Source organism: Aplidium turbinatum, chromosome 3 (assembly GCF_918807975.1).
Source record: "Aplidium turbinatum chromosome 3, kaAplTurb1.1, whole genome shotgun sequence".
NCBI classification, from domain to species: domain Eukaryota; kingdom Metazoa; phylum Chordata; class Ascidiacea; order Aplousobranchia; family Polyclinidae; genus Aplidium; species Aplidium turbinatum.
In genome coordinates, this window is record NC_137474.1 from 4,019,757 (window position 1) to 4,143,589 (window position 123,833).

Sequence of the window (123,833 nt, forward strand, 5' to 3'; positions counted from 1 at the left end):
GATGTCAATAAATAACACTTCAATCCAAGGACCGTTAGCGAGGATATATATCGAAACTCCATATTGTAGTGGGACTGTGAAAGCGCTATGTTTACAAAACTCTTTAGTTGATCTTATAATCGGAAATGTTATTGAGAGAGATTCTGAAGTTACTTGTTATTCTTGTGGCAAGACTGGTCACTTTGCTCGAGATTGTTCTGCAGATAATCAGCAACGATCTCACGATGACGGATATTACGAGCGCGAAGAACCGAGGAGAAGAGGCAGGCGACGACCATTTGGAGTTTGCTATAGATGCGGTAGACGCGGACACTTCGCCAGGGAGTGCGTTGCTGACGGCCAGTGTTGTACGTTGACGCCGTCAATTTGACGGCGTCATTTGACGGCGTCAACTTTTTGTTGACGCTGAGGCTAGCGCCGTCAATTTATTTTTCAGTTGACGGAAGTGATAGCGCCGTCAACTATTTTGCCGATTTTAAGCGTCAAGCGCTAAGCGTCATTTTTTGTTTTTATGGAAAATCTCGTTTCACAATAAGAGTTTCACAATATATTCTGACCAGCGCGACTCATACGAATTACCGGCTTTTGCGTTGGTTGGAATGGCTCCCTGGAATACACGCGGAAGAAGTTCATCAAATGGTGATCACCCATGTATTGAGAACGAGGGATCAGAGACTGAAAGCGAAAAATCCATGAATGGCATCGCGGACGTTGAATATACTTTATTTCAAGAGCTCTATGCCCCTGAAAAGAGCGATGTTGGTGCAGTGGACCTCGTTAAAAGATTTATACATGCTAAACTATCATAGCACGCTTGGAACAGTGATACCTTTCCGACTAAACGTTTTCAACTTGTTTTTGAAATACAACACACCAATACCAACCAGCGCTGCTGTGGAACGCATGTTTTCACTTGGAAAGGACAATATGCGCAGGGGCGCCGGAAGCTGGAAGGAGGGGAGCGGATGCCCCCTGCTCTCAAATTTCTGTGGATGGGGAGGGAAGAGGGGGCAATGGTGCCCTTTTAAGGTCATGTAAGCTACTGCACACTTTGCAATATAACAATTTATGCTATTCGCTTTTAGCCTAATTATAATGTTCTATTTTTGCCTCAAAATAATATTCACGACACAAAATTTTCCATCACAGTAAGTTATATTACATCATTATAAAATAGCATGATGCCTTTCCGTGCCATTGTTGTTTGTATAGCGGACATTTGTATCATTACTCGATAATGAGCTGATAGATGAGCATTATCGCTAGGGGAAGGTCGGGTTAGTTGACTCATTTTTTACTTAAATGCATCTAACTCCAAACAGTTTCTTTCTACCAAGCTGCAAACTACAGCAAATATAAAGAAAGCTTCACTTTAACTTCAGGACTTGCTTCAGTGCGATAATGAGCTTTCAGGTATAATTTTCAAATGCTTCAAAACTGTTACCGAATTGAGTCAACTAACCCGATGATGTGGGTTAATTGACTCACCCTGTGGGATAGTTGACTCACGCTGAATAGGTATTGTAGTAAGTAGTAACTGGACATTTATGCGAAATGCATGTATTGGCATTAAAGAAATTGTGTGTAGCACCTAGTTAATGGTTGACAAACGAAATCAGCTGTTGCGTTTGTACAATTGAGATAATTCCAGCTGGTGCATCCATACAGTAGACTATTACACTTGATGGGGCTTTTTCCTGCCGGACAGAAGTTGAAACCACCTTTTAGTAGCAAACAAAACACAGTAGGCTAGTAGTTAACGAACGAACACTACAATTGGTTGCAATTCAAAACAAATCTACTAATATGTAGACCTAGTAGGTTAATTGACTCACTGAGTCAACTAGGACGATCGCCAATGAGTCAACTAACCTGTCAGTGCCTTAATCAGAAAAAATGCCTGCCTTTGATTTTCTGCTTTGAGAAGACCAACCAAAGTTATAGACAATTTGCAATCATAATTAAGGTATAACATTCCAAAAAAATCATTTCATACATTCATCGACAATAAGAGATACAACCTTACGTACCACCCTTATCAAATTTTACTTTCTGTAGTAGTCAAAAACATACTTTCTTGCATAACTTTTCAACCCTTGCATTCAGACATGTGAACCTTTCATGGCCGTCATTGAATGATCTGACCAATGAAACCACGGAATAACTTTCGCGCCTTTACGCATGGCTTGTTAGAAACTGGCGGTGAGTCAACTAACCTGCTGAGTCAACTAACCCGACTTTCCCCTATATCTTATCTTAAAACTTAAAAACAAATTGGCCTTTCAGCAACAAAAGTGCCCTTTTTTAATACTCCTGCTCCTCCAGTCAAAAATCGCTCTGGCGCCCCTGAATATGCGTCCCAAACGCAACAGATTGTCAGACAAACGTTTTGAAATGCTTGTTTTTCTGCAAGGAAATAACTAATTGGCTGAGCAGCTATTACAATACAGTCTCAAAACATAATATCTGCTCTTTATTATAGTTATTGTTAGCCTGAACTTGATTGAAATATTTCCGTTTTATGAGACGCTGGCAAAAAATAGCGCTAGAAATTAGCGCTGACGCTGACGCCGTCAATTTCTTTAAGAGCTTACGCAGTCCTTTACGCCGTAAAGTTTTTACGCAATTCGCGCTGACGCTGACGCCGTCAAATTATTTCAATGACGCGTACAACACTGCTGACGGCAGACATTTGGAAAACAGACGTTGCCGTGACAACCACTGCTACCGATGTGGGGAGATTGGACACATAGCCAGGAGCTGCCCTTTTGATGAAAAGGCTTGCTACAACTGTCATAAAGAAGGTCATCTCGCCAAGGACTGTCCGGAGAGGAGGTGTTTCCGATGTAGGAAGATGGGTCATCTCGCTCGCCGATGTACTGAAGTTGTTGAGGACGATGGAAACTTTCATAGTAAACGTGACTATTGTTTTGAGTAAAGCTATCGTTGGTAGATCATGCAACGATTGACTTATGAGAATTGATTTATTGAGTAATTAATTGTTTTGTGGTGTGTTTTGTATTGATTGTGTTGTTATATTGTTTGCAACAATATTCTAAGGGGGGGCGTATGTCACAATCAATCGGGCTGCTTTGCGTCTTGACAGAATGTGCTGTTTTCATTATAAAATTCTTGAGCGGTATGTTATTATCGGTCAATGACCAATAGTAACCTCTAATTGTGAAGTCGTTGTTCTGCAACGTAATTCTAGATCATTCTGTATCTGGAACGTTCTGTTGTTTTCACAATTGCCAATATCGTTTGTCATGATGTCACAAGGTTGTTTACGAATGGACCTCTGATTACGAAATCTGTATTATGTAACAGTCCTCTACTCCTACGTGACATTCTTTAGACTTCTTTAAACTTGCTTGTTTATGCCGCTCAATGCTACGTGACCGACGATGAGTTCGTGTGATGCAACACTACGTAGCCTTCTCGAAGTTACTAGACCGAACAAACCTTTTATAAATAGTGGTGTAATTTGCGTAATGGATTATTATGATGATTATTATTGAGTTGGTTATGAGAGTTGTGTTATGAGTTGTGGATTAGTAGTTGATGCAGAAATTATTGTTGATTGAGAATTGAAGTAATCGAATACAAGTAGATGAGAATTTATGCTGATATAATTTCTGATCAAAATTAGAGTTATTGAGAAGCCGTTCGTTAAAGTCCTTCAAGAAGTTAGATTATCATTCCACTAGTAGAATTATTCGACATTTAATTGACTGCTTTTCGGTTATAACCCATTAAACTACGTCATTGAATCTTTCCAAGTCTTTTTCCTGGTAAGAGATAGAAAGAAATCGTGACATTTGACAAGCTTCGTTTCGCATACGTTTCATTTATGTTTCGTATGTTACTGACGGGGGGGACCACGTGAAGGTGTTTGTCTTCCTCCCCACCAATTCCACCTTCCACCAATTCCAATGAAAGCAGCCGACTCCAACTACAGTAGAATTCGCCTATAACGGCACCTCTATGGGATTTGCAAAAACTTACGTTATAGCCGAATTGACGTTATAGACGAACTACCGCAAACTATTCCACAACTGTCTTTTGATTAAACAAAGAGGTGTAGGCTACGGTATAATCCAATCAGGGTTACTGTGTAGCCTACCGGTACCACCAAACTGACAAAAGGCACGCAGAAAATACAGTAAACAAAGAAATTGTTTAAAAAAATAACCTACAGCGAAAGGTACAGGAAATTTGCGCAATAGGCTACAGCTCGTTGCATACAGTAGTAGAGAAGTTCATTGTTTATTAGCGAAAAAGGCATTGATCTTGAGCTGTTTCGGTTTTGACACGGATTTGACACACCTGTAGACTAGAATGTAGAGCTGCTTTTTACACGTAATAGTTTTTCACGCGGGAAAAAAAAAGTTAATTAGTTTATACAGTACTGCACGTAGGCTACAACTGTTGCTTTGAGTTGTTTAAAGGTCAGCTGTAGAGCTGCTTTTTACACGTGATAGTTTTTCACGCGGGAAAAGGTTAATTCAGTTAAAGTCCCTGCTGAGAACGACGTAGCAAAATAAATGGAAGACATTTTGCAAGCAGCAGCGCTAATTGGATTAAAAGACTGACCGTTCGTGATGAAGGTGATGGCTTAAAGCAGGGGTGGGGAACCTTTTTAGTATTGCGGGCCACATAAAATGAGAAATAACACACGCGGGCCACTAAAAATTTCGAAATTTTGTCCGATCTTTCTGGAACATTCTGCCTTCATCACCAATCTTTCTTTTCTTTCCAGAAGCCATTATACAACGTAAAATTTTGAAATTTGAGCAGAAGGCTACTCTGCAAAACACTTTTCACGAATGGCATAACTGACCGATTAACAATAACTGGTCACATTGTGACATACACATTGTTGTTACAAATGGCCTTCTATGATGGATTAACTAGTCATAGAAGGCCATTCGCAATATACCGAGAATGCAGACTGCAGAGCCTACTCTTTTTTGAGGTTGAGTTGTTGTTTCAATATATTTTGGGTAAAGAAATTTTGACGCGGGCCACATGGAACAGTTACGCGGGCCGCATTCGGCCCGCGGGCCGCAGGTTCCCCACCCCTGGCTTAAAGTGACGTTATAAACGAACAAAATACGTCTGGGGACTAATAAAGGGTGCTGTTACACGCGAATTGACGTTATAGGCGATGCTGTTGTAGCCGAACTACAATGTATGTAAAAGATAGGAATTCTGCCGGGACCGAGCAAAATGTGACGTCATAGGCGAATTGACGTTATAAACGAAGCCGTTATAGGCGAATTCTACTGTATAGAGAATTCTTTTTTATCGGTTGATTATTAAAACAGTGAGAGAAGAACGTCTGTTTTACGTTCAAAAGAACGATGATTCCACACTCATTTTCAGCACAAGATTACGTCTCGACAAGGCATTGATTTTGTTTTCTTTTACAATTTCTGTTGATTTTGTTGTGCTTTTATTTCAGTATTTTTACTTTTTTGAGTGGAAGCATTGCTGGTTGCCAAAACAGCAAAATACGCGCGAAATATCAACTGCGTCAAACGAGTAGCAAACAAGCAGAATACAAAAATTAATTCAAAATGCAAATATATCAACAAGCCACGACGAAGCATATAGCGAGTAAAGTTTAGGCTAAGAGTATGTATGAGACCCAGACAATTTTCTCGTAATTTTATTTCGGCATCTAGCACGTCTCAACATTTGCGACTTGTGGTTTCAGACCTGGCCTACATTGTTTCGCATAATTATGTAGACTACTGTTTTTGCTGTGATGTCAGAAACACAGACAAGTGAACTCCATAAAACCATTACCAAAAATGTTTTCACCTTTATAAATCGCAATCTTTATCAGATAGACTAAAATTATGTCTTAGAAGTTCAATCATTTGAACTTGTGTAATAGTCTGCATTTCTTTGATAACTGGGTCATCATGATAGGCTAAACCAGTGACATACGGTGACCAGTTTTTTGGATGTTCGCTTTTTTGCAAAGGTTCCAAACACCTACTTGATTTGCACAGTGACTCATTACCGGTATATCACATAAGTTTATTTTGATATAATCTGATCAGCCATTGAACAAAGTGCAAACCTAGTGTGTGTTTAAAGCCTGCCGAATAAAAGTAAGCACCCTGGAATAAAATGGTCACTTTATGTCCCTGTGATATACAATAAGTTTTTATATTGAGAAGTTATCTTGAAAATTTTTGTGAGTGCGAAAATATAACAAATTGCCTGGTTTAGCATACCCTAGGTTATCTGTTATATTTTTAGGCCTATGGTAATCAATCTAAAGCCTTTAAATTATGCTGACAGAGAAATATTTTTGATCAAAATCTTAATATAAATGTGAAAACAAATCTAATCATATTATTTTGATTTTTCCTATCTAGCACTACGATGAGCTGTCTTGGCTTGGTCATGACTATTGTTGGCTAGCTTATGGGTTTTGTTTTAGATCATTATTAGGCTCAGCATTGTTTAACGTATAGTGCATGACATTCTAACATGATTTTTAGTACAACTATTTTATATATTTTTGCGTTTTTATGCTTGAGTTGTTTGCTTATATTATTTATGGAATACAAAGCTTATGATCTCAATCATATGTACTCTCATGAAAAGTTGTATCCCAAAATGGTTTTCACAAAAGAAAAAGAGATTGCATTACAATATCAAGCAATGTTGAAACAACAAATGAACAACTTAAAGATTATTAACAATTTAAAAGATTCTAAAACAAATGTAAAAGATTTAAGTTTGATTAGATGGCAACAAAATCTGAATATTTCAATCTTGAACAGAAAATTGGATGAACATTTAAAGGATGCACAGAAAGAGGTAACCTAGGCTAAATATGCATATAGTAGGCTAACCCTATTTTTAATGATTTTAGGTTTTCTATGTAGGTGTGCACTGTGCAGCAATTATTTTACTGACAATATATTCTAATCTAATGTTTTTTTCACAGATTGGTGTTGTGATATGGGGTTCACCAGACAAAGAACCTCTTTGGTTTTATTATTTTGATTCAATGGAATGTGGGGCATGCTATTTCACATTCAACAGAACTAAGGCAAGATGTTGTTGCTATACAGTAGTTTGCAAACTAAAGGTGTAGTTTCAAACTTCAACAATAAAGTATGGAAGTTCTATTGTGTATACAAAATTGTTATTAAATCATAAAAAGTCTGCTAACTGGCATTACCAAGATTTAGAAGATTTCATAGCGGATGTTTTGAATATTCTTCGATCAATCAAAGATTAGTGTGCAGGGGTGTCACTCATCCTCACACCTTGCTTGGTCAATGTTGTCATTGCATGCTTTTTTACGTTTTTGAGAGGGTTTTACTTCCAAATTACACCTCACAATCTTCTTGTTTGTTGCATGGATTTTACATCTGTTTTTTTTTTTGTAAATAAGTTTTAATGTTTTTACAATAAAGCACCAAGCAGGCCCGTAACTAGGGGGGCGCAGGGGGCAAATCCCCCCTGCAAATATGTCACCCCCCCCCTGGGAAGAATGATATTAATTACCTATTTTTGCTGACTTCAGTTTTATACCCGATGGGTTGTTTCATTGTAAACATTGTGTGTTTTATGGTGTGGTCGAATGTGGTGTTTAATAGACAGACTCGAGATTTATTGCTTGTTAGATCCAGAGTAGGCCTATATAGTGCTGTAGATAGAGAAATAGTGCAGTTTCTGGCAGTAAATGAACTGCGTTTTTGAGGTACTTATAAAATTGTGCATGATGAACGAGGCCTGCTCATAAACTTGTTCAATTACACCATGAAAAGGGATTCCAAGTTATCACAGACTGTCAAAGAAATCCCTAAAAACGAGTTCTGCGCTCTGTTGATAAAAAAAATACTCGGAATTTTAAAGCCAGCCGATACCCGCCTCCAGATGCGCGAAACCGACATAAATGAATCGTTAAAGTTGATAGACACTTCAATCAACATGATTCAGTTACTACGTATAGTGATGATGCTCTTCTGCAGGAATGCAACAAATTGCACGATTAGATAACTAAGAAGAACATGATCATGAAACTGGTGAAGCACTGCTACGACGTAAACGCAATTTGTACACGCTTTACTGATTTCTTGATAGAAGAGTTACTAGTTGCTGCAGGAATGGAGGAGGAAACGGATCTGAGAAAGTTACTTATGCACGCTGTGATAGACAAAATAGTTTTGGAGATGAAGCTCAGATTTGCATACAATTCATGGTTTTACACATCTGTTCGTGCCCTTTTTAGAGGAAAATGAAAACTTCTTGGACCGTGAATTGCTCATTCCACTATGATAGACATTCCATCAGAGGAGGAATCGCAAGTCTCAAAACAGTTTGTACATGACCATGTGGAAGTTGCAGAACACCAGGATTCCAGTAGGCCTATACAGTAGTAGGCTACTGAAAGAACTGTTGTAGCCTACAATTAACGAATGGCATTCCCGAATGCATAAGCTTTCCGCTATAGCCTACTGTGGAATCATTCGGGTCCAGTATAGTGCGGTTGTGAGAGTGGCTTCTCGGTCTAGACAAGGAGTGACATCTCGGATAGACAAGTCGTGACATCTCGTGAGAGTGACATCTCGGATAGACAAGTCTACACGCAGGTCTATGTTCCTGATGAGACAGGCGAACTGGGTTCTGTTGGTGTTTGAAAAAAAAATGACCTAGAAAATAGACCTGGACGTTTTTGTTAATAGATTCAGTGAAGTCCATACACGCCTTCCGTTAAGGTAAGACCTAACTTATCTATGGCAAGGATAGCCTACATTTCCCTGATGATGTGACATAGCCTACATTCTCACTATCATCATTAAAGGATTGATCTTGAAAAGATGATTGTCGATTCTGTACTAGAGAAAATGAGGTGCGATGTAGCCTCAGTCTTCGAAATTAGCGTATTTTTACTTCGGCAAAAACATTGCCGAGGTCAAACGGCAAAAGTTGAAATTGCCTCGGCAATTGCTGTGAACGTTTATTACAAAAAAATTGTAGGCTGCCACAACATGTAAAACGAGAAGTGAAAAATATAATAGAGTAGTCTATCAAGACCGCATTGTTTGATTTGTTGTGATGTAATAATACCTAAAGTAACGATAAAGCGAGCAACGCGATACGCACGCTGTTACGATAATTCATGTTAAATAACTCACGGGGGGGTGGGAAGTATGTTAATTTTGGGTTGATTCAACCTTCGAGTCAGCACAAATCGATTTAATTTTCCCGACCTGTTGTTTTGCGTAACAACAATGCCCAATAAGAGATGACGACGACGACGTCTTGAAGCTTAAGCTTGAAGACGCAAAACCTCCGTTCATGAACGCGCGATGTCACATGATCGGAAGCATTACTTTTCTATACTGCCGAAGTACCATTTATCCAGTTTTGTACTACTTTTTTAACTGGGCCCCGTAGCTTTTCTAATTCCGATTTGTTTCCGTCATATAATTGTTTACAAATTTTGCAAAATACTACACTAACTTTTCCTTGTTCTGTCCCCTCTGTTTCATAACCTATAGCAGGTAAGTTCCACTTTTTAACTGTATCTTCCTTTACCATGATTTATATTGGCAATGACACTGGTAAAGAACAAGCATTCGATGAAAGAATAACTTTTGCGTAACAATTAAGCCAGTATTTATAAGATTGCAAACTTTTTTTATAGTTCACATGAGCATTGTCAGTGCATAAAATTACACCTGTTGTTGTTACGCAACCAGACATCTATCACAAACCGCAATTAACAAAGCTCACTCTAAAGGTTAACGCGTTAACCTATTACTTACATGTATTCGACGTCTGTTGATGTTGTGTGGTTCGTTGTGAAACCGTTTCTGATACAGCTGGACGAGATAACGGAAGGCGAAGCGCGATAAGGAGTAAATGCTTACAATAATTTGACGTCTACTGGCGTTGAATCAATGCAAATAGGGTGATATTTCTATAAAAGATTCAATTCTCCTAGCTGGGCACGTGTCTAAGCGGCGGTGAAGTAGAAAGTAACCCAAATAAAAACATCAAGCAATAGTAAGATTGAATCAACCTCCTAGTCTGGTGTGGTCTAAGAAAATTAGGGTTATTTTTGTAATCTTGTGGTCCTTACAAGCGCTCGTGTGGCCTCGGCATTTTTATTGCCGAGGCTAATGTGCCATTCATGCATCTGCCTCGGCTATCACCTCGGCAATTGCTGATTGCCGAGGCTAATTTCGAAGAATGTAGCCTACACATTCTACAATTATTTACAAAACGATAAGTGACACGTGCAGCCGCTACAGCCCTATTTGATCACTAATAAACGCCTATTTTCTATGTATAGTAGCCTATAGGCTATTTTGTGTGATTTATGCAGCGCATTAGAGGAAAATGTAAATAAACTAAAACAAACTCGAAGTCCAGGAAAGGCAATGGATTAACTAACAAAAGAATCTACTACAAAATCATAAATTTCACTACGGTTTCTATGCCAATTTTTTTACCATTTTATCACTAGTTGATGATCGGATGTTTTAAACATGATTTTGCTTCTCAATTTCTATGCTGTCGTCATTTTAACTGTTTAAGCTAAAGCATGTAATTGACTCTATAATGCCAGTTCACGCTGCTGTTTTTATGATAATCTATGCATTTTTAAACGCTATAATATGATTAATGTTTTTGTGCAAGTATACCCACATTGTGTAAAAACGTCGTTTTCGTACATGATACGGAAGATAAAAGTTAGGCCCCCTCTAGAATACTTTTTGCCCCCCCCCCCCCCCCCCCCGGCCCTCCAAGCTAGTTACGGGCCTGGCACCAAGCAGAACTGTGTAGATTTACTTTCGAAAACAGATTTTGTTGTTTGGTTTTCCTTAAATGAATTAACTTTTTGTTTATAAATTCAGATAAATAAGCCTGACGTTAAAGCAGTGGTATTTCATTACCTTGATGTTGTACGTGGAAAGCTCCCTGATATGAGGTATGCAACTATGCATGTGTGATTTGCAATATTGTGCAGTGCAAGCTACACTTCAATTTTATGAACATTGGCAGCTTTCACTACGTTTAATATTTTTAAGTTTTTGTCACTTGATCGAAGAAAGTGATGAGTCACTTATTCCAGTAACACATAGTAGCTATGAAAAGTAGCTTATTAACTACTTTGCCACTACACTCAGTGCTTCAAATGCTTTTTATATCGCACCGGTAAATTATTATTCAGGAGACTCGATCAATATTATGTATTTTGGATCATGGAATCAGCAGCAAATAACAAGCAAACAATGTTTGACCAATATGATGGGACGTTTAACATGACCATGAGTCACAGGTAATATGAGCCTTCTAAAGTCGCTATTTTTTCTCCATTGCAGATCTATTGCTCACAACAAGTGCTTTAGGCTACAACTGATTAGCAAATCCTGAAAAAAAAGTAAAATGCCGTTATTTTCCATTTTAATATGCGGCCATGTGTAATTCGTAGGCTACTGTTTTAATGAACAGTGCAAAAACTATTTGATGCAATGTCAAATAAGTTGGTGTTTAACTGTATACTGTAATTAAAACACAAAAGTGCAAACCAGGGGCGGATTCAGTAAGTAGCCTTAGGCGGAGGACCGATATGAACAAAGCACAATGATATCATCGGCAGCCGTGGCCGAGTGGTTAGCGCGTTGGGCTCGCAGTCGAGAGCCTGCATGTTCGACTCCAGCCACCCGCACTTGCTGTTGTTTCTCTGGGCAAGAAACTTAACGATAATTGCCTCTACCTAGTGATCGATTTCGAGTAATGGGTAGTACCAAATTTAAGTCATAAGTAAAGTAGACAACCGGAAAACAGACATTGCCGTCGGCTGCAGCGTGGGTCAGGTGTATGTCGGAAGGCGTACACCGATGCATGGCGCTCAAGTCCGCTTTCCCGCAATGCAGGATAAAGATAAACAAACAAAAAAAACAAATATGTAGGTTTACATTAATCCTACTTTAAAAATTCACCATAAATAAAGTTACTTTTAGTGTTTTAGGGAGGCGATAGCTTTATTCTCCCCCCCCCCCCTGGATCCGCCACTGGTGCGAACCTAAACTGTTAAAATCTAATTTTGAAAAAATCTGTAGCCCTAAATCTGTAGATAATGCACTGATTATTACGGTGCTTCTGAAATGTCATGAGAAAATGACCAAAAATTTGTGACAGAAATATAAAACCTTTCGAGCTTTCACACGCATGTGCCCGTGATTACATTCTGACCATTTGACCACACATGAAAAAGTATCCATAACAGATGTTGCATGAACGCCATAGTATTGTACATGATGAATTTCAGAGCTACTTTTTTGGGAGAAGTAGCGGTAGCGCCGCTACATTTTTGTTGGAGTAGCAACGCTACTTTTTTCAATGTAGCGGTAGCAGGAAGGCACTACATTTCTTTCAGTCTCACTCTCGCTACTTTCCAATTCAAAGTGAAAAAATGGCTCTTTTTTGGAGATTTTTTATGAAATTAGTTCGTGAAAAAATTAAAACAGAAATCATTCGACTATTGCGAGAAACATCAAGCCACGCTGATACCGACAAAAGTGACACGAACACTTAGGAATCGTGGTTTTTAGCTGACGATTCGAATCTATTCTAGAATAGTTTCTATTTTATAGCCTAATAGCCTACTTTAGAATATTTTGTCAAAGAAAATGATTTACATGCCAAACAGATAAGCTTAGTCAAAGTATTGTTTGGAGCACAAATTATGTTCATTAAAACGTGAAATAAATGCTGTGCTGTGTTCATAACTTTCCGAATCTTTTTTTGTTAAACGTTGTCTCACTTTGATGGTGGTTAACTTTGCAGTGAAAACTAATAGGCTAATGTGGAGACTCACGCAGTGCAGTCGCTATTCCAATACGGAATGGCCCGTTTCGGTGAGTCCGATCCCTTAACGGGGGATTTTTTCAATTTTTTTTTTTAAATTATCGGGTACCGTAGCCTAATTATCATTGCCGTTTTAGAGGTTAGGAACTCACCGAATAGTAGCAGACCCATTCCAATAGGCCACCCGGCGATTAACAGCGTGAGATCCACTGACAACATTTTATTTTGCTCTCATCATTGATATAATACAGTTATTCAAACGAAGTGAAATCAACCAACATACAACGGTTTTCGTATTGATTTACCGTCTGCAAACGTTGAAAAAATATAAAAAAGACGGATTTTGCTATTTAGAGTGTCACGCAAGAAAAGTGCAGATTAATTTTGGTGTTAAAGTGTCAGTGAACCAAATGATTATATGGCATCAATGACTGTTGAATTCATTATTATGTTAGGCTGCTAATGACTGCCGCAGCGGTGTTGACCAGGCAGATCAAATACTATATGTTACATTACACTAATTATTTATTGACTTTAATAAATTAAATTTTGTTGAACCACAACATTAAAATTAATTTTTATATGAAATGATAATGTCCTGTTGAGTAAAGGCGAAGAATGTGAATGTTCATTCTTTGAGGGAACGGTATCTGTCAGCTACTATCAAAATTTTCATCTCAAAAATTATCCAAAAAGTGCAAACTTTCATCAACTAAACGCAATAAAATTACTGCCGAGTGAAGAATTCCTCGGTTAGCCTATATAGCGCCGAAATCCTCGACAAAAACTCGCAACTCCCAAATGAGATTATCACAATTCTCGGGGAAGAGGGTGCTGCCCACCTTTGATGATTTTTTCAAGCCATTACAAAAATGAAACTACAAGACAAATATTTTGTAAAGCCTGGTGACTTTAAACTCACCTAAAGCATCCATGAGCCCTGAAAAAATTCAAAGTTAGCGTAGGCCTACTTGCGTTTAGATGCAAAGATTGGCTGTCTCGCTGGTGGCCAGATTTGTGATGGCTACTGCATTGCCGTAGCCTAAGTACCTACAATTTTTGTTAACGACAAAGCTACGTTTTTAAGATATTTTTATCGACGTGAGAAAATTGTGCATCAAAAATATTGAATTTGTTATTTATATGCGGCGTCGGACAAGAGTTGTTTATAGCAGTGGTTCTCAACCAGGGGTGTGTGAAAGTTTCCGAGTTTGCAGCATGATTGATAAATTACAAAATTGGTTCTGCTTTAATTATGTATTAGCCTACAGTGATTCTCAAACTACGTCGCAACGAACTGGTGTGTCGTTTGAAACTTCAAATGACATCGCACAAAGGTTTGGTTTCAATATCATACAAATGACTTAATCCTTTTAATAAGGCTATGTTCAACTTAATTCTTTCGAGACAGTCAGACAGCAGATTGTTGATCAATGCCTTAGAAATGCAAAAAACGAAAAATATTGATCACAAATGAGAAAAGGCAGAAATTCGTTGTAACGATCACAAAAATTTTATTAACTTGATAAAATTTATAAAAAAAAAATTAAATCAGCGTATAGATTACTACTTTTTGATCCTGTGTACCAACATATAGCTCATAACATAATTTCGTCAATGTCATCAATCGTCATAAGTGCGTCGCTTCGACATTCATAAAATATTTGATTCCATTAGGAAACGCGATATAGGCTACCAAAATTTCAGATAAAAATTTTTTGGGTCCGCGACCGCTTCGAAGACATCAAAATGGGTCCGCCAAGACAAAAAGGTTGAGAACCACTGATTTATAGTGCTTCAGTTTATCGGTGCATTACTAACTACGGTACTTGTCTTTAGTTAATTGGTTCTCTTAATTGCACGGTTTCTTGTTTTGCAGAGAAAAATCGGACATCTTCAGCCCGTACGGGTCTGCAGTTGAAACCATTAAACTTATTCAAAAGAAGCCGGGTAGGGAATCGATAGACCGTCTAATAGAGAAGAAAACTGATCTTGCTGTGTGGGTTGTATCCAACTGCTTTAGAACTAGAGGAGCTCGCCGGCGCATGCGATTGGCGCTAAGTCTGATTGCAGTCGGTTTGCAGCTTGATTTGGGAGGGAGCTGCTTTCCATATGGCATTAGAGCACTTCCACAGGAAAACTTTGCGAAAAAGTACAAGTTTTATCTCTCCTTTGAAAACAGTTACCATTGCCAAGGCTACATCACAGAAAAGTTTTTCAAAAACGCGTTGCAGTTTGGAGCTGTTCCTGTTGTATTCGGTGCTTGTAAGCAGGATTATCTGGCTGTGGCGCCTCCGCACTCATTCATATTTGCAGAGGACTACACTGTTCAAGAACTTGTTGATTATTTGAAATATCTTCATCATAATGACACAGCTTACCGCGAGTATTTAGAATGGAGAGAGATAGACGTCACCGAGCTGCCATATTACAGAAGAGCAAATACTTTTTGCCAGTTGTGTCGGTCGCTGCATGGCATACATTACGACCAAATCTTTAGATCAAACTATAGTGAAGCCACTTCAGAATATCCGTTGTTTGAAAAGAATCCTGGGCTAAGGATCGTCAAGTCTCTCTCACGTTGGTATTTCGGCACAGAAAACGCCGATTGTTTTGACTTGCGAACTTAGCGTACATTTCAACGTCTCCTTGTGTTTTTGTACATAATTGAAAAGCGTTTATGAACGTCCATTCCTTATGATGCCACATTATGACACTTTTCTTCAACCTCGGCTGAATCACGATTTTACCACGCTCCGGGCCGTTAAGATAACTTGGGCCTGGTACCAATGAGATCCATGGGTTTCAAAAGTACCTCCTGACCTCACTTCCCCGAAGGGCCTGATAAACTAGTCCACCCCGATGGCTGTGGTTACGCGCCCAGCTCATAATCAAGCCGCACTGGTTCGACTCTCAGGGTGTGCGCTTGAGCAACGTATTTCAGGACTGCTCTCCATTCAGCGGCACCCAGTGAATGGAACAATTCTCCGGCAACAATCGGAAACTTTAATCTCGGTAACCGGCCCTGTGTCAAGAGCCTCTACAAGTACGCGAAACTACCAGGAATAACCATTCAAGGCTTTGTCAGTCCGAGAATAAAGATTCAAACCAAACTATCCACATTTTTTAGTTTACACAACTTAGCAGTTTTACGGCCCTTTGCTCGTGGGGATACTTGGACCTTTCTACAAGCAACAGGAAGAATGTTTGAGGCGATGTTAACATGATTTAATGTTCAGACACAACAGCATTTGCTTTACAACGATCAACACACCTTGGTATCAATTATTGATAATGTCGATGCAAGATTATTCGAGCTAGTTTACGGGATCACGGAAGGCGACACAATGCCGTTGCAGACAATTTGCTACAAAACACAAAAATGAAGCTAAAATTTCACTCAAACTGCACTCGTAGTAGTTGACACGTTCTTGTCATCTACAATCATGACGTTATTGAACCGATGACGTCATAGCGGATGAGGTCACGTCGATGTGACGACGATCATCAAGTGATGGATATCGGCGACGTTGGAAAGCAGGTCTGGCGCGCGAAATTGAAGGTGTTCGTTGGTGAATTCGCATGGCGGGAACACGTGCAACACCAGCTTTATTCTCTGTTGGGAAACAAATTGTTAATGCGACGCTGTAGAAATAGCTGGAAAGCTGGTGCACAGTGACAACAAACTATATAACTAGCACAGGCTTCTTTCGAGACCGAAAATATGTTTTTACCACCCAACATTGGTCATGTTTTTTTCGGACAATACCAATTAGCTACCATAGAGCAGCCAGTCTTTGGTCTCATCGCCCGAATCATGTTGACCTTCTGCGCTGTGAGGTGGTACAGGCATTGATGACACTCACGGAAAGAGAAAGTAGCATAGAATGGGTAGTTAAAACGATAACAGGTTACGGCCTTAGTCAAATATCAACCTGGGAAAGGTGTCGAAGTCACCATAGCACGGTACATAAGCTCATCACCAGCGCCACATTCTGGATCGTATCATATTTAGACAGCCCTCTGATGTATTGGTAAGCGCAAAGAGAGTTGGGCCAGCGAAAGCAGTTTAAGATACGTTTGCAATCATTAAAAACCAACTCATGATACATTCACAGCCATAGGAGGCTTTGAACTTCACAAGTGCGCAAGATCTAAGGATGCTTGCGCATACCTCAGGGTTTTCAAAGCAAACAGCCTAGGAAATCTTGACATCACACTACCCATTTGCCGCTGGTTTTAACACGTTTGTTCCTACAAACCTGTTGGGTGGATTCCACGACTCCGTCGAGATTCACAATTCCAGCAACTTGTTTCTGTTGCAAGTATTGTATGAAACCGGTGCTTAACGCCGTAGTCTGACGACCCACATCGTCTTTATCACGACCGCACGGTAGCGCTAAAAGCACGCAAAATTCTTCCAGTCTCTGCAAAAACAAAACAATAGGCTGTGCTAGTTACAGTATTAGCATTTGCAACACTCAACTAACGCAATAAACAAATTGTTGACCATTTAACATTAGATTGCCCTACACGGTGGCTGCAATCCAAAATACTATTGAAACTCGAGCTGAACGTATGAAACTACTAAACGAAAATAATACAATGCTAAACCAACATTAGCACATTTGATGCGACCATGACACAAAATTGAGCACCGGAGCAATAAAAATAATGATAATATTGTGGACTTCAACTATTTTTTATGCTGTAGTTTTATATACTTCTCACCGTCATTCTTCGGCAAAGAGGTTCCATTTGTTCCGGATTTATCCTCATCCGTTGGATGATGCGTAGAACGGAGAGACCAGTGAGGTCATTGGGATCACTACTTGGCAACGCTGCTTGCGCCATAGTCAGGTTACCACAAACGTAGTGGATTTGTACGGCTGCAAGGTCGTTTTTCAAGGCTAAATTTCCTTGCCAAATAATCGGATAACGCTGAAACAGAAGAAAATAATTTTTAATATGTTTCAAAATTCAAAGCCGGATGAAGACCTTGCGTTGTAATCTCAGCTTACTTGGAACAAGTCTTGAAGGGGATCTTGCGATGATTCTTGAGGTTTTTGCTTGATGACTACAGTGCTGGGTTCTTTAGGGGGCCCTCCTCTGTGTTGGGGGTAAATATCCATCTGGGGTTGGCCCGGTCCAAGTTGGGGCTCAACCTTGCCTGTTTGGGAATGCGCACTTGGCGGCCAGAATGGGGGTTGCGGTGGAATATGTTGCCCCCTAAGTGGAGTGGGAGCCCGTTGATACATTTCAGACGTGGAGCCAGGATGGGGTGGTCTAGCGCCCTCTTGGGGTGACGGTGAAGCCCCGACCGACATAGATGTGTTCGTATGTGGGGGGCGGTATTGCTGTTGAGGGGAATAACCTGAAAGTAAATGTGGACAAACTATTAGTTGGGTGAGGGTTTGCACAATGACTCTTTTTGAAGACACGTAAACTACGAGTAGACACTACATAAACTGCACGTCATCTAGGATCAAAATTAACTCCGCAGATAAAAGATGCAATCCAAAGTTTAAACAACATTGGCTTGTACCAACGGGGGTCAAGGGCTCTAGAGGGGTAGCACCTCTTAGCAGGTGATGCGCAAGTTCATGGCCTCTCCCTGTTATCTGGTCTCCTCATCCCAGGTTGTCAGTTAGAAAGGAGTGAAAGAAAATTATGTCACATAAAAAAGGCATTGGAAAACAAAAGTTAACCGTGAATAAAACGAAAGCAATGAGAACAAGCATACAATGTACAAACGAGGTGGTATTGGCAGTCCATGTTATGGATCCATGCGCAATATGTGGCAAGATAAGAGTGTAATGAACAATTCTATTTAGTGTATTAAATGCAAGTATTGGGAGCTAAAGAGATGTTCAGGCATCCATGGAACGTTGAGTGGGATGTGTTTTGAGTGTAGAAGGTGTGAGGGTATTGTAGGTGATGAATCGTACGAGAAGCATGTGACATTGGGATGCGATTACATAGAAGTTGTTACGGCGTTCCACTACCTTGGAGATATGTTAGAAATAGATAATTGCACCAGCAGAGCTGTGACGGCAAGGATAGGTGCGGGTTGGAAAAAGTATACAGAGTTGTCAGGCAAACTTTGTGGCAGAATGCTTTCTCGCAGATTGAAAGGAAGGTTGTGCATATGTACAATGCGTGTGAACGAAGTGTGATGTGTTCTGGAAGGGAATGCTGGGCTTTGAAGAGGGCAGATATTAGGAGAACTGAGAATGCAAACGACAGAAATGAGGATGGTTCGTATGATGTGTGGCAAGACACTTCTCGACAAAATTAAAAAGGATGCCTTGAGAGAGTGGACTGATGTTGAGAATATTGAAGGGTACGTGCGTGGCAGGGTTGGAAAAAATCATGATTTTTTTAAAAAAATCGGATTTTTTTGATTTAAATCGGATTTTTTTGATTTAAATCAGATTTTTTGATTTTTTTTATATAAAAGAGCGTCGAGTCTACTTGGGGGGAAGAGATCATTGTAGTAAGATAGCAGAATTATTTTTAACCCCTTGATTGATTGAAAGGCTTTGGTTTGCAAGTGTTTAATCATTTTTATTATCATATTGTAGGCTAGCCTGTCTATTGCACATATTTTTAAGTAGGTGTGATATGTTGCTTTATACTAAATCATAATGTGCATATCGAGATTGAGGTACGTCTCAGACTGTCATCTCACTACACTAAGATCTTTCCTTAGGTTTGAGCACACATCACTTTGCTTTTTTGCTCAACTGATGCATAGCCTAAAACCACTCTTTTTGGCTTTTGCAAAGAATGTTTACCGGTGTAATATAATTATGTTACCGACATTCCATACCAAAACAATAAAAGTTCAGATGACACAAAATTGCAGTTTATTTTGCATTGAGAAGTTTGTACATAAATACAAGCTCACCAGCTTTTGCAGTGCCCAATCGATTTCGAGCTTCTGATTGAACCAGACCAAAAGTGGAAAAAACTCGCTCAAAAACTATGTTTAGTGAACAACACCGTTTGTGAACTGCCAAGTAAACTAAGTTGCCTTTCAAAGCATGCATAGCCTATAGCCTAAAGTATTTAAATATAACTTTTGTATTACAGAGAAGCAGTGAAACGTTTGTTGATGTATTTATTTTTATTTTAGCAAATAAAAAATCATTTGATTTTTTTAATTGATTTTTTTGATTTTTATTGTTTGATTTAAATCATGATTTAAATCAATGATTTAAATCATTTGATTTAAATCAACCAACCCTGGTGCGTGGTCATCGTCTGAGATGGGTTGGACATCTTGAACGAATGAATGAGAACAATTTGACAAAGCGAATCTGGAAAGAGGTATTGATAGGGAAAATGAGAAAAGGGCCAAAGAAAACATGGGATGACACCGTGAAAGATGATATGAACAAAAGAAACTAAAAATTGAAGATGCCAACAATAGGGAGAGATGGAGGAGTCACTTCAGACAAATGGTCGACCCTGACGTTTTGGGATCAAGACCAGGCTTCTTTGAAGCAAAATGGATGATGGTGATGTGATGGCTTGTATTAATGTACCAACGGACAATGTGAGAATGCGAGTGATTCAACAGCTAAGAAATAGATCATACTTGGTCTTGCTGATGCGCCTGGCGAAGTCATGGGCCCGGCTGACATGGGAGATTGAGTGGCAGGAGGACGGACACCTAGCGGAAAGTCAAGTTAAAATTTGGTATAACAAAATAAAAATAACAGCGATTAAATGGAGGTCTAACCACACGTAGCAACAAACCTGATAAAGACTTGAGGAAGTGGTGGGTAACCATATCCATAGACGAGTCCCCAGATGAAGCGTTCATCACCGCTTGTCCCAGTTCTCCTCCCATGCTGGCGGCGGGGTAATTGAAGCGCATTTCTTGCGATCGAACTGGAAATTCGGGAAGGCCGGAAACACCCGGAGGAGGTTTATGGGCCATTTTGGGCGAATGTGGGGTGTTACTACTGAGTGTTGTTTTCCCTTTGATAGAATGTTGTTGGGGTTGTTGCAAAGTTGGGTGGGTGACAATAGCTGAAGGTTTAGCTTGGGTTTGGGTCTGACCAGTGGGATGCTGGGAGCGCAGATCTGCAAATGGGTTGTGAGTGCGAGGTTGGAATAAATGACTTGGACCTGGAGGCTGCCTTGGTTGTTGGGGGCTCATACCGTGGGTTAAAGGCATGGGTAAGCCATACCCTCCATATGGTGAGGATCGCGGGAAGGAGACTCCATGTCTCATGGATGGCATTCCATAAGGAAGCATTGCGATCCCTAGAAAGCAATGGAAATAGTTTGTTTTTTTAAAACGGAAATGGTTGAAAAATATTCTGCCTTGAAAAGTATATCAAACATAAATTCATCATTTGTTGAATTCTTTCCTTATTAAAATTCCACAACGTACAACAATATACTGTATTTTCAACAAAGGAAATTTACTGTTTGCGACAGGAGCTGTTAGGCCAAAAAACGCCCTAACAAAACAATTCCAATTGTGGGCTGGTCCAAAATTTTGTTCAATTAACTATTTGACGGATGTAGAACTAGAAACGATGTAGAACCAGTTGTGGGCTGGTTCGAAATTCTGTTCAGTTATTGGAGAAAAGAGACATCTAAGTTTATCCCAGCAACTCAAAACACGAAGTCATGACGTCGATTACACAAAGTAACTCGTCATTTGCACATGACTCGGACCATCAGGAAGATCGTGAAAAACGGCTAGTCCACAGCGAACCCGCAACATGGGGGCTAAAAAAACATTCAATGAACGCTTGTGAAATAAGTAACGATCATGCTGCTAAAAGCGAAACTCCACCTGGTGGATAGAACACAGGTTGCCGAGAGGAATACTGGGCCATGGTGTGGTCGGGATCCGTGGGTACTTGTGCCGGGAACCGATGGGATATCTTTACATCTTGGGCCAACGGATTCCCAGGTTGTTGGTGCCTGGCCGGAAAGGATTCAGGAATCTGATAAGGAAAGATTTGAAGCTATTTTTTTAATAGCGAGCAAGTAAAGGGGTTTCCATACTCAGTTACTAAGCTTTGGGGAATAAGAAGATATGACTCTCATTACACTAGGCTTTCGGCACTAACGAGAGTAGGGTTGCCAGTTCCTTTTTCGCGGCCGTCTTTCCTTCAGCAACTACTCTCACTCAATTTGTTACACCCTGGGTAGAGGTGAGCGGCGTTTATCAACAACCAGCTTATGCCAGGTGTCGAACCAGGTTTGCATTATTGGAAATCAAACGCCTTATTCTCTGCGTCATCCCACCCTCTAACAGAAAGCAAGTACAGTCCACCAAATGACCGGAAGTATCCTTCGTTGTCTCCCTTATCGTATGCAAATTTATTGTTTATGTTTTCACATACTTTTCACGTTTACATGTGCTTACTGTTCAATGTTCATGCAATGAACACTGGTTGCGGTGGTAGAAAAAAAAACAATCACTTTTCCGTATTTCAACGTCATTTTTTTAGAATGACGTTTACATCAGGGAAAGATGAGATAAAAACTTACTGATGTTGGCAGTGGATGATGGGATACTTGGGGAATGGGAAGACGTGCTTGTAACCCTTCAAACGAAGTTTGCATCTTCTCGGAAAGAATGTTGGTGGCAGGAGCGCTTGTTTGAGAAAGCATCAGAGCCGCTGCAGAAGCTTCGAACAAGACAATGCTACGTTAGGGGTTGCTTGAATATAATAGCAACGTTAGGTCAACATAGAGCAGTTTGAGGCAATCTTATGTAGCGGAAAGTGTTATAAACTTATAACAGAAGTGATATTGTCTCCGAGAGGATTCCCAGTGGTCGGGCTGTTCGAGAAGAGTCACTTGAGCAAGTGACAATTGAGCTGGAAACATGTCAGTAAGTGGCTGAAGGTGACAAATGATGAAACTGAGTAAGCCGAAACTTAGCATGTCACAAATCAGCAAATTCAGTTGAGCAAGCCATGACCAAGCAAGTCCGAACTGAGAAAGTGAATCTCATTTGCTGACTGGGATAGTAACTGAAATGGACTTGCTGAGTTGAAGCACTTGCCGAGTGGTCTGACGACCGTTCGAGAAGAAGATTCTTGTGTTATCGACTCGCTGTGCGTTGTTTCAAAACCACTGGTCAAAATACCAACCATCTTGACAAGTCAAGCAACGCATGTGTTGAATTAGACGCAAATTCTGCAGACGTGGAATCAATGCAAAGAGGGACTGATTTGCTGACTGGGATTGCAGTTACATAGAAATCGTCTTCAAGCAATAACACGACAAAGCTTGCAACTGATGGCCATAAAGAACAACGAGCGCTACAAAACCCCGCAATCCACTTACCGGGGGGCCGATTGGGTGGGGTTGCGGTGGGGACGGTTGTCACGGCAACACTCTGAGGATGCGAAGAGACCTGAATAAACAATTAGTTGAGAGGAGCAAATTGTACCCCAGAAAATAGATTTGAATGTTGCCCCAGCAAAGCTACTACATGCTTGGAAATCATACCCAGACAGCAGCAGCCGTTGTTTTTACATTGATTTAAGGTCTTGAGACATTGAATCAATAGAAAAATGATGGATCTTGCTGTCTGCATACGGCTCATAATCTATAACAGGGGTCACCAACCTTTTTTGCATGCGGGCCACTTTGGCACTAAGAAGAGCTGTGGCGGGCCGCACTAATAAAATATTAGGTAGGTTGACTCTTATGCTAAAAAAGAACGCATTTCGTACCCAGTATCCAGCGTTGCATGTTGTTCATACTTATGTTAGAATACCGCAGCAACGAAATTAATCGAACAACGCTACTGCCAGGCCAAGCTCCTTTTACAACACTTTTGACTTTTTTTTAACAAGGCCTGATAAACCAGGCCATTTGTTTTGCGCACTTATAGCGAGGCGAGCGGTTTCATCAGAATATGCATCGCCAAGCAAGAGTGGTGTTGTCACTTCGCTTCACAAAAGATATCTTGCAATTAACAATTTTAGTAAACAAGGAAATGTTTGACACATCGCAATACAGGCAACAATAGTGACCTACAAACATATCAGTGAAAAAGAGGCTCCAATAACAGGGAAAAAGAAATCAGGCACCATGAAACAAATGCTTGTAGAAATCACCCAAAAATCGTAATTCTATCGTAATTCATGAACAGTCTTCCCTTTAAAAAAGCAATGAGTTGGTTTTTCATCTTTGTTGTGAAAGTCTATAAAACCGTCTTTCTTTTGTTGTATACAACTGACACTTGCGATACTTAGCCTATCAGCGTGGTAAGAATTTGTTGATTAACAACATTTTGCAGAACTTGCTTCGGCAGTAGCCTACATATACTAAAATTGGAACGATACAGAGAAGATTAGCATGGCCCTGCGCAAGGATGACACGCGAAATCGTGAAGCGTTCCATATTTCTTTAAAAAAAGAAGAAAAAAAACATTTTGCAGTACTAAGCTAGATATTTTCATAATACAATCAGAAAAAGTCTTTAAATTTATATATAATATTTTGCCAATTTATTATAAATTGAGTTGGCACACCGAACTATTTTGCCAACAAAAACTTGCATAAAGAGAACACTGGTCGTGAAACATAATAACGGTGAAACCCACACTAGTGTTTACATGACATTTGCAAACTTAAAATAAGCAACCCTATGCTCACAGACATTTTCGAAATTCGAAAACAGACGTTTTAATCAACCACTGTTACAGTGTGGCTGGACATCGCATTGGAATAGCTTTAAGCAACCCTCACCTAGAACTATAATCTGATTGGTCGGTCGGTGGAATCGTATGCAAAGCGAAAATATGCTTCCCGGAAAGTATTTTTTGCCTTCGTGCTCTTTAACTCCTCAAGAAAAGTATTTTTGGTTATACTTGTACACTGATACCTTCCGCGGGCCGCAGCGATACAGCGTGGCGGGCCGCATGCGGCCCGCGGGCCGCCATTTGGTGACCCCTGATCTATAACATTTACATGACACCAGCTTTTATTTACCTGCATTCCTGCGGCCTGCTCAAACCCAAAACCTGCAATGTGACCGCCCGGGCCGCTCGCAGTAACGGGGGATTGGAGAATAGGGGGCCTCGAAATATTCGTTGTCGGAGCCGCCATCTTGGGGGAAGCCAAGGGGGTTCGCGGCTGGGAGGCAGATGGGGAGGCCAAGGAGGGATAAGGTCGGTTGGGTGTAGAGACAGGTAGTCCCGGATGTAACTGGCCTTGCGGATGGGGAGATAATCCTTGGGATAAAAAAAGGTTTTGTTGAAAATATAAATGAGTCTCACTGCACGGTATAGTGATGAGGTTGACATATTGCATACTATAGAACAGAAACATCACGAGAATTTATATAAAATGTATTATAACATAAAAAAGAGTGCTATTGAAAAAAATAAATTAAAAAATGTAGTCAGAAATTTATTTTTATTCAACATTTAAAGTAAATATGTTAAATCCGGTTACGTTAAGGTGCGTCTACACGACGACTGTTTTCTTGCTTAAGCTAGCTAAACTTCTTGTTTGTTTAAGATAATCGCACTTTGTGCCGCTTACTTTTAAGAAACTAAGCGAGTGGCCGAGAAAAAATACGCTCCAGAGCGAAAAACTGAGCGCTTAGCGAGTTCTCTTGCTTAGAAATATTTTCGCAGCAAAACCTCAGGTCTGCACTCAGTAGTCTGGCTGCTAGTCAAGCAACTGGGAAGTTTGTAGTTGTTGTTTTGTATTTGATGCTCCCAGTGTTCTCTGGCCACACCTGTTTCTAACTTTATAACTTCACTAAGGTGTTGGAACACTTCTTTCTGAAGTAAATTGCGCGTTTGCAACCTTATCATTTTGCAGCACTTTTTACACAAGTTGAGCTCAGTTGCTTTTATTTCTGACCATGACCATCACAACAAAAATAACACACGTTAACATTGGAAAGCCAATATTGAATCATTGAATGACTGCAATAACTCAAAGTGCCAGCTCACTCCGACTAGTTATTAAAGAACAGTTGGTTTAGTTCTTGCTTTGGCGCGAACTTTTTGAAACGTGACGTCATGGCGGTTAAAATACTCACGTGACCGCGGTTCAAGCAAGCAAAATCTTTTTTCGAGATTGTGAGTGTAGACGAAACGAGCTTAAAAACTAGCTTAAGCAAGAATTTCTAAGCAAGAACACTTTCTCGTGTAGACGCACCTTTACTCTGCTTCGTATGCTTATGGTGCAACAGACAAACTCTCTAACGAAGATCTAACATTTAAAGCACGCTTTCTGGCTGGTTGATACATTATTATTTTATGCATCACTGTACCTTCAGCTATTTTGACACAAACTGCTTTGTAATAATTACCTTTGCTCGTGTTTGGCAACTGCGCTTGGTTGTTTGAAGTTGGTGTCTGGGGCTGCTGGGGCCTGTCAAGCCTGGGAGAGACATTAGAAACTTGAGGCGATGTAGAGGCGAAAGGGGGCTGCATCAACGTTGTGGGGACAGTTTGAGTAGATGGGAACTTGAAAGTACCTCCAGAAGGTGGGTTAGTTGATGCAAAAGCATGCGACGCATTGTCCGTTGGGTGGGTGGGTGAAAAGTGGGGTATCCAAGAAGGTTGGGAAAAACCATGTTGGTGGGTTGTGGATACGAAAGACCCCACGTTGTGGCCACTAGGTAGATGGGGCGGTTGCTGGGCGGACGTTATCCTGGTATCAATGTTGGGCCCACGGGCTTGAGCGTGCGCACTGGCGACACCTGGTGCTAAGATTCCTTGTTCAGTAGACCGTGACGCTGTGGAAGCCAGGTCCATGCTTGGTCTTCTAGTTGGAGCAGTACTTGGCAAGTCTGGGTGCATTCCGGCTGGGGCGACAGGCTTCATGACGACACCTGCTGGTTTTGGGGGCGACCCTGAAATACAAACCATGTATGTCAATATGACAAACATGACGTTTTCCGTTTTCTCAATAGAGATACGGGAAAAAAAACATCTCAAAAACACTTTCAAAGATAAAATGTAATTGTGCATATATTATTTGAAAAGTTTGAGTAGAAGGCTCTCCATAGCTATGTGCATTGTGCAACCTTCTACTCGCAATTTTGAAGCTTTGTATCAAACTCTTCAAATACATTATTTAATATTACAATGTGCTTTGCAACACTGAAATTTCTATCTTGCAAAGCGCTGAAAGCAACGCATATTTGCGGTAACTACAGCGCCACATCAAATACACAACTTTGTCATCAATATTCATAATAGAAATAGCAAAACATGGTTGAACTAAACACTCACCTGGTGGATATTTATCAACGGGTTTTTCTCTGTGAATTGGAAGTGAAGCAACAAAAGGCCTCGGAGCGATTGAGCTTGGCAGGCTTGTTGGGTTGCTCTGAATTGTTTCTGTAGATTTGCTTGAAGCAGAGGCCAATGGCGGTTTGGCGTCTCCTGTTTTATCCTGCAATTCGAACACTTAAATGCAACAAGACTTCTGAAGCTGCCTTCCTTGCAACAAATCAACTAGCACACTGTATGCTAACGTACAATCCAACCCATCTATCGACAGTGGTGTGCACCGGAAAAAATAAGTCGACAAGGTACGACAAATTATACCACAACTTCGTCAATACACGTTTTTATTGAATCTTTCGTAAATTTTAACTGAAGAGTCAAAAAAGTTTCAGAACTGTTTGTCTAAGTTTGCGATGTGTGCGTTCACTGCTTGCGTCACGCTTCAACGGCTTGAAGATACAATAGTTTCATTCATTGCAACAATAGAAGATCAAATCAACTTACCGACGCTATATCGGTCGTGCTGTCGCACTTGATTGGTGTGATCGTTCGGTCGTCGATGCGTTGATCTCTCTCGGTCGCTACCACTGCGTTGCTGCTGGTCACCTTGAGAGACAAACAAACGTGTTCCCAGTTAGGATGGAGCGCAGTTTTTAACTCGTTAACAAAATTTACATTTTTTACATCATTTAAACGTCTGGCGATCTTGAAACAACGCAAGTTCGACCTGTGAAAAAATCCCAAACAGCCAGTGTTTGTTTTTTAAAAATTAAATAAAAATTAGGCGATGTTAATAAAACGTTGATACAAATCAACACACCTCTTGAGGGGGTTGTTCCAGCTGCTTAGGGGACAGTGGTTTCGTTTCTTTGTAGGTTGTTTCAGAAAAATTTTCTGTTTCAACTTTTGGCTTCGTTACTTTTGTTGGAGAAAAATGTGAGGTAGGATCAGGTTTGTGAGCTTGTTGTGTGATTTGACTTTTCGGCGGCTTTGAAAGGAATGCAGTCACTGGCTGAACAAGCTTGTCAGAAATTGTCGGATTATCTCTGGCTGGTTGTAGGCTGGGCAAGGTTATACTGGGGCTTTGAGATGTTAAATCGGGCTGTGGGGTTGACTTTTTAGTCTCTTTACGGTCCTCAGAAGGCAAATACTCTGAACGATGACTCGGTTTCGATTTGAAGAAGCTGCTATCAGTTTCTTGGAGTAAGGCAGTAGTTGCTTTTTCCGCTTCTTCTCTTCCCTCCGCTATAGTATCCACATCATCGGTTGTGCCTGGTACCTGTTCAGTGCTACTCGATTGCTTGAAATCGAGTTCAAATACGTTCTGCGGTGCAGCTTCTTCTTTGGCCGGGACAGTGAAGTCTCCAAATCCTTCTATAGAGCGCAAGGCTGCAGCTAACTCAACCTCTTCCGCTGTGCTCCGAGGTTCCGGAGTTGCACTCTTTATCTTCTTCGGACTACTTTCCACTTCGGCGACGGAACTAGCCTTCTCCTGCTCATCATGCTTAGTAGTTGAATCAACTGGCTCTTCGGACACAGTTGAAGTTGGCTGATATTCATTTTTCTTCTCTCTTATTACATTCAAAGGTTGATTGACGTTGCTGGTACCAGAGGTTCCAAAATACGGCACATCTGTAGCGGAAGCAGACAAATAGTCTGAGGTATCATCACCTGACATGATCGACCGTACAGCTTCTTCGTCTCTCTGCTGTGATAACTTGTTCAACTGCGTCATGTGTTCACGATATTGTTTTTGCTTCAGCTGATAGCGCTCAAAGGAAGAAAGCCGCTTTGTGCTGTCAGATGGAGAATGATCTCGACTTCTGCTTCTGCCCCTTTCGACTTTTTTGCTCATCTCTTCTATCTCTGCATCAGACTTTGATTGCTTCTCAGTATCCGAGTGACCTCTTGTGTGCCCATGCTCTTTCGATGGAGACCCAAAATCCAAAGAAAAACTTGGTTTTCTTGGCAAGGACTTATCGAATCCACCATGTTCTTTGGAAGTGACTGCGCCCTCGTTCTTGATCAATGTAGATATTCTATCTTCACTGAAAGCGTCATCATCTTCAGTGGGTGAAAATAGAGATTTTTGATGAGTTGGTGATGCTGTTGGAAGTTTAATAGGAGAAGGAAGACGCTTTGAGGGAGATTGGCTTGAGATTCTAAACTTGGATATTTGAACATCTTCATCTTTTAAATGACCTGGAGACTGGGGAATGAAAAGTTTGCTAGAGGAGGAGAAAGTTCCATCTTCTTCATCGCTGGAACTATCACTGCAGAAGAAACGCTTTCCAGGCATGGAATCATCTATTTTCTTTTGTTGTAATATTTTTTTCTCCGGACTTTCATCAATTTGAAGATCGGGAGGTAAAAACTCCTCTTCCTTGCTAATCAAAGATTTTGTATCAAAAGGCTTTTCAGGCTTTGGACTTCTCTTTTTCTCTCGTTTCTCATGAGGAACGGTAAATTTCTGTTTGCTTAATTTTTTCTCCGGAATAATGGAACTTTTCGTCTTGCTATCTTTCTTTTGTTTCATAACGTCCTGCCCGAGTTTCGGAGTCCTCATGGACTTCGCTTCACTGTGGCCTACATCCTTCGAATGTTTTGACTTAAATTGCTCTTTTGATTTAGACTTCCCTGAGGAATGATGGTGTGATTTAGCATGATCAGCAATGTCTTTGTGGTGCTTCTGTTTATCTGCACTCTTTTTAGTGATGTCGTGCAGCAAAGGTTTATGAGACTTTTCAGAGTGACTTGACTTAGCACCATCTGTTTTTTTATCGCTCTGTTTTTTCATCTTATCGCCAGCCGCCTTATCCTTGTGAACAAGCTTACTTGATTTATCTTTGGTATGCTTATCTTCCACCAGTTTGGACTTCTTGGGAAATTTGTGCACATCTTGCGATTTGAAGGTGGGTTTGGATTTTTCCAGTGCTAACTCTGATTTGTCTCTACTTGTTTTGAAAGGAATTTCTTGCTTTAGCTTTTTGTCTTTGATTCCACTGGTTTTCACAGATTGCTTAAGATCATGTGATTTGTGATGCTTTTGTGAAGACTTTGAAATTTCCTTCTTATGTTCAGAAGGTTTTGAAGATGACGATGGCTTAAAACCTTTGAATGCATCACCTTGTGACTTGGAGTGATCCTTCTCATCAACCATTTCTTTAGGTGTTTTCTTGAGTTTGACAGTTTTCGCTTCAGGTTTTTCTGGTCTTGAGTGCTTGGCTTGGAGTTTGCTGGAAGATTTCACATCAAATCCTGTAATCCTTTCGTCATCACTAAACTCACTGGAAGAGTTTGAGCTTTCTGACAACTCTCCTAAGAATTTCAAACTCTCTTCTTTGCTTATTGTTTCGAAGACCTTATTATCAAAATCGCTATCAGAGTCCGAAGAGCTGCTAGAGGTGTAAATCTTATGAGCCAAACTTTCGTGATAGCTTGATTTGGAAATATCCGGAGGTTTGGACTCTGATTTAGTGTCTTGCATGGAAAACTGATCCATGTACTCTGGTGGAATTATCGATTCATCTTTGATGGTTTGGATAGTCAAAAAGGAAGATGTGGGTGAAGGAGGAGGATGAAGTGAATCTTCTTCGGATGAAGATGTAAACTTCCGGACGTTCTCGTGGGAAGAGCTTTTTTCATGGAGCTTCACAGGATGAGCTCCTCCATCAGACGAGGTGGGTTTATGCTTTTTATGTTTTGGCATCACACTATCGGCTGCAGGAAAGGTATCTTTTCCTTTCTTGCTCCTTTGTTGAGATTTCTTCACAGAAGAAACGTGCACAGTTGTCTTTTTCTCCAATGGTGTCTTTTCATCAGAAGAACTATCGGAATCCAATATTTTTGCACTTTTTTCTGGCCGAGATTTTGGTTTTCGATAGGGATCCTCAGAATCAGAACCACAGCTTTCAACCTTTTCTACTTTCTTCAATTTACTTTTGGTTTTTGATTTTTTGTCATGCAAAAGCTTTTTGGACTTTTCTGAACGGTACGATGGAGAACTTTCCTTTATTAGTTTTGATTTTTGTTCTTTAGATTTTGATTGCTGCTGGCTCAATTTCGATGTTTTGCTGGCAGATTTATCCGACCTGTCCGAGTCATAATGCTCTAACGATTTGACTGCTTTATGGATTTGCTTTCTTTCTGTCTTCCTAGGTTCGGGATCTACCTTTTTAACCGTAACTTCCGACTCGCTGCTGTCAGAATCGTCGGTGCTCAAGGCCAGTTGTCGCATTGGACTTGGAGCTTTTCTTTGAGTGGAAGAAGTCATCATTGAACTTCCACCACCCATTTGAGAGATGAAACTATCATAATTATCTTCGGAGTCAGAATCGCTAGAGATAAACGAGCTTTTGCCTTTAGTGGGCTTTGTGATTGGTTGGCTCAGCGATTTTGGTTGCTGTGTAGAGTGGCTCCCAGGACGCGAAACACTATCGGAGGAAACTGTGGATGATGATGTTTTAGATGGTTTTGATCTCTGTTCCTGACTTACAGCTTTCGCTGAGGAATCATCATCAGAATCGAAATTGAGCATGAATGGCTTCGACTGTACTTTTGGAGTCAATTTCTTTCCAAAGAAGTCGCTTGAATCATCTAGTTTTGGTCTTTTTTTGACAGGTTGGTCAGATTCGGTGCTAGGTTTGTTGTGCTTGGGTTTAACTTTCGTCTTTTCTCCTGGCTTAATGGAAGGTACCGAATCTTTTGACTTCAGCTTCGCCTTTAGCTGAGGTTTCACATCAAAAGACTTCTTTGAAGGCAATGAGCTACTCGACTTCACAGATTTAGTCTCAGAGAACACTTTTCCTTTTTGCGCTTCTTCAGATTTTTGCTTTTTATGGATCAATTGAGCTGCTTTTCCATCTTTCGTATCCTTGATAGGTTTTGCGAGCTTTAGATCTCTCTTCTTCTCTGCATCCATGTGAGACGCTTTTGGCTTCTTCTCTGAGTCTAAACTCAACGATTTTGACTTTTTGTCTGAGACTTTATGGTGTTTAGGTATCACGGTGTCATGTTGCTTTGGTTTGTCTGCTTTCTCGTGTGGCTTTGTACTTTTTGATTCAGAAGATTCAACCTTTTCGGCTTTTAGCTTTTGTGAACTCTTTTGCTCCAATTTAGACTTTTCTGGTTTCGTCGGTTGCTCTAGCTTTGTTGAAGATATTTCTGCTTTTGCTTCAGAACTGCTCGTCTTAGAATGAATCGACGGCACATCAATTGGATGCTGTTTGTCCGATTTTCCTGCATGTTTTTCACTTTTCTTCATAAATTTACCCGAATGCTTTTCACTTAGCATTTTGGAATGACTGGTTTTCAGAGAAGATTTTTCCGACTTGCTCTCTGACTTAGAAATAGTGTCTTTAGGAACAGTCTGCTTTCTATGCTCCTTCTTGAGTTTTTCAGGTTTAATTCGTTTCTCTGAACTTGTCTTTTTATCTTTTGAATCAGAAGTTTCCGTTTTTATGGTTTTCAACTCACTCTTATGTGGTTGCATGGAGGAAGAGTGTTTCTTTGCCACTGCAGAATGGGATGAGGACTGATTGTCGGATTTCTTGATCGGTTTGCTCACCTCAGCATGAGATTGTTTTGAGTCATCAGAACGTGAACTTTTGCTCTTGATTTGCTCAATCTGTTTCTGTGGCAACACTGTGACTTTTTTCTCACGATCAATCTTTTTAGAAGTCTCTTCCTCCGCGATGGCGGATGCAGATCCTGTTGACACATTCGCTACATCACTTGATCCTCTCTCCGAGCCACCACTGTCAGCAGTTTTTGATGATGACTTTGTTTCAGTTTTTTCAGAGATTTGCTTGGCAGATACATCAGAAGAATCATTTTTTTGTTCTGTAGTGAAATCTTGGACAGGAGCAGGCAAACCTTGTTCGATGGGGTCTTGCACCTTCAAACCTTTGAGTGATTCTGGAACAACATCGACCTTGCTTTCAACTTTCATGTTTTGTTCGAGACTGTCACCTACTTCTGGCGCGGTGTAAATATCCTCATGGGTTGTCACAATCTCTGTCGAAACAACTTCGGTCGTGTCATAAACCACGCTCTCTTGCATGACGTCATTTGCTACAACGTCACTCGCTACAACGTCATCGCTCACAACATTGTTGCCACCAAGATCAAAGTCGCTGTGGTCGACAACCATCTCCGGTTCCGTTTGGACAACTTCCCTTTGAAAACTCATCTCTTTTGAGTTTTCGGCATCAGGTGTTGCTTCTTCTAACCCTTCAACCTTAGCAACAGAGGGGAGCTCTGTCGTTTTCATCGTCGCATCGTCCTCTGCAACTTTCTCTTTCTCGGTCGATACCTTATCACTTTCGTTTTCTGCGCCCACTACGTCACTCGATTCGATTATGACGTCCAATGCTTCAACTGTGACTTCATTAGCGTCGAATGGAGCGTCGATGACATCATCGCTAGCGACGGTTTCAGTGACGTTACTATCGGCCACCGATTCGGTCATGATGGCACTGGGTGGAAGTGTAGACAAAGTCTGATCACTAACTTCGTTGTCGGGCGTTGGTTGGACGACGATGGAATCCAAAATTTCTTCGACAACTTTCGGTTGGTCTGCAACGAGGCTTTGTATCTTAGTTTCAACTGTAGGATGTGAAGATAAAGTTTCATGTTTTGAGGGTTCGTCAGTGTCCATCCATCCGGCGGTTCTGGTACTGGTCCTCTCAGCAGGTGCCGGTCCTTCTGATTCACTGCTGAGAGAAAAGGCGTTTTTTGAAGCACTTGCGGTTGAAGGAATATTTTGAGCGCTATCAAGCTGGGCCGCTTTTTCGGCCAACGAACAGAAGAGCGGCCGGTCTTCGAGCAGGTCACTCCCGCCAAATAGAGAAAATCGTCCCGATGTCTCTTTAGCAGCTGGATCGGATATGGTCGCCTGTAGGTGGGATAGTCGTTCAGAATCTTGATCGAAGATGCTAGACCTACATCCAAATGGTATAGATAAGAACAGAGTACAAAACAACAAGTAAAATAAAAACTAAACCATATAACAACGGAAGGGACATTTTTAAACTCATTTCTGCAGATACCTAGTGCTCTCCATACAAAAACATGACCAGTGCTTCAAAGACTTTGAGTAAGTTCTAAACCCACATCCAGTAAGCAACTTTCTAAAAGGTACCATTAAAACATCCCCTTTGAACTTTGTTTGGTAATTACAGAAGAAAAAAAAGCAATACCACTGATGGGAATCAAACCCACGTCAATGAAATGACTACCATCGCCCTAATCCTCTGCGCAACGTCAGCCGATGGCGAACCTATGACTTAATTCAGCTAGGATTGCGTTTTTCCTTTGTTGCTCAAAGGGGATTTTTAATGGTACCTTTTGGAAAGCTGCATCCAGTAAGACGTCAAATTTCAATCAACAAGTCGGGTCATTAGATGTGGGTTCGATACCCTGTTTAATCAATCTATAGATCATAAAAAAATGCCACTGAATCATCCTGTTTTGTAAACATCAAAAGAAATGATTTTTGGGTAACAGTGTACTCGGCAGTGCCCACAGGCTGCACCAAGACTGTCTGTCTTATAAAGAGCTTAGTGCATGCCTGTAATAGGTACAGTGTTAATATAAAAACACATTATTTTCAGTAATATTTTTAAAAAAACTATACGCAGTTTGAAAGATATTTTCACGGTACATACGCACTGAGCCGGAAAACGCTGCAAATACGTTTAAAAAAACGAAGAGCGATCTTTTCAAGGCAGCAAAAAAACTTGTATTAGAATATGGTTGTTTATAAGTTGCAAGAATGTGTTTGAAAAAGCACAGCAACAACTGAGTGTACTCAACCAACCTGAAAAACCGTGAATTTCCGATTTCGTTTTTCTTTTGTTTTTCCGCCTGTTCCTTCACTTCCGCTACTTTCCGCGTTCCGGGGGATTCCTCGGATTTAACCTTTTTCTTCACTTTTACGAGCAACTTCATCCGTTCCGTAAGGCTGGAGGAGCCAGAGCTGGCAGGAGAGGCGGGAACAACAGGAGAAGTGATCGCAGATGGCGAGGAAAGGAAAAGAGGAGAGGTAACCGGACGAACATAGGTCTTCCCTTCTGTATCAGGCTGTGGAAAAAACACCATAAATTTCAGTACTGAGATGAATTATGAAGAACCCAACAACATTCTACAACGATGATTATGAAATATCAAGCAGGAGAGGAAAAGTTAGGAAACTAGGATAGCAGGATAGGAAAACTCAACTTAGAAAATAAAACATGTGTGAAAAGTCAGTTAAGAATACAAACAAGAAGTTTTATCAATCGCAAGTCACACCATCTAATATACAACGTTATACAAATGTGAAAATATAATAAAAATACCGTTAAACTAGCTTCTCTTTCAACTGTTGGGCTCTTCAATATGGGGCTGATCGGAGGCAAATTTCCGTCATTGTCGGAAGAAGGCGACAGAAACCCGGGAGACATCTCTCTATTAAGTTGATTCTTCATCGTTTCCAGTTCGGCTCGAAGCGTTTCGAGTTCTTTCTGCCCAAGAGGCTGAAAAGAGATAGAACTGTTAAAAAGCGGAAACCAGTTCCAATTATTATCAGCTTCAGTGAACCAGCCGGGGTCAGTGGTTCAATAACTCCACGGGTCTGGAAGTGCGTGAAACTGCTAATGGCAGATACTTCTAAAAAGATCAGTCAGGAGACAAAGTTTATATCTCAACCGAAAGTATCAAATATAAGAGCATTGTGATCCACCTATGTGGCCCAAGCCCAACTAACCCTTCGTATTTGTTGTCTCAAACCAAATAACCAAATCAAAACATTGGTTTCAACAGCGTTACGCAGGACTGAACCTGTCCGATCGTCTTGAGAGGTTAAATCAACAACAAAACAAAAGTTGACCGTTTCCATTGCAGTATGTACAACGTACAAGCGGGGTTTGCTCTCTTGGCTCCGAAGCATTGACAAAATTGCTGAACAAAATTCGCCCGCAAACTCTTTACCTCAGACGGACTGATACTGGAAGATACAGTCAAGTTGGTGAACGCTCTTGATGAAACCGGGTGCTTCGATTTCAATTGTCGATCAGGATGCTGCTTCTCAACTTGACTCGGGTGTTCTGTTCTTCTGTGCTTCCGTTCCATCTGCTCCTGCGCCCTTCTATCGCCGCTACCATGACGATCTTGCTTGGAGTTCATTCTGTAGTAGAAAGTGATTTGAAACATAAAGACTTCAAAGATACTTTTTTTTTCAAAGAAAAAGAAGGGCTGTACCAGCAAACATTTATTGGATTGGCTAATGATACAAAGAAGGATCTACACAGAATACAAACTGATAAGCATAAATCAACAAATGAATAAAAATATCAGTAATCTCTCAAGTACATGCACTCATGCAGCCAACACAAAGTGAAAATTACGTGACTTTAACTCTTATTTATTTGTTAAAAAAAAGTCTGACAAGACTTATTTTTCCTTGAATGTCCTAAATTATTTCAAGAAATTTGTTTTTACCACCAGCTTGACTTTGACAAGCACTGACCTTCTCAATGAAGTGTGTCCCATTGTGGGTGGAGCCGGCTTTACTTTTGGAGATGATGAAATTGAAGAGCTCTCTGCACCTTGAAACTGTAGTTTGTCAGAGGAAGATGTGCTCTTGGGGGTGTAAGGAGAGGAAGCAGAGGGAGTCTTCATAGTTGGTTGTCTGCTCTTTTCACTCGGTTTACTGTCGTTGGTGGAATTGTTTTTTACTTGTGACAAGGGCGAGACAGAATTTTCATCATTTTTTAAAGACTTTGGTGTCAAATTACTGGGAGTAAGGTTTTCCCTTGACGAAGGAACTGCAAAAGGAACTTTTTCAGCATGTCTGAAATCGCTTTTTAACTCAGCGAAGATTGCTTGGCTAACAGGAAGAATCACATCTTTCGCTGGCTCTGAAACGGCAACGTTTTGTTCAGATGAGACAGGATGAGGTGTCACTGCAACATCATCTCTTCCAACCGATTTACAAACGTTGCTACTTTGTTGATGAGGATCATCCTCCAAAGCATGCACTGTTTCATGAAGAGTTTGTTGGGACAAAGTCAAAGGAGAAAACTCAATTGTTTCTTTTTCCTCAGAAACTTCCTTTTTAACTGAATCTCCTTCCGGCTCTTCTAGTACGGGAGATTCTTTTTGTGATTCATCATCAGTGTCGATTTCTTCTTCCGCGTCATCAATGGAACTGATGATGTTTTGGCTTGGTCCTCGCATTCGTTCGATTCTACGCTTTTGACGTTCCCGCTCTTTCTTTTGCTTACGTAACAATGAGCGAAGTTCTTTATCTTTCGATCTTTTCATCTTCTCACTACGCTTTGCTTCCATTTGTTTACGGTATCCTTGTCGAGAGTCAAGGTCCTCTGAATGTTTATGGAAGAGCAAATCTGACGGCAAATCTTTATAGGATGAAACTTTAACTGCAGAAGAGCACTCGATTTCAGGATCTAAAACAATTTCATTAGATTGAACCTCTTCTACAATAGTTTGCTCTTCAATAATGTCCGGAGCCTGTTCGATCTCAACAATTTCTTCAAATGCTTCTTCTTGAATGGTTTCTTCCTGCACAACATCTTCCAGAGCAGTCTCAACTTTAGCAGCGGTTATCTCTGACTCTTCAACTTTGGGTTCTCTTTCTTTCTTTGTGTGCAACTGTGATTTTAATTTATTTTTAATGTCAGAAATGAAAATGTCTGCAACCTTGGTGGCGTCTTCTCCTTTTAGCTTCTCCTTCGAATCTAGCTTGCTCAGTAGTACCTGCAATTGAGCTTTTTCCTCCTCCAGCCGACTCAACTTCTCTTTCTTCGGTTCCGAAACAGACTGACTGTCGCCGGCATCAGGGAATATTGCGCTTTCTTTGTATTCTTCTTTAGTGACTTTCTGTCCCTCAATGATGGGCTTGCTCGTCAAGGGGTGAAAAGCACGATTAAAAGGTTGAGCGATGGCGACTTTAGGTGGGACTTTAACTGCCTCTGGTTCCCAACGACTTTTCCGCTTTATTTTATCCGCTTCTACAGCAGGGCTTTTGTCTTCATTGTTTTCCTCTGACTCCTCTTCTTCACTTTCAGAAGAAGATTCTTCCTCGATTTCTACCGTTTCTTCATTAACAAAGGAAGCTTCCTGTTGTGATGGAGATGCAACTTCATCATCATCGCTCTCTTCTGGCATCACTTCCACTACTTCCTCCTTCACGACAACTCTTGGCCGAAAATACGATGACGGCTCCTTGGCGTCACTGTCCACACCTGTGATGCAATAGATACGTCATAAAAGAGATTAATGACTAATGCAGTGGTCGGGAACCATTTTGAGTAAAATAGCCATTAAAGCTACATTTTTAGAAATACATTTCCTTGAGAGTCATAAGTTATACTGTAATGCTTTAACACTTAATACAATTAACACGTGGTGGCACTGGTGAAGTTTTGAAAGTGGGAACGCGTCTTCGCAAGAGGAGAAAAACAGCGGGGAGTTTGGGGGTCTCCCCCACCAAAAAAAAAAAGAACAAATACAATTGATTTGGTGCATTCTGAGCGTATTTTCAGCTCTAAATTGTAATGAAAAGTTAAAATAGAACTTTTGACGACAGGCTTGTGGACTTCAAATATACACAAAATAAGTTGACACTATTATCCAAAAATTAAACACAATAAACGTGACGTTCTAATGGTCGATTACTTCCAGTAGCACAAAAAATCTTTAAACGAAAAAGTGTTTCTGCTGTAAAGTTAAAGTATGGTAACAGGATTATAAAACGTAGCTTTTTTGAAAACAGTTATGCAGAAAATACTGCACTGTCTTAAGTTTTACTGGAAAGCCACTTTCAGTGGATGTTCAATCGCCAATGCAAACCCCTACTACCATTATCGCTGCTTTAGTGTAAACATTGCAGCATTATCTTGTGTTACATCGGACTCCACCTTGCCAGGTAACATAAAAATGGCACAACTTTCAACAATTGCATATGGTAGAAAACTTAGAAATCATGCAAGACCTGTACTGGCGTTTTCATCTTCGTTTTCTTCTTGAAAGCTTTGGCTGGCCACTGGCATGGGAGCTTCATGCTTGTAGCTGGCTCGTCGTGAGCGCTTGCCCGGTCTGGCGGGTTCACTGCTGCTCTCTTTGTGACGTCTTGATTTTTGGTCATGCTCCACTGATCCTCGTCCCTCTTTGCCGTAAGCAACTGCAGAATCGTCTGAAATATGTTCATTTTGTTAACAAAGTGACTGAAAGCTTCTATAAATTTAAAACTACCGAAAGCAAGCTTGTAAAAATACTCGCCTCTAATGGGTGAGTATTCCCACCAGTTGCGTACAGTGACCATATTTTGAGTGTTTCACTATTAGCAAGCGTCAAGCACATGTTTGGCTTGTGGTTTTAGCACAACTTTTCAGGTTATTTCAAAAAACACTGTGCCAAAAAAACTACAGTATTGCTTGCTGTAAAGTTGTAAACATGAATCCGCATTTAACAACACTAGTCGGTGGGGATTCTATAAAAAAATTGAGAAATGTAAATAGGGATAACACATTCTTAGAAAATGTCCTTGGTTTTTACTTGTGATGTCACATACCCGAATCTTTTCCGGACTGAGAGTGGCGCCGTTTTTTGTGGAACATTGCATCGCTTTTCTTGCTTTCATGTGGATACCGGCTCTGCTTCTTGCTGGGTACATCATAACCATCTTTGTACGGCTTTCGTTCGTGTGAGAACTTAGTGACGTCTTGCCGGTGCCTGGGCGTCACTGTCGGTGAGAATTCTCGTTTGATGAGCGCAGACACTCCAGTTTTTTCATGACTCTCGGACGATTTCCGGTAGCTTTCACTCTTAGAAGACTTCGTCGTTTGATACTTTGCTTTCTTTTTTGCTTGCTGATGTTGGTCGCTGTCACTGTCATTTTGAGAGGCGACACGTCGAGATTTTGATGGTTTGCTGTCGCTTTTTGACCTTTTCAAATCTTTTTCACGATTCTTCTTTTTATGCTCGTCACTTGGTGGCGATGTAGAGCGCACCCGCTGCAACAGTTGAGCTCGCGATTCTTCTGGTTTGTCCCGTTTCACATTCTCGGCCTCGGAATGAGAACTGGATGTGCGAGACCCGGTACGGGACTTTGGGACCGTTGATTTTTTACTGCTTGACTTCGTATTCTCGCTGTCATCAGCGCTTTTGGGAACTTCTTGCTTTGTGATTTGCTCTGGTAGTGCGGACGGTTGCTTGATAATGATTTCACCTATCGAATCAAGGTTTTCATCCCTTGTTGGCGTTTCGCTTCGGCTACGGTCGTACTCAACGTTCATCCATGTGTCAGTAAATTCGACGTTCTGCTTCGGTGGTTCCGAAACACGTGACCCGGTCCACGGGGCGACACCTTGCGAGTTTGGTGATCCGTGAACGACTTTGCTTCGTGCGATGCCACTTGACGAGCGAGGACTGCTTGGTTGGCTTTTCGAATCACGCAACTCTACTCTTCGCTCATCGTCGCGTCTACTGTACATTGATGCAGGGGAAGAGGGACGCTCTCTATACTTTCGAGAGGACCAAGCGTCCAATCCTGATCCCCGATCTTCTCGTACACTTGGTGATTGGATTGGGCTTCTAGTGTGGGGAGCAGAGTGGTCACGATGATCCATTAAGCGTGCTTCTCCTTTTGCATCAAACTCTCTTCCACGTGCTCTCCCACCAGATCCAGTTGATCTTGGAGATATACTGCGACTCCGACGAGGCAACCCTCTAGCGGGACTCACCCCTGGCCGCGAGTGGTGAAACATGTCCCTCCTATCTCGCTGTTTGACTCCCCGATGGTAGTCTTCGTACCCCCTTGGTAGATAATCGCGGCCGTGATCGCGCCGGTAGTCGGGATGACGATAATCGGGATCATATCGACCACCCGGGACACGGTCATAATAGTCGTCCTCTCTGTGGTAATAATCGGGCCCACGATCGTCGTTATAGCGACGATTTCGAGGGGAGATGCTTTGATAAACCGGCCGCCCACGGTTTCTATCCTCCCATGGTCGCCAGTCTCCTCTGGGTGGCGCTCCAGAGTCGTAGCTCTGAGGCGGGCCGTGATACCGAGATGGGTGAACGTCCTCATAGTAACTATCGCCACCTCCCGAGTAAGGATGTCCGGAAGTAGACCTCGATCGAGATCCTCCCATGGAAGAGTTAGATGGGGGCACCCCTGAGGCGTTAGGGGCAGGCAAAAGCAAATTTCGAATGTTTTCAAAGGTTGTAGCGCTTTGTCCTGAAAAACATACAAAATATGTTAAACAACAGAAAAGCAACGTTGGAATCACTGTTCCCTTGATTAGTCTTGATCATAAACATTACATCACACAGACGTGATTTCCATGATTCCACAAATCTTTTGGAAGTTTTCATACTGTTTTCGTTGCTTTTGACCAGCAAATCAGTCCTTTTTTACATTGATTCAATGTCTGCAGACGTTGAATCAATGTAAAAAGGGACCGATTTGCTGGCTGGGACATTTCCGAAAACAATGATATTGATGAAGACATCAGAACTAAAATAGCATCAAGTCTTTCACAAACCTGAGTTTCTCATTCTGGTCAAGAACAAGTCGACGAACTCATGGCTGGCGTAGTCGAGTTTCAAACGACTCCCGTTCAGCTTTCTCGCTCTCATTCCACTGATCGCCTGCTGGGAATGCTTATACTCTGTATAGAACACCAAAGCCTGGCCGAGACTCCGATCGATCACAACGTGTTTCATCACTCCATACCTGAAGGTGAAGATGAGTCTCATACTTGATCCGAGCATCGGGAAATGAGAAGATAAGGTTCTCATGATATTAACTAAGCCTTCGACACTAACGAGAGTAGGGTGGCCAGTTCCTTTCTCTTGGCCGCCTTTCCTTCAGTAACTACGCCTACCCAATTTATTACAAACTGGGTAGAGGTGAGCGGTGTTTTTAACAACCAGTTAAGCGGGGAGCCAAACTAGGTTTGCATGATTGGAAAACGAGCGCCTTACCCGCTGCCCCATAGCAAATAACGTGATATACCTGATTTGATGTCTGGGTAGAGATTGCGGATGAGGAAATGCGAAACTACTTTCGGCTTATTCACCAAACCAAAAGTTACATTTATTAATGAACATAATATCACTGTTTTACAAGCAGGATAAGTGCAAAGTGGACTAGAAATATCCAGTTCGGAATTGACACTTCTAGTGTGACCGGAAAAGCAGCTTCCGATCTCGTGATCACTTGATCACTTACATTGATTTAACGTCTACAGACGTTGAATCAATGTAAAAAAACGACTGATTTACTGTCTGGGAATTAGTTTGTTGCCGTCGTCTAGAGTAGATTGATTAGTTAAACTTACCAATATTTCACCAAATCTAACAAAAATGTTCTGTATGTCGCTATGCTGCACCGTCTTGTCAAGATATGACAGATATAACTATGACATTGAATTCCCCACAGATGTTGAAGCAGTTGATACTCAAAGTTGGTTTTATACCCGAGCGGTGAGAAAGTTTTGCAAAGACACTCAAAGACTTGCTCGGTGGACAAACAGAGTTGCTTACCCTACTGTCCGGTGCATTCAACTGAAATCTTCACTTAACAAACGTGAACTCGCACAAATATCTACTGAAAGCCAAAGTCGTATTTGAAAGCGGCTCTTGCAATTGCAGTGTATTCGGGGACTTGGTTCCTGATAAAGCTGATCGAGATAGATCAAAGCTACAAGACAAACAAGGAATCATTGAGCAAGATATGGATAGAGTGACCACAACTACTTACTTTGCAAAGCATGACGCAAGATATTTTTCTGTGAAGCTGTCGGTGACACCATCAACCCATACGCAAGATGACATCACTGTTTTGCCGAACCCCAACTAAAATGAAACGTTTATTTAAACAGATAAAAAATGATGGTTTTGAACCATCTTAATGATTCATAAACATCAGTAAGCGAACAGTTCAACGCCTTACTACAATGCAAGAAAATCAACTGGATACATGTCAATATGTTTCACGTTTACTTGGAAGAAACAATGGATGGAATATTAAATAACAAAGAAACATTAGCTATGAGAAGTAAAATCCCACAGTTTACTCCGAACACGAGAACATGATGGCAAGATTACGGAGAGGGAATAAGACCACCGGTCGATTACTTTCAGTGTAAGCCTTTACCCACGAGGAAAGTGATTTACGTAACTCGTTTGTGACGACATAAAGTATCAGACTTACCACTACAAAACATATGATAATAATTTCGCTACTTCATTTGGGACCTTTACCTTCAAACTATTGCGGCCTAACTTTTCTCCATCCATCTTCTGCATAGCTTTGACTACACTGGCGATGTCTGTGTATTGTAGGAAGGCATACTGGGGTATGCTGTTCTGTTTCTTAATTTCCAGAGCCTGCAAAATATTAATCAATAAAATTCTAAAACCTTTAAAATCAATACCCGCCATTGTTAGCAACCAACCTTACACAGGCAGAAGTTGACATTGAAACAAAGCAAAAACTAAACTTTATGCGAGATTTTTTTAGATTATGGTAAGGCATCACAACACACTGAAAACATATTAAACAGCTTTTATCATCATTCATCGGTGAAGCGAAGCGCAGCCAAGTAGCAGTAACTTTGTTAAGATACATCAACCGTGGGACAAGAGCAACCAACCACTAACAAGCAACGAGATAAGATTCTCTAGTCTTGCCGTCTTGTCGCACGCTGCCATAAAACGATGGATGTGAAAATTCATACTATATGTTGCTTTACACATTGAAGGTTTGAACATTGAACTGGTCAAAAACATCGTTTAGAAAATGAAGAGTTGAAGACCCTCAGTTTCAAAAGCTCAAGCGAAGACGACCATCCCAGACAGCAAATCAGTCGTTTTTTACATTGATTTAACGTCTACAGACGTTGAATCAATGTAAAAAAACGACTGATTTACTGTCTGGGAATTAGTTTGTTGCCGTCGTCTAGAGTAGATTGATTAGTTAAACTTACCAATATTTCACCAAATCTAACAAAAATGTTCTGTATGTCGCTATGCTGCACCGTCTTGTCAAGATTTCCCACGAATAGTGTTCTAGATGCTCTCGGATGGAATTCGTCGATGATTCCACCGCATTCCTGGAGCTCCTTTCCGCTCACTGAACATTGGGATGAGTCAAAAATAACCATGGTCCAAATGACAAAGCAAAACGCAATAGAAGTAGTTAAATTAAACACCGCCAAGTGTGCAGCAGTGCAGAAATTGGAAAAAAATTAAGTTTTTCCTGGTGTCAAGTTGGGCTCATAAGCGGCAAACTACGTGACTGGGTGGTGAGAGCGTTTGACAGATGTTCAAAAGAATGATGGTTCGATATTCTCCGCAAGCAAGCGAATACGTTGCTCAGCAAGCTGTGTAACAAGTTAGAATACGAATCAGCTTCATTCCCCTTAGTCAACTAGTAAGCGTAAGACGCGAAAAGCAGTTCTGTAATTGGAACCCACTACACAAACATAAGGGAAAATAGTTACAAATGATGAAAGCTTTCCAAGATACCCATTCCAGTTAATAGTAAATAAAAGAGGATGTTATTGTGATATTGACAGAATAAAGCACATTGCAGTCTTTGTCATGACATTAAGTAAGAGATTTTTTTCGACATTTATTGATGGTACGCGTGAAAACCACATGATTTATTGATATTTTATGTGTATTTCAGCCTTGCTTCAGCAATACAAAAAATATACAATATACAATATACATTACATATATCTGGTGCACTATACCAACATATCACCGAAATCACATCATGAGAAGCAGGACCAACAAAACGCTACTTAATCACATAAAAATAGAAGACCTATTGACTACAACGAAGCTACACCCAATTGCAGCAAACATAAGATCAAAAATTCTAAAACTGTTCGGCCATACTATAAGATCAAAACACGGAGCTAGAAAAATCTACATAGAAGATAAAGTTAACGGAAAGAGAACAAGAGACAGACCACCAAGGCGATGGCTTGACAACATACAGGCATGGACCGAACTCAATTTGACGACACTGGGCAAGCTAGTTAAAAACCGTGATTCATGGAAACAGATAACCCATGTTGATGCGCAATCTGCTTCGAGCTGAGATGGCGATTCAAATATGCCTTTAGAGACTATACCTTCTCCTTCATAGATCGACGCTTCGATAGCTGCTCCAAAGAGAAGCTTTGTCTTTGCATGGTTGATTGCCTTGTTGGCCTCAGCAGCATTGCGGAACAAGACCAGAGCGTGACGACTGACGTTGTCCCCGCGGATGACCAGGGACTTAACCTTTCCACACTTTTTAAACTCGTGGTATATACCATCTCGGAGGTTGTTGCCTGAAATCAAAGTTTGTATCACAAATTAGTATACAAAAATTGTACGCAATAACTTAAGGCAGTAAAGTGGGTCTACTACATTTGGACTGTGGCTAGTAGGGAGTGATAAAGCTGTTTGGATGATACAGCTTATCGTGTGAGAGATTAGCTACATGATGTCGAACATTTGCTGCAACCACATTTCGCTTAACTCAATAGGAAAACCCAAGTAGCTCAAGATATTAAAATGTTGACGGACATCACACATAAAAATCACACATAAAAATCTGCTCCTCAGCACTACAAATGCAATAAAGGAAGGATCGTACCCCAATCGGTGCATGTTAGCGCTAAATCGCCCAACACCACATCGGTTTAACGTTACTCAAGAGTTTCCTTGAAAGCAATGCATACTTGCGACGGATACAGCAGCCCCCCCCGTAGGAACAAAACACTATGAGCCGAACCTTTTTTATGAGACTTCGGCCCTCGCAATACGGGGAACTAAAGACGTTAAATCGTATAGATAAATAAATAGAAAAGAAAAGGACATCCGTGATTCACGACGGATACCCTGGATTGAGGGAGTTGTCGGAGAAGCTAAATCCAAGGTTAAAAGTCGTATGCACGTAAAAGAAACTATCTTTGCGTATTTCTTGCCGCCAATTTTAGATGTGTGGTATGCTGAGTCAACCATTTTGTTTTGCAAATCTCTAGTTTTCCAATGTATTTCCAAACCTACTTCCTATTGCAATTCCTTTTGAGGTTGCGCATTGTTGCGAAATGTCAGTTAAGTATTAAAAAGTTGAAGGATTTATGCTCTTTTTTTTGTTATTCAGTTTGTGAATAAACACTGCAGGCTGTAGCCACTGTTAAAAACACACAAAACTTTTTCACTAATAAAATAATGAGAACTTGTGAAACTTGGCGGTATTCAATAATGATGATCAAATATTTTAATAATTAAGAGGAAATTGAAATTTTTCCCACAAAAAAATATAGAAAAAAAAACTTGCAGAATGTCAGCACATGCGCATAGTGACAACACAATCTGCATTCGAAATGCTCAAATTGTGTTGTCACTGCGCATTCGTGCATGTGTAAAATATATTTAAACCAAACTGAATGGGTAACTGAATGACAAATGGCTGAGATAGTAAAGCAATAAGCCACAAAGTGAGTAATCCCAAGACACGTGGCCAAGAATTCAACAAAACGAGAGACAAAAAAAGGGATTTGGCGACACCCAGATTGCTTTTTTTTCTTTCTTACTACACTCACTACAGTATTTTCTTTCATCACCGCAAGCAGTAACTTTTCTTACAGTTGTCGTTGCAATACGTTAAAACAACATAGTTATAAAGACTTCGGTCAACCAACTACTACTGCTAACTAATTACTATTCTGACTACAACGCTGTGTGCTGACAGCGCGCCTCCTTCAAAATAAACGTGGCATGTATTGCCTGCTTGTACACAAGAATGTAAAATTCATAAACTTTAACCCTTCCTGTTTGTGCAAACCTTTCTCACGATTGATGGGTGACCTTGGTGTCGGCATGTGGCCAAAAAGAAATTTCTCATACATACAAAGCCGAGGAAAAAACTGTATGTCATTTCAAGTGGTTGTTCACTGACTAAACATTATTTCAACGTTGTCTGATGAGATTGATTTAGCCAACTGGAGGTTTCGACCGGTAAGTAAATGTGGAAAGCGTAAGGAGTTCACAATCATGATCAACACAAAAAATCGATGCAATTAAAGACCGCAAGGTCACACACAATACACGTGCATTGAAAAGTAACGTTTGACCCCTGCGAAACACATACATACAGAATATCCCCACTACAGCAATTGTAGGTCTAACCTCAACCGGTGTCGAACCTGTCACAAATACTAAGGCTTAAGAAGTCGGCTAAACATATAGACAGAAATCAAACCAGTGTTGTTCACAACGGAGATTAAAGCAACACAATTGCTTACACCACCTTGCTCATCAATCAGTAAAACTAAAAGATACTTTTAAAAAGCATAAATACTTCAAATGCAAAAAACATTTTTCTAAAAGATCAATTACAGACAATAGTTAAGAACACCAGTTAAGATTTAGGCTTGCAGGTTTTGATTTTAAATATTATGTAACCACCTATTTAAAATATAATTTTATGCGTCTTGATAACATCGGAGTTTGCTTTATTTGTTCATTTTACGTATTTTTCAAATTTTCTTTTTTACATGTGTAGCTGAAGATGCTATTACTATAGCGAAATCGATTCTTAACTTAATAAATTACACTAAGAGGTTAGATTGTTGTGCAAATGCCAGCATTTGATGAATGCAAAATAGCAGTACAGACAATAGTGTTGTGGACATGTGAGCTCAGTCTGTGCTTCACTGATCAGCCAAAGGCGGTAATCAACTACGTTGATATTTTTATTCACTACAACTTGCTTTCTGGATTGGATTAGCCCTCTAGCTATCTTTAGAAATACTTTGACATGTTTCGCTCATCAAACGTTATCGCAAACCAGAACGGATCGTTTTTACGTTGGGTTTATGCAGATGGTGGCAAATGGAACGAAAAGAGAATTGAATCAGAAAAAAATGGATCAATAATTTTTGCCCCAAGCTAATAAAGCTGACCAAGCAAGCTTCACTAGTTGTTCGCATTGCCTGCATTGTCTGTTTAATATTTTATCAAAATCTTTTTAATGCTATCACCATGCACAAAAACTGCTGTATGAGATTTCACCTGCGTTGACACTCATGCCTATGACCAACTACGGGTGTGATCACGATTTTAACCGTTTTGGTAGGACAAAAGTTCGATTGCAAAATGGGTGATGCTGAAGACATCTAATAGTTTCATTTCACTAATATAATATAACTGTGCAGAACCAACTCGAAGAAGTATGGTGTTTCCTCAACAGAGCACTGATCCTTTGTTAAGTGCTACAGCACACACAAACGCAAGAGGCACAGAGCAAGCATCCGTACACCCTCCAAACACTACAACATACAGCATTGTCATAACAGGTAGTTGACATCTGTCATTACCAAATAGATTGTTGAACGATTCCTACAATGCGAATATGCTGCACCTGTCGTTTAAATGGCGAACTGTCAAGCTCCGCGTCATACACAGAACAGAAAAAGAGGATTTCATAGGAATAGTTAGCAAAAATTTGCATTAAATTCAAGATTTGCTGTGATGACGTTACGCAGCAAAACAAATTGCAGTGTCTTTGCTAGCGAAAAGGTCACCTTGCATCATGCATGACCGCGCAAGCGTCGTTTGAAAAACTGTTAAACTAATCGTTTTAAATGAGGTGCGCATACTGGGCAAGGCTTCCCAGACGCGGAATGGCCCGTTTCGGTGAGTCCGATTCGGTGAGTCCGATCCCAATTCGGTGAGTCCGATCCCAATTCGGTGATTTTTTTCATTTTTTTTTTTAATTATTGGGTACCGTAGCCTAATTACCATTGCCGTTTTAGGGTTAGGGGTTAGAGTTAGGGTTTAGAGGTTAGGAACTCACCGAATCGGACTCACCGAATAGTAGCAGACTCTCCCAGACGAGTGGCATGAAAGCGATGGAGAGTTAGGGTGGAAAAAATGCGTTCTCCAAATGAACTTGGACCGCGTCCTATTGATTAGAGTTGGTTGGTCAGACTGAAACTTGGTCTCACAACAGCAGATCGATGGCTGGTAAATTATTGATTGTAAAAGTAAGCTAGACCTTTTTGGCGTACATTAGACGTATTAACAAAAGTACACCGTGCAAAAGCCCCAACTAACAAGGTGTTGTTTTTTTACATTGATTGAACGTCTGCAGACGTTGGACTGATTTGCTAGTTCGAAAGGTACTTACCACTGGGACGTGAAGGGAGTTTCTTAATAATGATGGTGACCATCTTCTGACCCTCCTGCTCGCTTTCCACGCTTGACCGAGAACTACACAAGCCTTTGTTAATCAACAGTCATAAAACATTTGCACAGCAATAGCAACTAATGCAAGGGGCATAAAAAATTGAAAATATAATACAGTTTTTAGGATCCAGAATGATTCAAAGTGGTGAGAAACTTATCTACATTATTGTGTTGAGTTCAAGCGTGTCAGCACAAATAGAAAAAAAATCAACAACTTCTACAAAAAAGTACACCAAACTTTACAGCATGATAAATCACACTCCTCAGCTGTTCCCTGCACAACTCTGATTACAAGGCCAGTTGATCATTTAAAAAAATACATGAGTGAAAGTATCCAAATGGGGTTCCTTGCGTACCACAAATGGAAAAATCATCACACTCAAGTGTAGCGTACGTTTCCTGCACTGATGAGACCTTAAGGTCGAAACAGTGACCTGTCTGCAGTTATATTAAATACACAAACATGTTAAATTCTTACCTCCATCAAAAAGCGCAGTGTTTTAGGTTGCATAGTAACTAGAGTGCTACCAAATTGCGTCGGCTTTTCTTAGCTCACTGCTATTGATGCCACAAGTATAGAAAGCATCATTCACATAAGAAACACCCTCACCTGGAGGAGGAGGAACTATTGGATCGTGAAGATGATAAGGAAGAGGACTCAGATGATTCAGAAGAGCTCGGTTGAGAGCTCCCGCTGGAATAACTTGAAGATGAATCATCTTCATCAGAAGAACTGACCACTTCCTGTCTCTTCTTGATTGAGGATTTTTTCACAGGGGAACGGCCACGTTCCTTTTGCTTTGTGATTTTGCTCGCTAGATCGGGAATGTTACAATGTGCAATTTTTGTGCAATCACTACTTTGGCAATTTTTAAAAATTACCAGCATTTAGATTGTTTTACAAAGTTTATTAAAAATGTACTTTGACAAAAAATAAATTTGCTATATTAAAACCACAACTATGAACACAAAACAATTGATGCAGCACTTGCGGTAGCGAATTAGAAAGTGTTGTGAACAGTAAAGTCACAAAGCAAGAAGAGCCAAAAACTACCATCAGTTTCGTTCCCAGTCACTTTTCCTAACCTTTTTTAACAGGTTTTTCCTCTTCATGCTGCTGACGCTTTGCCTTTACCTTTGTTGTCTTCATGACATCGACCTTTGTGGATTTTCTGAAAATGATACTACATTATTTTTAGCTTACCAAAAATTTACTGACAGAAATTTACACACGAAAAGAAACGATTAAAATGTGAAAAGAAAAAAAAACGTTTTAAGAAAACGAAATCAAAATTAAACTGAAAGAATTAATAAAAATTTACAAGCAATCAAACTTCTCGCACTTTTCGGGTTTGGAAAGAGAATGAGTGTTTGAACTTGATCCAGAATCATAATCCCTTAATTCTCTATACTTCTGCGACCCTCTAGGTTCAGAGTATTCCCCTCGGTACTTTGTCGAATGAGAAGTTCTGTACCGATCAGTGACGTAACCGCGCTCTCCAGAGTGCCTGAATATGAACTTTTAACATCAGTAGGGAATTATATTGCAAAACGGCTCCATTTTGCTGAGCTCAATAAATATAAGAACACTTAGTACATCAGAATTGGGCTTAAACTAAAAAAGTTGTGTATAACTCAAAAAAAACACAATTTATTGCAAGAGTGGCTCGATATTTGAAATAATGCGACAAGATCACACAGCATATGCTCAACTGTCGTTGGTAGGGAATATTGTAGCTAAGATGTTAGTTTAGAAGAATGTCTAAAACTATTTTCCCTCATGAACAAAATGGATGAGTGTACTAATCTGGTAGTTGACCGGAAAATCACTTTTTTTTACATTAATCCAACGACAACAGACATTGAATCAATGTTAAAGAATAATTTGCTTACTGGGGCAGTAGAAAATGGAATTCTGAAGTTGATTTTTAGTGTTAACTCATCCAAGACAGATTTGGTGCATGACCACTGACCAATGACCATAATTCCGGACAGCAAATCAACCGTTTTTTATATTGTATACACGTCTGTAGACGTTGAATCAATGTAAAAAACAACTGATTTGCTGTCTGGAAATGGAGGGCCTGACCCACGAACCAATACACTCAATGACACACGTGTTCACACTAAAGCCATTCCCAGTGATTAAAAACTCAGGTGTGCTTGTGGTGAGAACAGTGAGTGAAACACGACACACGTGCCCTTATCAATCATAAATGTAAACACTTGTAGAGCTGCACTTATTTGTAAAGACTTCTTTTACAAAGCAACAGCAAGTTCTTTTTTTTTTTGCTTTAGCTAACCCACAATACTGTTGGTTGTAGCTATACATTGTCAAGTTTTGAAAAGCAAAATATGAAAAACTATGTCACCGCACCCTTCCACAGACCCAAGATGAGGATGTTAAGCTGGTATGAAAATTGGTTTTCAGTTTGTATTCAGTCAGAGCATCGCGATAAAAATAACAAATAAAATTACTTTTCTTTTTAAATGTTGTTTTTGTGGTTGAGAGAATGAAGTAAGAGTAGGCTACTGCAGTACTGCAGTTACAAGATTTTGTGAAAATCTCGTAAGATGTACTCGGTTACTCATTTTACTCAGAAAAACAAGGCAATGATTTTCAGGAGAACAGATAGGATTTGGTTCAACCATTATAACCAACGAAACACCAGAAGAACGAAGCACCAGAAGAACGCGAGTTACTTTAATAACCAATGACATCATTACCAACGATAGCAAGCACACCATGGGTGACTGTGAATTGGGATTGAAGTGTACAAGTGATTTATTACAGTATTGTGGAAAATCTAGAAAAAACATACATTTTTAAATGATTTTTATATACTGCTTAGTGCTTACTAAGTCACTAAGTGTACAATAGCATTGTTAACTGTGTTTAGGTTGTCTAGTGTCTACTACATAAGTTGAAATTTTGTTCTTCCGTACGTTGTTTTTAGAATATAAAACGTCAACCTCTTTAATGACGAAAAAAATAAGGTATATATAGCATCAAATGTTATCTGTTAGATTACACATTTTTATGGTAAATCTGAATTTTGAAAAATCATCCTCGCACTCACATAAGCAAATTGCAAAAGAAATTTCCTGACTTTTTTTTAGTTTCTAAGTGCAACCAATTAAGAGATGACACTCAGAAGCTGATTACAAAAGTTACGTTGCACAGTGTGATGAGTCAGTTAAGCCATCTTATATAGGCCTTTGTAGAACACTCTAAAAATCCAAAGTTGGAAACAATACAACAAAGACCAGGTCAAACAAAGAATCCGTTCATGAATTCCACTTAAGAGTAAACCCTCTTTTTAGAGGATAATAAGCAGAAGAAAACTTACAATAGAAACTTTTTTCAACCACTTAGAAGATTTGAATTAAACATTGCAATTGTGACAGTTAAGACAGTTCCATTGTAGCTGAGCATGTTTGATCTTTAATACAAAATAAAAGAAATTTCCTCTTACAAACCAAATACAGTGTCCAGTAAAAATTAAGTGAATAAACGTTATGCTGTTATTCAAAACTCAGTATGGGTGCATCATCTTGAAAGTAACACCTTTTCCGAAGTCACCCAACAAAACTTTACCAAACAATATTAGTGAATATATATAACTTACAACACAGTGAATAAGTCAGTGAATATTTCCACAAAAAAATAACTGCAATGCAAACATGGATGTATAGCAAAAAAAAAATCATTTTGGACACCATTAAACAGATATAAATGCATATATACCTACCTTTTTTCTTTCATTGCAAATGTTGCAAAGACTAAATCCACAATGATATAATCCAATGTACCTGAATTATTTTAAATATGCACCACGCACTACAATACTCAAATAACCAAGCTGTATGGTTGCCGCTAAGTTGGAGGCTGTGCATTTCCTGTATCAAAATACATTCTCCTTTCAAAGGGTATAATGCTCTCATTCAGCTTAAGCATGCAACTGAGTAATCCATTTTTTTTTTCATTCAAAAGTAAATCCCGTGATTGTAAAGTTAGGGCAAATAGCATATATCCAAATTGTTAAATCCTTCTGTGATAATCTTTCCAGCGATAGGTTCTAACGAATGAGGAAGATTTTCAAAACTGAAGTGCTTGAGGTAATCCAGTTAATATGTGGAAGCAAATTTGTCCTTGTCGAAGACACTGCTAAGCCTCACCCATTAGTCTTAAATCTTGAAAAGTAGCGTTTGAAAATACCATTCAATTCTGCATGATAAATCCACAAGAACATAAAGTGTCTGTAGAAATTGGCTTACAACAATTACATCCAACCATGAAAGTGCTGCTATTCTGTATCTAGATTATCCTTTCACTGCTAATTCTACTGGTGGAATAACCTACTATATCCCCTCGATAATCCACACCAAACTTGCAATTCAATGCATATGCTTTCATTAATAATGCACCAAGACACATACGAGCCTGCAAAGGACATTAATGGTCATGGGACACCACAATGACAACACAAAGATTTAAACTTCGGCATAAAAATACATTTATTATTGCATTCAATGCTTCACAACAACGGAATGGCCCGTTTCGGTGAGTCCGATCCCTTAACGGGGGATTTTTTCAATTTTTTTTTTAAATTATCGGGTACCGTAGCCTAATTATCATTGCCGTTTTAGGGTTAGGGGTTTGGGGTTAGGAACTCACCGAATCAGACTCACCAAATCAGACTCACCGAATCGAACTCACCGAATCGGACTCACCGAATAGCAGCAGACCCTCACAACAACTACCTATCATATTTATTCCAATACAAGTCACATTTCTTATTCCAATATTTTATCATATATGCCAATGTGATGAATAGCCTACCAAGGATAATAAAAAAAACTTTGCATCACTTTACATAAAAGGATTTTACAATGCAATGTATACTCCAATAAATATGTTTAATAAGTTGTGACATAGTATGATTTTGAAATTAAATGCAAAGACATCAGCTTACCCCTCAAATGATTTCGTATTATCAGCTCGATGCCCTGCATAGTTTCGATGAGAACTAGAGCTGGTGTTATGTCGTAATGGAGAAGCATCAGGGTGGCGACTCGATGAACTTATTGCTACAAAACATTGAAACTGGCAATTGAATTTCTGTTAAAAGTTTACAGAAAAAATGACAGTCCAAAAATAAATTTCAGTTCAGTTTTTTCTGTTGGCAAGTAAACAAAAATATAACAAAACATAATAATCATAAATAATTCGCACAACAAGGATGGCAGCAAAGGATCAAAAGGTCATTAAGTCAGCTGACACCCAAACATATAAACAAAAATTTAGGAACATAACATAACATGATACATAATAGTGGAATAACAAAAACAAGTCATTACAAGGACAATGTGCAAAAAGATAAGCAAATGATATGCTTTAGGAGTGATTAGGCCTATTGTACAAATTCTTAAAACAAACATTTAGAAAGAAAAACATCTATATGCTTAACCTATTTTCTACTATGGAAACTTAAAGCTCAGAGACACAATTAAAATGATTTTCTTTTATATTATAATTACACAAAGTAGAGACTGAAAGTATCGATCTATGCATACTAGCAATAAATTCATGTGGTGGAAACTTAAAACGATCAACCAATGTACTGCTAAGAAAATTTCATCCTGTTTGAGACAGATCAGTTAGCACATAATTGTTTAATGAAAAAGACAAATTCGTTCATGAGATATTGCAATATCTCAGTAAGGCATTTATAAATGTAACTCCCAAAGGATGTCAAATTCTGGAAATTAAAAGCTGCATGATACAGTTAATCCAAAAAGAATCACTATCAAACCAGCATACAACATTTCATTGGAAACATGCCGCTGCCAGATTACCTGTTGGTTCACTATAATTTGTTTGCAGTTGACGATCCCCCATCATATTAACAGATGCTTGGGCTTCTTGGGCTGATCGTATATCTACAAATGCTACGACTGCACAGAAGTTGTTGTCAGAGCCACGTTTAGAAAGGATTTTTGCTCGTTCAATCCTACCATACCTGCAACGAATCAAGATCATTTCTATGTCAAACAAAAAAAGCAGTTTTTTTCAAATACTCATTGTGAAGCATTACCAACTAGCCACAGTATAATATCACATGAAATATGAACTAACAGACTTGCCTTTTAAAATACTCAACCAGTTTTTCTTCTCGAATATTTTCAGGTAGATTTCCAACCCACAAATATCTTGTTTCCCTCATGCTGTCATGCTAATGTGACACATCACCATTTTTAAAAGGAAAAGATGTTTATGTGCTTTTTCAATAATTCATAAAATTTCAAACTATTGTAACCTAGTATAAAATACTCTAAAAAGATACATTGTAAACATTTTTTATAAGTGAGCTTGAACCAGTCCCAACTATATATTTGCTTTACATATTTTCCTGACTCCATGGTATAATGGTGAAGGTATCAACAGCACTAGAGTGGACATTAGTATGTCAAGACTCAAGAACATTTGATTATATATGTCTTAGCAAAACATGCTTAAAGGTGGGCAAAAAGATTGGCTTCCATCTCCCATGCTTTCCTGACCAGTGACCACATAATTGCAACCTTTAGGTATCAAGCGTAAGTTAGCTTAATAAGAGGCATACTTTGTAAACCTTTACCCTTTAGCACTCACAAGAAGATCGAAATAGCAATTATAGTTTTAGATTGTCATTACTAACCATGACTGCATTCCAGTCATAAAAACATCACTTCATGAAGGGTAACACTGTTCAATAGGGTGTAACGCTCCGACCAACTTACTTGTTGGCTAGTTATTGTGGTTTGCGAAATGACCTAACTTGATCAATGGAAAAAAAAATTTGGAAAAAAAATATTGTTTAAGCAGGCCACGCTCCCCGTTTTTGTTGCGAAATCCCCATTACCCCACAATTTGCTATATCTCGTATTCTGGTGGAGATAGAGAGCTGCTTTTGCCACCAAAAGATGCAGAATACCAAAGTTTCTATCCGACTTATGAACATGCTACAGCCCTAAAACCTTTACTTCTTTCTATAATTGAGAAAAACTGTTTTGAGAGTAAAATCTGTCATTTTTGAAGCAAAATGCTTGTATTTCAGATCTTGGCTTGCACGATTGTCATTCAGTCATTAAAAACATAACCTTTATAAATCAAACTTGTAAGCTGTATAAGAACAGTGATGTTTTATTCAATAATGAGGCAGGAAACAATCAACACAAAACTATACAATACATGCTAGACCAGTGGTTCTCAACCGGGGGTCCGCGAAAGTTTTCGAGTTTTCAGCATGATTGATAAATTACGAAATTTAAAAATTGTTTGTGCTTTGTTTATGTATCATATTAGCTTACAGTGATTCTCAAACTGTAAGTTGCAACCCACTGGTGCATCGTTTAAAATTGCAAAGAACATTGCACAAAGGTTTGATTTTTTAACTAAAAAATATCATATAAATGACTTAAACCTTTTAATAAAGCAATGTTGGCTATGTTCAACTTAATTCTTTTGAGACAGCAGATTGTTGATCAATGATTAACTTGGAAATGCAACTCACATATTTTGCAATGACTGTGATTATAACGAATTAATATTGATTACAAATGAAAAAAGAGAGAAATTCTTTGTAACGGTCACAAGTATTCTATTAACTTTTAATAAAATTTATAGAAAAACATCCTCAGCATATAGATTACTGATGTTTGATCCTGTGTGCCAACAAATTATAGCTCATAAGTCATAACATAATTTCATCAATCGTCAAGTGCGTTGCGAATTCAGCAAATTCTTCTCAGTGTGTTCCTTCGAAACTTATATAACATATGATTCCATAAGGAGACGCGATATACCAAAATTTCAAATAGAAATTGTTAGGGGTCTGCGACTGCTTCGAAGGCACCAAAAGGGGTCCCACCAAGACAAAAAGGTTGAGAACCACTGTGCTGGACAAAGTACATTGTCCTGTTAATTTCTCATTGCGAATAGTATGCATTGTTAATGTGACTCTTTGTCTTTATGTCAACATCACTTGTGTCACGAATTTTTTGCTATTAATTGTTTCCTTCATGTGGCCTATCAATCGATCACAAGAAGTATTGTTGTTTCGAAACACTTCCTAATCATCCTTACTCCCTGGTGTCAGATATAGTGAAAATGCAGAAGTTGCATCCATAAATGCCGCCAGCGGACGGTTTGACCACAACAGAGCTTTGGTGTCTGCTTTATTTGCTGTTGAAATCCTAGATACATCAATGTTGGCATGCAGTGCACCCAACACAGCTGTCTTTGGGTTCAGCCATTTCTCACTGTGGTCAATGAAGCATTTCTTCGCTGGCTCAGAAGCATTACATGCTTTCATGAAGCTTCTCATTTTTAAGACAACTGATGAACCTTGTACGGCACTGGGATGCAAGTCTTTTGTCTGTTAATTTACAAACATTAGAACTCACAAGGTGTGATGATGTTGAAGCAATTTCCTCTTCACTGCCACTCATACACTCAAATTCACTGGATGATGACTTTGGCATTTCCTCTTCAAAAGATGTCTCTAATTCATCACTGTTACCAGTAAGATCAAAATCATCACTAGCGTGTTTATGGCAAGTTCTGAGAGTTCTGTTTTGTATTTGCTTCAAATGTATTTGCTTCAGACAGCCACATCAACACTACCAATCACCATGTTACGTTCTGAGCGCTGATCTAAAAGAAGTCTTAGCTCTTTTGGATGAACTCTTGAAGACATTGGACAAGAGCAAATAACCTTTGTTCTCCAATGGTCTGTGCACTGTGCAGGGGCGAAATGGCCTGTTTCGGCTAGTCCGATTCGGCTAGTCTAGTATATACATTTAAGTAATGCTGAAAGAGTTTCTATCACAGACATATTGCTGAGTATATTTTGATGTGATATTTAACACCAGCAGTTTTAAAACCTGAGGTAATTACTTAACCAGCTTAAAAAGCATTATTTTGGTGACCTGGGGAAAATTCATTATTCGACTTCTTACATCTTTGTAATCAATTTTGAGATAAACATCATAAAATTTTGTATACCAGTGCACAGTGCTGTATATTGGTGAAGGAAACTTGTAAAATTATACTGATTCAATTCTGTGAAAAAGTTTGAGAACAACAATACTGTCTTCTGTTCAATGACTGTACTAGTTACACAGTTGTGAGTTTGAATAAAGGCTATCTGTAATGGCTGAATGACATTCATCTAAGCCATGACCTGAAATACAAGCATTTGGTTACGAAAGATGCAAATTTTACTGTCAAAAACAGTTTTTCTCAATTATAGAAAAAACTAAAGGGTTTAGGGCTATGGTACATTCATAAGTTGGATATAAACTTTTGTATTCTGCATCTTTTGGTGGCAAAATTAGCTCTCTACCTCCATCGTGGGATGAAATATAGCAAATAGTGGGGTTGTTGGGGTTTCGCCACAAAAATGGGGAGCGTGGCCTGCTTAAATGATTTTTTTTTTCAAAAATTTTTTCCCCCTTGATCAAGTTAGGTAATTTTGCAAACCACAATAACTAGCCAGTAGCAATTTGTAAAAAAAGTGTGTAAAGTGTTACACCCTACTGTTCAATGTCAAGGTTTCTACAATCTACAGTGCTTAAATGATGATATAAGTGCCATATATTCTTATCATTTATTCACAATGGGTGACTGGATGTCAATGAATGCTACTTTTGTTCATACTGGCTTTGTTTTACATTAAAATAGGGTGTTTCTTTAAAATATATATAGTTAATAATTACATCAAACAAGACCTGCAAAACATCACTCAGCTAAGCAGTTACCGTACCGTACTGAATATGATGGAAAACTACAAGAACTAAAAAACATGTTTGATTAATTATTAATGACAATTGGAAACTGTTGTTAGCTTTTCTACTCTAAAAGTTGTGATACACAGCAATTAATGACAATGCTGCAAATACTAAGATTGTCTGGTTGATTGGTTTTGAATCTTTATCCTCGGACTGGAAAAGCCTTGATAGGCTATTCCTTCTAGTTTTACACACTTGTAGAAGCTCTTGACGCAGGGCCGGTTACCGAGATTGGCAGAGTGAAGTTTTTCGATTGTTGAAGTGTTGTTGCTGGGGAATTATTCTATTTACTAGGTGCCATTGAATGGAGAGCAGTCCTGAAATGAGTTGCTCAAACGCACACCCCGAGAGTGATCATGTGATCCTCAGCCGGCACATAGCCGCGTAACCACTGAGCTAACGAGGCGGACAAGATATAAATAATGTTTTTACACCACAACATCATACATATTAGACCTTCCAAATACATTACATGCATCAGGCGTAGCAAACTTCTTATCGAGTGTAATTCACAAGAAAATTTCTTAATTGCTAGCGATCGATCAGTCAGTGATAAAGTCACTAAGCAACTTTTTTTCTGTGACACCTTTACTGCAAATGGATTTGCATTTATCAAACATTTGCCATCGTCACCACTGAGCAGTATATTCAATATTCATGTTTACATCAATTTAGTTCTTTAAAATAAAACACGGAAAAAGTGTTCCACAACTGAATTGACTTGAAATTTTTATTAGGAAGTCAGTGAGATGTTCGAGTGATCATGTTTTTTATCAGCTTGTTGTAATCAGGGGTGTATCTCTTCAAAGACAACTTTAAACAAACATCCGATTGGAGATTGATTAGCACAGTACTTTATTTTGATAACGTTCATAAATGAAAAGGTAAATTTCCATAAATGAGTTAAACCATGACAAGGTTCAACCAAAACAGGAGTGGATGTATTTCAAATATTTTGCATATTGCAGTGTTTCGCATCAACAACAAACCTCTGAAAATCATTTTCAAATGCCTAAGCTTCAAGAAACACATCAGCTTTCAATGTCAATATTTTCATTTCAATAGCATTTCTTTCCAACAAAAATGGTTCATGATTTTGTGAGAAATAGTTGACACATTTAAATCTGATTTGAACGGGTATGAAACATATTCAACTATTTCTTCGAATTTTTAAAAAATAGTAAGTGAAAATGCACATTTTACAAATATTTTCAAGTCAACAAAAAATCCGATGGGATTGACCAGTTGAGACTTGGAAATTAACATGTTGATTGCGATTGATGTGTTGGCCACCCTTGAGAGATATACATTAACCAACAAGCATAAATTAACCAATCAAAAGCCACTTTTATGAATTTAAAGGACAAAGGCCTAGTTATATATATACTAACAAAAATAAATATTTACAACATATTTTATGCCAATGAAATTTGCAACAACTATGGTACGGTACATAATTTGTTTTTAATACAATAAATACAGTTTCTCTAGTGCGGTATTTTCTTATGCAATGTATACCATTATATAATTATTTTTCTTTTAAAGCCTTAAAAAGGACTGTATTTAGAGTAGAAAACGTTTCGTTTGCTTTATTTTATTTTTATGACATACGGTAATGTCATATATATTATAATAATAACAATAATAATAATATATGAGATGTTGTAAAGCAGAGTGCTTATTCATCTTTCAATCACGTACAGTAAACAACTAATAAGGATAATAACAATATTAAGATTAACAGAGGTATCAACAGTGATACACACGCAAAAGTAAACAGCTATATAAGGTAAAAAGACACACAAAAACAATACCAATTATGCACTATGAAGTGTGGATTTACATCAGGTTAAACAAAGGCCACTCTCAAAACTTCAAACAAAGCATTAAATTGCCGTAGTCGAACAGAGTTAAACACAGTTTTATTCAGATCCTACACCACAAAAGTGTGTCCTCATAGCAAAATATTACCGAATTCACATAAAACTCATCACTCTAATACAACACGACACCTAAACATTTATTGAGAATTCCAAGGTGAAATAAAATCGACGCTAAATTAATCCAATTTAGAAAATGTGCATTTGAAAATGTTTGGCAAAAGCACGTATTAATATTAATTTACTCGTGATTTAAAAAAGGCCTACCGTACCGTATGTGTTTAGCATACGGTAGGCCTATCAGGTTTATAAAACAATATCAAAAAAACTGTCTTGCTGCTTTTTCATTCCTTGATTGAATTACAATTTTTTCAGTAAGCTACCGTAAATAGACGGATGCAACCTAGTTCGTACCCTGAAAAGATCGAGAGAAAAAATTAAAAAAAGCGGAAGTCGCTGATCGCAGTTTCCGCAAACATTTTAAAATTTTCCCCCTGAAAAGATCGAGAGAAAGATAGCACAAAGCCAAAGTCGCTGATCGCAGTTTCCGCTAACCCTAACCGTAACCCTTACCCTAACGCTAACCCTCGCTGATCGCAGATTCCGCAAACATTTTTCCGCAGTTTCCGCTAACCCTAACCATAGACTAATCTATGCTCTAACCCTAACCTTCGCTGATTGCAGTTTCCGCAAACATTTTTCCGTAGTTTCCGCTAACCCTTACCCCAACTCTCTAATTATAGAGTAACCTATGCTCTAACCCTCGCTGATCGCAGTTTCCGCAAACATTTTTCCGCAGTTTTTGCTAACCTTTTCCTAACTCTAACCATAGAGTAATCTATGCTCTAACTCTAACCCTCGCTGATCGCAGTTTCCGCAAACATTTTTCCGCTAACCGCAGTTTCCGCTTACCCTAACTCGGCCCTAACTCTAACAATCGAGTAAGCTATGCTCTCTAACCCTAACCCTCGCTGATCGCAGTTTCTGCAAACATTTTCCCGCAGTTTCCGCTAACCTTTACCGTAACCATAGACAGTGATGGGCATTATCGGCGATAATTATCGGCGATAAATTTTTATCGCTTATCGTTATCGCTCAACTATTTTTTCAGTTATCGTTTATCGTTATCGCGAAAGGCAATATTTGATTATCGCCGATAATTAATCGCCGATAAATTTTATTTCGGACCAACACACAAGTGGATAGACCATGAAAAGTAATATTTTTACTAGCCACCTAGTTAATGAAACTAAAATTAAAACCAGTTCTTCTTCAGTGCCTGAAGTGTGTGCGCACAGGTCGTTGTCAGGGGAGGGGGCACGCCCCCTGCAGCGACGGCCCTGACAACACAATAATGTTTAGAGTTGCAATGCAATGAAATGCATGCAACAAGGCTCTTGTTGTTTTGCTGCAATCGGCAATCGCGAGTGAATTTTACAATTAAAGAGTAAGCGCACAGGCGGTACAGATTCCTTTGAAGCGAAGCGAAAGAAATTGGCAAGTGGTTGATGAAAGTGTCCCAATACGAGGCCGCTTTTACATCGGAAACATGGTCTTTCGCGCCACCTCACGATCAACTATTTTATTTTTGTGTTTTCTTTTTTCGTTGGAAGTATTAGTTTTTAGTAATTGTCGTAAAAAAATAAAACCTCTCTTGTCAAAACATAAAACTTACTGTTTTAAGCGCACTAAATCTTTGGATGAGTAGATTAACTAAAATTGCAAGAACTTGCCTTGAGACGTGCGGTTACGTCACAAACTCAGTTTAAAAGACAAAATTCACACACAATAACAACACAAGATCGGCTATAGACTGTAAGATCGATTTTTTGCTAGCTTGGCGATATAACTTTAATCCAAAAATAATAACCAAATGCGTAAGTGCCATTTAACTTAAAAAGTTAACCCATTTGTGCCGAAAGTGAAAGTAATTAAAAAAAATTTTCGGAAAATTTAAATATTGCATAATTATGACCTAAAAAACATATCACAATAATTTTTTTCCTAATTGTGTTAGTACTTTTTGAGAAAAAAGCCGTCCTATAAATAAGACGCTAGGCAAATCCGTTATCAAATTTCACTAGTTTCTTGTGCGTAGGCTAATGCTTAAGCGTTATTACATTTTACTTATCGCTCAAAGTGATAAATGGGAAATGTCTTGTCATGTCTTGTCATGTCATTAATCATTATTGTCATCGAGCATTTTATTGAAATGAAAGTTCAAAAAATATGAAGATGAAAATTAGCAAAGTAACACAACATCACTGAAACAAGTCATTGTGGAATATGATATTGCTTGAAGCATTTGACATGCAGACCGACATCACATTTTTGCATCTTGTAGTAGTTTTTGCATGACAATAGGCGCATCGAGTTGCGTGGTAAAGTTATGCTAAATACAGTATTATATAACCTTTCTCATTTACCTATGCGACATAGCCTACCTCAATCAAATATTTTTATTCCCACAAATACAGTGCCTATATTGTAATACTTATCTCAACAACTCAGCGTTCTGCCATTGCTTTAATGATGGTGTTCACAAAGAAAACAAAAAAAATTATCTGAAATTATCAGTAAATTACGATAATTATGTTTTTGTTCTTAAACAAACACGACTAATTTGAAAAGCTTGATGAATTTCACAGTATGCACATTTTTACTACCAATAACGCTTAAGATTACTGATAAACTTCCAAGCATTTTGCGTTTTTGGGAATTTTTTCAATTATTGCTGACTTTGCTATAGCCTAAACAGACCTTTAAGCAGAAAGCAAAATACAAAGTTTGGAATTTTTTATGGTATTTTCATTTGATTTAATTATTTTGCCTACTGCACGTAAGCGGCAGTGTAACTCAATTGATAAAAGCATCCAACTGGTATCTGAAGGTAGGCTATAATTATAAGCACGGCGGTTACCTCAGTGATTTGATTCTGGATCAAGAGGTTGAAGATTCGATACCTACTGCCGCTGTTGCGATTCTATTTATGCATAACTTACAAAAAGTTTTGTTCGATTTTTCGTCATGTTGATGAAAACAGTTCGTGCTGCATGGGATGGGGCAGCGCTAATCAAGAAAATTTTTTTTATCGTTATCGGACATTATCGGCGATAATTTATCGTTTATCGTTATCGCTTAACTTTTTTTTGATTTATCGTTATCGCTTTAGGCATTTTTCGTTTATCGATAATCGTTATCGCTTAACTGAAAAATGAGTTATCGCGCCCAACACTGACCATAGAGTAATCTATTTCTATGCTCTAACCCTAACCCTCGCTGATTGCAATTTCCTCAAATATTTTTCCGCAGTTTCATTTTTCCGCAGTTTCCGCTAACCCTAACCCTCGAGTTTGTTTGCGAAACTCCGATCAGCGAGTTCGGCTTTGATTAAACTGCGATCAGCGACTTCGGCATTTTTTAAATTTTTTCTCTCGATCTTTTCAGGGTACGAACTGAGAGTACGAACTGTTCAGGGTACGAACTAGGTTGCACCCAAATAGACTACCCTAGCCCAGGGCCTCCGAGAGAAATCAGCACTGGTCGGGAAACAATACGAAAAATGATCCCCATAAAATTTTTTAGCAAATATACAACTAATTTGTATCTTGCGTTGCATGTTCGTGTTAAGCTGAAATTAGCCTACTTTCCTCAGCATGAAAAGAATTTCCTTCAATGTAAAAATCAACAATAATCACTGGATTACATTTGCAGCAAAAATGCCATTGAGGCAAACTATTTTGTCTAGAAAGCTTTGTAAACCACAATACAGGCAACGAAAATAGTTCAGCCAGGGATATCTATAACTACGGGATTGGAAACTCTGTGGAACTGAAAACCATTTTATACACCAGTAGGGTCACTTTTCTTTGTGCGTTGCTGTGATAAATATTCACATAAATTGACCTCAAAGGGCATCAAGTAGTAGACTAAACGAACAACCAAAAGTGTAACAATCAATTTCCCTGCTGTAAATTGTAAGGTCTACGCTTGCCTGGTTTGTTTATTTGTTCGTATTCCATTAGTGCAGTCATGTAGTATTTTGTTTGCTGCTTAAAAAGATTCCAGAATGATAATTGGTTTTAGTTCTGATGACATCGTAAACGAATTGGTTTCGTACTGGATTGGTCTGTGAACAAGTTGATGATACAACAACATATTTCACTGATTGCTGAACACTCCTCATTTACTTCTGATCCGATTTGCAGTACGCAAAATGCTAAAGAACAACAGTAGGCGGTTTTCGGACTCGTTACATTCATTTATTTTTTGGATTCATTGTTTTTTTTTCTAGCAGCGTAAATGTACCTTTATACATCAATTAAGTTTCAATGGGAGTGTATTTTGTATTAATATTGTAAAATCGAATTTTGTATATCTTTTAGTCGGTATTTTATTTTGTCAATCTTTCTGTAGTCGTAGTAATGTGATGACCCTACTGATGTATAGCACTGAATAGAGTTTCCAATCCCGTAGTTATAGATATCCCTGTAGTTCAGCCAAGCTTTTAATTCACTAGTGTCCAAACTTTTTCCCACGAGGAGTTGGCCCGTGGGCTGGACTATGGACATCCCTGATTTAATTCAACCCTTTCTGGACTTTTTGCAATGCAAAGTTACGGATCACAGCATCAAATAATAAAATTTTGCGACGTCTGAATTGATGCACAACATGTATAGTTAGGCTTTTCAATCCGTTTCGAGTCATAGGCCTACTGGAGCGCAAACAATTCTTTACAAATTTCAGTAATTGCTAAAACCACGTTCTCAAAGCGCAACCGTAGGAGGTAGCTACCGGAACACAAAAAAAATCATAACAAAACTATTTGGAAAAACCTTTCGAAATTTGCAATCAATAATTCCTTGTGTAGAGATTATGGGGTGGTTCGTTTTGGTTTGCAGCTGAAGTTTGCTGTGTGGCTTTCTGTCAAAAGTACCAACTCATACAAAATGTCTTGAAAAATGTCATTGTTGTAGCCTACAAATGGTTTAAATTTGTCCCACATGCCCGCAACTGCACAACAGACATACGATGAAATTTTCATGGAACTTCAAACTCATCGACGATATGTTTGAGTTTGTTGATACATTTGTCAATTCAAACAACTATCGAATCCTTTACAATGTACGGTAGAATACATTTCCTTCGAATGATTCAGCTAGTTAAGTGGAGTTGTAAAAGCGTTCTGTCCTCAGGAAAAGAAAATTATTTTTTTTAAAATTTATAATTGCCACTGCAACTTTAGCTTGCGAGTACAGTGAATCTTGTTTAGGACCGTAATCCACATAATGCAAAGCAGTCACAAATTTAAAACTGCTAGTTGTAGGCTACTTTAGCATTGACTCAGCTTCCGATCAAGCTCTTGTTGGTTCCAACTTGATACATTTAAGAAACGTCTTTAGAGCTTCAATTGCAAAAGGGTAATGTAAAGCATTGGGTTTGACTGCACCACGCCTTGATTACCTTCTCAAAGTCAATTTTCTTTGCAAGATGATACGACAGCTTTCTTTAGAATTTTCAGAATTTTTTCTCTGACTGGGCTATAACTTTAAAGATGCTACAATCTTACAGATAATCAATTACTCCAAAAATGATAAGACATTTGAACAACGCTGTCTGTAGGCAACATTATGAATTCCAACTAGATTTAGCCAAACAATAACATCCATAAACAAAAAACTCAAATAAAGAAAAACTCACTATACCTTCCAAAATCACATCATGAAAAAGCATGACCACCAAAAGGCTACTTGACCACACGAAAACAGAAGATCTTTTAACTATGACAAAATTACATCTAATTGCACCAATAATAAAATCAAAAGTTTTAAAACTGTTCGGCCACACAAAAAGATCACAATTCGGAATCAGCAAAGTTTGCACAGAAGGAAAAGTAGAAGAAAAAAGAAAACGTGGCAGACAACCAAAACGATGGCAAGACAACGTCCAATCATGGACCGGACTCAACTTGGCGACAATGGGAGAGCTGGCTCAAAATCGCCACTCTTGGAAGCTAATAACTCATGATGATGCGCAATCTACTGCAGGCGGAGATGATGACTGATGATGATTCGTAGACAAAAAATATACAGGATTTACTTTCTTTAATCGTGCTTGGACTGATACCTTTAACTTTCCCAGATAACTTATGTTGAATACAACATCCTATGCCTGGCCAACGCAGATTTTGAAGTTAAGGTTCAGGTGTCAAGCAAAAATAGTTCCCGCTTAGCTAAAACAGCACCAGTTTTCAAGATGAAACTATCAATACAATCGAAACCGTTCAGTGATACACAAATCATTTCAGCTTCAGATTTTACGTCTTGAAGCTGTTCAACATCGCCTACCTTAACACGAAAATAATTTGTTCTTGATGAGAAGCATCGAGAGTGACATTTACAATGATTGAGAAATACTTGGAACTACGCACTTCATTTAAGAATTTGTTGATTATTTAGTTGGTACATTTTTACTTTAGTACTAAAAATGGGCCCCCTCAAAAGTGCAAAAACAAAAAACTACTCGTTTTTCCTTTACAATGTTTTGCTAGGGGGGAAACTGGCCCGACTCCCCCCCTCTCGGAGCCACTGCGGCCTAGCCCCACATGCATAAGTCACTCGGCTACTTGAACAGACTTAATTGCTCAGGAAGTCGTGCTCGTCGTCGCCGTGTGAGCCTCTGGGGCCGAGGGCCTATCCTTTTACCACCCCAGATTCAGGATGTTCCCGGACTACACTGGAAGGCTGCTGCGTTGCTGCACAACTGCAATGAAAATTTTCACAAAAAGTTTCTCAAATATCTTGACGTTTCTTGTGCCCAAATGTATTTTATGTTCTCTGTTCACAGATTTGCTGACAGTTATAAGTGTAAATTATATTTGGAAACTCTTCGTGCTTTGAAATATTTTGCGCAAGGTTAGAAGTAAAGAAACAGTCGATTTCAAGAGCCAAGGCTTATGAGAGGAGGGTACGGCGTACCCTTGAGGGCCCACAACTATGATTGTTGAGGGGCCCGAAATTGTGATTTTATAGTTGGTCACAGCGGTAAACCATAATCTCTTCGTGGGAAAATTGTAACATAAGATTCCCGAATCCGTTCGTCTGCATGTAATGACCGAAAAAGAAATACTCCTTTGAAACGTCTATTCAAAATTGTATTTCTGTAAAATTAGCCACCTGGCTGTCGAAAATGGAATGCAACGCCGTACACCACTAAAACTTGTCACTACAGAACAGATTACTTGGATAAAAGACGGAAATTTTCGTCCAGCTGACAAGCACTAAGCAAAACAGTTAAACATGCGACCAACCTCTTCAAGCAACAATTTTAAAATGAATGACCAGAATAGATATCAATATCTCAAACTCACGTACGCAGTACTGTGACGTAATAGTGAAAGACATTGTCACGCAATTCAAACAGGTCTTCAAAGGTGATGATGCAATATTTCATGTTTAAACAGGTTTGACACAAGTCTTACGAACGATGGTGCAATTTTGGCTCATTTTTAGGAAAAATTCCATGACGTAAGATTCAGTAGACCTGAACGGTTTTATATGACGTTTGATTTGTATAGAGATTGGCCGTAACAATAGTTTACGTGAAAAAATGTTTGGTTTGAAACCATCCTAAACGACTAAATTCAAGCATAAAAGCTGTTATTCTTTAGTCCCGGGGGGCCCGTAATGTAGAAAAAGGGCCCAAGAAGGTAATTGAATGCATTCCGCACAAATTAGGGGCCCAAAGTGGTGATTTAATGCTTTACGTACAGAAATGTTTTGGTAAAAACATCCTAAATTAAACCATAAAAGTTGGTTGTTCTCCTGTCCGAGAGCATACTGTAGCAAAAGCAGGGTTGAGAAAATCCCGGGCTTTTTTAAAAACCCAACCCGCTAGTTTTTTTTTTTAAATCCCACAGGTATTTTTGGGCTTTTTTGTGTTTTTTAAAAACTATTTGAGCAAGGTAGTTTCACGCTTATTTTACTTCAAAATGAATTTCGGAGCAGCGATCGCAGCCAGAGTAAAAAAAAGTGACTTCGTTCACCTCTGCTAGGCATGTGGTGAATGAAAAAGTTAATATGTTGACGTTTTATTTGAGCCTTGGTAGAGAGCTACAGATATATACATATTACACTCAGTAACGTCAACGGATTTACCGGGGAGGGTCGCTAGTCCTCACACCCGTTGGTCGACGTTGGTCGAGCTTCCGATGTTGGGGTGTATAGCGAAGGCAAGTCGACCTTTATGTTCTATCAGAAACAACTTAGGTTTGTGGTAAGTAATGAAATAAAGCAAAATCCCGAAAACGATGATGAACTGTTTTATTTTGATCAACGACGCACGAGTACAAAATAATTGACACAGCGAGAAGAACACAATAAACATAGCCAGGTCAGAGACTTTAAAGAACCGGCCTGCCACGCCCTGTGGAGGCGGGGAGCGGCGTGATTATGGGGTGGCGATGCACCCGGAAGGGAAGTCCACCAGCTTAGGTCGCGGGGGCCAGGCTGGGGAGTCTAGGTACCTGTGGAAGGAAAGTGTGGATCGAGAATTTTGTGCGACTCGTCCGCAAAAGTTAGAATGGCGGAACGGGCCAGGGAGACGGGCTTAGCTTTTTGCAAACGCAACAAGGTCAGCTCACGACGGGCCGGGCGACAGAAGTTTTATAAAGCCAGGCAGCGCCCACGTCTCCATCACGTGACCGTAACACAGGTACGTTTGACTCCTATACCCGGTCTGCCCGTAGGCAGAGCGGATAAACTTTGGGGTCTCCCACGAGAAAGAGAAGCTTAGCTACAAGGACGATTTGAATACTCGTGGGAGACAAAAATTATATAAAATCTGGAGCAAAGGCTCAATTAATTGGTGTAAAAAAAGAAGGTATGTGGGAATATATTGTATGCTTTACTTACTGGAAAAGTGTTGACGTTGAACTAACGAGCACGGATGTGCACTGGCCAGACGTTGAGGCAGGTTCGCCAGGTGGGTCGGAGGGACTAGCGATCGAAGAGTAGATATGACTACGCTACGTTACCAGGAGAAATATAGAATAGTGGGATGAAACTTTGGAGGTTGCATCGAGTTGATCGGGAAATCATGTTTATCGATGAGTTAAAAGCAACGCGAGGTTGATCCGAGCGGGAAAGAGCAGCATATCGGGAGAAGGTAGTGTGTGATATTTTAAAATATTGAAATATGAAAATACAGATCCAGCGTTGTTAATGATATTACGTCATTGATAGATGATATGAGTCCATTCACGATATGCAATATATACTTACTTCACAAGGTAGATTTAAACGATCTGTCTTAGCCTGATGCTGCGAGTTTGCTGTGGCAATAGTAAGTTGCGCAAGCTTTCGGAACACAGTTCCCTAGTCATGTGCTATGATGTAAGCTACGATCATGCTGCTAAAAGCGAAACTCAATCAATTGAATATATACTTAATTCATATATTGCTATTTTATTTTATTGATGATGATTGTATTCTTCATTGAGCTGCAGCATGCTGATGAAACGACAATGGTTTACAGATAAATTGATAATGAAACAATGGATTTAACATACTATGACGTCACACAATTACTGGCGGGTTTTGAGGTGGTTTGCTGTCTTGCGCGCTCGGATGCTTACTGCAGAGCTTCTGCTGGTGGGGAACTGAGCTTCTGATCGCTGGAATCGTCTTTTCTATGACGTAGCCCCTCCACGAGTGAGCCCGGCGTTCCAAGCTTTCCAGACACGGAGGGAACCTTCGATTGAGAGGGAGACCACTTTTCTATCCACCTCTGCTACCCCACCACCAGCAGGAACACCCAAGGCCGCCAAAGCCCAAGAGCTCAACGGAGCATAGCTCCCGAGGGAGCCTACGACGAACGGAAGTGACAGGACATCCCTGCAAGGGCGCTTCCTGTCTTCCAATATGTTTACACATAACTCGCCGTACTTGTCGTGTTTCCTGTCGGCAGCTTTTTGAAGGGAATCCGAGCCGTAGTCGAACGGGCAAGTGACGTCACATACAACCGTGACACCGTCAGGGCGTTGCAGGACAATGTCAGGGCGCAGATCAGCAACGCCCGCTTCCACGTGTTGTGGAACCGTACTATCTATGGTAAGCAAGGGTTGCCATTCGGCAGGTACATGCTTCACGATCTCCCACAATGCTGAATTGTGTCGTTCCGTGACAACAGGCATCACGGTAGGGCAGTGGTTCAATATATGAGGGAGAGTCTCTTCCGCTTTCCCACACGCGCGACAATCAAAATCCGGACAGACAGTGGGCACTGACCGTCTTGCCTTGGTCAGGTTTGGATTCCCACTGTCTCCTCCACCACAAGTCATTGTGTTGGTGGAGGGTCGAAACCACTTTTTTTTCTTAGGGGAGGGGTGATTTTGGAGCTCCCCGCGGTCAACTCGAGACCGCCATCCGGGCATGCGGACCAACGTACATTTAGACGGCGGGTAGCCGCCGGGACGCGGCCCCACAAGCTTTCGCCTGTTGGGCACGGTCGAGAACGGACACCTTCAGGGGGGGTCCTTATTCAAGTAACTGGCTAGCTGGCACGGGGTAGGATCTGCCACATAACACCCCACTAGTGTCTGAGGGCTGGGTTTGCCCGAGACACGCAAAGGTAGAGTGCCCTGCGTTGTTCTGAACGTAGAGGGTCACCAGTGCGGGGGAGGGTCGCTAGTCTTCACACCCGTTGGTCGACGTTGCGAGTTTTTTTTTGTTTCTTTTTTTTTGCGCAACGCTCAGAGTTTACGATGGATACCACTACATCTTGCAGGTTTACAAATTGTCCATATGGAATGGATTTGTTTCCTGTCTCATCATTAGTGCGTCCGCTCCGGGAGCCGTCCACACACCCAAACACTCAGCAGGCACACCATACTTACATGGAGAATACCTACCAGGAAGGCGAGGGACTTACTCCGAACGAAGGGACCCACCGCGGTAGATGGTAATCTGTGGATGTAAATGTTTGGTTATTGGCTGCCTCAAGCTGATCTGCCTGTCTCGACTTTCCTCTTGCTGATCTTGGAGCAGGCTAGGAGATGGCGGGTCAAGCTGGAGAACTAGCGCGTTTTGGTAAAGAGTTAATTTTAATTTTATTTGAAATTGTTTGTGTGTGTGTGTGTATCTTCTTGTTGCCCGCTTGAAGAAGGGAACCTGCTTGTGGGAAACGGGCCACTGCAGTCTGACACCTCATTTGGCGGAGATGCCAGAAAGGAGCGGCCAGAGGAAGGGTAGCTTTCGCTGACCCCAGAGTCATCTTAGAATGGACGCTGCAATCCTGTCATCCCAGGGCGAGTGGGACAACGGAGAGGGACGGTTAAAGATCCCCCGCTGCAATCACTCTTCCGGCATCAGGCCGTTGCAGATGAGTAAGAGGGACGGGTTAAAGGTGGGTTGTTACGCCCTTGGCTGTTTAAGCTTCTTCAAAGATGATCTACGACCGTACTGTGCTAGTGAGATCCACCGCTGCAATCAGTCGTCCCTACCACCGAGGACGGCTGAGAGGGCGGTTGAAGAGTGGATCTCGATTGTTTCTTCTTTCTTCTGACCGTAAGAAGAGGTTTAGAAGGAGTAGAAATGTCAGATGACAAAGGAATGTTATGCTTTTGTTTTATGTCTTTCGTTTTTGTCATGATGACCCAGAGGGCTTGATTGGTGGACCGTTTTGTGTCCTGTATGTATGTGTCGCCGATGTCCAGAGATAGCCTATCTTCTTTTGGATGATGGTGTGTTTGGCGACATTCATCATGGTCAAAAGAATCGGGTTGTTCTTCTGTCCGTCAGGGATTTGGTTGTGGAGGATCATGTCCTTTGTTATTACCATGTCTTTGTTGGTTAGGTCAAGATATTGTTGTTTCGGGCGCTCCCATATTCCTAACGCAAAGGAGCACTTGGTGAGGACGTGGGCCACATTGTCTTCTGGTTTTCTGCAGAATTTGCAATTTGTTATTCTGTCAGAATGTATGTTGCAAGTGTTTTTTTTTCCCGATGTTGGGGACTTGGGGTACCCTTGTCGACCCTTGTGTTCTATCAGAAACAACTTAGGTTTGTGGTACGTAAAGAAGTAAAGCAAAATCCCGAAAACGGATTTAGCTGCTTTGTGCCACAGATTTAACATTTTTTATTAAAAACACAGAAAAAAAACAAAAAAACTATTAAATTCACGTTTTCGACACCACATAGTGTCCACATGAGGAATATTTATACGCTATAGGCTACGGTACATCTAAGAAAAATAAATAAATGAAATTGAAAATTTTACACTAAAGCTGTACAAGCAACACCTCTCAACAGCACCATTAACAACTGACACACGAGTTCAATGCAGGGTGCACAAATTGGCAAGGGACAGATCACAAGATATGCACAACACAAAACACTAAATAATAGTTTTATTGCAGCCTGCCTACTATTACTGCGCACAGATGTCCAACTCTGCAGTAAAATGTTGTATGGTATGCAATATGCCTAATCAAACATCACGCGTTTTGCCCATGAAAAAGGGGGCCTGGAGTGAAAGGGGGCCCAGAACTACTCTTCGTACCCCTTGTGAAATTGTCTCTCCGAGGCCCTGTTTAGAGCCGCGAGTTTTCTTGAATTGACTATACAAACGAATTGCAAAACAGTTCAGTTCAGTTTATTTTTATTTTTGACCATCACAACGAAAAAAAACAATAGGCCTATATGACAAACATAGCAGGGGTTCAAAAAAAGGTAGAAGCGACAAAACACGGACGTTATAGCGTGCATGATGCCAAAGCAGGACAATCAGTTTAAAATATGGCACGGTTGCAACACCTTAATAAAAATTTTATAAATTTAGAAAAAAGAGAACAAAAATAGACTAGTGAATTTTTTTTTAAACAATTTAGATAAGTAAAAAAAAACAACAAGACAAAAAGACAGTTGCTATGTTGATCGACCTTTGTGGGTCGATCAACATAAATTGTTTAAAATAAGAACGCAAATAGAGAGGTGCTAGAAAAACTAATACTTTTTAAGATAGGTCTACTTTCTATCTTTGGAAAAAACTACTTGAACTTAATATGTCATGCAATAAGCAATGTATCTACATACAAAATATAAAGTGACATAGGCCACGGGAGAATTTTTCTGTGGAGTTGGTAATGAAAAAAAACAAGCGTAGGCCTATTTTCTTTTATCATTTAGAACGTGTTATTCACATATATTTGTTAATCGTCCCCTTCAAAATATCACACATTTGCAAAACTCTTAAATAAGTCAAGTTTTACTCAAACTTTTATTACAATTTAGAGCTAAAATATGCTCAGAATGCACCAAATGAAATTTAATTTTTCTGAGGGAGACCCCCCGCTGTTGTATTCGCCTTCTGCGGACACGGCAGCACCTCCATTTCTAGGACTCACCCAGCCGCCACTGGAAATGACTGCCCACATCCACTGAAAAAATAAGGATTGCGGGATTGGTATTCCAAGCCAAGGTACCGTAAGCTCGGTTGGTTAGCACGTGAGCGAAAAAGTTTCAAAATCATATGTTGCGCTGGTTTGACTCTTGGGGTGTGTATTTGAGCAACGCAATTTAAGGACTGCTCTCCATTTAGCGGCACCTAACGTAGACCTTTCCAGCAGCTTTGTGCAATAAAGCGTGATCTGGAAAGCAATCACGCTGGCTGCTTCATTATGAGTAGGCAATAGAAGTGCTTGTGAGTACTTCTAGGCTTTTACCTTTTCTAGACCTCTGCTGTTATTATTATTATTTATTTGTATCAGACAAGGTTGTCCCTATTAAAACCAAAACACAAAAATATGTTTGGAATATGTTTTTTATTCGTTGTGATGGTCAGAAATAAAAACAAACTGAACTGACCTTAATAACTTGGACTTTTCACTGTTATTTATATGTAGGGGTCAGTTGATACACAACTTTGGATAACCATTATTATAGAACATCTAAAATGATTTAGGCCTACTGTAGGCCTAATGATGCTCTTTTTAATATTGAAAAAGGGAAATTAAAACAAATGTTCTATAATAATGGTTCTAAGTTACCTTCAAGAAGTTGAAATTTATTGCATTGGTTGGTTTTGAATCTTTATCCTCTAACTAACAAAGCCTTGATTGGTTATTCCTGGTCGTTTCGCATAACTTACTACAGTAGTTACTATACTTGAACTTACTTGTAGAAGCTCTTGACGCAGGGCCGGTTACCGAGATTGACAGAGTAAAGTTTTCCGATTGTTGAAGCCTTGTTCTCGGGGAATTATTGCATTCACTAGGTGCCGCTGAATGGAGAGCAGTCGTGAATGCGTTGCTCAAGAGCACACCCCGAGAGTCGAACTTGCGCCGCGTGATCTTGAGCCGGCGCATAATCACTGAGCTAACGAGGCGGCGACATTTTATTGCATTTTTGTAAATAGCTTAATATTTTCAAATTTATGATGAGGGCTTAAGCCGAAAATTTTTGACTGTTAAAACTATTTGTAAATATGTAAAATATATATTTGTAATGCTCAACCCTGTTGTATTAAATTTATACAGTAAATCTAAAAGCTGATCAGAGATGTAATCTCTTTAAATATTAAAAAAGTTTGTGGCAACTCTCTCTGTGCGCGCAAAAAATGTTCCACAAATGTGGATTTCAGACTTCAGAGTCCAATCCAACGCGGACTTGACAATAATTGATAAACTTGGTTTTAAGTAAGGCTTTATTTTACGTTGCTGGTGAAACCAATATAATAAAAACAAGTAAGCACACGAATTGGATAGCAAATAGTTAAAACATGTACTACTGGTAGTCAAGAGTTTTAGTTGCCAGGCCTATTCCCGGCGATTAGCATTTTTATTTTTCATTGCTGGCAGGAACGGAGAAGACAATAAGGTAAATATACAATTTTTGCACCAACAAAATGAAAAGATGACAAAAACAAAAGATAAATATGCATCGATAAAACACTGTTTGATAAACGCTATCTTAGCATAGCCTAGCTCACAATAATTGGGTGCAACCTAATTTGTACCATGAACAATTCGTACTGTCAGTTCGTACCTTGAAAAGATCGAGAGAAAAAATTAAAAAAAGCCGAAGTTGCTGATCGCAGTTTCCGCCAGGGTTGATCTCTAAGTGGTCAAAACTGGGTTTTGACCACTAAGCGGTTTAAACGGAACCTGGTTTTAACCGGTCAAAACTAGGTTTAAACCGGTCAAAACCCTGACCTGACTGGTCAAAACCCTGTAATGAGTTGCTTGATCGTGTTCGCCAGAAAATCACTGAAAATGTGAGGGAGATGGTAGAAGGTGAGGGAGAAGGTGAGGGAGAAAGAAAAGATGAAATTGACTGGTGAATGAAGCATTTGAATATACTGGAGAGACTTGTTAATTCCAATTGTTCAATTGAGGTGTTTTAACTTGCATAAAGTAGATAGGCATAAGGCATCACAACTTGTTCCTTTTCCGATAACCCTTTCTTGGCTTGACGTGTACTTTGCTTCAAAGAACGAATCATAAACTATCCTGTCTTTAATTTTTAAGGCATCTTAAAATATGCATTTGCACTGTTTTATTTTAACTGGATAAAATTTGATGGCAAATGTTTTTCATAAAAAAAAATTGTTGGAATAAATTCTTGTACTTCAGTTGGCTGTGCAAATTGTTCATCGTTCTACCAAGCATTTTTTGGTTCATCAGAAACTTATTTTTAGAATTTGAATTTTCTCAATAATTAAAATAAGGCAGTGGCTATTTGACCGGCTCCGGTCTTTGAATCTGAAACACTATTTGACCGGTCATGACGTCACTCCATAAGCACTTTTTTTTTTTCTCTTTTAAAGCAAAAGACGATAAGCGCGTTAAGTTTTAAATTTAACACGATTTCTTCAACTGAGTCCGTGGCGCATACGTAACGTCTTGGGCTGCCATTCTAGAGGGAATGAGTTCGATACTATCCGGAAGCGTTCTTTTTTTTTTTTTAAATTTTGACCCAAAGTGCATTTTTGTGGTTAATTTTTAATTTGAGTAGCCTACAGCCCATTTTTTGTGAATAAAAGAATAACAGTTAACCTCTCAAGTACATGTAGCTCCACACAGAGTGAAATTTACATGCCTTTTGACTCCTTTTTATTTCTTTAAAAGTAATATCTAAAAAGACATTATTGACCCAAAAAGAATGTCTAAAAAGACATTATGAAAAGCAACTACGAACAAAGGCCAGTGTTTCGATCTCCCGACCTCTTCAGCGTAGCGTAGTAAAGTGAAAGTGGAAAGTTGTCTTGAAGGGTTGGTTGAGATGATGATTTGAAACTTGACTGATTGTTGTGCGACAATGAGACTGGATTTAATTTTTAACTTCGGACTTCAGCGAAACGTAATCTTACAGCCTATCAGAAGGTGTGATTTTTTCAGAGAATTTGTTCTAAGAAATGAAAGGAATTTGTTGTAAATAAAGACTAGAAAAAACTTTTTTAATTCGTTTTGAAACTTTTTTATTCACTTGTTGATTCATTCATATCAGTTTGTATCCTTTTATAGTTAAAAAAAAAAAAAGAGAAAGAACGCTTACGGATAGTATCGAACACATTCCCTCTAGAATGGCAGCCCGAGACGTTACGTATGCGCCACGGACTCAGTTGAAGAAATCGTGTTGAATTTAAAACTTAATGCGCTTATCGTCTTTTGCTTTGAAAGAAAAAAGTGCTTATGTAGTGACGTCATGACCGGTCAAATAGTGTTTCAGATTCAAAGACCGGAGCCGGTCAAATAGCCACTGCCTTAAAATAACCAACTGATTGAAATATCAAAAAAAGAGAAGTTGAATATTTTTTGTTCCAAATCCAGCATTTAGGTTATGTTGATCAAAACAAAATATAGTTGAACATCATTACTAATAACATGGAGGGTAATACTTTTTATTCAATTGAAAAGCAACTTGATTCATACACTAAAGGGGTTTTGACCAGCAATAGGTGGTCAAAACTGCCCGGTTTAAACCAGGTTTTAACCGGTTTTTACCGGGCGGTTTGAACCGCCCCGGTTTAAACCGATCAACCCTGGTTTCCGCAAACATTTTAAAGGTGTTAGGGTATCGGTTAGGTATCGGTATCCGCAAACAAACAAACTGAAAAGATCGAGAGAAAAAAATAGAATATTGCTGATCGCAGTTTCCTTTCAGCAAACATTTTAAAAGGGTTAGAATTTAGGGTGTTTCCGCAAACAAACAAAAAAATAAAACAAAGCCGAAGTCACTGATTGCAGTTTTCGCAAAAATTTAAAAATTTTTGGTAATAATCCTAAAAGAGTTTGCCGAAGTCGCTGATCGCAGTTTCCGCAAACATTTTAAAAGGGTTAGGGTTGATCGGAGTTTCCGCAAACATTTAAAAAGGGTTAGGGTTGATCAAAGTTTCCGCAAACATTTTAAAATTTCTGGTAATGTAATGCGTCGTTTCGTTCGGCAAACACGGTCACATCCTCTTATGACGAACGAAAATTACCCAGAGAAATTCTCAAATTCCAGCCAATTAAAAAAAACTCTAACTTTATTACTCATTATTTAAAAAAAGGGGGGCGATTACTTTAAACCCGTATCAACGTAAAGTCAATCGGGGATCCACGTAAAGCAGATACAAAAGCATCAAAAATTTAAGAAAAATGTGAACACTATAATATAAACGACGACCTTTTAGAGTACATCAGGGGCGTCCAACCCGTGGCCCTCGAGAAGGTTCTGAGTAGCCGCGTGATATTTTTCGAAATGACATACGCGCAACTCCGCTGTTCCGGCAACATCAGAAGGGTCAATTGCCAATTTGACATTTTTTACGCTTTGCTGCTGGCTTGCTTTCAACTAAAAACCTTAAACCACTTTAAAATCAACTTCACTCTTCTTATATCATATAACCCATAAAATGTACAAACACATTTCTAAGATTAGAATTTGGGTGTGAGGGTTTCAATTAGAAATTATCAGACAGTCATTTTTAAGATTACAAATTAGCAGTAAATATTCAAGTGGCCCGCGCAACCATTCGTAAACTACATGTGGTCCTTTGGCCGAAAAGGTTGGACACCCCTGGAGTACATGCATAAAAGTGAGACAAAGTCCAATTTGAAATTCTTTTGTTGCATTTTTCCAGTTAGAAATTCTTATGTTGCATATCGCGCGATTTCGGGTATTTAACCCTCATCAGTACAACTTTTATCAACAGCATAGTACAGTAAAATTTACAGCAGTTCACTTTAAAAAAATGGCTAAAAATGTTATTTGGTTGCGAAGAAACAAATTAGTCTACGAGCAGTAATAATGACAATTTTTATGCAAATTATGAAGGTAATTAGGTCATAGGCTAAAGTGACAAACTATAGTTGCAACAATAAAAAGTACGAGAATATTAAGCATTCGGCGAAGTATTTAAATGTAAACAACAAACAATGGGGTCAGTCAAGCTGACATACGCCAAAGCCTGGGACCAGTCAAGCCAGCCTCCTGTTACAATTACATGATCCGAACTAGTGGATGCAAGATACTTCTAACTAATTATTTAAAAAAAGGGCGGCGATTACTTTAAACCCGTATCAACGTAAAGTCAATCGGGTCAATCAACGTAAAGTCAAGTCAACAATAATATCAACGTAAAGTCCCAGGCTTTGGCGTATGTCAGCTTGACTGACCCCATTGTTTGTTGTTTACATTTAAATACTTCGCCGAATGCTTAATATTCTCGTACTTTTTATTGTTGCAACTATAGTTTGTCACTTTAGCCCAGTAGTTCTCAAACTGTGCATCGCGACGCCCTGGTGCGTCCTTTCAATTTTCCAAGGGCATCGCAGAAGAGTTTCGTTTCGTAGCTGAATTCAGTTTATCTTATAAAGATGAGGTTAATCCTTTGATTAGCAGTTTCAGTTGTCATCAAAGTTGTTAACTTCATTAAAACACGCCCACTGAAGTCAAGAGTTTTCAAAAAACTTTGTGGAGAAATGAATGCAGCGCATCGGAGTTTGCTCTTTTAATTTTCATCCAAGTGGCTTTCACTTAGAAAATTCTTTGAACGCTTCTACGAATTGGTGGATGAACTTCAGGCTTTTTTGCAGCAAGATTGTTTAGTATAATCCACTTGCAGATTGTTTAGCTCAGAACAATTTCTTATTGAAATTGGCTTACTTTACTTGTGTGATATCTTCGCCAAACTGAACATTTCTATGCAAGGGCCGAATAAAAATGACATTTCAGATAAAATTGCAGCATTCGTTAAACAGCTGCTATTGTGGAAGGAAGATATAGCAAACCTGTCTGGAAGCTCTCGATACTTCACTTTCTTGTCCAATTTGCTTGAAAAGAAAAGTATGACGCTGCCTTCAAATTTGTGAAGCATATTTGGGCAACATTATTTTGTCCAAGCTCGAGTCGAAATTTGTAAAATACTTCCCGAAAAATTTATCAAACTAGGCCTACGAATGGATTCGTGATCCTTTCGTCCAACCTACTCCACTGTCTTTTACTGCACAAGAAAAAGAAGCCTACATTGACCTTTCTTGTGACAATTCCCTGAAAAGGATGTTTAATTCAGGAAATCCGGCAAATTTCTGGATTTCAATGAATGGCGATTATCCAGCTTTGGTGAAGAAAGCACCACGAATTATTATCCCATATGTCACGTCATATTTATGTGAAGCAGGATTTTCTGCCTTGGCGGTGATAAAAGCAAATTTCGATCACCAATAAACACTGAAAGAAAAATGCGGGTGGCAATTTCAAAAATTCTCACAAGATTTGATGAACTTTGTAAAAACAAACAAGCCCACACGTCACATTAAATAATATGCATTGCTTTTTGTTGTTGTATCAACAAACAAAACTTTAATAATAAGTTTCCTCATTAACTTTTATTTGCTAGTGCGTCGCAAGTCCAGAAAACTTTTCCAGAGGCGTCGCAACAAAAAAAGTTTGAGAACCACTGCTTTAGCCTATGACCTAATTACCTTCATAACTTGCATAAAAATTGCCATTATTACTGCTCGTAGACTAATTTGTTTCTTAGCAACCAAATAACATTTTTAGCCATTTTTTTAAAGTGAACTGCTGTAAATTTTACTGTACTATGCTGTTGATAAAAGTTGTACTGATGAGGGTTAAATACCCGAACCGCGCGATATGCAACATAAGAATTTCTAACTGGAAAAATGCAACAAAAGAATTTCAAATTGGACTTTGTCTCACTTTTATGCATGTACTCTAAAAGGTCATCGTTTATATTATAGTGTTCACATTTTTCTTAAATTTTATTACTCATATTTGAAAAGACATAAAAAATTGGGCTGTAGGCTACCGAAATTAAAAATTGACTACAAAAATGCAGCAGCTTAATGATTGAGACGCTTCGGGTCAAAAGTTAGTTAAAAAAAAAAAGACTGCTTTTGGGTAGTATCAAACTCATTCCTTCTGGAACATCAGCCCGAGGACTATCGTACGCGCCACTGACCGAGTTGAACATAATTGTCGAATTTAGAAGTTATATAGGGACTTTTTCTTTTCTCGTCTTTTGCTTTGAAAGAGAAAAAGAAGAAAGTGCATGTATATTGTATAATGACGTCGTAACCGGTCAAATAGCAGGGTTCAACCTTAACTTTTTTTTGCACTGGCCAACCGAACCAGTGGCTCACCATTTGCACTGGTTCGCACCAGATCGCACTGGTCTGTCCCGTTTACTGATAAAAACAAGATTGTCGTGGGAAGCACGAGGCCAACCCAGGGAAAACCACCTTAAAACGACAATAATGAATGGTGGCAATAACATAGAAATATACAATGACAATAACAGTAACAACAGTTTATCTAGGCAAGACATTCAATCTACGTTGAGTCTTCAATCTACTTGGGGCTCTTCTTCAATTTCTGAATTCGATGATGGGTCATAATTGGAATCTGATGACGGGACGATCACGGGGTCATAGTCGGAATCCGATGTGTGTTTGTCTGGCCTTGTAAACACATAGCCAGTGTCAGGCCTTCTTGACCTTACAGATGAATCGTTTGCCATGGCAGGTTTGGGGTCGAAATCTTTTATTTTTGCTGACTGTAGCTGGATGGTCAGGTGGTCAGCCCGAGCCTTGACCTCGGGTGCAAACTAGTTCGTACCTTGAACCATTCGTACAGTCAGTTCGTACCCTGAAAAGATCGAGAAAAAACAATTAAAAGAAGCCGAAGTCGCTGATTGCAGTTTAATAGCACAAAGCCGAAGTCGCTGATCGGAGTTTCCTCAAACAATTTGAAACAAACTTGAGGGTTAGGGTTAGTGGAAACTGCAAAACTGCGGAAAAATGTTTGCGGAAACTGCGATCAGCAAGGGTTAGAACATACGCGCCGACTTCCGAGGGGTGGCGCCCCCCGTAAATTTATGGTTGAGGGGCAACAAAAATGGTGATTACAAGAGGTGTTTTGAAGATAAAACACTTCGCGAAAGAGATTTAGATAATTTAAACGGACTTAAAGAATGCCGAAAGCAAGAAAAGCCTACGTTGCTCTTGCCCGCAAAACAGCAGCTGATCGCATGGCTTTCTCATAAGGTATGGAAATTTAAAGCAGATGGTAGAGTAACTTACGCTGCTGGAATAGTCACGTAACTATTCACGGCAATATTCAGTAAACCAGCTAAATTAGACGCACTATTTTCAACGAGGTCTTCCCGCTGTGAGACAATTATGATTCAACAGAACGCATTGTTTTCTTCGCAATGTGTGAGAATTAAATCGAAAACCGATAAAAGAAAAGGTGGTTAATGGTCTTGGTCGCAGATATTGCCTGCATTAACGACGTCTCTTACTGCTATTATCACCTAACTAACCTGACATCATTGTTTTATGCGGCCGCTAAGGTTTGACATCGACTTTAACGATCATGGAATGTTACGTACTAACTGGGTTTTTTTTTTCGCTGACACTTTTCGGTCATTTGTCCGAAATGACTTGAAAAAATTCGGTCATTTTTTATTTATTTCGGTCATTTTTTCTGAGGAAAATATTTCCTTTCAAGTAGCTGATACAAACCAAAATTTGCACTTCCTGACTAGCTACAACATAGGCGCCAACTTTTTATGCTGTATTGATACATAAAACAACAGATGAACTAGCGATCGGCAGCAGGACAACATTTTTTGAATGCAAACCGCAACAGCTTTGCGATAAATAATCACTAGAATGAGTAGGATGCTACAATTCCACACCAGACAAAATCTGTCATTTTTACATTGATTTAACGTCTGCAGACGTTGAATCAATGTAAAAATGACTGATTTTGCTGCCTGCAACATAGCAAAATCTACCATTTTGTGTCGATTCAATGTCATCAGATGTTGAATGCACCCAAAAACAACATAATTTGCTACGTAGACGGAGCGTGCGTTTAGCTTTATGCGCTTGCAAACAGACTCGATGTTGCTTTCGAAAGTCGAAACCTCTGCAGTGAATTGTCGCGGCAGTGAACCGCTCGCTGTGAAAATGAACTTGAAGTCTCGGCACGACGTAACCACCAACCAACGCAACAAGGGCTGGTACAAACCGCATTGCGCACATGCGGAATAATCAACGCAACAACGGACTCGCGCAAACTGCATGGCGCACACACGGCCGTTGCCATAGAAACCTGATAAAAGGCGGGAATATGCGCATATTTTGTTTCATCTGCAACACGAAAACAGGTCAGTCATAAAGTTGCGATATTGTAGTGGAAAGGGAGCTATAATCAAACGTCTCTCCGTAACTATTTTTCAAGGGCTGTTTACGGATGTCAGCAACTTCTAAATTTATTCAAGGTGACGTGCTGTTGAATTGATGTAAACGTGAATGGTTTTACTTTCAACAGGTACATTTTCAAGCGTATAATCAAGTTAGTATTTGCATTCCATTTTCAAGACATTGTTATTCCATTTACAGTATACCTTTTACTTTTTAGTAAACCTTTTCGTCTCTTGTTTCATGGTAATAAATCTAATTCGTTGCTAAACTTTATGTTGTGCTTAGCTTAAAGAGTCGCAGTCCATCAACCGCTAGTTTACGCAGACGCATGGCATGTGTTTGCTTAACCGAAGTGGTCGAGTTTTGTTTATAATAATTAACGGTAGGTCGAACGTAGCGATAACTCCGAGTGTGGCAATAAAAGCACTCCTAGTGTGACGACATAATTATGTCATCCATCTGCGTGACATTTTGCTGAATTTACGTTGCTGCTGATGAAACACGCTTTCGCCCCCACGGCCAAAAAAATAGTTAGGCGTCTATGAGCTACAACAAGTTTCGCTGAGAAACGTTGTCGTGTTTTATCTGAGAAAACTTTCTTCAACGTTCATCAGCGAAACTCAACCTTGCAACACCCGATTTGACTATATATTTTTCGGACATTTTGACCGAATTGACTATATTTTTTTCGGACATTTTGCTAAAAAATCGGTCAATGACCGATACATGACCGAAAAAAAAAACCCAGCGTACTAATAAGAACGATTATATCCTACACGCAAAAATAAAAAAATGATCTCTTAAAACAGCTCTTTCTGTTTTGCCTCGTGAGCTTTGCATATTGCTCAACAAGTGCATGAAGTTTAGAATTGGCAAAAAATCATTGAATTTGAAAATTAAGTTTCAATCACTGCAAATAAACGTATTCAAAACTTTTACTTAGGCCAACGCGATTTCACACTCCGTAATCTACATCGACAATGATTTTTATTGCGTTCATTTTGAAAACTGCCGAGCTGGAGACAACAGCATGTCCTGTGTTAGTTGAACCTGTTTTTTTGAGGTGAAAATCACTTGCGAACATCTCGACCTTTACTCGAGTATATAGCCTACTCTATTCAATAAAAGACTACAAAGACTTTCGATAAAAAACAGAAGAGAAAACACTTTGCCGTTGTCAACGCTTTAAAAGTAAGTAATTAGCGAAACAGCGGTTCTAATAAATTCGGTTTGCGACCTATTTGTCAATGTAAACAAGACACTAAGCTTAATCAAAGACTATTTTAATTGAGTAAAATAGCGTTACGGTTATGACGTCATCACCTTTCTCGCCCCCCAAGGTTTTATGAAAAGTCGGCGCCTATGGGTTAGAACATAGATTACTCTATGGTTAGAGTTAGGGTAAGTGGAAACTGCGGAAAAATGTTTGTGGAAACTGCGATCAGCGAGGGTTAGAGTATAGATTACTCTATGGTTAGGGTAAAAGTTAGCGGAAACTGCGGAAAAAATTTTGCGGGAACCACGATCAGCGAGGGTTAGGGTTAGAGTGCCATAGATTACTCTATGGTTAGAGTTAGCGGAAACTGCGGATAAATGTTTGCGGAAACTGCGATCAGCGGACTTCGGTTTTGAGCTATTTTTTCTCTCGATCTTTTCAGAGAGAAAATTTTAAAATGAGAGCAACTTCGCCTTTTTTTAATTTTTTTTCTCTATCTTTTCAAGGCACGAACTGCGATCAGCAACTTCGGCTTTTTTTAATTTTTTTTCTCGATCTTTTCAAGGCACGAACTGATGGTCCGAACCGTTCATGGTACGAACTAGGTTGCATCCCTTGACCTCAGCTTCGTTTTTCTTACGATTTAACACCGTCACATTATGTTGCGATTGCTTTTTTCTTACGATTTAACACTTGATGTTGCGATTGCCTTTTTCTTACGGTTTAACACGCACGGATCACGTGTTTTGTTGTTTGAAGAGAAGCGCAAACGAGAACCACTCACTCTAAAGTCTATAATACGATGATATTTTCGCACTAGACAGTCGGACCAGTGCGAAACGATTCGTACTGGTCCGTGGGGAACTCGCACTTGACATTGGCCAGAAAACCAGTGCTAAGATCGAACCCGGAATAGTGTTTCAGACATAGGCGCCGATTCTGGAGGGGCGGTGCCCCCCCATCAATTTAGCTCGGGGTGGCTGCCCCCCCCGCAAATTATTTAAAAAAATCCTAAAGCAAATGTTTCTAAGTTCAAATTTGCGTTAGTTTGACCTTCATTGCGGATCGATCTCAATTAAAAGATATACTTGTTGCAACAAGAGCGCTGCTCCTAAGATAACAAAAGAAACAGAAGTACGGTAGCTGATAAACGCCAGCATGGTGCCGTTGAAGCATAGTAACAATGATTGAAAAACGTTTATCTTGATTTCTTCTGCTTTTTTTTTTCTTGGGAGTGTCAATAACGAGGTGCAGTTTGCTCAGTTTAGTATCTATGCGTCGCGTATTAAGAGCTTAAGTTCAAAGTGACTAGCATATAATTCGAAGTAGCCTACAGGCCTCGAAATTCGTTTTTGTTGACGGCGGACAAACGTGTCCGGTCTGAGCAGCTATCTCGGCGGACAAACCAAGTCTAACGGCGGACACACCAGTTTTAGCCGTCGATCGTCATGCTTAATCACTTTATCTTGATAATAATTCTTCGCCATTTCAGAACTATAACTACGGTTTTAGAAGGCTTTTTACAAAATCAGTAAAGTCTTTCTGAAAGGCTTTCATCAGACCAACGACTTGCGCTTGAAGAGTCAAAGCGCCGTGTAGCTGGTCAATACGTCACATAACTGATTAACTTCCCCCGAACGAGGTCGTGTGGCTTATTGCGTCACAATACTCTGGACAGGAGTTGGAAAATTTCTACACCAACGCTATTTTCTGCTGTGCAAAGTTTCACAGGCTTTTTTCTTTAAGTTTATTTTTGCGTGTCATGTGAGCGAAAGTGAATTTTCCTTAGGTCTTTTCTTTCTTACTGTAATACCAAAACTTAACAAATTTTGTTGCATCTTGCTGTAATAGCCTACTCGTATAATCTAATTTAGTAACCAACCTTGCCATATCATTATTACTCAGAGATCAAAGCCAGACATTGTGACGTTAAACTTGAACTAAATTGCGCGTGATTAGTGTAGAAGTACCTGTACTCCTATCGATTCTTAGCGAAGAATTCACCTTTGTTACGCTGATTCAATGTCATCAATCCTTGAAGCAACGTAAAAATCGAAAGTTTCCTCCTTGAATGGAAGCTAAGGGGTACAGTATTCACATTTTCTAGATGCGCGCTTGAATGCGCTGGAAAATATATTATTGCAATAATTGTTCGTGCTATGCAATGACGATTTGTATCGCTAGTTCCTGTGTTATTTCTCGGCGGACAAATATGACCGATCTAGATGGTACTTCCCGCGGACATCACATGCTCTGACGGCGAACATATCCGCCATGAATTTCGAGGCCTGAGCCTACATTATAAAGCTTGGCGATATACAATGGCAGATAGACGCAAACAAACATCAGCATTTTGAATGTAAGCAATCAGTCGGCTAGAAAGTTTGCCCCTCGACAATTTTCAAAACCCGGCGCCTATGGTTTCAGATTCAAAGACCGGAGCCGGTCAAATAGCCACTGCCTTTTTTTTGCTGTAACTTTTGCTGCATAAGCGTAAATTATCCAAAAGATGTAAACGATTGTACAAACGTAAAATTCTACTTGTAGGCGTATTTTACTTGCTGGCAAAACATGTCCTCTTTTTGGCTATAAAAATATGGTAGGCCTGATAGACGCAACGTTTTGTTGCTTAACATCGGTGCAGCGTTTATGGTCGCATAAAGCTTGTATTGCTTATTTGTTTGGGTGATTTCCCTAAAGCTTCTGATCTATCAGAAATAGTTTGGCTTCAATAAATCATCGTTATGGTGCTGCTTTTTCAGCAAAAAGTCTGTTTACAAGCAGTTTTTAGAAAAGTCTGTTCTAACTGGCTATTCGATGAGTCTTTTCACATACTTGTAGAGGCTCTTGACACTGGCAGGTTACCAAAATTGACAGAGTGAAGTTTCCAATTGTTGAAGGGTTGTTGCCAAGAATTATTTCATTTACAAGATGCCCTTGAATGGAGAGCAGTCCTTGCTAAAGCGCACACCCTAAGAGTCAAACCAGCGCCGCTTGATTTTGAAGCTTTTTCAATCACAAAGCCATGCTCTAATCAACCGAGCCATTGGGGCGGATAACATCAAATAACACATTTGCACTAAAATTTTATCCAAGAAAGTAGTTAGTGACTTGTGCCAGCAATATTTTACTGCTGAACAACTGATAATGATATTAACAAACTATACTAATGCTTACTGACTTAGTTTGACCCAGGTATGCTACATTGTGAGAAGCAAAGTTTTTTTTTCCGGTTGCATTAGGAGAGTCAATTTAAAAATTTTTGCTCCATTACAAATTTGATTATAACAAAACAAATTTTTTTTTTATAGTTTAACTAACTTCCTATGTGACCTACTAAAAGTACAATAGGCTACTTTGTTAATTAACAAATATGTAAGAGTGGCAGATAAACCAAAAGTGAACATGCTTTTGCACCCTCGTAATCTAAAATCCTTAGTTTCACAAAACAAACATTTGTTATTATATCATTAAGTATTATGTTTATTACAGGTTTGCAAGTTCAGTTCTTATGCTGGAGGCCTCGACCTCCTTGAAGGCACGGAAATGTTTCTACTTTACAATTTACATAATGATACGGCTCAACGTACTGTATGCTATATATTGTATACAACCAAATGTATTCTGTGTTGACTCAAACAAGAACACACTTAAAACCAAGATGACTGACAGACATCTTTGCGATGTTCTTCACTAGGCTAACTCCTGACTTGCTAGCCAAAGTGCAGCATTACTGCTCCCATTAAGTCATGTTGTAGCCAATATGAGCATTTATGTGTCGTGTTTGTTAGATAGAATTAAAACAGTGAAAATAGAATAAGAGTTAAGAAAAATAAATAAAAAGGGAAAATTGCATTAAAGGTTGTGTTAGTCAGAGTGTACCTGGGTTTTTTTTTTCGGTCATTTATCGGTCATTGACCGATTTTTTAACAAAATGTCCTAAAAAAGTATAGTCAATTCGGTCAAAATGTCTAAAAAAATATATAGTCAATTGACTATGTGACCAAAAATGACCGAAATAAATAAAAAATGGCCGAAATTTTTCAAGTCATTTCTGACAGATGACCGAAAAGTCTCTGCGAAAAAAAAAACCAGGAGTGTACACTGCACATACAGTCATACAGTCTACAAATATTGATATGCTAACATCACTACATGAGTGAGGAGTCTATTATGCCTTGCATTTAGCAACTGGCCTGGACTTTGGTGTATGCTTCTGAATGTGATCCTTGGAAAGAAAATTTAGACACACCTGCCCTAAACTCCGATTAACTTTCTAAAAAAACATTAAGTATCAAGTTCCTGCTTTCTAAACTGATTGCTTATTTAAACATTTGTAATGTAGGTGCATTTAGACTTATTTAAATACTGAAAATCCAATTGTTTCCAAGGTAAATTTGTAGTTTTTCTGCAAAGTTAATGGTTTTTATGGCAAGAGAGGAATGGATTCAACTTTAGGTATAAGTGGTTCGAAACGAATTAACGAAGATTTTACTGCATTGTCTGAAGGTTCAATAAATAACGGAGCGAAAAAGATTCGTACAGAAAGATTTACCAACGAGGTTGTGTCCAAGGTTGTACATATTCGCAGTCTTCCGAGTGACGTTACGGAAAACGAAGTTATTCAAATTGGATTAAACTACGGAAAAGTCACTAATTTATTGTTGCTGAAAGGAAAAAATCAAGCGTTTTTAGAAATGGAGAATGATGAAGTTGCGAAACAAATGGTAGATGAGTGTGCAATCACACCTCCAACTATTCGTCAAAGAATAACTTATGTTCAATACTCCAATCACAAAGAGTTGAAAACTGACAACTCCCCAAACCAAATGAAAGCACAAGCAGTGTTGCAAGCGATGCAGCAAACGGAGGGTGGAACAAATCATGTACTACGAGTGGTTGTTGAAAATATGCTTTATCCTATCACACTTGATGTGCTGCATACCATTTTCTCAAAGTTTGGAGTTGTGTTGAAGACTATTACGTTTAATAAAAACAACCAATTCCAGGCACTCATTCAAATGGGTGATGCTGTGCAGTCTCAAACGGCTAAGCTCTCACTAGACGGGCAAAATATTTACAATGGCTGCTGTACGTTACGAATTGAATATAGCAAATTGAATTCACTTAATGTTAAATACAATAATGATAAAAGTCGTGACTATACAAGAGCAGACCTTCCATCTGGAGAAAATTGTCTTTTAAGTACACCAGCCTCATCTAGCTTACAGTCCCTTCTTTCTAATCCTGCTTCATTGATGTCCAATTCTTTCCAAGCACAAGCCGCCACTATTGCTGCTGCTCTCCAACAAACCCAGTTTCCATTTTCATCTGGTCAATCAAAATCCCCATATGCTGATCAGCTAAAAAGTGCAACGTATGCTGCCCAGTTGGCTGCTTTAGTTGCCCCACAGCAGCAAAACAATTGCTCCGTACTTCATGTATCAAATTTGGATGAAGTGAAAGTCACTCCTCTTGTGCTTTTCACCCTCTTCGGAGTTTATGGAGACGTACTTCGAGTAAAAATTTTGTTTCAAAAGAAGAGTAATGCATTGATTCAGATGTCTGATGGTCAACAATCCCAAGTTGCTATGAATTATTTGCACGGAGTTAAACTGTTCGGCCGATCTTTGCAAGTTGTATTGTCCAAGCACAGTCAAGTTCAGATGCCAAAGGAAGGTTTGGATGAAGCTAATCTTACTCAAGACTTCACAAATTCGTCTTTGCATAGATTTAAAAAACCAGGTTCTAAAAACTTTCAAAACATATTTCCACCTTCTGATGTTCTCCATCTGTCTAACATCCCTCCTGAAACAACCGAAGAGTTTCTAGTTGATAGCTTCAATGAGTTTGGACATGTTAAAGGTTTTAAATTCTTTCAGAAAGACAGAAAAATGGCATTAATTCAACTCAGTAATCTTGATGAAGCAGTCACTTGTTTGGTGATGCTGCACAATTGTAAGCTGACCGATACGAATCATCTGCGTGTTTCTTTCTCCAAAGGTCACATATGAAATTGTAGATCTAAGAATAAACTGATTTATTTCAAAACAGTAAATGAAAGTTTGCTCTTTGTTGATGAACGTTAGATAAGGTGGTCGTGATTGTAGTAAACTCTGATTGTGTTTTACCTGAAGGGAAACAGAAAAATAGCCAGTTTGTCAATCATTCACATCGGTCACTTGCTGTAATGCTGTATGTCATTGCATCCTGCAGAGTTGCTCAATATATTTTCGTGTATTGTATATAAGACGTACTTTGTGACAGAAAATGTGTGCTGAATGTGTGTTATTTTTAGCAACTTTTACTTGTTCAATTCTTTGCCAACTTTTGGTCATTGTGTTTTGTGATTGGGCAACTAAGATGAAGCTACCTTTGTTACAACGCCTTATAGCATCGCTCACTTCATAGTGAATATAAAAATTTTGAAAATCTAGCATCATTAATTATTAAGAAGCATTGCGCTACATTAAAAATTCGTATTTTTGCTTCTTTGAAATTGCCATATTGGTTAATCTATTGTTTTGAGAAACGGTAGTTGATGCAATGGTAGGAAGTTACTTAAAATTGCAATCTTGTTTTCATTAGAGCTTTTGCATCACCTCTAGTGGAAGTGCTAATAGTGAATCACTCCCAAAAATCGCTTTTGTTAATGAATCAATTCACAAACGTTTTCTTGATACATTTTGAATGTTTTTTTTTTTGCTAACTTAGTTTATTTTTGCTAATTTTTCTGGTTAACATTCCAGTTGCATGTAAACTGCTTGATTTTTATGTTTATTGTTGTAAACTCTAAGTTGCCGCACATTCCTTTACAAAAAAATTGAAATTCATTCTTTTGTTTCTATTGAACTTTCTTATTGTTTTACTTCAGACAATTGATCATACAAAAAAGCTCAACCTCCTTTTTTCTGCGTGAAAACATATCAAGCTCTGTACTTTTTTTAAAGTTTTTTGTCTATTTCTCAAATCTGTTGTGTGCAAATAGTTGCTTGTGTTTTCAAGGGTGTTCTTAACCTTAATTTATGGATGTCATCTTTTTGTACATCACAATTTTCAGTCGTACATAGTACTTTGTACATTGTACTAGTTAACTCATACAAATTTCAAGCTAAGTTTTTCAAGCAATAGTAATGTAAACATTGCCAAAGTGAGTGTATTTTTAAATTACTGAAACACTTTGCATTGTCAAGCATCCTCAAATTAGGCTTTTTGAATCTGAAAAATATGAAAAGCCAATAAATTATACACTTTTTGGTACATATGTTGTTTTGATTGTAAATCTTAAACTTTCAACATAATGTTATTAATCCTGTTCAATATTTGAACATATGACTGCATACAGTTAGATGTAAAACAAGAAATGTTATTGTCATGTACTTGTGTATACATTTGCAAACGGAAACAACATAAATTGCCATTGTAAGGAATAAAAACATTTTTTTTGCAATAAATTACTTAAATGTAAGCAAATAAGCACATATATACTCAATTTCATTTGTGCAAAAACATGCCAATTTTGCTGCGTTTTAAAAGTTTTTTTTTCATGTTGAATGTTTTTAACTCTAAGCTCAAAATATACCATTTTAAAGCATAGGATTTCAAACCAGTCCTGTGTTACCACTGTTACCAGCGATATTTTGCTGTTTAACTTTCCCCCACGGGTTGTCTAACATAACGAAGCTGGTGACAATCTTACCTTTCGTGTTCAAGCATATTGCTGGGTTGTTCATTCTTGTGTGTTATAAGTTGCTATTGCTAATGCTTACATATTGATTGAAGAATATTTCAAATGAAACAATTTTGCGCATCATGTATGAAGCCCAGTCAATCATTCATTTCTTTCATTAACTCAACTTTACTTATCGCACATAAAAATATCTTTAGGTAAGTCATGCAAGCTATGCTTGTGCTGGTCACATTATGTGGCTGACTTTGGTATAAGAGATTCAAACTATGACAAGACATTCAAACTGTGCTATAAACAATTAAACATAAACAAATCATCAGTAGTGTTTATCTTGTGTTTTATAACATGACTTTAGTGTTTGTTGAATCTCATTGTTTTGAGGATATTTATGATGTTGAGAAAATGGATTTAATGATAATGCAATGCACAAAAACTTAATTTTCAGCGTTGGGATTTCATGTCATTGATATCTCTGGTAAAAGAAAATCTCTGAAAAATTAGATAATGTCATAAGTGCAGATAGTAAGGTAAAATGAAAAAGAGTGTTTGGAATGAGATTTTGCAAGTATATATAACATGTATTTTTATACTGTTATGTTAAAACTCTTCGACTATAAGGTCATCAAATTGAAAGGGATTTGTCTTGATTAAAAAAAAAACTATTAATAAATCGGATATCCATAACCAATTAGTAGGTTTATACGGTAGTCATTTAAAAATGATCCTATTTGGAACATGATCGTTCTAGAGTATTTCTTCAGGTTCATTAAACATATAAGAACATGTGACAAGACAAGCTGTGACAAGCTATTTCATTTCAGTAGACGTCATCAGCTTTCTGTAGTTGAATTTATATTTCTTTTCAGTTGCTTGATCAAATACTTTAAAACACTAAACTTTCTTTTTTACGCTCTTCATCTTTTGCAAGTCAGTCCTAAATGCGCATTCATTCAATGTTTACATCCAACATCAGGAGGCGTTGAATCAATGCAAAAAGAGTCAACTTGCTGGCTGGTTTAAAGTGCACCAAAGTCCTATACAATCGCCAATAAAGTTTGCATACCGCATTTAAACCTTGTATTTGAATCTTATTCTTACGTTTATTAATCTCTTCAGGCTTCTGAAAATGAATTTTGCAGAAACCTTTCTCATTACTTGTGACATACTGCCCAAAGCAACTTAACGTTTTTTACATTATTTTCATAGTGTCGCGATGTTAAAATCTTTTAATTGGGCTTTTTCGCAAGCAACTAAATCTGTGTGCGTCATTTAGATGGCTTTGCACCGTTATACTTGCTTTCAACAAATATAACGTTATTTAAGGAGTTTATTTACGTTCCTTAAGTTGTAACGTCTGATTTAATTTCATTGTGGTTTCTGACCAACCATACCGATTGCTGGTGTCCTACTAATTTATCGTGCATTTTCTGCTGCTATTTTTTTTAGCTTTCTTCGAACTGAAATCCTGTAATGCAATTAATGTTTTTATTCGATGATTTACTGAAGTGAAGACTTCTCCATCGTAGGCTCATCATCGTAAATAGACCGTTCACATTCAGTGCTTTACCATGCTTTTCGTTTCTGCTGGTAAGATTGCCAATAGAAAGAGGGAAATGTATTTCTAAAAAAAACAGCACACAGTGTTTTCTTACCATGACAAATGACAACTTATCACAAATGTGCTATTTCTGTGATATGTCAAAATTTTTCACTAATGCACAGAACAGGATTTGCTGCTTTTCTTTCTCTGCATCCGTTTCAATGTTTTGTGAATTTGTTTAAAACATGTTTGACCTCGCCATTATTAAAATTGCGCCTGGTTAATAGGTTTTCTTTTTATTGTTTAGTCAGTAGTTTAGAGAAAGTTGAGTGTTATGCTGAGTGGAAAGGTGAAAGAATGTGTAGAGATCGCAGTAGATTTGGTAAGTCCAATCTCATATCTGTTTTGCTCGTTCGTTTTTTTTTTCTCAACACAAACTTCTTTCAAACAGTCGAAAATTTTCGTGTAAAAGTCAACTTGGGTTCACTTTCAACGAAATGTGATTTGTGAACCAGGGTTGATCGGTTTAAACCGGGGCGGTTTCAACCGCCCGGTTAAAACCGGTTAAAACCTGGTTTAAACCGGGCAGTTTTGACCACCTATTGCTGGTCAAAACCCCTTTAGTGTAAGAATCAAGTTGCTTTTCAATTGAATTAAAAGTATTACCCTCCATGTTATTAGTAATGATGTTCAACTATATTTTGTTTTGATCAACATAACCTAAATGCTGGATTTGGAACAAAAAATATTCAACTTTTCTGTTTGTTTTTGATATTTCAATCAGTTGGTTATTTTAATTATTGAGAAAATTCAAATTCTAAAAATAAGTTTCTGATGAACCAAAAAATGCTTGGTAGAACGATGAACAATTTGCACAGCCAACTGAAGTACAAGATTTTATTCCAACAATTTTTTTTTATGAAAAACATTTGCCATCAAATTTTATCCAGTTAAAATAAAACAATGCGAATGCATATTCTAAGATGCTTTAAAAATTAAAGACAGGATAGTTTATGATTCGTTCTTTGAAGCAAAGTACACGTCAAGCCAAGAAAGGGTTATCGGAAAAGGAACAAGTTGTGATGCCTTATGCCTATCTACTTTATGCAAGTTAGAACACCTCAATTGAACAATTGGAATTAACAAGTCTCTCCAGTATATTCAAATGCTTCATTCACCAGTCAATTTCATCTTTTCTTTCTCCCTCACCTTCTGCCTCATCTTCTACCATCTCCCTCACGTTTTCAGTGATTTTCTGGCGAACACGATCAAGCAACTCATTACGGGGTTTTGACCAGTCAGGTCAGGGTTTTGACCGGTTAAAACCAGGTTGAAACCGCTTAGTGATGAAAACCCAGTTTTGACCACTTAGAGATCAACCCTGTTGTGAACTTGGGTTCACTTTCAACGAAATGAAAAGTTTTCTTGCCAAATCGAAGTACACATTTTTGTGACTTTCTTAGCCCGAACATGGACTGACAAAGCTGCTTATATCTGTGAGTTTTGAGTAAGTGTAGATTGTAGAAGCTGTATAGATTTTTTTAATATACCGTACTTTATTACTTATTAGCCTATCTCTTTAAAAGCCTAGTCCCTGTTGCCAGGATTGAATGGTAAAGAATTCATTGAGTATAATTTCAGACAAATTTGTTTTCAATAAAATCGCTTTGATTTTTCATGCTCTTCACAATTTATTCTGTCTCCACAAACTTGGTTGTATTTTTGGTATATTTGAACTGACACTTTTTTCTAGATCCATATTTTTGTTTCAAAATGTCAGTAATATGCCCATAAAGATTATTCTGTTGGGCAGTTCTAAATTCACTTTTCAACCACTTCTGTGGTTACACAAGGGCAATTGACTGGCTAATCAGGAACACTTTTCTCTCTTCAGCTAAGTGGCTTACGTGGCCAATTGCTTATATCAGTATAGCCTATTTGAAAACAGATGACACGATCTGACACTGGGTATGATCGATGACTTATCCAATTCTTCTTCGTTGAAAATTTAACATAGCAATAAGTAAGTATAGTTATGATAAATGCTAGGTTTAACTGGAGGTCAACTAGTTGTAAGTGGTGTAGACTGTAAGTGTAACCCATAAGAGTTTCCACTATCACAGAATTTCACCTTTCACTATCAGCTTTGTTGGTTTATGCCCTCAGAGTCCACATCTTTTGACCTATTTTGCGTCTGTTCAACCAATGAATACGAATTCAACCTCTTTAAGACTGAGTAGCCTAGTGGTAATTAGAACATCATACTAACAGTAGGCTACTTTAGAGTAGTACAGGAATTCACGAAAGCTTTTTATATTTCTATTAACCTCTGGAGTACAACTGTGCGAAGCCACCTTGATCAGTCTTTCCACCATGTATCCTGAACTTCGAAAAGTTTGTCAGATAGGCCCCGACACCACCCAGTCTTCTTACGTTTTCGGAAATTTGAAAACAATGAATCCGGCTTTAGATAACGAAAATAGACTAGTAAGTTATAAATTCGAACTCGACATAATTTCCAATGTATTGTACACTGTTTGGGTTCAAAAAAGGTAAAACAAGAATTACATTTACTCCGAGAAAGTTTTAGTCTATCGCTGTCAATTCTTGCTACACTCGACTGCTAAGATATTGTTGCGCCAAAACTAGTCTAATACATGGCGCTGTTGAAACAAAATAAATTGACATGTAGACTTACGTCACCCACTCTCGTTCTGACTTTTCTTTTTTAAAAACGGAATGTCAGTGCTTGGATCACATGTTTTGTTTCCAGTAATCCCACGTCGTGAAAAAGCTTTCTGGTTTTCTCAACCGATCATTGCGCCCGCCAGTCTTGTAGGACGTAGATGCACAGGAGCGCTTGTGCGACTCCTTCCTGCCAAGATTGCTTAGTCATATTTATCACTAGGTGGTGAGTATGAGTCATATTTTCATAGAAAAGTTTTAGTTTTAACTTTTTGCTCTTTGGAATCAGAAATCTCTTTACAATGGAAAGGATTCTGGTTACATCCCTGGCAACACGTGGAAGCTGTTTTACGTCTTTGTTTCATCAAACCGATAAATTTAAAATAATACCGTGCAAAGTAGACTCACTTCATAGCCAGCATGAAAGTTGCTTCACATAGTTAATAAATGTAACAATGTTGCCTATTTAATTATCACGTTCAACACTACGTAGTTCACGTTCAGCAGTCAGCACTACCCTGGTTCCAGTATAAATTGCAAGAAATAGATTTCTACAGTATAATGCCTGGCGCCGACTATCAGTCATTTTTTTTCTATAGAGGGAGAAAATATTTCAGATATTTCTGTAGATGTTTGTGAGATAAAATGTGATTCCATACTCGATGACATACGGTCGGGTGGTATTTTGTTTAAATTTTCTGTGGCTACCAGATCCACCCAATTTATTCCACCTTGCATTGTGGTGTTGAAGTTTATTCTATCCCGCTTATAGTCCTGGTGTCGCCGTGGCAAGGTTTGTGATGTGGCTTCGACCATCTCATTACAAGCTGTAATGGGATAGTCGAATGAAAAATATACCATTAACAGGTACAATACTAACTTAATCAAATCACAAAAATTGTATACTTTTTACAGTATGCACAATAGGCTATACTTCGCCTCAATAAATTAAGGTCGTAGTTTTTGTTTCTCAGCTATCATCTTATGATATCGTAGACCCATAGCCATGGGATCCGAATAGAATACCAGCAGTTGCCAATGTAACAGATTTTTGCTCAATTAGATTTTTTTGCATTGCCCCACGTTATTCTATCTCTGTACAAATGTACTTACATACTTGAATGTGGAAAATCACTCACGTTACGCACGTTCGCCTCGTTAGCTCAGTGGTTGCCTCTCGACTCAAGGTCAAGCAGCCCTGATTTGGTTTTCGTCTCGGGGTGTGCGCTTGAGCAACGCATGGTAGTCAATGACACCTGCAGTGTGTTCGTTATGCCCAGCCTACTTTGTAATTTTGTTTTACTGTTCTTGAAGGAAAATTTATAGAATTCTTGTTTTTTTTATTTGAGTATTTTTCTCAGCGAACGCTTACTACTGTAATAAATTATTAAAAATAAAATTTATATTTTACTACTAGCCCTGGTTGATTGGTGTTGAACGGCTCAGTAAAAAATTCCTCACGAACCGGCACCCGGCCGCGGCCTGGTAATTGCCGACCCTGTCAAGCATCAATGAAACAGTTGCAACAATACAATCTAATGAATACACAGCAACGGATCACTGACCGTTTAGAGTTGGCAAATTGCTTCTCAAGGAGACAAGTCCCTGCGGTTGCTGCCCTTCGTGAATTTAGTTAATTTTGAATGGAAGGTACCGCTATGCGGATAAAATTTAATGCACACGATTTCCCTACCTCGCGCTGTAGAGCAGTTTTGTTTGTTAAAAGAGCCCCATGACCAGAACACACCGTACAAATAGAAATTGTGGTTTGTTTTTTATGCCTGATCTCTTTTCTAGCCTCAACGCTTGGTATTGGTCTAATACCAAAGCGTACGAAACGATACACTATCAAACAGAACTACATTGCGGAACGAAAATCTGGGCTACTACTGAACTTATTTACACTTTTCAAATAATTTTTTTGAAACGTACCATTACATGGTCGAATAACGCAGAGGATAAGGCGTTTGCTTTCCAATAATGCAAACCTAGTTCAACACCCGCCCTTTAAGCTGGTTGTTGATAACCATCCTACTCTCGTTAGTGCCGAAGACTTAGTGTGTCGTAAACAGGAAAACCTTATTTTCACATTTCTCGAAGCTCAGCAAACTGACTAGCCTATGTGACCACATTTCACGTTACCATTACGTTCACTATCATACCAAAGCTTGTAAGCGATTTTTTATTTGGTAAACTTGATTTTGTTTGCAATTGTTGGATAGGTTGTAGATTGGGTCTTCAGTGTCTTGGTTAAAATGTCGCCTACTTGTGTTTAAAATGACAATTACAACCACGAGTTGATGAAGGTCGCCACAAGCTTTTTGATGAATAGATGCAGTGACTCCTGTCACAATAAGCATTTTTTTTGAAAAATTGAGCATGTTTGCATTCATTTGTTTAAACCCTGTGCTCAATAATGGACAAGTTGTTTACCCAGCAGAGCATCGTAGCACGTGTTTCCTTCCAACAGCTGTCCGGTTTTTGATCGTTTTGCTCACATCACAGCTCACTTCCCTTCATGCAATTCTTGCTAGGTCATTTTGTAAGGTTAGTTCAATGACTGGTGCTGCAAATATGACGCTCCCGACAATTGCAGAACGATGCAGCAATTGCTGTTTTTAAACAATCGTGCTTTTATGTTGAATGTATGCACAGTATTTGTAAGCTCGTTTTCGATATGCACGCCGAGGCTTGATAGCGATTTCTTTAGTTGCAGAAATTGCTTTAGTCAGCTGCACCAGCTGCGTTATGAATTGCATGTTGTCTTCTGTATAGGCTCTCTGATGAGAAAAAAATTGCAGTTTAAAATCTTTTCTATTGCTAAAGCTTTTGCATAACTCAGCTGCATACTTTGAAACGTCACTAGCTGAAAAATTGTGTTAAATTTAAATCCCATTCACATCTAACTAATACAAATAAAATTGTTTTCACAGGATTCAGTTTGAACCTGTTTAATTAAAAATCGATTTTTGCTAAATAACGTTGAACTGACGCGTTAAAAAATAACCTTACTTCATATGAAATTTCTTAAATATTTTATTTCAATGAGAACCTTCTAACGAATTCACAAAAAAATAAACAGCTAAGATTATTGCTTCAATTTGCTCTACGTGGCTTGTTCCAGTCTTATTGTTAAATTGCTTCATAACTCCAATTATTTATTTCCAGGGTGGCAACTGACTAAGACACCGCAGTGTGGTCGTTTCGTTGTCTCCCTATCAAATTTTTGGTTTAAGTCATTTTTGTGTTGTTCTTTCTAAATGAACAATCGATTGTAGTGTTGACAACACTTTATTGCATGATCATAAAACTGATAGTTTCATACTGATATGACAGCTTGTATCTTGGCATCGATGCGATATGTCAGTAGAACTGTGGTTCCTGGGATGCACTTTGCAATACCATCCTGCAAACAACTAAAGCACTAGCAAACCCAATCGAACTTCTTTGTGTTTGCTAAGGACTCGTTGGTATAATTGCGTAACGTTTAATTCGACGCAAAACAGACGCAAACGTCACGGTTTTACATAACTTGATTACTGACTTGTTGATGAAAACTCGATGCTTGGTAACTGTCAATATTTTTTCAAAGCGGCTTTGAAAACATGTTGGCACCGGCTCTGCACCGGTGTTTACTGCCTTGTGATTGGTTCCTTTCAGTCACGTGTTTCATTATTTCGTTTATTGAATCATCCCACTGACGACAACAGGGTTCATAAATATTACATGAATACTTTTTCATCCCATGCAGCTGAAGTATTGTCACGTTGTTTTTACGTTCTATAGCGTTTACAAAACCGATTTTGTGACTTTTATTTATCACAAAATCTTTGCAGGAGCGATTACTTGAACAAATGGCCACCAGGAGGTGCTACTGAGTTTATTTTGTTGTCTTGCCTGACAAAGCCCAAATCCAGTAGGTTAAAATTGTTTTTCGTGGCAATAGCCACTCATGCAAGCTGCAAAATTTCAACGGATTGCATTTTTTTCCTTCCCATGGCTTTTTCGCATAGTGAAGATGAAGCATCGTTAAAGGTACACACTTTCCAGCTTCAGTCAAGACTGCCTCAATATCTGAAAAAACAGCATAAAAAATAAAAACAGCGGTTTGAGAGTTTGGTAGAAAACTTCAGTCAAGACTGAATGCGTAAATTTATTTCAATTGATTACATTGTTCACCTCTGGCCGATGTAGGCTGCTACATGATCGAATAAACCCTTCTTTACCAAATGCTGTATTCCTGTGTGCCATAAGACCGATTCAAGACCAGGAGTGCTTAATTGCTCAACTGAGCCAATTATGACGTAGATGCTTAATTTTGAGTGTGGAGAGTTGAGTGGGTACTGAGGGCCACTTAATCTTCATTGTTGTTTCATTCTAGTGTCGTTGTGACGTCATAAAACGGGGCCTTGTTGAGTCGCCATCCAGCACTGACTGCCGAAACGTCATCATTTGTTTTTTCATCCAAAATCGAACAATAGGCCTCACTTGCTCTTCCGTGCCGGAAAATATGAATCGCTGAGCAGCATAAGGTTTTAAGCAGATGTTGAATAAATTTTTATTGGCCGTGTAGCCTGCGAAGCCATGCGCTTGTTGGTTTTTGCTGCATCTTGTTTGTTACTGATGTCAGAGTGTTATTTTTCATTGTTAAAGCTTTGGTCAATGCATTACCGATCCATCTGTATTAGAAAACAAACGTTAGAAGAAATCGAACAGGGTTTCACGTACTTTTCTTTATTGTCGACTCCACCGCAATAACCTTTTAGTAATCAGTTCAACCAGGAGCGAAACCAGCAAGTCGCCTAAAAAGGGGCCGCTTTAACAAAGCACGATGTCTACATCAATTCTACCTTGCAAATACACCGTCAATAAAGTTACTTGTCTGTGTTTTAGATATGGCGATCGTCCCCCCGGATGCGCATTGCGCATGCGCCACTAAGTTTAACACCTGCTAAGAAGGCATTGCTTGAAAATACAAATGATAAAGGTTCATTGTACTGAACGAAGTCTTCCTGTCAGCTTCATCTCATTAGCAGGATGGTGGCACCTTAATTGCCTTACTCCAACCAAGAACGCATTCAAAAGAAGAATGATTCAGACTTCTAATCTTAGTTTTTCATAATACTGTATCGTTGACGAACGATGGCTACGGAGAATATTGCAAACATGGCTGCTCGGAACAAAAACGTTTTAAAATGTTTCGTTTTGATGCCAACTTTGCCTCAGTTTTGTTTCATTCAAAAAAATTAAACAATTTTGTTTTGTTGTAAATTTGAAACAAAACCGTTTTCTAGTCATACAGGCTCACGAGTGTTCGAACTGAAATATTTCGTTTCGATCCATTAAGTCATTTCGAACAGTCTTAGCTGCAAAATAACAAAACCAATCAAGTTCAAGCCCTAAATTTTAGCCTCTGTGGAAACTGCAATGTGACAACCTTGCCACTGGTTGAACGCTCTTGAACTTATTTAAGGGAAACCGCTCCGTGAATCGCGACACGTTAAAGTTTTGGGGTTTTCCTGCACATACAAAAGGCTTGCAGAACTCTTCCCTGGCAAATAAATCAACGTTTATTTCACTCTTTGTTTAATTAAAAAGATTTAATAAGATTGCTAACCACGCATTTTTCTGGCCTTTGCATCTGTGTCTCACTTTACGGGAAAGTCAACTTTCGATGTTTATTTGGTGTTGTCACTAGAGACGCAAATAAATACTTGAGTAATTGCTGTCTCAGTTGTCATACTTCTAACTTTTACAAGAATCAATATTGACAGTGCAGGACCAAGTTGAAAAAGACGTCAGTTTATCAATAGCTGACAACAAGCTGCTTTGTGTGTTGGGGATGGCATACACCCTAAAAAGTTATGATATTCAAAACATATTACATGCACGTATGTTAGTCACCAAATGTTTTTCTTTTTGCCTTCCCTTTCACGGTGCACACGACCGACTGTTTTTTTTTTTTTTTTTTTATATAAAAGCTTTTTCCATACTGGACAAATGTTTTGCGGTATGTCTACTCTACTTATTGAGGGGGCAGGGCCTTTGAGATGGTAATTAGGGCCCGATACTAATGAGATCCTCGAGCCCCAGATTAAGATTGTTTACGAGTTGGTTTCTTCAACTTTCGGCCCCTTGGAAAGGTTACAGGCCTCTAAACTTATCCCAGGTCCAAAAGTACCTCCTGGACTTCCCTGTCAACACTACTGATTGAGTGTAGCCTGCAAGTGTGACGTTGCACACGTCATCTCAGGAAATTACCTTTAGAGCAACGACACAAGCAATGCCTAAAGTGAGGAAACAATTGGAGCAAAACGACAGAGGCAAAAATTGAGTTAAGTCTCTGATCGCATCATCATTAACATCAACCGATTATGCCACTGCTGCTAGCAGATGGCTTCCACATTATTCTATCTTTCGCATCTTCAACTCGCCAGTCTTCTCTTCACCCTTCCTTTTTTGTCGAATCTTCTAGAATCCATCTCGTAGTTGTTTTCATCCATACGTTGGTTTTCATTCTTCATCGCTAGCCCATTGCTACTTCAGATTTCCTCTAATCATATTTGACTCGAAAAAAAGGGTGAAATAAATTCTTACAGGTGTCAAACCCACAACAATGCTGGGTATGAACGACTCGGTTACATGTCTTGTAATACAAACGAATTTATTTTCACTTCGGTTAGTTCCATCTGCAGGTAAAATCGATTTCAAACTGCTAGACCATCTTCAGTTAAGTTTATTCAAATAGATAAGCCTCTAACAGATTGTATTTGAATAGGTTCAACTGAAAATGACTTAGCACAGGGGTGGGCAGCGTGCGGCCCTTTTCCATTTTTTGTGCGGCCCTTCATCTTCTTCCAGCTATATTTTTTAGCTTGCAAGCGTGAACACAAAATTGACCATTTTCCCACTTTAAAAGGTGTCTTTGATGGCAGTAATGAGAGCCTGGATGGTTATGCTAGAAGAGTGGCAGTATTGCGTGACGAATTTTCATCTCGATTTACATAATTTCGAAAATATGAATTAGTGTTTATTGATGTGTGGCCCTCCTGTATGCATTACATTTTCCTAACTGGCCCTTGTGTTAAAAAGGTTGCCCACCCCTGATCTAACAGGTCAAAATTTTAGCTGTTTAAGATTGAACTGACTTGCGTGAAAATAAATTTGTTTGGCCCGTATGCTTTTCTTGATACCGTAATTAAATTCCTGACCAGCCTCTCCGTTCATTTTCTTATTTCCAACTTCTCTGTTGAAGAGATATATCGTAGAGCAGCTTTTCATTGATTCATGTGCAATTCAATTCGTTCTATTTTTGCTTTTGAAGTAGCTGTTCTTCTGTTGAAGTTTTTGGCGCGGCAATACCTCAAAAATAATTATAGTATCCCAGTAAATTGTTTAAACTTTGGAACGGTGAAGATTTCGTCTGTCGCAGCTCTTTTGTTGCAAACACTGAATTAAATATTTAGGCCACAATTTAGTCTTATAACAGATAGTTTTATCGTGAAGGTGAACCCTTTTCTAACCAGTAAATCAACCAAAGACTTATTTGCTATCTGGGTGCAGCGGCGTAGCCAGAAAAAAAATTTGGGGGGGGCCCAAATATTTGATGAAATGATGAGAACAACAAAGTGTTTGATTAAGCCATCGCCACCTGATGTGCAGTGGCGTATCCTGGTGGGTTGAGCAAGGAAATCAATAAAAATGGTGGGGGTTAGAGCGTGCCGAAGGCACGCGTATTCTAGGGGGTCCTGGGGCATGCTCCCCCGGAAATTTTTTGCAAATTTACACTCAAATAATGGATTACAGCGCTTTCTGGAAACACTTTTAGGTAATATTTGTATAAAATTTATTAGCAGATAAACAGCTATTAACTTATTAAAGGTAGCTTTTACACTCGAACGGGCAAAACTGCGGCTAAAATTAGAAAACACCAAAAACTCAGCTACACAAAAACTCAATAACTACACAAAAACCCAACAGAGTAAGCCATTCTGAAATTGCTCCACAAATTAGTTAAAAGAAACGTAAATCGCGTAAATTTTGCGCGATTTACGATTTGCAAAATTTATTGGTGTCTTTCTGTGTGTCCAAAACAAATCCTTGGGGGTATCATGGCCACCTAAAGATACGGCCTGATTTGTCACATTTTGCATAAATTTCCTGGTTTTTCTCACTTTGGGCAAACGTTTAAATAAATTTTTCTAAAAATTAGATTTTTACGCTTTCTTTATTCTTTTCCCCAGATGACACAATAACTTTTAACATTCTCACATGTTGAAAAACAAAGAAAATTTGATTTCGAAGATTTTAGTCAGACTGTTAATTTTCAATAACAGTCTGATTTTGCGTTTTTCAACTTACTTTTTCTCATATGCTACTGCTTTCCCAAGGCAACAAAAAAGTTTTATGTCATTAGGAAACCGCAAAAAGTAAAAACATCTCAAAAAATGTTTGTCAAGCACTAGTAGTAGCTGTAATCAAAATCTGCAAAATGTGACAAATCAGGCCGCATCTCCAGGTGGCCATGGGGGTATTAATAGCCAGATGTCTTGGAAAACGTTATAAATTACTACAAATTTTATTATATTTTCAACAAAGGGCTCAACTTCAGAATCAAAACTTTGAAAATTTTGGGGGGGGAGAGCATGGCCCCTTTCGCCCCCCCCCCCTGGTTACGCCTATGTCTGGGTTGGCTCAAGAACCAAATTACTTTGAAAAATATTTAACATATGGGGTTTGTGCAAACAGACAGCTTCATCGGTACATTGAAATTTATATAAAGTTAAGTCTTTGTGTAGAAAGTAGACGAAAAGCTGTTACGATAAGAAGGCGAGCTAATCACCGAGTTATCCAACCCCCACTCGTTAATGATAAAAACTTTGTGTTCTTTCGCTCGGCTATTATTCGCTTTCCAGCTCCATTGTCACGAAAATCGTGGCTAACTCTTTCACGAACGTTCTCACCCTTTCTAAATCACGTGACTATTCACTGTGCGTCATGCTTCGGTAATCTGATCTAGTGGATGCTGCGTGGGACAAGAAGCTGGATTGTTCCACCACAGAGCCCTCTTGTTGTACACTGTCAGTACTTGTGATGTCATAATTGATCTTAAATTAGACCCTCATCCAATTTTATATTGCGAGGTCAATTTGTACTATTTAACGTTCCTTTTGTTGAATTGCATTGAATAAACGTACTCTGCTTACACAAGTTGGCATCTTCCAAGAATCAGCTTTTTAAAGATTTCTTTGCTGATTTCTCAGATTTCAAACGACAACAAACCAAAGTGAAACAGACTTGCCTTCTTTCTCCCAGTGACCCATAGGTGTTCCAGAACTGAAATCAGGTAAGAGGAAAAGTACTTTGTTTTTGTGATTGCAAATCGAAGCTGCAAACATATTTTTGCAAAGCTATTTCAAATTTTTCATGAGCATGACATGGGTTGTTTAACTCAGTTTCAATGCCTTAATTTGCTTTAAGTTAGCTGTTTTGTAGCCAAACGTTTACATACTGTCATTTTGATCAAAATAAAGAAGGCATTTTGCGTCTTCATTTTAGCAAGTGCATATTATTTGAGTTACATGTATATCATTTATTGTAGGCTGTAGCATCAGCACAATTATAGGTGCACCGTGCACCAACTGGCTGTGGCTATCATGGTGCATGTTAGTCGCAATTATTTGTCGCAAAAAATGAATGAACACAGTCGTTGGCTTGCCAAAAATTAGAATCTAAAGCGTTCTCGTTATAGTGGAGGTTTGGTACTAAAGAATAATGTAAATTTCTCAGATATCGATCTGTCTTCGATTGCAGGATCTGGTGAGCCTATTCATAGCCAGCCGAAACGAATCTCCTCTTAAAAAATAGATTTTTTGCATCGTTTATGTGTATTTTAACAGCGAATCATTGTTGCGTATGGATGTGCTTGTTGAAAGTTGCTCGCTAGGCACCCTAGGATTGAAGCGCAATTGTTTGCAGAGATCAGCTGATCGTTCTTTGTGACGACACAGTTGGTTAAACAAAGAACTCTTTCTATCTCATCGCTCTGTTTTTTTCTATCCCTTCTCTCGTTTGTTTGCCTTTCTTTGGAAGATAGATGTGCCTTGCTCTGAATCTAAATTTGTTTTGTACTTTAAACCTTGGGGCTTCGATATTTCTTCTATTTATATATTTATGTTTCAATTGCTTGATACTGTAAAACAGCAGTCCATATACCAATATGTTTTTCAATTTATATTGCACTTGCCTTTTCATCGAATGTATTTCTGTGCTTTATGTGCATTATTTTGAAAAGAGATTCTAACGGATCAGTTCTATTCTTGATTGATTTACGTTCATCGATTTGCCTTCACTGTTGTCTTTTGGCAACTCTCTGACCTCTTCACGTTACAGTATTCACCAGCACTCAAATATTAACAAAATAGCGAAGGATGAAAACTGTTGAAAACGGTTTCTTTTTCTTGAAAAAGATTATTTCTAACGAAAGAAAATTCACATCTCAAGGATTTTTTGCTTTTATGTTTGGGTTTATTGTTTAAGGTGGTTGCAGTATTCAGTGGCGACTGGTGCTGTTTGTGAGCAGTGGAGCTGCAAACCATTTCGTGGGGGGTGTCCCCCCAGAAAAATTGCATTAAATTTGGTGCGTTCTGAGCATGTTTTTACCCCAAATTTTGAAAAAATGCATTCAAACTTTGTTGAAAAGTTGATGTATTCCTAAGCTGTATTTGCCTTAGATGCCCTAGCACTTCCTATAACCTGTTGAATACCCTAACTTTACAGCTAACACTTCTACATTCATGGCTCATCGCTACTCTGCGAAATAAACACTAACTTTAAAAAGTCTTTAAAGTTATTCGGTTAGGCGGGGCTGTTTTCCATGCAGCCCCAACAGATTCAAAAATTGTTGTAAAATACCAAAAGAGGTGGAGCTTCAAGGATAATTTTTAGCCAATCAGAGCTCTTGAAATCCAGAGTCTCGGGCTGCAAAGACGTTTGCCCAAAATCGGTGTTGCCAAACGAAACTTTTAATATTTTAATTTTCGATTCGCAATTCTTAAATGGAAAAAGTAACCGGGTGGGACAAACACAGAGGAAAACATACTTTCCCTCTTCTCTTTCTTTCAGGTGGGGCTGCAGCCCCATGGCACGAGCCGCCACTGGCAGTATTCATTTTGTTTTTCTGGTCTTTTTGTGGTAAGAATTAGGGCACAAAAAGCGATCTCCCTTTGAATGTGGGAAAACTTTTGCAAACAGAAAGGTTGACTGATATGTAAGTGCTGGTGGCATTTTGTACAACAACTGAGCCGACCGATTTGACTTTCACAACAAATCGTTGAGCAGAAAAAATGCTATCTAAATCTTAAAGTGCACCTTAAATTTAATTTTAGACTGCACTATCAGATGTCTACAATACAGTACGCTCGTGCGGAAATAGTTTGATAACTGGCTTCAAAATCATGAGCTGAGCATACGAAATTGTCGCACGAAACTACTGGTCGTGGAGTAATGGAAGTTGGTCATTGAAATAAATTGATAACAAGCCCTATTTTTTTAAATGTAGAAACGAAAACATTAACTTGAGATTTTAAAAAATTTTCCACACTCACACAACAACTCAAAAACAGAATATATGGCGTAGGCCAGAACTTTATAGCTTCACTAACTTTTGTTTTGCGGCAGCCGATTGTAGCAATAGTTGACAGCGATAGACACCGTGTTTCGTCCATGAGTCTGGGCTCGTCAGTATCGCATCACTTGTTTGAACTTGTATTTGCTTCAGTAGCGATAAAACGTGAGTATTGAGGAACCACTGACGCAAAATAAAATGAGTTCGATCGTGGAGACCTTGAATAACCGGCCTACCGCGCCTCACATATGCGGGGTGCGGTGTTAAGGGGACGGGCGACTTTGCGCCCGGAAGGGTTTGGTCCACCAGCTAAAGACGCGGGGCCAGGGCTGGGAAGATGTGGTGCCTGTGAGGAGAGAGTTGGTGGCCGAAATTCCGATTGATGACACCGTGTTCCTTCGGAGCAAGCATTGTGAAAAGTTTTTTGTTATATGAATTTAAAAAAATAACTGAACAAGATAAGAAAAGTTGATGTTCTACTTTAATATTGAGTGGTTGATCACAAAGCAAAAAAAGTTTAAAAATTCTTCATCAACAAAAGACCACTTTTTCTTTTTTGAACTTTCACCTCATCCCTCCTTGCAAGTGAACTTTGTATTTCGATCATAAATAAAATTTTATTAAATATTTGCGAGGGACATTGGACTTTTGAGACAATGAAGCTTGTTTTAGTCAGTTTGGTTTGTTTCTGCATTGAAAAAACATCTTTCATTGTCACGAAATTGTTAAGAATAATTGTGAAACAATGCGGTACACCACACAGAGCATATGTTTCCATTCTATTCCCGGCTATTGTCTTTGATCTGTGACGTCACTATTGAAATCGAAACAATGTTGACAGGGAAAACACTGAAATGATATTCACATGTGCCATGAGGCCACATCATTGTACCGTCATAACAAAACCCGGCATTTTGAAAGGAAATCACGCCTCGTACGCGTGGACAAATTTAATTAGGAACCCGGTAAGTTGGTTTTTGAACTCCAATTAGAACCCAACAAAAGCATTTTTTGATGAAAACCAGAGATCAATTTATTTTTTTTCAGCTCGCACTCCTCTACTTCTTACATAGTTTGGTTCCATTTCAGGTCCAGCATGGCCCCCCTCTAGTGTCGGCTATGGGTCCACATAGCAGAGAGTTCAATAAAGTATCACAAACATATAAACCCAAGTAGCATTTCTGGGTTCCGTCGTGGTACAATAAGTCGAATTTGACCGAAGCTCCACCATTATTGTTTTTGTTTTTCTTTCGTATAGCAGTTAGGATAAGTCGGACTAACAACGTACTTCAATCATAAACAGTTAGGCACGTTACATAGAAAGCACAGTTCCTTTACGTGCCTTAGAAGGCTTAGATGACATAAGATTACAAAAATGAACCGTACCATTATTACTAACACATTGTTTGAAATTGGCCTAATGTCCATGTCTTGCTTTGCACATTGGTGCGGATCTCAGCTGCAGGGACGTTGAGAAAATAATTTGGGTCCGGAACGAATGAACGTCCCACTATACAAAACACATTAAAAAAAAACAACAACACAATTCCAAAGAATATGTTATGTGTTCGTGGTTTCCGGATCCTTTGGAAACATTCTGTGCCTCAAAAACACCCTAAAAAATCTTGGATCATTGACTCCCCTGTCAGCGTTACTGCCCAGACAGTAAAACCCGCCATTTTTACCTTGATTCTACGTATGCAGATGTTGAGTCAATACAAAAGCGGCCGATTTTGCTGTGTTGGTGGTCAGTTGTGTGTGGACCTATAAAAACTTCGATGTTTACTACAACGTTTACTTTCAACTTAGGAAACGGTGAAATTGTTTTGCTTATATCATGTTATGGAGGTAACTGTCCTGGTTTCAACTTAACCAAACCAAATCAACAAATTGTAATTTTGCCAAAATGTGGTCGGTGGCCACACGATAGACATGTGGCTGGTGCTAAATTTGTTTTTAGTTTTGTCATGTTCTGATGCAGCATCAAAACAACTTACTGCTTGTTTCCAGCCTTTGCGGTAACTTTATGTTTAGTCACGTTGCATTGATATGACAAAAAGCAAATCATTGTGTTAGAATTGACAAAACAGCATTGAGTCATTTCGGACGTCTGCTCACCATGTGCTTGCTGTCGAACTGTGTTGACCGTCCGTGCTGTTGATGCGTTTGCCAGGGATTGTCTGAGTCACAGCTCCCGAAACCTTTTTCATGATTGCAAAGCTTGCTACTTCTACATTGTTTCAAGGTTAAAACGACCTAAAATTTCAGGTTTTGCTGTTGGGTTTTATCTGCTTGCAAATCATAGGCTTTTTTTTTTATCAGGAAACCTTATTTATAGCAGTCTCATTTTCTATGGTTATATTATTTTCATGGCTTTATTTTTTCTTCTGATGTTTTTGCATCTTTTCCAAGCAGCGAAAGTTTCGTTTTTACGTTGCTACAACGTCTTCAATTAATAACTTGTTTTTTCCAAAGACATTGAAGCTATTTTCTGCTTACGGACGTTCCATGACAAAGGTTCTCAACCACCGAGGGTTCACGAGAAGATTTTTTGGTGTACTTGATGCGGAGTATGACTACGCGCGTACATGTCAATATATAACCACTTTATTTGGCGTCAGCCTACTAAGGGTTGGGGCTGGTTGGTTTACAACTTAGGTTTGCTTAATGGGAAGGAGGTTTAGAACCTTGTTGCAAAAGAACTGGTTTTTTTATTTTTTTATTGAAGGTTGTCCTTATCGATGACACTTCTTCAGCAGATTGATCATGCTTTATCAACTGTGGCCTCCCTTACGAACTCCTCTCGTTTCGTTCTATATTTTGTAAGTAATTCCGGCCTGCTTTCGGTACTGTAATTTGCCTAATGTTGTGAAAATGTCTCATATCACTATAATCTTTCAAAAATCTTCCAATTTTTTTGGTAAGAAATAAGCATTATCCTTTTATGTTGCGTAGTGGCTGCTGGATGTTTCTTGCTATTACCAATTGTTTTTGGAGTAACCTTCGCCAACGCATTGCCATAAAAACAGGAAAGCATGGAAGAGTGTTTTCCTTTTCTGTTGTCGAAACATGACGGAAGACTTGGGGGTTAGACACGTTTGGAGAGTACTTGTCACACTTAAAAATACTGTATCTCTTACTTAAACGAAGCATAGCTTGATTGTTTTTAAAAATAACCAACTGAACTTCAAATATAGCTTTTTGGGAGGGGACAACACCATATAGTTCACTGCTTCCATATCCCACCAGTACCGCTAAATTCAATGTGTTTTTGAAGCAGAAGCTACTAAACACTAGCCTAATGATGCAAATCATAAAATTTGGTGAAAAAATTATTGTTTATTTCTTTTGGATTGACTCGATAATTTTCTTTCTCAACTTTAAATTTATGATTTTTATTTCAACTTTTACCTTGTGACGTCAAAGTTAAATTGCAACACTGTTGTCGTTTCACGGTTGACTGCACATCAGTTAAGAGTGTAACGAAGATCGCTAGCTCGTGTATTACGTCCTCTTTCACATAAGACATAAGTATTGCTGTGTTGTCAACATGTTTTCAAATATATACGACATTTATGTTGATGCAATATTGATAATTCTAAAACATCTTCACCTTTGTGCCAATGCCGCATTTAGCCAAGTCACTGTTAAATGTTCCTGTTCCCCTGAGTTGTTACCAAGCTAGCGGATCTAATTTCTTACTTTACCTCAACGTTGCCAGACGTTGAAACTACGCATGTAGGCAACTTTTGGTATCCAGGTACAACTGTTAATATGACCGGTTTGAGTGATCGTGGTCGCTTTTCCTTTGGGATTAAGTAGCTCAAGCGTTGATTGACAGCAGCCAGATATACACCTGCACCTTATATTTTTATTCAAGGCTGTTGAAAGGAATCAACGCAGTTTGTGACGCACACATGCTGCTCAAATCACCTTTTTGTTTTCATGAACTCGCTGTGTTTCTACGTTGATTCAATGCAGCAAGATTTAACTTGGCTGTTTTTCAAGTCGACCTCAGACACTAACACAGCAAGCGTCACTATTCCCACTGGATCGAAGTCATATTGAATTTATTGAAACTAAATATACACGCAGTGGGGAATGGATTGCAGAAGGGCCGTCTACACTTTTTTCAACACAGTCCACACAGCCATGATACTTTTTCTTTCACAACTTCACAAAAGGCGAAGATATATCAAAGAATTTTGAAGAAGTGCTTTTATGTTCTTTTTTTTGTCTGTTGTAGCAAACTGAAATTGAAACATTATTTTGTTTTTCATTCATGCACCAAAATCTCGGTTTTGTACATCCATTAATTTACATTTACAGTTTTTGTGATAGCCATGATACGGCAACCTAACTTGAAGAAGGAAATATTGCAATAATTCTTATGAACGCTTTCTTACAAATTTTGAAAGATAGATTACAAATTGCAAACGCAAAGTAACTTGTTGTAAAGCTTCATAGTAATAACAATGTTATGGTTAATGGTTATGGCTAACTATATGTCGCTCTACAACTGCTGAAGGCTTTTAGCGACAGTACTCATTTTCAAGTTTGTATCAGATTTACGATGTCATCACATTATTACCCGACTTATCCTCACTGCGTTATGCAAGAAACAACACAACCGGTACCATTTTCATTTATCGGTTTGACCCGACCTGGAATAGATCTCAGATGTACCAGCACCAGAGCCCAAGGCGATAACCACTCATCCCCTGATGTGGTCCAGAAAAGCGTTGTAATCTCGAATTATGGTGTACTTGATTTTTTTTTTGTCTTTTAAATGAGCAATGGTGCTGGTTTGAGACCAGCCAACAAGGAATGTCTTTTTAGATATTATCTTTAAAAATATAAATAAGTAAAAGAGTCAAAAGTCATGTAACTTTTACGTTGTGTGGAGCTACATGTACTTGAGAGGTTACTGATATTTTTTATTCACTTATTGATGTATGCATATCAGTTTGTATACTCTGTGGATCCTTTTGTATCATGGGCCAATCCTATAGATCAGTGGTTCTCAAACTGGGGTCCGCGGTTCTTTTGGGGTCCGCGAGACAATTTTCTGGGACCGCGAAGCACCTTCCGAAAAAATTAACATGATCCCAATAAAAAAAATTTGTCAAAAGTAAAAATTTTCAGGCAACTTATTTTCCAAACCAAAGTTAAAAGATATATTTTAGTAAGCTGGCTTGGCATCCCTCCACACAGTTTTTTAAGCCTGGCCTTTCGTTTCATTGTGATAGCCTTGGTCTTGTTTCTATCGCCTTTGTGACATCAAGGAGTGCATAGTGGTCACCTACTCCTACAACGCTCGTGTTTACCAGATCAAGAACAGAATTGCGAAATATACTTGACTAAAATGGAGTTAGGCGAAGTTGATTAAGGCTGGTTATTTTTGCTGATTTAAGTTTTGAATTGAATGCCTTTTCGAACTTTTAGCTTTTTTAACCTCAGTCAAATTAGCCAAAAATTAATAACTTATTAACTTTACTAATTGAATTTTTAGCTTAAGTTTGAGTACAAAAAGTGAAAATGGCTCAGCCTCAAAAAAAATTAAGATATAACGATTCCTATGTTCAATTTGGTTTCACTGTGATACATTCTGGAGGAAAAGAAAAGTCACACTGCGTGTGCTATGCTGTAAAGTTTTAGCAAGGTCTGCTTTAAAACCTAGCAAGCTGAAAAGACATATGGTAACACATCATTCAGATTATCAAAACAAAGATGCAGATTTTTTTTAACGGCAAGCTAATAGTTTAGTTAGGTCAAGATTTGATAGCACTAGTGATCAATGGAAGGAAAATACTGCAGGGTTAAGGGCCTCCTACGAAGTTGCAAGAAAAATAGCTATCGCTAAGAAACCTCACACCATCGGAGAACAACTGATCTTGCCTTGTTGCCAAGTTATTTTATCAAACGTTTTGGGAGAATCTGAAGCTCAAAGTTGAAGCAAGTGTCTCTGTCAAACGAAGTAGTAGAAGAATAGAATAGTAGTAGGAGAATATCTGAGCTATCGGAAAACACTTTGGCGCAGGTGGTTTCAAAGATATAGAATCAATATTACATTGGCATCTAGCTCAAAACCTGTTGGATGTAATGCATAATATCAAGATCATATTAGAACAAACGGAACCTAACATAGAACTGATAACACCCAAGCAGGTGCACCCATTTCATTGACGTGTGCATTTTTAAGTGCATGTAACAAATAAATTATTATTTATCGTTTTTGCGCTAATTTGCCTTAAGTTTTAGGTGGACCGTGAGTCGTTGAAAAAATCGCAAGGGGACCGTTCAACAATTTTTTTGAAAAAGTTTGAGAACCACTGCTATAGATGTTTGCTGGTACACCCCTTCATTTTCTTTGAATATAAATCTAAGTCCGTGTTTGTATCCATTTGGTACAAACATTCTTCAAATCAATTGACAGAGGCAGCAAATCAGTCTTTTTACATTGATTCAATGTCTGCAGATATTGAATTAATGTAGAAAAGGACTGATTTTCTGGCTGGCAATGCGTCGCTGGCAGAAACAGGAGACGACCTTTATAATTCAATAAAGCTTACATTTCAAATCAGCGGTTTCCCAATTCCCTTTAGCTCGATTCAATGCAGTAATTCTTTAATGGTGGCTCTGGCATCAGATTTTCGTATATTGTTGTTGCATTGTTGTCATATGACTGCTAGCTCACCATACCCATATGCATCTTGCATTTGCGAGACATTTTTATTGCTTCTGTACTTTTATCCTCCAACTCGTATTTGTAAATGCATTTCAACATCTTCTTTGCTGAGCCACTGGGACGAGGTTCTATCCCAGGGGTGCACAACCTTTTTGCTATTGCCGGCCGCATTCAGATTTATTCTACAAAGCACGGCCGCTACGGAGTTTTAAATGATTTTTTTGAATTTGCGTTATTTAAGAGAAGAATTTATCCATTAATATCTACTACACTTATCATGCTCATACCTAATAGTGCCATGAAATATCAAACACTTTTTGAAATGAATTTATTTCGTCTGCGACATTGCAACTAGTGACTCCCTTGATTTTGCATACGAGCAGATAAAATTGCTAATCTTGGACCTCGCGAGATATAGTCTTTGTTGAGACTCCAGGTTTCCCTCCAACAAGTGCGTTCGGTAGGCTACTCGTTTTTCAGGTACTTTATTTGTGAAATAGCAGACTCGCACACGTAGCCTAAGTGCTTCCGAAAAGAACAAGAGTTTCTCTTGCCAATTCTCGCAACATTGGATAATCGAGTGCACTTTTCCACATTTTCGACACAGATTTTCCCCGACTTGCCTTCCAATTTTGCGTAATTGTGTGACATATGACGACGAAAATGCTGCTTTGCATTATCTCGTTTAACAGTTTTAACAACTTGACTGCATATTAGACACATCATAGCCTACTATGCGCTGCCGTCTCGATCATAAAATAATCCAACTCCCATTTGGAATTGAATACCCTTTTCTCCTCTGCTAGTGTTCTTTTTCTTTTTAAGGACATAATGCAATGTATGCTAATGTTACAATGAAATTGGGTCGAGGAAAAACTTTTGTCTCTAAGCGATTTTAACAATATACAACCTAGCCTACAAAAACTTATGATGAAAATGTTTTTCAAGCTCTAAAATTTGAAATATTATATAGGCCTATATCCCTGTAGCCTATAATATTTATACAGTAGAATTCACCTATAGTGACTTTGGCTATAGTGACAAACACACTGTGACAAACTGTTGCTAAGTCCCGTTTGCATACGCAACAGTTGAGTAGAATTCGGCTATAGCGACACTTCGGTTATAGTGACACTTTTTTCGCGGTCCCTTCAGGTGTCACTATAGGCGATTTCTACTGTAATGCATTTTATTTTTTTAATGAAATAATTTTTTCATTTCAACAACAGGGCACGGCCGCCAACACATGCTTATGAAATTACGTGTTAACGGCCGCAGGTTGAACACCGTTGTTCTATCTTCTTTCCGTCTCAGGTTTTTGGTGCTTGCCCGGACCACAGTGAGAGATTGCGATCATTGGTTTTATTGTAGAGCATCAACTATAACAATATTGAATACTGAAAAGTTTTGGGCGTTCATCAGGATCATAATCTTTTCTATCAATAGTTGCAACGTTCATCTGATAAGTGCAAAAGTAAAAGCAAAACTAACGTTTCGCGACTTTCACATTCATCAGATAAATGTTGCAACTATTGCTGGTGAAGACATCTCATCATTGTTGCGTCAGGAAAGACAGTGAGAGAGCGAGATGCAATTCTGTAACAGGTTCTTTTTTATGGTGTTGTCCTGGGGTGACCAACTGCATTTTAACTGTCAATGGTTCGGTGGTTGCGCGAATTAACGGTACGGATTTCTAAAAACTATTTTAACTGTTACATCAGACTATTTCATCTAAGACTACGTTATCAAACTTTTAATGTGCCTTAATTGCATTTCTATCAATCCGCTGAAGTGTACTTCTGCGCAACACGGTGTTTCTATACTTTGCCCATGGCATTTGATCAGATGGTAGTGTTTCTCCCATGCACTTCCATTACCTTGTTATGGAAACTGTTTCATTATGTCACTGAGCTTAAATCGTCGTCGAAATGTTGTTCAATTGTTGATGGGGAGAATTCTCCATAGAATTGGCTGTTTGCCAATTCGAACTCATCATTACTCATGGACAGTCTATTGTGCGTATGCTGTGTTGTTTGCTTTCAATAATTGTTTTGCTTGTTTTTGTGTAGCCCTCGACGCTTCAGCCAGCTGGTAAAAGTTGCCCTTTTTTGCTACGCCAGACGTTGGAACAATGTAAAAATGGTTATGCGGGTATCTGGTAAGTCTCGGCATACATTGTGAAAGCTTTTATGTATAGAAGAGACATTACGCCATTGGGGTCTGTTGGGAAACATCAAATTCGATTTCTCTTCAACAAGCAAAATTGGTTTACGTGGAATTACCGTCATTTTGAGTTTAATGATCAAAAAAGGGTTGTTTGTGATGAAGTTACGTGGGCGCCTAGATAAGCCTTTGCGGTAAGAGACAACACCGGACAGAACTGGAAACCAGCTGCTCTGCGATTTTCCACAATGTCGCTAACATAAGTCTTTGGACAATGATGGAACGCCGCAGCGCTTTTCTCTTCAGCAGCAGAAAGGCTCCAATTCCACCGGCAAATTGCCTTGTTGAAGCCTCTTGACTTTAGCAAGTTTGTTTTGCACACTTGCCCGTTTTTGTACTTCAGATTTTAAGTGCTTTGTATTATGCTGGTCAACAAATGCATCTTCGTTTATGATTCATCTTTGCCATTTGGTGCAATTGTGATATTGTAATGTTTTCACTTGAAGAGTGTTCTTACGCCTGATTTTATGGCTTGTTGACCACTGCTTCAATACCAAAAGTGGAAACGTTACATTTTTTGACCACATCAACGTCAAATGACATCGAATCAATGACTGAAAAAGAGAACGCGATTTAGTATTTCACATTTTCTGATTCGTATATGACGTTTCGTCAACGTAAAAACGACAAAGTTGGTCGCAATAGGAGTTGAAGTGGTTTCAAAAGTTGCACCGCGTTGCAAAGGCGACCAAGTGACATCATTTCTGTTTGAAAAGGGTTGTTTGCGAACACCACTGTAACAAATATTGACGGGTGTGTTGCTACAAAGAAAGGAGGGTATTTGTTTACTGTGATGTGTGACAAACACAGTTTTAATGTTATATGATTGCAGAAACAGATCTACATTGTAACAGTGACATTAAATAACTGCAAGTTCATCTTGGCAGTGACCGCCAGCAATTTTAACTCAAAACTTTCACCACTTATTTTCTCTTTGTAGAAACAGTCAGTCTTGCCATATACGCTGATAAACACTTAAGTTGGTAAACACAGTAAGCTTTATTCTAGTGGGTGAATTTCTGTCCTATTTTAAGATTAATATTTAAAAAGATCAAAATTTTGCTTATTAAACTTTTTTTACCCGTGGCACTACCCGGTAAACAGACACTGGAAATTGGCTTCGTTCTCCGAACCTGAACTTTAGCGAAAAGGAACAGTTTGAAATGGGTGATTAGTTTTAATTATATTTGTATAACTCTGTCAATATTGTTTCGCAATAGGCAAAAGGTCGCTATGCAAGCTGACGTGTTCTTTTGCGCCGGATATGCGTTGGGATTCGTTGAATAAATGAAAAAGGGCTCATTGCTTTTGGTTGTTGACAATGCGCTTGGTACTAACTGCAGTTGTTACATAATGTCAGCAATTTTATCTTGTTTGTTCTGTTTCATAGTTGCAATATAATCATTTTAGCCGGTCAATGTGTAATTGTCAGTCGGTGGGCGAGCCCTGTTAATAATTGCCGAGTTCATGTGCTTGCTGTTAACTAGAAACTTCAATGTCATAAATTTCAATTCGTTCCTTTAAACCAATGCAACAACATGTGCCTCTTCTATTTAACATTCTATATCATACAGTATATGATAAAGTTATAAATGATTATGCATATGGACAGTAGCGTTTTGCAGGGGTCCGGGTGTACTTTTTGACCCGACCCCGAGATAATTCAAGAGGCTCAGGAACTTAAAAAATACCGCGTGTTTCAAAATTGTCATTTGTTATAGGACCCCTCAAATCTCATGGGTACCTGGCCCAAATATCTTCTCAATGACCTTGTATATAACTTCCTCAAGTTTTGATTGATTTGTGTTGTATTTGGTGGTGTTAATACGGACATACGGTTTGTTACTTTTGCGTTCACTTCACGCAGAAAGAAGGTGTTATGCTTTTCAGGTTTCTGAAGCTATTCAACGTTGGCAGCTTTCAAAATAACTGCTTCTTTAATGCAGGTTGAAAAACGTTGTAAATGATCTCTATCGGCTCATGTGTTCAAATTATTTTTACACTGCTTTCAACTTAACAACAATTTGAGCCCGAAACTTTGCTCAAGCTTCAGTAGTGATAATTGTGACGTTCTCGATTACGAATATTGTACTGAGACATTACAGTAGGTAACAGTAAACTGTACCGAAATCTTTTCAAAATGCCTAACGCCATAAAATTCGTACTTACTCTGTGTTTAATTGAAAACAACTTTTGCATACGGTCCGTAGCAGCCAAGCGTTTCCATTATGCTAAAATGTAGCTTTTTGATTTTCCTAATAAGCGAAGTCCATCAGGGTGACTGTGATGTGCTGCTGGGTTGCATTTCTCCCTAGAAGTCGCTAGAGCACAAGTTGTTGCAAGCCACGAGCGCTGAAATAAATGAACGATTTTCAAAAAATCGTTTTGCCCAGTTCCATGTGAAGTTCTTCAGCCCACTTTAGAAAAACCGGCTGTAAAATGCTGAAGAGAAGAAGTTGGTTTGGTTTGTTTCTTTTTTTGGAGACGTTTTTCTTTGTGAGTCTTACTTGGATTTGTTGATCTTAGTTGAGCGTCAGCTGATCGAGTATAGGCTCTGGGATTGGACGTTGTCGGCCAACTTCGCGTTTCTCTTTTTGTTCGGCCGAGCGACGAAGATATTAAAGAAAAAACAGCCTTCTCTTCAATACAAAACATTTGGCCTTCACCAATTATATTTTTCTTTTTTTTTCTACTTCTATTTCATTGGATGAGTCCTGCAACCTTTGCTAAAAGGGTAAACAGACCTAATGAGCATCCAATTCTTTGAATTGTTCGTTTTCTGCTATTTTTTTTTTTTTTCATTTTCAATAACTGATACTGTCTAACCATAGAATCCACCAAAAAACGTAGTATATTGGCCTAAGCTAGTATATTGGCCTAAGCTTAAGAGCGTGTTCAAATCACTTTTAGATTACATGTTTTCACACACTATCTTTTGCTACTTCATATCTCTCACTCAAAAGGTGAGAGTATCAATAAGCAATGAAAAGAGTAAACAAAGCATCTGTGATATCACAGATACTACACACTATACATCATAATTATAGCCTGTTTGGGAAAGCGAGCAATCACACGCAAAGAATTTTAGGAATATTAGAAGCCAAAGAGCTTACTACCAGTAAGAGTTTAGTCTCTCTTAGGCTTAGATTAAAATATTATTGTAAACGAGTTTTTAACAAACAAACTAAATTTATAGGGGGGAGTTTAGATTTGAATATCGACTGAAAGAACAGGATAAAAAAAAGTTGGGAGCCACTGTGCTAGTTACATTTGCGTTAATTAAACGCAGCTAAATGTTTGTTTACGGAGTTAGATGTCATGACCAAAGAAAATGTTCTTAAGTTTTCTCATCCATCAAATCAACCACATAAGTCGAGAACATTCATTTAACGTGAACTGACAAAAAACTGACTAAAACAGTTTTAATTTATTTCGTGGAATGGTGAGTCAGCCATCAAATACTCTACATGCTGTATAATGCGTTTTTAATTGCTAGCATATGTTTTATAATATTTGCAAAAGGTTTATGAGCTTGAGGTTTGACCTTTTCGGTGTTTAGGTAATCTTGCATAACACATTGCCATGAATACCATGTGCTGGGCCAATTTTATATTCTTTCATGCCACCTGTTTAGCACAGGAGGGTTGAAACCAAGTTTTTATGGCTTCCTGGGATATCAAATTTGATCACAAGTGCACAGTAGAAACAATACAAAATGACAATCTTGGTACATTAGATCAAATTCACATTTTGATGGGGTGGAAAATAAGGTGGATACTTGGTCCTTGGAGCTAAAAAAACAAGCTAATGTTGGCTGGACAATTAAAGTAGATTTCTTTTTCAATCGTTCTGTGACAATTGTTCTTTTTATGGTTAAAACTTCGAGCGCGGCAACGGTTTGTGATTTCGTTGACAGCATATTGACAACTCTATAGTTGCTTGCCGTATCAACCTGCCACAGAATTCTACTTCTTTCATCAGTAGATGTTGACTTTGAGAAGTCAAGTCCGTTTGTTCGAATAAAAGCGGCCACTCCATGAACCGTGAATCAAGTCATATTTTTGCAATTGTAAAATTGGAGTTTTTAATGAGCAACGCATTTACGACCTCATAAACTTTATTGTTTTCAAATAAAAATAGATCACGACTCTTAGCTGAACTCTCCTGCGCAAATAAACGAGTGTTGAACGATTTTCTAAATATTCCTTTCACGAGCAACGACATATCTTTCCACTGAGAATCTTTCCCAAATGAAAGTGCTTTTGACTTGTCAATTACTGTAGTTTAACGTTTTAACGTTTAAAATAGCCTGAAGTTGGTGCGTCTCTCGCAATCCAATGTGGTGGGAAAGTTCTAAACAAAAATGTTGCATTTAAAGCAAATTTATTTGTTTTTAGTTTCAAAGAAAAGCATGTATTTTTTGAACTTGTAACGAAAACTAAACGCACATTACAGGTTTAACAACTAGCGACCTTGGGCGAGAAGCACAAAAATATTCATTCACTCATATTGGTTTAAATGACAGTTCAAAACTCAAAGACTTGCTTGACTGGCAGGTGAATTTTGAAGAATCATTTCAGCTCACGCAACCCTACTTCTTTTTTTCTTGATAGCGTGGTGCATTGTTAACTAGTTTGCAAGTAACCATATCCCTATGTAAGCAGACCAAGGGCTACTCGCTTCAAATGAGGTCATGGTTCGGTTTGTTTTTCTTTTAACTTTTTTGTTTTTGTGGCATTGGTTTACATCACGTGGTTCCTTGTTATGCCTCTGGCCTAGTAAACTTGCTGCTTTAATGTGGCCTACTTTTTCGTGCTGGAAATGCCGCAACGGTGTGTTGTGCTGCATTCAGTAACTTACGTAGCTTTAGCAATTCATTTTGTATTGATGCTATGTCAGAAAACGTGTATTGAACATAAGTTGACTCCTGGGTTAAATATCTTGCTAAACGGTCGCTTGCCAATCCTTCACCATTGAATGCTTTGCTAGATCAGCAAATTTTGTGCGTACTAGATGAGAGTGATATGCTTGTTGGTTTACGTACTTCTAGTTTTTTACTACTCCTTTGCCAATAGCTACACAAAACTAACCAAACATATGTCGTCATCACATCTTTTGCGATCACATGATCATGCTCATGAGTCCTCCTCAACCTGTCCAAGATAAGTTAAAGAAACACTCGGATTTCTTCTTTTTTACAAACCTTTGTTTATTTTTTTGATTCACTCTCATGGGTACATTTTCCACCGCCTCAAGCGTGAAACGAATTTCGATGATTGATAACTCTATCCAAGTGAACAACAGTCAATGTCCATAGACGTTTAAATGACGTAGAAAGGGAACATGAGAGGTTGGAGCAGTTTTTTAAGAGAGCTTTTTTGTATTCATTGTTGATCACGTGACTTAGAACGAACGTGGTTAGCTGATTCTACACATTATCAATTATTGTAAACCGCCAGATAAATGCACCAACAACAATGCGTCATGAGTTTGGTTGCTAAAATTTTTTCTATGTGATGCTAAAACAGAGTTTCTTAACCTTTTATGTGCTCGTACCCCATAAGATTTCATGAAATTCCCTCCTAACCTTGTCTGCATATGTAGCTAACTGCTCTAGGCTGCTGCTGAGCTGAGTCGAAGTCTGGGATCAGTTCTGATCAGAACTGACGATGCACTAGCAAGTGCGAAATATATTTTCTGTTCCATCTACTGACAACTGATCCCTGTTGCCTTAGCAATTGAGGTTTTAGCTTGTCTGCATATGCGTTGCTTCACTTGACATAAAATACAACCAAGCCGTCCTAATGCTGGCAACAAAGCTAATTGTCGAGTCACAGTAGCTTTTGGTACATTAAGTATGAGAAGGTACTTGAATCATGAAGTTTGGACATTTGTAAAAAATAAATAGTTATAAAGGACTAGGATTTATTGGCAATTGATTTCTTCTGTGGCCTACGGGTAGATGGCCTAGACGTAGACAGTAGGCACTGTGCACAAGCTTGTTGGACTGAAGGCTGACGTCGATGGCGGATAAACGTGATACTTCGGTCCTATATTTACTTAAATGTTTTTTCAAGTGGTTTATTCAATTGTTTTAATGTTCAAGTGTTTTTATCATGGAATGCTTTAATAGATAAAGACAATAGATAAACAAAACAATTAGCATTTTATCAAGCAATGTGAAAACACAATTTATTAGTTCAAACAATGAAAGGAATTCTCCATATGTAGAATCTATAGTTTTCGTTGGCGAGTATTATCAACTATCAATATTGTGAAGAAAGGGGCGTTCTTCCCGGCTATCAGCACAAGGCTGAGCACTCACTAGTACAGCGAGCAGTTGCGATTCGCTAACCATAACGGTATAGCTTCCA

At 38.8% G+C, this 123,833-nt stretch overlaps 1 protein-coding gene, 1 long non-coding RNA gene and 3 pseudogenes across 2 annotated transcripts; 3 read left to right on the top strand and 2 right to left on the bottom strand.

The window, feature by feature from the left end:
* Positions 1-16,067: 16,067 nt before the first annotated feature.
* Positions 16,068-55,590, bottom strand: LOC145766070 (uncharacterized). The gene is made up of 33 exons (XM_082577727.1): positions 55,511-55,590; positions 55,223-55,386; positions 54,340-54,454; positions 50,707-50,871; positions 50,450-50,535; positions 49,974-50,178; positions 49,305-49,387; positions 45,256-45,456; positions 44,098-44,243; positions 43,373-43,498; positions 42,870-42,964; positions 41,650-41,840; positions 39,672-41,342; positions 39,099-39,293; positions 38,161-38,343; positions 36,606-38,109; positions 36,068-36,263; positions 35,437-35,613; positions 34,917-35,179; positions 27,918-34,038; positions 27,602-27,703; positions 27,101-27,263; positions 26,173-26,718; positions 24,837-25,078; positions 23,182-23,251; positions 22,378-22,517; positions 21,674-21,827; positions 20,620-21,132; positions 20,459-20,533; positions 17,877-18,229; positions 17,587-17,796; positions 17,118-17,282; positions 16,068-16,471 (listed from the first exon to the last, which is right to left on the bottom strand). The coding sequence occupies exons 1-33, from the start codon at positions 55,588-55,590 to the stop codon at positions 16,340-16,342; spliced, it is 14,832 nt and encodes a 4,943-aa protein (XP_082433853.1). The 3' UTR covers positions 16,068-16,339.
* On the top strand, positions 18,512-19,259 carry LOC145765934 (uncharacterized; annotated as a pseudogene).
* Positions 24,157-24,252, top strand: LOC145767746 (U6 spliceosomal RNA; annotated as a pseudogene).
* A 33,859-nt stretch (positions 55,591-89,449) lies between the features above and the next one.
* Positions 89,450-94,544, top strand: LOC145765984 (polypyrimidine tract-binding protein 1 pseudogene; annotated as a pseudogene).
* Positions 94,545-95,174: 630 nt separating this feature from the next.
* On the bottom strand, positions 95,175-95,533 carry LOC145766185 (uncharacterized). Its single transcript, XR_014288694.1, has 2 exons — positions 95,478-95,533; positions 95,175-95,446 (listed from the first exon to the last, which is right to left on the bottom strand). It is a non-coding gene; the product is annotated as an uncharacterized LOC145766185 (long non-coding RNA).
* Positions 95,534-123,833: the final 28,300 nt, after the last annotated feature.

Bases quoted from the DNA above. Each gene is read 5' to 3' on its own strand.
- LOC145766070 (XM_082577727.1), bottom strand. From the start codon at position 55,590: ATGAGGGAAACAAGATATTTGTGGGTTGGAAATCTACCTGAAAATATT. The intron at 26,719-27,100 runs GTGAGTGTTTAG...TTTGTATTTCAG, and splicing joins CGTTGATAAATATCCACCAG to GGTCGCCCCCAAAACCAGCA. The intron at 25,079-26,172 runs GTAATTATTACA...TTTTATCCCAAG, and splicing joins GTTGCCAAACACGAGCAAAG to GATTATCTCCCCATCCGCAA.